Source organism: Pezoporus occidentalis, unplaced genomic scaffold (genome assembly GCF_034315485.1).
Source record: "Pezoporus occidentalis ecotype Australia unplaced genomic scaffold, CSIRO_AGI_Poc_V1 ctg36, whole genome shotgun sequence".
NCBI lineage: Eukaryota > Metazoa > Chordata > Aves > Psittaciformes > Psittacidae > Pezoporus > Pezoporus occidentalis.
The window spans coordinates 384,451-528,629 of record NW_026915591.1 but is presented as its reverse complement, the minus strand read 5'-3'; the positions used below and the strand labels follow the sequence as shown (position 1 = coordinate 528,629).

The 144,179-nt window shown below is 40.3% G+C and overlaps 1 protein-coding gene across 6 annotated transcripts; it reads left to right on the top strand.

Moving 5' to 3' along the window:
- The first annotated feature begins 76,722 nt into the window (after positions 1 to 76,722).
- NUDT14 (nudix hydrolase 14) lies at positions 76,723 to 140,583 on the top strand. Of its 6 annotated transcripts, XM_062630695.1 has the most exons (7): positions 76,759 to 76,891; positions 87,576 to 87,642; positions 101,924 to 101,993; positions 105,639 to 105,682; positions 121,946 to 122,010; positions 127,356 to 127,593; positions 138,689 to 140,583. In XM_062630695.1, the coding sequence occupies exons 3-7, from the start codon at positions 101,943 to 101,945 to the stop codon at positions 138,927 to 138,929; spliced, it is 639 nt and encodes a 212-aa protein (XP_062486679.1). In that variant the 5' UTR covers positions 76,759 to 76,891; positions 87,576 to 87,642; positions 101,924 to 101,942; the 3' UTR covers positions 138,930 to 140,583. The 6 variants fall into 6 exon arrangements, with proteins under 6 accessions (XP_062486678.1, XP_062486679.1, XP_062486682.1 ...); XM_062630698.1 differs by lacking the exon at positions 101,924 to 101,993; XM_062630693.1 differs by lacking the exons at positions 76,759 to 76,891; positions 87,576 to 87,642 and adding an exon at positions 91,061 to 91,107.
- Positions 140,584 to 144,179: the final 3,596 nt, after the last annotated feature.

Below are 144,179 nucleotides of genomic sequence, written 5' to 3'. Positions count from 1 at the left end.
AACCATTTGTTGGAGAAAAGCTTTTGAGAATAAAGAGAACTGCCACTCAGTACTACTTTTTTTCAAAGCAAATCTATACATGATTGATTCTTACTTAACCCTTCTACCAAGTTTGTGTGAAAGGAGAGCCCATCCCAGGCAGGGCTTTGTGGGATGTGCTAGGTGAGGAGACCAGCCCCCCTGAGACCATGGATCCTGCCAAGCTGCATATTGTACTGACAGCCTTGGGAAGGATGAAGTGGAGGAATGAGGAATATGTCTCTCCTTGCAAAAATCATGGGGTATTAAAAAGCTCACAACAGTGTACAGGACTAGGCCAGAAAAAAATCTTGTGTGTGAGGTTCTCCAGCGAGCAGCCAGCTGCCAGGAGCAGTGTAGGTGCTCGGACACATCAGTATGCTTTTGGTACCTTGCACCAACGGTACCTCAGAGTGCCTGAGCCTCACTGCAGCTGGCTAATGAGTGCTGTTTCTCTGAGTAGCAGTGCTGTCCAGCAGGTCTGCAGGGGAGAAGCTAGAGTGTATCTTAGCATTTGGTCTGTATTAATGACCATGGCTTGCTTTGAGTATTTTTGGCCTCTGAGCGCACAGGCATTGTCTATGCTCCTGCCTACTCACCATCCCTGAATGCTGATGCTGCTTCTCCTCCTTCACAGCCCCTCCTGCTTTGTTGAATAACACCAAAGACCTTATGAAGCAGCCATCTCATGCTGATGGCACTTAATCTCCCAGATTGTGAGAAGAACCAGGCTGAGGGGGATGCCCAGATCCTGAAGTACATCAGTAATGCAGGATCCCTAATGACAACCTCCAGCTCTGCAGTCAGTAGCCCATGGTGCCATGACCATTTCCCCACCATAAGGTGAGGGAGAACAGCCCTGGCTGACCTGATGACAGGGGGGACTGGATGTCTGGAGGAGAAGCATGCACCTCCTTTAGACATTAATTAAACATTACCTTCTTCACCACACACCACAGATAATTGCCCTTAATTTCACATGTTTATGCAAAGGAGAAGTAATAATGCCAGTGCCTTTGTTACCTACCAAGTTCCTCACTGCTGTCATGGGATGCAGCCCTGCATGCTGACTGGGGAGAGGATGGTGGCAAGGCTGCTGTGTGACATGGCACTGTAACAGAGAGCACAGCAGCCCCTTATCTCACCTGAATGTAAACACCTCGCAGATGTGAATCTAAGACATCAGTACTGCTCCACCCGCCTCATTCCTTCTGGGTCCTCCATAAGACCTACATAGTTTTGTGCACCCCTGCACATGCAGAAATTAGAGGAATTCAGATTACCCACAGTTCTTAAATCCTTTTCTCCATCTGTTATTCACTTTTACACCCAATCATCCTCTCCACTCTACTAGGCATTTCTGTTGACCCCTTCCATCCACTACAGCTCCATGTTCTCTTCCAGCTCTTACCCCCAGTTCTTTGCCTGTTAGTCTGCTTTCTGTTCCCCCACCTTCTCACCCGTGACATTTCAGGTCATGGCAGACGTGAACAAAATGTGTGAACCTTGAATTATGCCCTGGTCATCAGAATGGACTAACAAACAGGAAGCCAAAGATGTTCCACAGGTACTTTTCTCAAGCTTAGTTTCTCTGCTAAGGTAGAACAACTAGCCATTTCTATACTCCTGGCTGACCTGAATGATAGCCTGAGGAGAAGCTACACAGGATCACATCCTGCTTTCCTGTGAACTTATACTACTTGAAGCTTCCCCAGCCCTTAAGAAAATGGCCTGTGCTGAAGGAAAACTACTGAGCAAGACTAAATAAATGTTTCTTGATGGTCACCACCAACCAAGCCCATAATATTGCAGAGTATGTAGAGTTCACCCAACAGCAGCATGGATATAAACAGGTGCATTTTACTCATCTTGCTGTGACTCCTGTAGAGGACACACACCTACTTTCCAAGTTAAATTTCTGTAGCTCACTCCTGGTGACTTCATTGAAAGAAATCACCTCAGGTCTTTACAGGTCTTTTTCCTTGTTTCCTGGTTGTTACAAGACACCTGGCTCTAAACTAATCAAAAAAACCATGCCAGAAAAAAAAAGATAAATACAGTCTTACCATGACCAGCCAAAGCTCTGTCTTGCCTGGTGCATTCCTCCTATGGTCATCAATAGACAATGCTTAGGGAAGAGTGAAAACTAGATCAAGCATACAGTGATCCTTCCCTGGAGACTGTCCCACTCCCCTCTTGCCTCTGATGTCTCAAGTACTTCCTGAGCAAGAGATGGTTTCTTTGTGGTAGGACCTAGCTACCAAGGAGGTGGTTGTACTCAGTCCTGCTGCTTACATTAATTACTTTGCACTTTGAGTAGAACAGACACTTCACCTCTATTTTAGCTATTTAACACCAATAATGTGTTCCAAAGTATGTGTTAATTTCAGTAAATTAACAATTTCTGAGATTTTTCCTCTTTATTTGATCTTGGTTACACTTCAAGGTCTGTATCCTTTTTTGAGATATGTAGCTTTAGATCAACTGCAATAGTTAGCATATTTACATCAGCTTGAGTTGTCTGTTTGATCAAACCCAGTGTATAATTAATTGATGATACAGAGACAGTCTGTAGGTGGATCTTGATCTAGTTGCTCTGCAGAGAGCATACATATCTCCATTGATGTCATACAGCTGAGGGTATGTGAACCAAACCTGAGGCAATAAGAAGGCGAGATGGTCCCTTCACAGGTCCCATGGTACCCACTTCCCTTGCACTACAGCCTACAGGAACCACTGCAAGATCATAGAATCATAGAATAGTTAGGGTTGGAAAGGACCTTAAGATCATCCAGTTCCAAACCCCCTGCCATGGGCAAGGACACCTCACACTAAACCATGTCACCCAAGTCTCTGTCCAGCCTGGCCTTGAACACTGCCAGGGATGGAACATTCACAGCTTCCCTGGACAACCCATTCCAGTGCCTCACCACCCTAACAGGAAAGAACTTCTTCCTTATATCCAATCTAAACTTTCCCTGTTTAAGCTTTAACCCGTTACCCCTTGTCATATCACTACAGTCCCTAATGAAGAGTCCCTCCCCAGCATCTTTATAAGCCCCCTTCAGATACTGGAAGGCTGCTATGAGGTCTCCATGCAGCCTTCTCTTCTCCAGGCTGAACAGCCCCAACTTTCTCATCCTGTCTTCATACAGGAGGTGCTCCAGTCCCCTGATCATCCTTGTGGCCCTTCTCTGGACTTGTTCCAACAGTTCCATGTCCTTTTTATGTTGAGGACACCAGAACTGCACACAATACTCCAAGTGAGGTCTCCCGAGAGCAGAATAGAGGGGCAGGATCACCTCCTTTGACCTGCTTGTCATGCTCCTTTTGATGCAGCTCAGGATACGGTTGGCTTTCTGGGCTGCAAGCACACACTGAAGCTGGCTCATCTTCATTTTCTCATTGACCAACACCCCCAAGTCCCTCTCCGCAGGGCTGCTCTGAATTTCTTCTTTGCCCAGGCTGGAGCTGTGCTTGGGATTGCTTCAACCCAGGTGTAGGACCTTGCACTTATTAGGGTTAAACTTCATGAGGTTGGCATCAGCCCACCTCACAAGCATGTCAAGGTCCCTCTGGATGGCATTCCTTTCCTCCAGCATTATCAACCGAACCACACAGCTTTGTGTCATCAGCAAACTTGCTGAGGGCGCACTCAATCCCACTGTCCATGTCAGCGACAAAGATGTTGAACAAGACCGGTCCCAAAACCGATCCCTGAGGGACACCACTCGTTACTGGTCTCCAGCTGGACATTGAGCCATTGACCACAACTCTTTGCGTGCAGCCATCCAGCCAGTTCTTTATCCACCGAGTGGTCCATCCATCAAATTGATGTCTCTCCAGTTTAGAGACAAGGATGCCGTGTGGGACAGTGTCGAACGCTTTGCACAGGTCCAGGTAGGTGACATCAACTGCTCTACCCCTGTCCATCAGTTCTGTAGCCCCATCATAGAAGGCCACCAAATTGGTCAGGCAGGATTTCCCCTTAGTGAAGCCATGCTGGCTGTCACCAAGCACCTTGTTGTTTTTCATGTGTCTTAGCATGCCTTCCAGGAGAATCTGCTCCAGGATTTTGCCAGGCACAGAGGTGAGACTGACTAGTCTGTAATTCCCCGGGTCATCCATTTTCCCCTTCTTGAAAATGGGGGTTATATTTCCCTTTTTCCAGTCATCGTGAATTTCACCTGACTGCCATGATTTTTCAAATATGACGGGCAGTGGCTTAGCAACTTCATTCGCCAGCTTCTTCAGGACCCACAAATGGATTTCATCAGGTCCCATGGACTTGTGCATGTTCAGGTTCTTAAGATGGTCTTGAACCAGATCCTCTCCTAAGATACTATGCATAGATAGTACTTGTGTCAATAGGTGAGCACTGCCAAATGCTTGATGCTTGATATTCCTGCTCAAGAATTTGAAACAACTAAGATTCGTTCACATAGCTAATAGCATATAACAGTATGTCTGATTAAAAGGAAAGATCGTAACAGATGGATCTACCTAAGTAAAGAGCTGTATTGGGTGACTCAGTATTTCTGGTTGTTCCTGATAGTGACATTACTCTCTGAACTTGATGTTTTCCATTCCATATAGTGAGGCATCTTTTTACAAGAGGACTGAACAGTCTGTTAGGGCTTTTTATTATTAATGTTGAGTCTGGGTAAGAGCACTTCTAAACTGTGGAGAATAGTTCTTTGCTCTTTGAGAATCTTAAGATTATCTCTAGTAACAAGTGAATAAAGCATCCTTTCATTTTGTTCAGGGACTCTCACTTATTTGCCAAGGCTGTGAGAGAGTGGCCAAAGAGGTTAAAAACACAAATATTCTTTAATACCATTTTTAATATGTTTTGTCTGAAGGTGTATCATGTTATGTGCATTAGGAGATAATTAATTCTTACCTGCCATGAATAACAGAGAAAAAAATCACAAGGCAAATTAATACACTGAAATTGGCAACCAGACATATTCACTACAGAAGGAATCCAGTATTGCAATATATGGACAAAAGAATTGGGATATTTATGTAGCTCATGTTTACAGCTCAGGCCAAGTTGCTGAGATCTGTGGCTCTGATCCAGCAAAGCACGTTTAACTCTAAGCATATGAGTAATCCCATTCCCCTGATTTCTACTATTTACACACTTCAAGATAATTTGTGTGACTTGTTGGATGTGGCCCTTACAGAGCCAGAAAGCAAGAAAGATAGATGATTATGCAGTTCCAAGAGGAAGAATATTTTGATATTATTTTTTCTTGTTCTTTTTTTTTTTCTTTCTTTTTTGTCACGCCAGTCTGTTAGAAGGGCAAGAAGGAGGACCTGGGTAATTATAGACCGGTCAGCCTTACCTCCATCCCTGGAAAAGTGATGGAACAACTTATTCTTGACACCATTTCTAGACATATCAAGGATGAGGGGGTCATTAAGAGCAGCCAACATGGTTTTACCAAGGGAAAGTCATGTTTGATCAACCTTATAGCCTTCTATGAGGAAGTAACTAGGTGGATGGATGATGGTAGAGCAGTAGATGTGGTTTTTCTTGATTTCAGTAAGGCATTTGATACTGTCTCCCACAGCATCCTCATAGATAAGCTAAGGAAGTGAGGGCTTGATGATCAGGTAGCGAGGTGGATCAAGAACTGGTTGAAAGGAAGAAGGCAGAGTTGTGGTTAATGGGGCAGAATCTAGCTGGAGGTCTGTGACTAGTGGAGTCTCTCAGGGGTCGGTGCTGGGACCAGTGCTGTTTAATATTTTCATCAATGACCTGGATGAGGGAACTGAGTGTACCCTCAGCAAGTTCGCTGATGACACTAAACTGGGAGGAGTGGCTGACACACCAGAGGGCTGTGTTGCCATTCAGCGAGACCTGGACAGGCTGGAGAGTTGGGCGGAGAGGAACTTGATGAAATTCAACAAGGGCAAGTGTAGAGTCTTGCATCTGGGGAAGAACAACCCCATGTACCAGTACAGGTTGGGGGCTGACCTGCTGGACAGTAGTGAAGGGGAAAGGGACCTGGGGGTCCTGGTGGATAGGAGGGTGACCATGAGCCAGCAATGTGCCCTTGTGGCCAAGAAGGCCAATGGCATCCTAGGATGCGTTAGAAAGGGGGTGGTTAGTAGGTCAAGAGAGGTTCTCCTCCCCCTCTACTCTGCCTTGGTGAGGCCACATCTGGATTATTGTGTCCAGTTCTGGGACCCTCAGTTCCAGAAGAACAGGGAATTGCTTGAAAGAGTCCAGCACAGAGCCACAAGGATGATTAAGGGAGTGGAACATTTCCCTTATGAGGAGAGGCTGAGGGAGCTGGGTCTCTTTAGCTTGGAGAAGAGGAGACTGAGGGGTGACCTCATCAATGTTTACAAATATGTAAAGGGTGAGTGTCAGGATGATGGAGCTAGGTTTTTTTCAGTGATGTCCAGTGATAGGACAAGGGGCAATGGGTGTAAACTGGAGCATAGGAGGTTCCATGTGAACATCAGGAAAAATTTCTTTACTGTGAGAGTGACAGATCACTGGAACAGGTTGCCCAGGGGGGTTGTGGAGTCTCCTACGTTGGAGATATTCAAGGCCTGCCTGGACAAGTTCCTGTGTGATGTACTCTAGGTTACCCTGCTCTTGCAGGGGGCTTGGACTAGATGATCTTTTGAGGTCCCTTCCAACCCTTGGGATTCTGTGATTCTGTGATTTCCAAAGGATGCTGTATGAATGACAACCCCATAAGTGGTAATGTTTGTGGATCCTGCCACTGAGCCTCTTTTGCTTGATAGTGACAGGATGCTTTAAGGATTGCCTCATCTGGTTCTGTTAATGTTTGAAGGGCTATGTTTCCTTTAGTTTAATATAAAAGACTGGAAGAAACCTTCATGGGTACTTTTCATTGTCCTCTGTCACTGTTACAGGAAAGCAAGCTCTTCCTGTGCCTGGGATGAGTATGCTGAGCTGGTCCTTATATATAATGAGGAAATTTTTTATTCCATTAATATAGGTGTCTGTGTCCATATGCAATACAGCTGTAGCTGGTGTGTATGTGCTCATGTACATAGGTATTTTTAGCTGGGACAAGCCTCCGTTGACTGCAAACTTGATCTCCTCCCTGAAATGAATGATGTGAAGTGCTGTAAGCCACATTATTCCCATTCTTGCAGCAGGGTGAGCTTGCCAACGTTCACATTACAGGGAGTCCACTTGACCCATCACCACTTACAATGTGCATACAGAATACATTTCATGGTTTTACTACAGAGTGTATGGTTGCCTTCATGGGTCAACATATCCTCTTTCATAAATTCCAAAAAGTACAACACCTTCTGGGCAGCAGCCAAAATAAGGGCTGCTAAGGCATCTGATATTTGTTTCATGTCAATATCAGGAGGAGTCAAGCAGTAATAGATCTTCTATCACTTCACTCAAATTTCTTACTCTGGATTATGTGATGAGAAGTCAGTTGCTCCAAGCAAAGCTGTGTAAACTTGTTGAAGACAGTAAAGATAGAACACATTAGAGTATAAAATCATTATTTGAAATGTCCTTCCACAATTGGTCTTTCTGCTTAAAACTGAACACTATCTCTTATTTACCCATGTGCTCATTTCATGGAACACCAAAGATCTATAAAACCAGATTTCAACATTTTTTTGTGTTCACTCCTGTGTGACAGTTCATTGCAGGGTCTTGTTGGGATCTCCCCTATGTTTCTTCTGGAAAGGTTTCTTACGCCCTTTACAGTTTACTTTTCTGCATGTTTCAGTGTTTGCCCTTAAGACTAAGAAAAAGTGCAGGATAGCTATATCCTGATAATAGCTTTGCTATTTACTGCAGCTGCAGCTGGCATAAGTGATTTCTTCTGGGGTATATAATTATTTTTTTCTCCAAGAGCTCAGTGACGTGCAATTAAACTCCTGGTTTAATAAGACACAGAATGCGGTAAGAAATGTCATATGATTACCATGAATTAGAAGGGTATGAAGACTTCCCAACAGGCCTAGTCAAACTTACCAAATTTTAAATTAACCATCATTATACTGCAGAATGGATTGTCCTTCCAAAACCTGTTAAAGCTAAGATTTAAAAGATCACATAAATAATATCACATACACAGTTTTAACCCCTAGATTTTAGGTGAATAGTCTAATTAGGCACATGGAAAATGTAAAACCCCAATCACTTTCACTGGAGCCAAACTTCCAGTTAGAAACTCAGATGCTTTGGTCCTTATAACAAAATTCTCATTTTAATCACAAATTTTCATCAATTATTCATGGTCCATTCTAGCTCTTTTATATAACCTGGGTTGTTCTTGTATTCAAACATGCCTAATTGCCTTAATCGTGACAAGTTCTGGATTCAGGAATGTCTGGTACAGTAAGAACTACAGGCCAATTGTACAGTGCATGAAAAATATTTTTACCAACTTGAAACATCTGATCGTTTTGCTTATAAATGAAATTTTCCTTCTAAAATGTCTGTGTTAATTTAAAAATGTTTGACTGTCTGCGTAGAAGGCATAATTGACATGTTAACTGTGCAAGTGGCTAAGAAGAATGGTCATAATAGGGGCTTTTTGTTACTTCATAGAAATTTGTTTGCATTACTCATACTATAATTTCCTTTTAACTTCTTCTAACAACAACTCTATTAATCTATTGCTAGTCTTCAGATCTCTTAAACATTTTTTGCAATGCTTTTGTTCAAAGGCAGCCTACATCAGTCAGCATAATTCAGTTCACCCTAACCATTACCAACAACTCTGTGGACAATATTCACCTTTAGTTCTTTTCATAGTTGGATAGATGCTATCATCTTACAAATGGAAAAACTGGGTCTCTGGTATTTCACTTTGTCTGTTTTGCTTCTTTTTAATCTATTTTGTTTTCACATGTACGATCTGGGTTTAGCTGCCAAAACTGTAATTATTTCAGGAAGACTGAGGGTTAAATGGTGGGTACTAGAAGGGGAAATTTAATGTCTTCCTTGACATCCCACCAGCGCCTGCTTCTCACATGAACTGCTGCTTCAATCCTGTTATCCCAGTATTACTCATGTCTGACCTGTTCCCCACCCCAGACTCCTTCAGCAGGTAGTTTCCACCACAACCTGTGCAATCTGTGGCTATGCCACCACCCCATGAAGGAGTGAGTCAGCCAAGAAGTATCTGAGGGAAAATTAATTTTCAAGATATGGTATTTTTTTAAAGGAGAGTTATGGGCTATTTGAATCATAGATTATACATATAAAAATACAGCATCAAAGAAGCTCCCTTAACAAACATTCTCTCCACCTCTGCTTGCACCCTTTATCTGACTGATAAGTAAATTAAGTTGCAGCATCGGGAACAAGCAAGAGAGTACAGCACTGAGCACCTCTGAATCATAATGAGCCGAAACCCCTGAGGACCACCACAGTGTAAATGCTCAACAGCAACAGTAAAAACTCCAGATCAGATGTGCTGTGTTTCTGTTTTCAGAGTCTACACAGGACATCTTCAACAGTCTCTTAAGATCTCTGGGCTAACAAACAAATTCCCTGGACCTGATCTGCAGTTGGTGTAACATGTATCAGCTTTCCTCATGTTAATGGAGATTAAGCAAATAGGAATAATCAAGTCTTCTAGGTTACTTATTCAATTTCCTCGCTATTGCTGGTAACCTTGCCATCCAATCACCAACATAAGCTTACAATCCATTTTAAAAACACTTACCTCATTTGGGAGAATATTCCAATACTTTAAAGAAACTGGGTTATATTTTTTAAGGGTGGGACTTTTTTTTTCTTTTATAAATATCCACTATCTCAATTATTCCCTTCTGAGAGATCCTGTACATGTGGATGATGGTTTCTTAAAATGTTTTCCAACTACTTTCCTTTTTTTTTTTTTTTTAATTTAGGAAACATTATCCCTAGCCCTTTAATTAACCACACTGCCCATCTGCTCCAAGCTGTCATCGAATAACACCATTCTTGCGGCTGTGCTCTTCATCTAGTGTTCAGAGCTATCATATTATCTGGCCTACACGATAGCCAACCTTCTGTTCCAGGCCAAGGAATCATCTCTGCTTCCATTCCCATGTCTGTGTTACTCACAGGCACATTGCTATTAAAAGCCTGCTTGCTATATCAAATCATTATTTTGATCAGTAGCAGAGTCAGGATGCACCCTGGTTCTGAGGATTCTATTAAGAAGCGAAGCCAGTCAGCATCACTGTAATAACAGCTGTGAGTCAGTAGATGGCTCTATTACAAGCTATTGCGACAGTTTTGGGCTGCGTGTAGCGGGGTGAGATCTTGCAGCCCTTTTGGAAACGGGGTTCGTACCCAAACCAGTTCCTTCTCTGCATGTGTTAGCTGTAGATAAACTGGTCAAAGAGTAAAGCCCATAAAATCCAAAACAAATCAGGCATATCAAAACATGACAATCCCCTCATACATTTAAGTGAAATACTAGAAAGGGCTCTGGCACCCATGATTATTTGGTCATCAGGATGAAAAAATTGAAATTAATTACCTCCAGCTCCTCATAGGTAGTCCTTGCTGATATTGCTTAGAGTTTGAAGGTGTTCAGAGATGCCACAGGTTTTTAGCGTCAAACTGGAGCCATTAATCTGTCTTTGTTGCATAATAATGTTTAATTACATGTAACTATAAGAGTGTCCATACAGGATTAGATTCATAGTCCTAAATGGACAGTATACTATTTTCAGCAGTGACCAGTGGTTAATGCCTAAGAAGGACTATAGGAACATGCCAAGAAACTATGAGGATACTCTAAATCAAGGCTTTTGCATCAACAACATCCCTCACCAAGAAGTTCCGCAGCACATCTGCACAGTCTGAGGTGTGTCTCTTAATTTGTTCAGACCCCTTCCTTGCCATCTTCATGTGACATCTCTAGCTCCTGGATTAAAAGTCTGAGCGAACAGGCAAACTCTGCCCCCTTTTTTTGTGTATGTCCTCATTTAAGAGACTTCTGCTGCATTTTGTTAGGTCCATGTACTTTCTGTCCATGTCACAGGTTCAGTATTATGGCTAGAGATATGCCCTGGCCAGGCAATCATATGTGCCCTGTTTGCATTCCTCAGCTACAAGATATGCTACCACTTTGATAAGAGGCTAAGGGGAACTGTTGTGCAGTTCATGACATGTCTTACAAGCCCATTCCTGCCAGCACTACTACACTGTCTAGCCCTAATAGTGTCTGGGAGTTTGAAGTATGATGCCTGCCTGTCCATCAGAGCCTTGTTCCTTGCTCTGCCCTCTTCTCAGTCCTCCGGCTTTGCCTGCACCTTCTCTTCTTCAGATCTGTGCCTGATTCTTCTCCTGGCTGTGGCTCTGTCCTTTGAAACATTCATCTTTCCTATCTCAAGCCCTCTCGATTTCCACCCACTATTCTAGATCTGCCTTTAGCAAGAGAAATAGTTAAGTCCCCCGAGTTAAACTTATGCATGGTAAAAACTATATCCAGAAAGATATGTTTACTTCGAAATCATTCCATGAGGTACTCAATCTAATACCTAAATATGTGGAAGGAGGGGATGCTTGCACTGGGCACATTGTAGGTGTTTCATTTCTCATCACTGATAAGGAAAACATGCAAAAGCTGGCAAAAGACCTTTATTAAAAAGTGGTTCAGCTCCTCTGGCTGTTTTGTTATGTGGACAGGACCTGTAAGGCTTTGTGCTGAACTGCAATAAACAGGAAGCGTTAACAATAGCTCTGAGACAAGAAGGCTCCCCTGAAAGTCTGTGGCCCAGATCTCTGGCTGGTGCTAATCACAGTGATTCAACTGGGTTTCAGGGAACTGCATTGATTACATCAAAAGTAGTCCCAGCTCAGATGGTCTCTTAAGGAAAAAACAGGTGACAGCAACAGACGATGGTGGGAAAGCATTTTATTGTCCAGCTGAATGTTTCACATAGGTCAGAAAAGAGCTCATTCTACAGCATCTTTTCAATCCACACATTAAATATGCCCTGTTTTATTGGATTTTTGGATCACCCAGAGGAGACGATAGCCTGGTGCATCCTCTGAAAGGCTGGATCACCCACATAATTTCACCGCAGGAAAATCATTCTCTTTTGTGATAGTTCCCAAGCAACACCTGATTCAAAGTCTGCAAAACAAACTAAAGTAGCCTGGTACTCATGGACAGGAGCACAAGTGCCAAGGTGCGAGGCAGAAAAAACCTAATCACTGAGGTAACTAAATAAATATACATTTCCACTTCTTGTGTGTGCTGCAATGTGTCATATTGTACATAATGTGCTACATAGTAAATAAATATACATGCCACCTTGCTCAGCTCAGCTACCGCTTGTCCCCACATCTTCATTTTATCCTCCATCTACTTGTTTTAGAGGCAAAGGATTTTTATTTTCCTTAGGTGAATACCGGTACCTATCACAGGTTGTCTCAGGCTCTCTGCTGCCCTTAGGTGCCGCTACAGCACAAATAAATACACCTGTGTTTAACTTGGTCTTCCTCGTGTGAAGCCTAGACTTTACGCAGGCTGTCATGCATGTTAGAGTTATGGGTGAAAAGCATGGAATTAATCACAATTACATAAAAAAAAAGAGTGAAAAAGCCTCTCGCAGCTCCCCATGGAACAGGCTGCCACTTTGGGGTTCCAAATTCTGAAGTTTAAATGCCTTCATATTCCTGAGTCTGATCATTCCCAGGCTATACCCTTACTAGGTGCTTCTTCCATATGTAACACATTTTGATCATCTCTCCTTCCTAGACATGGGCCCTCGCAGTTCAGCTGTCTTGTTCCTTGTGCAGACAGCCTCATAGACATCCATTTGCTTGATCAAACACTTCCCTACCTCCAGCCTTGCAGCCGCTGTGGGTTACAGCTTATTCCATCAGAGACGTGCCAAAGTGCAGAATTCCCCAGACTTTACAAAGCACACTGAAAGCAGTCATCCTTCATTCTTACCAGTGCAAGAAACACACAGATTGAGGCAAAATGAGAAGAGCATGTGCACAGAGCTCTGTGCTGGAGTTCACCATTCTTGAATGTTCTGTAGGTTTTGGTCAGTGATACAGAGATGACCCTCACTGCAGCTCATGGCTTCTCCTATGGATCAGGGGATCTCAATTTCTCCATCATACGCAGTCAGCTTCTCTGATCTCAGCTGTGAAAATAGTTCCTTTGCTATAAGAGCTTGCCCTCCCATTTCTCTCTTATGCCCCAGTTTCCTCTTCCTCTTCATACTTTTTGAGAACATCCTGGTTTCTTTATTTCCCCATCTGAGGATTCTCCCTTTCTCTTCAGACCGCAGAGTTTCAGATCGTAGGCCAGATTCATCCTCTGAAACTCTGGCACTCAAGCAGAGCTCAGAATAACAGCTGATCTTTCTGGCTGTGTAGCATTTTGCAGGAAGAGTGAAAGTATCTCAGGGATACTTCCAGGCGGCAACAGGCTGAAGCACAACATTCAGTGACGCAGCAACTTAGCGAAAATAACCCAAATCTATCAGTTATGCAGAGCCTTTCCACAGCACTCCAGTGACTAAATTAATGAGGTTAAACCATAACAAAACTCCGTCCCTGGGATAGGCAGTGACTTGCTCACAGCACCGGAAAGAACCAAGCTAGATTTGTTTCATGCCCAAGGATATGTAATTTCTGCCCTTGAAATCATTTCCTAGAAGGAAAATTAGAGGCCCTGCTTTCCTCCCACTATGGGAAAAATTCTGATCTTGTTTTGGCTGAGGAACGCTTGTGAGCTAGGTCAGAATCTTTTACATGGCATACCCTGCTCACCTGCAGAACCACTCTAGATCAGAGGTGCTGCCAGCCAGGACTAGGCCAGGGGACAGCGTAGGCAGCAGCAGTGGCCAGACCCAGACACATCAGTACATAAGGCCATGCCAGGCAGGTATGGTAGAAACTGGTCCTACGGACTGCTTTTTCCTGCATGTTCAGTCCCCTGGGTTTATCCCTGCGGAACTAAGGCAATGTGACCTGTGGGTGCGGAAGGAACGTCTCCAGGGATCCAAGTACAAACTCCTGGTGCCTAATGTTGTGCACCCGAGTCTGTAAACTGTGGCCAAAGTATTTTAACTAGGCTGGGCAAGGGCTTGCTTCTCATATTGCTTCCTGTGCTTTTGTGCATTGTTACTTCTAAAGTTATTCAAAACATCTAAGGGAGGCTGAAGCAATTACATTGCAACTAAAATAAAGCCCTAATTTTGTAATCCACTTCCCCCCCTCACCCACACAGAAAAAATCTACAATGAAATATAGTGCATGAGAAAATACAGAATATACCACCCACCCTTCAACAGTGCATGTATGAGCACAGCCCTATCACAGCCAGCACCAGTCTAGAGTGCTTTTCATTAACTCAGAATATATATGGGCAGAAACTTGATAAGCAAATAGCAGTGTTCCCAGCACACCAGCCAAGCCCTATGAAAACTAAAAACAATAAATTTATTGAAAGCTTTTTTAAAATAGGAGGAAATTATTACTCATTTGAATTCTGTTCATGTTAAGGTCAATGGTCTTTTTTTCAGATTCTGATTGTTAATATTAGATGAAAGGACATTTCCTTTACATTGTATTTATGAACTCTAATGGCACAAGGAGGATAACAGCCACATACATTGCACACAAGAAACATTTCTGAATTTTGCATTGTTTAAGAATTAGTTCATTACTCATTTTTCCTTTGACCTTTAAGTTAAAGCCAGGATAATTTAAATACATTGGGCCTGATTCTGGTCTGGGATGCAAAAAGAGATTATACTCTGTTTTTACATTCTAAAAATTTAGTGTGTGTGTGAATACGTGATTTGCATTCACTCAGTGTAAGTTAGGCTATTCACATGGATACGACTACAGTTTGGAAAACATTGCTCTGAGATTCAGTTCTCTCACAGCATATGTGATGAAGACAAAATTTACAAGAAGCTACAGGGTGGGACCAGACCTTCAGCATCTCCTGTTGATTTGTAACAGAACAATCCCTTTTTATGCCCCTAATGTTAAACACCACAGAACTCAGCTGAATGTGCCTAGCTTTGCTAAAAAATACCCGCATCGCATAATTTTGTGGGTATTCAAAAGTAAAATTTTATTGCTCAGGTGAGAGCTTTCAAAATGTTGCACCAGTACAAAATTAAGGTCTTAAGTTTCCTGTGGCTTTCTGCTAACAGCAAACATAATTTGACAATTGAAGCTAGCCCCACAGCCTTTTGTGTGGTCTGTATTATGGAACAATTATCCACAAAACAATACACTCCTGATGACATTTCCATTGCCAAAGAATTGCTACCTTTCATTGAGCTGGTGTTACTGTCATTTCATGTCCTCATTAATGACAGTCAAAAGTTGAAAGCTTTCTGTTCATGTGGAGGAAAACAGAAGTGAAACCCTCAGTTTTGTCTGTGTCGAAGTACTTGATAGTGCTCAAAACACATCGTTGCACTAGATGACTTGAATGCTGTGTCCAGTTCTGGGCCCCTCAATACAAGAAAGACATTGAGTTGCTGGAGTGGATTCGGAGAAGGGCAATGAAATTGGTGAAGGGTCTGGAGCACAAGTCTGATGAAGAACAGCTGAGGGAACTGGGGGTGTTTAGTCTGGAGAAGAGAAAGTTCAGGGGGGACCTTATTGCTCTCTACAACTGCCTGAAAGGAGGTTGTAGTGAGGTGGAGGTCCATCTCTTGTCCCAAGTAACAAGAGACAGGACAAGAAGTAACAGCCTCAAGCTGTGCCAGGGGAGGTTTAGATTGGATATTAGGAAAAATTTCTTCACAGAGAGGGTGCTCAGGCATTGGAACAGGCTGCCCAGGACAGTGGTGGAATCACAATCCCTGGAAGTGTTCAAAAAACGTGTAGATGACATCAGTGACATGGTTTAGTGATGGACTTTGCAGTCCTCTGGTAAAGGTTAGACTTGATGAGCTTAAAGGTCTTTCGCTACTTACTTGATTCTGTGATTGTCAGCTGGAACAGAACGGTTATCAATGGCATCAGCTGTAGAGTCATTTCAGATTTACCCTGGTGTCTGTGAGAATAGAGTTTGGCTGTGGGTATTCCCAAATGCTCCCCCACTTTGCACCAGCTGCCTACACTGTATCTTTGTCAGTGAGATAATTAAACCATGGGCTCAGCTCCAACACTGCCATCAGCTCTGCGACTTCCACAGAACACCTGTGAGTGGTAGCTTCCTACGCAAGGTTGTGCCCATGGCTCCTTGGGATTGCAGTGCACCTCTCTTGACTTGGGAAAGGAAGAGGGGTGGCCAAGGCCTTGGGGCTGCAGCGCCTGCTTCAGACCCTTGCTGGTGCTTATCTTTGCTCTCCACTCTGTTCTCATGGCTGGTGCCTGATGCAGTTTCACTGTCTGCTCCAGCAGTGGTTGTACCTCTTCAGCTGGGACTGAGACATTGCTCTCAGTTTTCTGGCAAGAGTGATACCAGACTACGTCCTCTCCCTCCTGAAGGCACAACAGCCTGAAAGCTGCACGGCTGCAACTCTATAAAATGGGAGCCCAACTCCTTTTCCCCACTCTTTTCCTTTTCTTGCAATGACAGGATAAATCATGGCCTTGTCTTGCCACAGAGGGCAAACTGTAGCTTGGCAGCACACCCTCATGGACACACACCTCCATCATAGATAGACTTTGCAGTTCTGATGAAAAGGGAGAGTATTTAGACATTTGTGAGTGGTTTGGAAAGATCTAGAAATTTCAGTCTATATCCTCCTGCAATACTTGTTAAAGGCTTCTAGAAAATACATGAAATTACTAAAGGCATTTGCTAGTTTGCTTCAAAAAACTTTTCTGTTCAAAGTTCAGCAATAAATCATGCTTGGGTATCACTGGGTATAACTTTAAAATTAAAAAAAAATCACTACCCTAAACAGGACGAGACAAACTTCTTTCACTTTCTAATGCCCTCTGTTCATATGTGATGGACACAGCAGTTATTTGAACAATTCTAGTTTGGGAAGAATTACACTAAAGTTTTAGTGTCAAGTAAAATTTTAATTCATTCAGATTTCAGAGCTGTGGCCTAAAGAAACATGGGTTAATACATTATCAGTAATGATCCAGACACCCACTGCTCATTTTAAACTATCAGTAATATAGCCTTGGTGGTAAACAGTCATAGATTTTGTTTATGCTAAAATCTGGAGAAAAGGCATTTGGGGGCTGCTTTGCAGCCTTTTCAAACAGGGCAAGGAGCACTATTTTTCCCTGTTAGCCAAATATATAAAGTGAAAAACATAGTGAGGGTGTCACAACGCCATCCCTGCTCCAAAATAACAATAATACACAAATAGTTCAGCTATTGAATAGGATTGGGTAATCCTTTGTACTTTTAGTATTTCACCATCTGCCATGTCTAAAAAGAAGTACATGTAGCCAGGAGCAATGTGAAAGATAGGCAGGCAAGGGATCATGACCCCTGCTTTTGACCTTGACGCTGAGAATTCACATCTTAAAAGAGATCTAGGACTGCAAACCTGTCACTAGTCCTGCCCTTCAGACGTAGGCGATTGGCAGGGCACAGATTCATCTCTGTAAAAATGAGAAACTGTTGTGTGGGGCTTAAGAGGAGGGGGGAATGAGCACCAGAGAACAACTGCATTATGAAGTACGCAGCTTATTCCTCTCATCCCTCCTATCAGCATTTACCTTCTCTCATTTCCATACTGAAGGCAGATATAAAGCTATAAAAGATGTTCAAGATGTGGCATCCATTTGAAAACTTCCCAGGCAGTTGTACTAACATGCTTTTAAAGACTGCCTGTAGGTCTTTCATCTGGATTAGTTGCACATTCTTTCCTTGGCTCTTCTTTGTTTTTTGTATTGAAGAGTTCATTCGCTTTTATCCTCTGCAGGACAAAGTTCCACTTAAATCCCCACCTTAGAATGAGTTAATTTACACAATAGAGGCTTGCTCACCACCACTTTTGCATCTGTATTTACAGGAGGGGCACCTGGATCCAAATAAAGTTGCTTTTGGGGATTGACTTCCCTTTGCAAATCAGAAGTACATTCCAGAGCTTCACTCACTTTAAGTTCACACCAAATATGCAAGTTCAGGTTGCTCATGGGAGTAAGGCAAGCAAGACCTGGCCTCCTCCCTGACTTCACATAGGACCAAGGTAGTTGTTTTTGTTGTGGTTTTTTTTTTCCCTTTTTTTCTTTTCTTTCTTTTCTTTTCTTTTCTTTTCTTTTCTTTTCTTTTCTTCTTTTCTTTTTCTTTTCTTTTCTTTTTCTTTTCTTCCCTTTTTTAAGTGCTAGAACAGATAAGCAGAGGTTTCTGCTTTCAAAGAAAGGACTGGTGGATACATCATGCTAATCTTGCTGTCCTGGGCTACTTCTCTTTCACTGGGTTGAGTTTTTTATTATTGAAGAGGAAAATAACATAGATAGAAAAAAAAATTGTCAGGAAGATCTATGTCAGACACATAAAGCTGAGGTATTCATGTTTTGCAAACTGTTTCTTCTGTTGTCTGCTTGTTGATAATAGAGTTTTTGACACTGAGCCACAGAAAACAAAAAAAAATATTGCCTGCCTTGGCCAACCTATTGAAACAAATCATCTCTTTCCAGTCTTTTTCCATTCCCCTCATTAATCCTTCTTTCCTGCCCAGCTTAACTGTCCCATCCTGTTATCTTTGCTTCATGATGTTCCACCCAAGACAAGGGTAATGCCTACCATAATAAATTCTTCCAAGAGACCTGGCAAAAGAGAACATGACAAGAATCTGCAGGTAAACAGAAACCTGAATGGCTGGCCTTAAGCTATATTGATAATTCTGTAGTTATATATAAAGGAACTGAAGTAAAAGCTAGACCTTTGGCTCAGTAGGGCCAGTTACTTGCTTTTAGATGTGGCTGCTAATTAGTCTTTCAAAGGAAGATGAGAAGTCCGTGTACTACACTGAGCCCCAGTGTAATGCTACACAGAGGAAATTTTTCCTCAGCCTTACAATATCATCAGGGTATGTCATGATTATTCTGGTATTGTCTTAATCCGAATACCTACAAATATTACCAGTCAAAATCCAGGTCAATAAATCTGTGTTTGAGACTGTAATTGTGTCATTGGTCATGATATGTTGCCCTTTAAAAATTTTAGCTCTCCTTCATTTTGGAAAGGTTGAAATAAATGATCTGATTGTCTTTGACCCAGCAAAGGGAAATGAAATACGAACAGCTGGGTAGGTCAAGAAAGAGATGAGTCATGTTACAGTCAACTCATCAGGAAGGGCCAGAGATCTAGACTACAGGAATTAGAACAGCTGAGTGGGAGTAAAGCAATTGCAAGACTCTTATCCAAAACCCTTAAAATGGGTTTTGGTTCTTGCAAAGTCAGCAGAAAACTGTTAATATTTTTTTGGAAATAATTGACAAAAGCGGAAATAAATTGCTTTTAAAACAATGTTCAGTGGAAAACATCAATCCTTTATTTGAAAATATGGGCTGCTCTCTTAAAACCTGTATGGTTTTAGCAGAATTGTTGCAGCAAAATCTAATCTAATTTAGGTAAAATCAACAATCTATCAGAAATGTTGTCAAAAAATTTCTTACCCTGACTTGATACAAACATTTTTTATTTTTTTATTCCTGAAGTATATTATACAGCTCTAAATCAGTACACTGAAATACTGGCAAGGATTGCAAACAATACATATGCTTTCATTTTACTATTAATGGCATTAATGCTAGAAAGAGCAAACTGCTCTTTTACATGTATCTGATTACTTCCACTTACAAATACGGATTTGTTTTAATAGTGATTTCTAGAATAGGACACACCCTTGAATGCTTCACACTTTTCTCCCTATAAATTATGTGTAAACTTCTCCTGGCCAAAACCATCTCTCTGCAACACTGCTCCTGATCACTTTCTACTTTTGATCCACTTGATACCCACAGGTAATGTCCTAGTGATGTCTTAAACCAAAACAAAGCAGTTGTAGATAAATGAAAAGACTTCGAGTCCACAGGACCTCATATAAAGCTCCAAAGACAAATGTGCAGCATGCCAGTGGAGTAGCTGAAAACTCTCTCCAGGTCAATGAAGATCAGGTAAAATTGGAGGCAAGCAAAGGCAGGCAAACAGTCTTTGGATCAAGCACATGGGGGTTTTTTGCTCTATGATTTTGCCTCAGGTTCATTTTGAAGTTTATAATGTTTTTTAATTATAGCTCCAGTGTTTGAGGTTTTATTGGGATTTGGTTTTTTTTTGGTTTTGGATTTGGGGTTTTTTTTGCTTTTGTTTTTGTGTGTGTGTTGTTTTTTGGATTTTTTGTTGTTGTTTTTTTGGGTTTTTTTTGTTATTGTTTTGTGTTGTTTTTTTTTCCCTGGGTACAAAGAATATCGAAATACGATAAACGCTTAGACAAACTGGCAGGAAATATTTCCTAAAACCAAGAGAAACAAAGATGAAGATGAAAGTACCAGCAGCTCTCATTGCCCTTACCAGTCACTCCAGTGGTGAGGTTGTTTTTTCCTGAGGAACAACAAGGAATGCATGTGCGACAGCAACATCTCCACAGGACCAAGGATTCTTACTGTATTGCCCAGTACATGAACTCCCGGTAGCTTACTGCTAATTAGCTGCATGGTGGGACGTATTTAAGTATCACACAACTTCAAGAGAGCAATGAGTACTTCAGAACATTAACTGTTGTGGAGTCTTCATCCTTGGAGATAGTCCAGACTCAGCTGGACATGACCCTGAGCAATCTGAGCTAACTTTCAAGTTGCATCTGACTTTGAAGTTGGCTCTGCTGTGACAGGGTGTTGGACCAGGTGACACTGAGAGGTCCCTTCCAACCTCAGTTATTCTGTGACTCTCTCTAAAGTTGCTTAGATTAGTTGCTTGAATAGCTAAAGTGACACAAAGATAGTGATAATGCTTAAGTGCAGAAGCTGTATGCAGCAACATGAGTGATGAATTAAACCTGGCAAGAAGGGTCAAGGACAGCAAAAAGAGCTTTTTCAAGTACATGGCAGACAAAACTAACACCAGAGGCAATGTAGGCCCACTGATGAATGGGATGGGTGCCCTGGTGACAGAAGATGCAGAGATGGCAGAGTTACTGAATGCCTTCTTTGTCTCTGTCTACTCTGCTGCAGGCAGTCCTGAAGAGCCCTGTACCCCGGAGACCTTAGATGAAGTCAGGTCGACGGAACGGTTTGCCTTAGTCGATGAGGAATGGATTAGAGATCAGTTGAGCAATCTGGACATCCATAAATCCATGGGTCCAGATGGGATGCACCTGCGGGTGCTGAGGGAACTGGCGGAAGTCATTGCTAGACCACTCACCATCATCTTTACCAAGTCTTGGGAAACGGGAGAGGTGCCTGAGGACTGGAGGAAAGCAAATGTCACTCCAGTCTTCAAAAAGGGCAAGAAGGAGGACCCGGGTAACTATAGACCGGTCAGTCTCACCTCCATCCCTGGGAAAGTGATGGAACACCTTGTCCTTGGTGCCATTTTAAGGCATATCAAGGATAAGAGGGTTATGAGGGGCAGTCAACATGGCTTCACCAAGGGGAAATCATGTTTGACCAATCTCTTAGCCTTTTATGAGGAAATAACACGGTGGATGGATGATGGCAGAGCGGTGGATGTGGTCTACCTTGACTTCAGCAAAGCATTTGACACAGTCTCCCACAGCATCCTCACAGCTAAATTGAGGAAGTGTGGACTGGATGATCAGGTAGTGAGGTGGACTGCGAACTGGCTGAAGGAGAGAAGCCAGAGAGTTGTAGTCTATGGGGCGGAGTCTAGTTGGAGGCCTGTAACTAGTGGAGTGCCTCAAGGGTCAGTACTGGGACCGGTATTATTTAATATATTCATCAATGATTTAGATGAGGGAATTGAATGTACTATCAGCAAGTTTGCTGATGACACTAAGCTGGGAGGAGTGGCTGACACGCCAGAAGGCTGTGCTGCCATCCAGCGAGACCTGGACAGGCTGGAGAGTTGGGCAGGGAATAACTTGATGAAATATAACAAGGGAAAGTGTAGAGTCCTGCATCTGGGCAGGAACAACCCCAGGTTCCAGTACAGGTTGGGAAACGACCTGTTAGAGAGCAGTGTAGGGGAGAGGGACCTGGGGGTCCTAGTGGACGACAGGATGACCATGAGCCAACACTGTGCCCTTGTGGCTAAGAAGGCCAATGGCATCCTGGGGTGTATTAGAAGGGGGGTGGTTAGTAGGTCGAGAGAGGTCCTCCTTCCCCTCTACTCTGCCCTGGTGAGACCCCATCTGGAATATTGTGTCCAGTTCTGGGCCCCTCAGTTCAAGAAGGACAGGGAGCTGCTGGAGAGAGTCCAGTGCAGGGCAGCCAAGATGATTAAGGGAGTGGAGCATCTCCCTTATGAGGAGAGGCTGAGGGAGCTGGGTCTCTATAGTTTGGAGAAGAGGAGACTGAGGGGTGACCTTATTAGTGTCTATAAATATATAAAGGGGGAATGTCACGAGGATGGAGCCAGGCTCTACTCAGTGGCAAACAATGATAGGACAAGGGGTAATGGGTACAAACTGGAACACAAGAGGTTCCACTTAAACTTGAGAAGAAACTTCTTCTCAGTGAGGGTGACGGAACACTGGAACAGGCTGCCCAGGGAGGTTGTGGAGTCTCCTTCCCTGGAGACATTCAAAGCCCGCCTGGACACATTCCTGTGTAACATTATCTAGGTGTTCCTGCTCCGGCAGGGGGATTGGACTAGATGATCTTTTGAGGTCCCTTCCAATCTCTAGCATACTGTGATACTGTGATACTGTGATGTCTCTCTTTCCAAAGATGAAGACATAATGTGAAAGTTGTTAAAGTCTTGATGAGCTAACAATACAAACAAGGCAGTTGTTTGGAAGGTAAGATAGTATCTTTTTATTAAACCAACTGATAAGGGTGGAAAAACAAAGATAAGGTTTGGGGCATGTAAGCTTTTTTCAGGTCTGCTTTTTTTCATGTCAGGTCATCTTCAGTTGATCTAGTAAATAATCATAATTACTGCACTGCTATACTATGGAGAGATGGTGACTCTAGGCATATAATCACTCAAGAGAATGAAGAACATGAGATAAAGCTTCAAAATGCTTATTAAGGTGACATACAACCTAAAGCAAAATGAACATTGAGTTTTGAAAAAAAAAAAACAAACCCCAAAAAAAACAAAACCCAGCAAACAAACAAAAAAATCTCCCAAAACCAAACCAAAAAAAGTGAAAAAGGCAAATTTTCTAAGCTGGATTTCAAAAGTCATTTTAATTTGCAGGTTTATGTTTTACTTTCTTAAGATACTCCAGCTTGCACAGACTGTAAAACTACTGTGCATTTCACTGGAAATGGTGGTGTCTGCTTAAGAGAAGCTCTGGGACAGCAGAGGACATTTCAGGTCAAAAGTAAGCCAGTTCTTTCTAGCAGAGATGGCTTTCAAAGCCTTCCTAGAGCTGTGCTTACCTCGTGCCAGCCCTGTGAGTCACTCTTTTACACAATAAATATCTAATATATAAATATGCAGCACCCAAGCAATAAATGTATCCAGATTATATGCACTTAAAGCAGGAAGCCAGGCTTCATACCATGTGTGTTTTTTCGAGACGTCTTATTTCTTCAACTCTTCAACATCTCTCAAGTGCTGTGTGGTAACTGTGTATATCCTGCATTCAAAGACTATCTGACCCAGTCAGGGCTGGTCTGTAGCACGCACAAATCTGAACCTCCTATATTTTTGCCCTTAGATTACCCTCTAGATTATCTGTTAAAATGCCCCTGCCATTCAGCAGCAGAATGAGTTACTTGTTTAGAGTCTGAGAAGAACCCCGAACCCTCCTTTCCTCTGGTTCCTGGCTGTCTCCAACTCCATGCAGCTCAGCACCCCTATTCTGCTTCCTCTCACTCTGTGTGGATTGAGGGTGCAATTATACTGATAGGGAGTGAGGGAGCCTCTTGGGACTTGTTTCTAAGTGCTGGTATTTTTAAAGAATTCGTGTTTATATGAGGGGTGGGTTATAAATGTCCAAAATAAGGTAGTAATTCTGAGAAAAGTCACAGTGTTGTTGGGAAAGGCACAAAGGACTCACATCCAAAGGTCCCCCAATCAATGGAACGATGTACAACAACCTAATCTGATGAAGCATGGATGGGGCAATGAGATGCTCAGAAGATGAAGCCTTTGATACATGAGCCCTGTATCAAAGATTCCCTGGATGCCATGAGGGTGAATTGAGGTTAGCAGGGAGCAGATAAACATAGGAGTGCACAGACTTCCATCCACTTGATGAGGGAGCATGGTTTGTTTTCATCTAAGTGGGGCCCTGTGTTTTCTAAACATTTCAGATGCTGCATTCCTGTTTTGGTTTGGTTTTCATTATTAAAAACGCAGCAAATGAAACCCCCAGAAAAGAAGGGTGAGGGAGAGCTGCTCCCACATTTTCACCTCTAGGTGGATTGCTTGACCCTGCCCACAGCCCCACCTTGAGTGACTAACAAAAACATAGATCACTGTGGGACATGGGAAGATACTGTTATTATGTACCAGCAAAGCATGCCTCAGGAAAAGGTAGGAAATCATTGCCAAGGAATCTCAGCATTTGTATTCAGCTTCAAAGTGTTCACCATCTTCTCTTTATTGCCTGGGTGAAATCTTTTATTTCTTGGATGCTGCATATTTGAGTTCCTACCTATAGCAGACAAAACAGACATTTTGTTGTTCTTGAAGCTGCATCCTGTATACTCAGAGGTGCCCCATGCTCTCTCAGATTTTCCCTTTTCTTTTTATTGGCATAATATCCCTCACTGAAGAGCTATAACAACATTTTGTTTATGCAAGAAACAATATGTACCAGAGCTACAATGAACAACCTGTTATCTCTAAGCAACGCTCCCTATGCTTGTTTTTCACAAAGAATATTTCAAAATTTCCAGACCAAAATGGCTTGAAAACTCATTAACATGAAGCTGTCCAGTCTTTTTGAGGCCTGATATTTCTCTGAGTATGATAAGGCTCTGAAATCCATCCTCAGTGAATTATATCTACAGGGCATCAACGGCCCTGTAGGAAGGAAGGAAAGTTCCTCAGCTCATGATTTAGACAGGAACACCTGTACCATGTACCCTACCTGGAGAGAAGATGCCAGTCAGGCAGCATACACCACTCCGTTACCCGTGTACATATATTACACACATAATTGTTTCAGTGATGCACCAGGTTCAGTGAGTTTTCTGAAAAGCAACAACTGACAAAGAACACTCTTGACACCAAAACAGACTCCAGATCTTTAAAAACATGGTCTTCTCACTGTGAAATGAAAAACAGTACCTTAACTGACATGACTTGTGCCTAGCTTCTTATGATTTTCCGTCCTTGGGTGCCAAGGCAAGAAGCACGTAGGTTAGGAAGACATGTCCATGTTCAGACCCTACAGACACCCTCAGTCTGGGCAATAGAAGATTAACTGAGTTAAGGGTGTTACAGACTGAGTACCTGTTCCTCAGAGCTACCCAGGGCAGACCTGAGCAGGAGTCAGCACAAAATACAATCAACCTGAGCAACAAGCACTCGTCTTCCTTATCACAAGCAAGTTTTTCCCCAGACAGTGCAGATCTGTCTATGTTGCTAGCGCCTCCTGAACAGCCTAGGTAGAGCACATCTGCACATGGGCTTGTCCACACTGTTGTCAAGCTGTCCAAGAAGTTTCTCAATGAATTTCTGCATGCCAACTGATGAGAAGCCACTGGCTGTGTGCAGCTAATAGGTGCAATTCCTCAAACTGTGACAGTCAGGGGGTGACTTGGATTACCATTTCAGCAGCATGCTATGATGGCAATACTGCAAAACACTTCAGCAGACGTGTGCTCACTGTGTGAATGTTATGAATGCCAAATGTGTTCTGGGTCCATGTAACTAGCCAGAGCTCTAAGATTTCAGCAGGGATTGAATTTTGTAGCAAGTCTCGGGGAAATGTGGGAGAGTCATCCTTGGTATAATTCCTTAGACCTCAGGGTGTACTGAGGCCTCGTAAGTATTAATCCCAGCTAGAAGAAGGTACCGAGATTTAATACTTGACCACTCGAGGGCTAAAGAGAGCTGGGGTCAAGGCCCAGTCTTCCACAGACCCTGTTTCATGGGTCACATACATTGTCTGGGGACTGCTGGGTGACAGACACCATCTCTTCTCTAGTTATACCCTGGGAGACTGGCAGGAATTACATGGCATCCCCTGTCTGTCCATCCCCTTATTCTTCTCCTCCATCCTCCACCTCTCCAGTTCAGGTCTTTCTGCCAGCAGTCCCAGGAGCTGCTCCACAACCTGCATACTTCATGGCTGTACTCCAGGACATGCTCCTGGTTTTAGGTGGCACTGCTGCAAAACACTGCTCTGCCAAATTATTGTTGCTTCCAGCCACCCTCCCTAGCTGTGCCTTTTCCAAGGCACAAAGATAGGTTTGTTAACACTGCACTAGCTAACACGGTTTTTAAAAAATCACACCTTTTGCCTTGTGCTGGGGAATCTGTGGGCGTTGAAGTAAGATATATATATATATACACACATACACACGCACATGTCTGCATGTTGTATGTATTTTGCAGATCTATATACATATAAATATCTACTTACGTACATGTGTGTACGTACAGCTTAAGCCTTGTCTGTAGAAGCAGGTTAATATGTCCCTTTGGAAAAACAAACATTTACTGCTGACTTGTCAGGCATACTCCTTTTAGTTGTTTTTTTTTTAGCTTTGCCGGTTCTTAGAGTACAATAGTACATTGGCCATCTGTGCAGAGGAGAAGAGGGGTTTAATGAATAGACAAAGCAGGGAATGATTGACTGATTGGGACTGTTTCCCAGTCTCATTCATCGCAGTCATACAATGGAATCACTCCCCATTTACACCGCCAGAAGTGAAAGGAGAATCACGTCTGTTTTGAGTTCATTCCTCAGAAGCTCAGATCATCCTCCTGGGCAAAAGACTTTAAAGCATGTGCTGCTGAAGCCAGGCTATCTAGTTTATTCAGAACATGCCCAAGCCTTTTATATGTCCTAGTAAAAGTAGCTTCTCCTCAGCCCCTCTGGTGGTGTCACGCAACAGACGTGGCCTTTGTATAGGGCTAGGACAGTTTGTGTCCAGACAAACTTGTTTATGCAACCCAGTATGCCCCTTCCTTTTTTTGTCCTGATGTATAATGACAAAGTTCTAGGCATGTGGGCAGATCATTTTCTTTCCCCTTTTGTCAGAGTACAAATTTACAACAGCCTGTTTGCATACCGTGCACTGGATTTTAATCAAGTTCACTGTAAGGAGAGATAATAAAAATGAGAACCATGATTACTTCACAGTTGATTTCATTTGAATAAAGAGCTGCTCAATGACAGATGGTTTCTAGAGCTGCTCTATATGTGAGCTGCCATGATATTGAATAGTAAGAAGAACAAGAAAGTATGCTGCTGTGGTCTTTGGGTCCTTACTTCGTCTTATCTATATTCATGTTTTATTCAGAGAGGAAATTAGATTCCACACCATTTTTTATTCAGAAGAGAAGGTTGGAAAGGAATAATACACAGTATGTAAACCTGCCAGCTTCTCTCAGATCAGGTCCACATCTCTCTCCTCTGCCAATACAGCTTTAACATTATTCACCAATAAATCGCCTTATTGTGAATGTAGCTTGTTTCAGGAAAACTGTGCTTTTGGCAGTGTGATTTGTTTCACCTTTGCTCTCAGCCCAGCAAATGTGTTATCGCAGAAGAGCAAAGCAAGGGTTTTGTTTGTAAGACCTGTGTGAGGAAGGGAAGTCTCTATGCATTGTCCAATGTGGCCATAACAGCAACTCTTTGTAGCGCAGAGGTCTGAGCCTGCTCCCACTAGCTTTGCATTTGGTGACTTGTGTCGGTTACTTTTGCCATATCTACTACAGTGTTAGTCAACAAAATTGTTGAGAACTTTCTTTTAAGAGTTGCATTCTGTGGCAGTAACATCCCTCTGGCATATACTAAAGGAGTACGTAACCTGTCCAAAACAAAGATGCCTGCAAATTCTTCCTTGCCTGCAAAACCAGAAGTCTTCTGATCATCACTATAATTTCTTACCGCATCTTGCAATGTCTTGGTGACATGTCCTTGCTGGAATGAATGGTTTTTCATCAGCAACTTACAGTAATTTTTTTCTTATTAAACAGAGTATTGTTTGTCCTTCCCCACCTTTTCTGATCTCTCCTTGATTACGTCCTTACCTGATCCCAACAGCATTAATCCAATTGATTCTTTTCTCAGCTGCAATGGAAAATCATTGATTTGATGAATTAAAACGCTAGGCTTGCTCTGCATTTACAGCACATTTTCCAGAAAGGGTGAAAATCTGCAATTTCTGAGCATCCAGTTAATAGTTAGGAAGGTCAAAATTTGTAGGGAGAAGGAATAAATTTTATTAGACCAACTGTTATGCTTGGAAGTGTTACAAACATTTTCAAGCACACCACAGAATTTTAGCTCAGAAGGGCCAAAAAAGCAGGAACAAGCTGAAAACTACTGCTCTAAATTCAGTTAATACATCAGGAAGCAATCAATACCTCTTGAAATGAAAGGTAGTTGGTTCCTGTGGCTTGCTGCTCTCACAAGTGATTGTTACTAAAATTGGAGTCCAGAAGAGCATTAGCTTATGTGGTTCAGAGAGAAAGAGACAGGAGATTTATCACTTGAGGAACACCAAGGTATTTCCTGATAATAGTTACAGATGGATTAGAACATGCCATAAAACTACTGTCTTTATTGCATGCACAAATTTTGTATCCAATAATGATTAAAACCAAGAGGTAAATATTTCAGCTCCTCAGGCCTTATTAATGGGAGTCTTTCCAGTGGCTTTAAAATGCTTTGAATTGTACTCACATAGAGCACATTCATCTTGTAAGCTCTTGGACAAAACTTTTTTGGCTGTTGAGTCATGGGTTCAGCTAGTGACCACCTGTGACTCTTGAGATCACTGTGCTTATTAGCTTAGGCAAATACACTTGTCTTCCACTCCTCCTTCCTGTCTCCATTTATCCTACCAGGGTATTCACCTGTTGTGTACTGTCTAAATCCTTGATTAGGAGGTCTCCAGGTCAGTGCCTGTCTTTGTGTCCTTTGTTAGATCTGTTCAATATTAATCCCTTTCACATTGGCAGCATATGAAAGGTGGATTCCTCACAAATTCTTATTAAGTACCCAATTAATAAGAGCAAGAGCGTGTTAAGAGCACAGCACAGAGACAATGCTCCATTCAGATCCTGCATGAAGTCTTGATGCTGATACTGTCATTGGAGTGAAGTCTGTCTAGGGCTAGGGATGAATCCCATGATGAACACGGAAAAGGATTATTAACAGAACTGGATTTTTTTAGTTATTTAATTGGAATTCAGTGTGTGTATGACAAAGTAAAAATAACAAATTATTCTCTTTTTTTTTTTCTCCCACTACATGCCATTTTTATTTTAAATATTCAGATATAATTTGATCCTGGGGAAAAAAGATATATTGGCCTAAACATTAGCCCCCAAAACTGAGCATAATCAGGGGTTTCATTTTGCTTTACACCTTCCCTAGAAGCATAGCACAACATAGAGACTTTTATGGCCATTTGGAGGAACAGGCATCCGCTCCTGGGATATTTCTGTGTTTATAATGGACCGTGTGCCAAAGGATTAATGAAGTTCAGACATCAGACCCAAAATCTGAGTAAAATGCCTAAGAGAATTAGTGGGGAACCTTATGTCAGATAGGCACTAAGTAAAAAGGGGCTTGTATTAGTCTGAGAGGAGAGCTGGGAGCTTGATGATTCTTTGGGGTCAGTGACAACAGGGAACTGGCAGGGGCCAGCTAACATCAAGCACAAGCAAGATGAGGAAAAAGGTTCTGGTATGCCTGGCTGAGACTTCAGCCTGAGATAAAACCCTAGGTTTTAACTGAAATGCCAAATTAAATGAGGTGCCAAGATACAACATTTGCTTTCAGAGTAGTTAGCTCCGGATTTCCAGAAGGAGGTTCACATCTGAGCTTTCCAGTGGGCCCACATAGAGAGATGCCAAGCTGTGAAACCTGGCTTTGCTTCCAGGCTCTTTGTCCTCACAGAGGTTCAGACTTTCTTCACCCCTTGCTCCAGGTCTCCACAAATGCAAGCATCAGAAAGCACAGACACGCACGGAGTGCCTTGAGTTTCTGACTACCATAGCAGTGCCTTGGAAAAATGTTCCCACGGTGCACCTCCGGCTGTGGATGCGAGGTAATAAAGGCAGGCCTCTGTGCGCTCCCAAAGATGCTGGGTGCTCCTTTTGCCATTCATTGCCCTATAGAGCAGCCTTTAGGCTGCCCTGAATGGTAACAGGTGCTTCTGGCCCCATTGTGCTGTCCCAGCTGTCAGGGATTTCTGGGGACCAGTGAGTGAGATAGTGTAGGAGTTGCTTTAGTGGCTCTTTGCCATTCAGGAATTCTTTTGCGCCAAGGGAATCCTCCAACAGCTGTTTGGGCTGGCTTGGTGACAGCTTTGTGCTGCCGGAGCTGGGCAAAGCTGCCCCAGCTGGGCGAAGGTTCTGGCTCCTTGCATGTAACTTGCTTATTTAGGCCTGTCGCCCTGTTTTGTAGGTAATCTCTGCTACTGTTAGTGAATGCTGCAAGCTGCTGAAGTTGGTGGCCTTTGCCAAAGAGCAAAATACCAAATGATGTAATTGGAATGTGAGATCTGCAACGCTTGAAAATTCTGCCAGAAACCAGTTAAATGGAGATGGCATCTCATTAAAGAGAAGAATGAAGTCTCTGTGTATGTTTTATGTCCTCAGTCCAGGCAATGGATCTCCAGCAAGTTTTCTCTGCAAAAGATAAGCATTTGAAAAAGAGGATGTAGAAGAGCTGTATCTGTGGGTGAAATGCATAGGTGCAGGCCTCCTGTATTCACGGATGTGACTTCCAAGTGCAACAGATGAAGACCTGGCTGACAGCTACACATCCCCTATAAACAAAGATATGCTTTGCCATGCTATACTTTTGGTTTGTGCACGTGCCCTGAATGTCTTTCCTCATCCCTTTGTGCTATTGCCTATTCAGTAGCCACGAGGAGCATATCATAAGGCCAGTTAGCGACAGTGTCTCCATATCTACTGAGTCACGACTGGCAATGCATGTTTCGAGGATCAGCTGTTTGATTATCCAGAGAGCATGTGGCTTTACTCAGATGCTCCAAGCAAAAAAAGCCAAGAAGGACAAGTGACTGATTGTCAAGAAGTGCGGACAATGAGGCAGGACGGACAATGAGGCAGGAGTGGGAATCCATGTGATTGGTTTCTGAGTATGGTCCTTCAGTATCCAGTCAAAATAGAATGGTCTTGAGCTATCTGATGACCTGCATATATAAAAATATTTGTCCTTATTCAAAAGGGAGTGGGGCACCATATACTGTGAATGGAACAATGCATCTAAGCATTTGGAAATCCACGATGTGCCTTGTAACTAATTTGTATTATATGACATTATTCATATGACATTATGTCCCCCAGTACATTGCTGATGGGCAATTGGGTCCCAACAAAGCTGTAAGGAAAATTAAAGTGGCACAAAACAAACTCATTGCTAACAAGCAAGTCAGTTATTTGTCTGCTGCTAAATATGTAAATACTGAAACAGGTTAAGCAATAGTATTATTATAAAAAAAATTAATAAATCTTATAAAAAGCCTTATAAATTATAATATTCTTTTCATACCTCAAAAGATATTTTTCTGTTCATTCTGTTCATTTTTTCTGTATTTCATAGACTAATGGATTAAAGTGCAAAGATGACAGGCTGCTTTAAAGAGATGTTTCTTGTGAGACATTAAAAATTCTTCATACATTACACTAGACAAAACAGACGACCACATCACTGTCTTTGCTCTGAGCACAAATGGGGCTGCTTTTTATATTCAGCGCTACTAAATGATATGCTGTATTCCAGTAACTGGACAGAAGAAGGATACACAGTAGAGATAGGCATCATCTAGAAATTACAGTATTTACCATTATTTGAAATATGTCTCCTTTGGGAGGATGGTAAGAGCATTCATGTCCAGCCCCTGTGGATGAGCCTAACTTTTCCTAGGATTTGTCATATCCCTGGAAACCTCTGGGATGTGAACCACCCACCTCTCTTCTTTCTAAAGCCCCAGTAGTGAGGCTTCACCACATTGAGCACATGGGTCAATGATGGGGACCTGAGCTTGAATGATGGGCACCCTCCAGACACTTGTTCACCCCAGGGCCTTTGGCATCCCCCTTCCCACTGTGGGGGAAGCCAGTGCCTGCCTCCAGAGAACGGAGCTGGGGGGCAGTTTCCCACAGGAGGTGAGAGAGGCTGGGTGGGTCTGGAGCCAGGGGTTGCAGCTATTTGAATGCAGAGGTAAACTTCACCTGCACCCAGAGGCAGTGTGCATGTGGGGGCTGGAGGGAGGGAGGGAGGGATGGACTCTCCCTGAGGTGATATCCTCCCTGGGAGCGTAGGCTGCAGAAATCTTTTTGATTCACAGACACTTGTTGCTCTTCTTTGAAAGAATACAAGCCTTTTTTTTTTTTTTTTCCCTCCCTGGGCTAATTTAAAATATTCATCTCCCATGAGGACTTTATCCATTTCACCAAATTCAAAATAAACCTGGAATATACTGCCAATAATAATAATAATACTAATAAAAAAAGAGCCTATTTGGTGTGAGAAAACATCTTGTGAGCAAATTGAAACAGGAAAGCAAGGGGGACCTTTCCTGAAATGGAGCCCAGAGGGTCTCTTAGGGCAAAGTCTGAGCATTGCTGACCCAGTTTTGCCCCTCCATTTCTGCTCCCATGCTACACAGACTCCTCCCACATCTCCTTGCTCTTTCCCATCACACACTGTGCCTTCTTCACCACATGAACCAGCAGGACAGACCCATGCCACTGCCCTCATTGTCCCACACCAGAAAATGTGACAGTTCTGTGCATGAAGCTTGGTGCAGATTTACCCTGCTCCAAAGTTATAGTGCAGATTAGGAAAAAAAGCTCCACAATCCTCTGAAAGTCTAAACTTGTGTCATCGCAACCTGATAATACAGGAAGAGGGCCACCTTTTCATGCAGAACTTCTTGTCAACTTGAGCATGAGTAATGTCAGCTCACTCTTATTTTTCATGCTATAATAGAATGCAACCAACACTTTGGGAATAGCATGCACCTACATTTCCTCCTTCGTTCTCAGCCATCTTAAAAATCAGTAGTGCCAAATGCTAGGCAGCTACCAGGAGCAACTTACAGTCACTAGTGATGATGAACCAGACAGGAGAGAGAATACTGTTTCCTCAGCACCACTTTTATCTCATAGTTTAAAACCCCATCAAAGAATTTCACACATATTTCTCTACATATTGCAACTTGTTGTAGGGTCTGGACTTGGATTGTCTAGTTAGTTAATTGCTACTTCACTTTATATTTTATTTAAAATACACTAGTTCTAAGAAGCTCTGCTAGGAGGTCATTGTCTCAGTATTGTGTAAATGCCAACTATGTTTCCATTTGCTCCTTTGTTCCCTTTTTTTGTTTGTTTGGTTTGGTTTTTTGGTTAGCACTTTTCTCCAAGCCATTCCCCTTGAAGCTCAGAGTGCTTGAGCCCCTGTTCCAGCTCCTTTACTTTCCAGCTCAGCATCCTGCTATCATTACCGATGGAATTCCAAAATATGCACATTTCTTACATCTGATTTAAGAATCTTTAGGTTTGTGGGGGTTTTAGAGTAGTCTTTCTTCCTTCAGCCTCCCATGAAAATGTTGCCTGTCAAATTTGCACTGCTTTGATTCACAAATTCATCTTCCCTGCCCTTGTGGATCCAATCCTGTAATTGGATCCAGACACAGAAGCTACATGTACACTGGTAAATTAAACATGCCCAGCAGTGTTCCTGGGCACTGCAGACAGTTGGCGTGGAAAAGGCAGTGTCTGTGCTACTGAACTGCCTAGTTAAAAGCATTCACATGGTAACCACTTACTGGAAATGATCCCTGGGCTGATCTAATTGCTGTGCCCAGGAAGAGTTAGAAAGGGCCAAATTCATGGCAGGGATGCTGTGAGATACTGTTAGTGTGGGCAGTCACAGCCCAGCATCTGGGGATCCTACTGCCAAACCTGAATTCACTAGCACTGCTGTTGCTGCCTGAGTATCTTGTTACACAGAAAGTGCTGTGGGAGCAGGCCATAAGGACCAGCCCACTACTTTATCTGGGCAAGCTGTTAGTAGCATGGTGCTATCCACATTGCTGTGTATGACAGCATACCACTTGTGGCTCAATTTCGTGTCAAGGTACATTTGCTTTAAGTACTGTAAGATACACCATGAGGCTTAAGCTACTGCTAATGACACACATCATCTGGACACATAGGTAGACAGGTAGCTAGGTAAATAGGTAGGTAGATAGATCAGGATTTTTAATCTGTTTGCTCCACTCCAATGTCTAATTAGAAAAGATGGGGTGTAAGGGACCTCAAGGGGATCTCAATCTGCACTGCAGAGCATTGACATAAAAATTCTTCTCAAGGTCACCCACGAGGTGCCCCAGGACCCGGTTTCTGGCAATGACCTGCAGCAGGTTTGTGAAGTCCAAAGCAGGGCATGATACAGTAATCCTCCTGTGGGCATATCCTGCTCCCCGCTTTTGGCAGTCAACAACTTCCTAAGCCTTTGATTTCAACAGACCTAAAGGAATTTTTGCTCATGAATGTTTCTATTTCTTTTCTGGAATTTCTTTTCTGAAACCAGTTATATTCTTGGTCTCCATAACACCCCAGGCAAGGAGTTCCACAAATCCATTAGATGTGGTATGAAACAGTATTTCTTCTTGTCTGAGTTTGCTGCTTGATCATTTCTTTGCATATCTTCCAGTTCTTCTATTGTAAGAACAGCTGTCTTTATTTACCTTTTCTATGCCATTTGGGATTTAAAATATTTTTATCAGATGTTGCCTTTTATCATTGCTTTTTTTTTGTTTTTTTCCACAAGGAAGATTCCAGTCTACTTGTTCAGTCTTTGCATAGAAGTTACTCCTTCATAACTATAATGCCCTATTCTATCACAGTTACAGATCTAGTCTGGTTCTGTTCTGTGCTTCTCAGACAGAGGACCAAACTGTTTGAATGTATTTGGATCTAAGTAATGGCTCGATAATATTTTCTCTTTTTTTTGGGGTTTGTTTTCTTTATTCTTTTTCCAACAATTACTCACCAATTACTAATTCCATTTGTCTTTTTGATCACTACTAAGCACTGTTGGTGTGATAGTTTCATAGGACTGTCCCCAGTTGCTCCAGTTTCATTTTCCTGGTTGGTAGTAGGTATATTAGATTGTTTTTCTCTGCAGTGCATTACTTTGCACTTTCCAACATTGAATTCCGTTTTCTGTTTTATCATCTAGCCATTCAGTAATGCCAACCTCTTCTGCTGTCAGCAGTAGTTTTTGCACACATGTTCTACCAGATTAAATGGAAACTCCCTATGCTGACTCTTTATTCCACCTTTAATTCTTCTCTTTTAAAAAAAAGTCAGTTCACAGAGTTGCCTATTGATGTCTTCGCAGACTCTCTGCAACCTAAATGCTTTTGCTGCTGTCCAAACAGAAGTCTTGTCATAGACTTGCCATTCTTCTCCAGTTGAGGTAGAACTAATGAATTAAATCTCTTGCGCATATTGTTGGAAATAAAATGGGACATCTCCTACTTTATAAAAGATATACAGTGCTCCATTGGCCCCCTGCAGCAGTTTTCATTTCTGCATATCAAAGTACTTGCAAAGATGGGGGAGTATCAATGTCTCCAGGTGACAGCCAGGGAAACTGATACCCCTTTTAGCAGTAACAGTATGCAGTGCTCTAGAGTGGCCTGAATGCTATTTGTTGAATAAATTAGTTAATGAGTAGCAGCAGCAATAGTTGCTAATTAACATACTCAATGAATATTTATGCTGGCATCTCGCCAGTTGTACATCTTATACAATGTGTCTTTCACTCTCACTTTCCCCTTATTTATTTCATACCATGAACTCCCATCAGAAACAACCTATCCTGGCTCTGCCTCCCCAGCATCTGTCACTGGGAAAACCAACTTCTTCTTCCCACCCTGCAACAGCCAATCATGATCAAATGTAAACCTCAAAAATCATCCCCAGCCTCCCTCTGTCTCTACTTCCCAATGTAGCGGTGGTCAAAGGGCCCTCCACAGCACCCCTAGGATTTACACGGTCAAACTGGAAAAGATGAGGGGTAATGGGCACAAGGGATTCCTGAGGACATTCTAATGGGACACAAGAATAATTTTTCACAATGAGAAAAATCAGCCACAGGAATCATCTCCCCAGGGAAGTGTGGATTCCACAGTACTGGACACCTTTAAGATTTTCCTGGACAGGGTGCTGGGACATCTAGTCTAGGTCATGCTTTGCCTAGAAAGGTTGGGCCAGATGATCCTTGAGGTCCCTTTCAACCCAGTATTCTGTGATTCTATGAAACCCTATAGGGGAATGAAGATCCCAGCTTATGGGATGAGACAGAATTGACAAGTAACCTGTGTGATTCAAAGTTTCACTTGCACATTTTTTGCCACTGTCACAGACGGGCATCAGAAGAGGTGTTCCTTCAAAAAGTAAGTGTTCTGTGATATTTAAAGCTTCACAAAGAAAATCAACAGCTTAATTTCAACCTGGAATCCAATCTGCAGCCTGCATAGCTCCAAACCCATCACTGTACCCCACAGCCTGGATTAGCTCCAGTGCCTGGAATAGCCCCAAGCGTGTGCATTACACTCATCTCACTAATCAGGCATTTCAACTCTGTACCCCCTGTAGGATGATGAGGTAAGAACTGGCGTTTGTAATTCAAGAAATGAGGGAGTCTGATGGTGTCAATTCTCTTTTTGAGATGTTCAACACATCTTTGGTCCAGAGAAGAGCATCATAGAGGCACAAACCCTAAAGTCAGATGGCTTGTGTCCAGTCCTAATCCTTAGAGATGAGACTAAGCATTAGCCCTGTATTAATCTTGCCCAGGTTACTTAAAAGCTGATGCTAACTGTGAACATTAAAACAGCTAATGATGGTGGTTGTGAAGAATCACAGAAAATCTCACTCTACCAGTAACTGTAATTGTGCATTAGCAAATGATAAAATAGCAAATAGAAGTTTAATGATAACAAATGCAAACTCATGCTTACACAGAAAATAACCCAAAACATCCTACAATGTCTATACAGTAATGGACATTACATTAGCTATTACAGCTCAGGAAAGACACCCTGCAATCACTGTGGATAGCACAGTTAAATACAGAACTCAGGGCCAGCAGCACTTAGAAAGAAAAACTCAGCATCAATACTGTGTACACTGATTTTGTGTTCCCTTTTCACAACTGCAGGAAGGACTGCTTGCTGTGACTAGGGAAAACAGTGTAGGACCAGAATGTTTCACAAGAGATCAACAGGAGTGATCAAAGATATGGAAAATCTCCAAAACAATGAAGTATCATATGGACTGCAATGGTTCAGCTGGAAAAGAGACCACTAGGACAGTAGATGAGAGAGGTATGTGAAATCAGGAATAGCCTGGAGAATGTGATAGAAGTGTGTGTCTCTCAGTGAAAGAGCTGAGGAGCTTTTATGTGATTAAGTGTCTGGTTTAAAGCAAACACACCCAACGCATAACCACATTGTGACACCCGCTGTCGCAACATGTCGTGGAGGCCAAAAGTATATATGGGGTCAAAAAGCAGTTAGAAATTTCTTGAAAGAAAAGTTCATCAAAGGCTCCTAGGCTGCAGAGATGAAGATACAGCCCTGGCTCAGGAAGTCCCTAAACTCCAGATTGCCAGAAACTGGAAGGTTGAAGTGTAGGAAATATCACTGTACTTGCTCTTCTCTTGTGCTCTTTTGCTGAGCATCCGCCATGGGTTGATCAGACACAGGATATGGTCTGCATGACCCCTCAGTCTGACTCAGCACTGCTGTTCCATCAGCCTGGCTCTTTTCCAGCTGGGCTAACTCACATGGCAGCCTCTTGGAAGCTGTATTTCTTCATCTCCTGCTGTCATGGGTTATTCAGGTTATCCTGAAAAGAATATTGCCTCTGCCAGCAGCGCAAATCCTCACTGGGATAAAGTCAAAGAGGCATAAGTTTTCAGACACAGCGACCAGAGCTGAGAAAGTTGGTACTATGAGGTCAAGGGTCCTGACATAGTTGCAAAGGAAAAGCAATGACAAGGACAAGAGCTAAAACAGACTGTGTCTGCCACGGCCAAGTCAGCACTGGCTACATCACTGGCAGGATCTCATTGGGGTGTAGAAAATAGCATTCTGATCCATTTCTTCTGAGCCAAGCCCCATCTCCAACCTGTGCCACACAGGCTGGGAATATAGACACGTAAGGATTTTGGATCCATGCCATGCCCAGCACTTAAATTTTTGCCAACTTCACCTTCTACCAGGGCATACCAGCTCTGCGTTTTTCACTGCAGTTCCTAGCTAAACAAAAGAGGGGGCGAGTGTTGCTCCAGGCTCCTGCCACACTCTTCTCCCTCTGAGACTTCCTGGCCTTCCCACGGCAGATGCACAGAGCTGCAGGAGGTTCAGATAAGGCCTCATTCCAAAAAACCCCCAAAGACAAACCACTTGAGCACCCAGGTAATGAGCAGCACCTGCGCACCTCTAGGCACATGGCACTTCCCAGCAGAGCTCATGGAACTGGAAATTATCCCGCACTTCACCATTTTGTTATATCAGGGCATAAAACTGCAGAAAAGCCCCCTTTGCAAAGCTACAGTATTTGTGAATATCTTGCTGCCAATAAGCAGTTTAAGCGGCAGTGCAGCTGGTTTTGAATTACTAAAAATTTCAGCTCTGTAAGCTCTGTCTGTGATAAGGCTAATCTTCTCCTCTTATAATTATCATGCTAGAAATCATGCTTGAGGCCTCTATGATCTGACTTCAGTTTGTACTAACCATAATTGTGAGAACTTGCTTTCTGCATGCATGTTTGGGCATAGATTGTTTGCCAATGACTTTATACAATTATTTTACTCTCAGAAGTAAGCCAGAATTAATTTCTTTTGCTTGATTTAAAAATTATAAAAGGAATTATCCCAGGGGAAAAAGAAAAGAAGAAGCAAAGAAAGTCCCTGTTGTACAGCATGACTCCAAAGTGTACAGTAATAGCCTTAGTGGCACAGATTACAAAGTTAGAGACACTGAATAACAAGGCTTCACCAGTCAGCTTGGTGTAGATTGCTTCAGTGAACATTGCTGTGACAGGTGAAGTCGCAGCACACAAACTCTCAGCTGGGGGAAACATATAATGGCATGTATTGCAGGTGTATCCTCGCCTTTGTTACTTTCTAATTCATACAGGTACGGTGTTGGGTTTGGACACCATTTTTTTTTTTATTTCACTTTTACCAAAACCCACACTATCTGTTTACTCATTATTTTTTCTTTTACAGACTGTCAGGAGTTTTCCTTACCTCTAGGAACTGATCCTATTCGTATTAAACCAAGAAGAGACCTCACACAAGGTGTGGTACAGGGGCAGGGATTGGGATGGGAGCTGCAGGGGAAGCTCTGCACTGCAGAGGGTGTGGAGACTGAGCAAAGACAAACAGCTCTCTGGAGTCACTCCGGAGCTTAAAGAACAGAGCCAGCACCTGCAGCTGCAAAGCAGACCTGATGCTGATCCCAATCCTTTTAGATCCCAGTCTGATATGAGAAAAAAAATATTTCATAGGCTTTCCATTAAAAACCTTATCAGCACTGTTAAAGCATCTGGAGTGACAGAGTGCTAAGCAGGAGACACTCATTATGAGAAGTTTATAAAGAGGAACACCTAAGAACATGAAACTGAAGATATTATTATGGCTAAAGAAAGGCGTTTGATTAATTACTGACATGGCAGAAGTATATTTTTGAAAGTGATTACTATAACTAGAGATGTCGAACATGATAATATGCACTAAAAAACATACAATAGGGCTCCAGAAGATTTATGAGATTCCCCTGAACCTTGGCTGCAACAGGGTAAGTTCAAGTCACAAGAGTTCACAGGAAGAGACCTGAAGAGCTGCAAGTCTTTCTTGAGACCCTGGAAAGCCACATTAACTAACGGAGACTGCCAGCAATACAGGTGATACTGTGAGTCATCTGGGAGGGAGAGAAGGTGACAAAGCTGCTGGGCTTAGTACAGGGGGTACCATGGCTTGGCCCTCACCAGAAAGTCCAGAATATCGTATAACAATGGGAACCTGGGGCAATTGTGGTGCTCATACTTTGATATGCACCTCTTCCCAGCAGTCCCCATGGAGCAGGTTGGAGGTGGTGGGACATTCTGCCACAGAGGGACAAAACTGAGTTTTCCTGAAGGGCTTTAGCTGATAGGATGTCTAACACACATTAACCTAACTATCTGCTGATGCTTCTGACTGCCCTGGCTGAGGCATGATAGAGTCATATGGCTCCCTCTTCTTTTACATTACCTTCCAGCACTTGGCCCTGCACAGTTCGTTTGGGGAACATAATTACACATGATCCTCATTAATTGCAGGGGAGGGAATGCATCCTGCCTCCTTTTGCTGCCGGAACCCCAAAGTGATGGGGAAAAACTGTCCCAGGGAGGGGAAGCCCTCTGAAGAAGGGCTCTTGCAGACTCCTGCTTCTGGACCAGGAGGTCTCCAAAAGCTGAAGGCTGTCACTTGCATTATAAGTGTTGGAAAATGGGTAATCTTTCATCAACATCTTAGACATTACCAGTTACCACACTTGGGTCAGATTAGTCACCTATAGCTAGCAGAGCGGTCTGGGAAATACCACAATCTGATGCCCTGTTATTGTACTCTTCTACAGACACCAGTCCCTGGCTACTCTCAGAGAGCACCAACATGTAGCCAAAACTCGGATTACACATTGCTTGTTAATTTGTAAGCTAATTTTGCTCTCTTTGCTCTGTTTGTGCTCTCTCTCTGAGTTCCCGTTCAGTTAGAAATAACCGTGCATATTTAGATGGTGATGGTAAGGAGGTGAGAGCTCAGGACAAGGCAGGCAGCTGAGTCTTTATCATTTCCACTTGCATTCAAATTGAAGACAGTATCTCAAAACACTGTTCCTCTGCATTCTGCATGAAAATATGACTCTATTGATTACAGGTAAGGCTGCAAACAGAGCATTTCTGAAACGGCAAACAAATGGTGATCACAGAAAGAAAAACACATTATATCAAAAAAAAAAAAAAAAAAGAAAAAAAAAACCAAAAGAATCAGATATAAGAAGGCAAGTTGCAACAGTGAACACTGGGGATTTGTCTAAGGGCCAAAAACTAATCCAGTGCTGTTAGGTTCTCTTGGACAACTGCAACATAAAGTTTTGGAGCCAGATTCTCTGTTGGGGTAAGCAAGCAATGAAGGAAATTGCACTAATCTAATTTATAGCAACAGAGACTCTCTGCCATTAAAAGCATAGATCCTTCCAGAAAAGCAAGATGCCTCTTCTATGAGTTGCTGCAAGACAGCAGTTCCTTACGCACTGCAGAAATATCTCAATTATTTCACTGGCAGACACATGCCTGTAGGGATGTTTCAAAAGGTGAAAAAACATAACAGTATCCTTAAGCTACCTGTAACAATTGCTAATTTCCAGCTACCTTCTTTTTTAATCATCGAGACTGGCATATGTTGACATTCTTTTATCACTGCTATTAATCAGATTTGACTTTCTCTGTTTAACTACCACCCTCACATGCCCCATGGCATTTTTTACATTTGTATGACAGCTCCATAACCTTAACTATGTTGCCCTGTGCTAATGACACCGAGTGTAATGCGATAGGTTCAGATAAAGGTGCTAATAAAATACGGTTGCAGATGCCCTTAACGTAGCAGCGTTGAAGATTCTAGGTCTGCCCTTGCCAGCAGAGGTCACTGCAGAATGAATGTGTGAACGCTCACCCAGAGACCATTTTAAGTCGAACTGGCAGTGAGTTTCTTCCTTGTCAGGCACACACATGTGAACTCACGTGCATTACGTCTTTTCTGTTTTAAATTAGAGCTACAGATATCTGAATACAAACAGTGCCAAAGCCTCCAGGTAGCACCATGGATCTCCCCAGAGCTCAAGCAACCAGACACAACATATTTCCAATGCTCACCACTTCCAGTAGGCCAGATCTCACTGGTTTTAGGCCAGAGTACCCGCTATAACCAAAACCAACACAACACTGTCTCAAAATAACAATAGATTTTGATATCATTGCTGGCAGATTGGTTACTTTTAATAGCAAACCTATTGTGTGAAAAAAGGGGGGGCTATTTTTTTTATTATTGTTCTTTATCTCAGTTTCCGAGGCCCTGATGTTGAATGCTGTAAACTCAGTGAGATTTAATTCTAATTACCCAGTATGGAAACATTTCTCTCATTCACCTCTCTAGGGTATATAAACACAATATGAATAAGAATCATATTCAGGGTGACATGAAGGTTGTCAGAGTAAGGACTAAAGGGGACTGGCATGGGAGATCAGATTTGCTGTACATTCATTTTTGTCATGGGAGCTTTCATGGTGATCGTCTCAACTGCTGTATAACCCTGATATGAAATCACCTCTCATGAGCTGCTCTCCATCTTCAGATGCTGCAGCGGAGCTCTTGGGAAGTCATCCACTCTTGGTTTAAACTCAAACTGAGACTCCAACTTTACTCTAGTAAGCGGTGGTTAATTACCTTCAATTTTTTTACTTGACTCCTGTTCTGGATGTGCCTAGCATCAACAAACAACCACTGGATTTTATTATGGGTTTATTTTCTCCTTGAAACATCTGTTGCATTTTCCCCATGCTCTTACTTGTAGACCACAAGTAAGTCACCCCTCAGCCTTTCTTCAAACAGACAAATTCCACCGAGTTCTGTCTCCTACCATAAAGTCCTCCAGATCTCAGACTGCTCATGTACCTTTCCCTGATGCTTTCCAAACTGCCAACATCCTTTTTGAAGTGAGGAGTTGAAAACAGGACAGAGCGTTCTTGAGGTAGCCCCATGCTTTTGTGCAACAGAAATAAACCCAGGTCACAGCTCCTCCTGTGCACGTTCAGGATGTTCTGCACAGTGGCGCTGCATGAGGAGCTGACATTTATCTTGTTCCCATCACCCCTACATCTTTACTGCTCCCCTATAATGAAAGGAATGGGCTCCTTTTCTGAGGGATCTTTGGCACTCTCCTCCCCTCCAGCTCCATACACTGTAATGAAAGGCCAGCTCTAAGCTCAGGGAAGAAAATAGCTCCCCTGATCCTTGGACCATCTGGCTTGGGACCAACCCCAGGTTTAAGTTAGAGCCTCAAGGGAGACTCTCCAGCTGCAGCAGCACAAAAAGGATGGAGCTGGGGGCAAGGGTGGAGCCTGCATTCCTCAATCTAAAAGGAGACTTTTAGTCTCTTCCTCACCTCCCTTTCTTTGAAACGTGTCTCAGGAGATGGTTAGAGAACAAAGGTGAGGAATGAATAAAACACACATTATCAGCACTTTGCAGGGAAAGGTGGCAAGCTCTCTCCTTTTCTCCTCCCTTTCTTGTTCCTCCCTTGCCACAGCCACTTTCCCAGCTCCAGCTGGCTTGGCATCCTCCTTACAGGACATGCTGGTGCCTTCTTTGAGGGCCTCACTTCTTGCTCCTGCTTATTAGCATCCCAGTTAGATGCCTTGATTGGATTGACACAAATGGCAGTAGCAGAGGAAAACACACAAGAATAGGAGCAGAAAAGCCATAACTGTTGGGGCGTGGTGCCCACCATTGACTCACTAGAAAGCAAAGCAGAGCCCTATCACTCACCACCATCAGGAAAAACTGAAAGGACTAACACTACATCCTCAAACAATGACATTTTAAAATTAATATAGTCTTTCTTTTTTTTGTCTCTTGAAGCATGCTTTTGAAAACAACATTGTTTTCAGTGCTACACCATACTTTATTTTTTTTTTTATAGGTTTTTAATGGAAATTACCTCATTTCCAATCCAGAGCTTTACACACAGTTTCTCCAAGTGTAACTCCATTAATGCCATGCAATGGAAAACCAAGACTTACATCTTGTCCTAATTGGTCAGAGCTATTTATATGGGACAGAAAATCTTTTGAATGAATTCTTTTATTAGATATTAAGGGGTTTGTCTTTTCTAAGCAAGTTCTGCAGAAGACAAGCATTTGCTAGCCTGGAATACATCAACATAGCTCCAAGAATGATGTAAAGCCAAATCTGAATAATGCCATTGGGGTCAATTTGCATGATCATTTAATCTAATCACAGAAAAGTTGGTTAGGCGTGGATTGTCCATTGTTTTTTGCTGTACATGAACTGGGTTCAAAACAAACAAGAAGTGATAGTTTTGAATGCAATAGATAGTAGTAGATCTATGGAATTGATCTTGCCAAAGGATGTTGTAGATGATAAAAGTTTATAAAGGTTCAAGCAAGGACTGGACAAGTTCACATTAGAGAAATGCAGAGGTTACTAAACACACAGAAACCAGACCTCCTAGCTGAGAGAGTCCCTAACCCAAGAGTATCTGGGTGCTGAAAGAGTATCAGGGGAACATATCTTGTAGGTTTGGCCTCTCCTTACTCTTCCACAGGCATCTGATTACAGTTACAGTCTAAAACTGGATGCCAGGCTAGATGGAATTTGGCATATGTATGCCTGGTGTGGCTACTCTTCTGGTTTTATGCTTATGTCCAGATAGTGATGATAACGAGGCTGAAGTGCATAGAATGGTTTGGGTTGGAAGTGATCTTAAAGATCATCTAGTTTCAATTCCCTGCCATGGACAGGAACACTTTCCAGTAGATCAAGTTGCTGAAAATCCCATTTCCTGAAGTATTTAGTTCTCATGTGAAAAAAAAAAAAACAACAAAACAAAACAAAAAAAAAAACACCAACGTAGGTATTTGTATTTGTTTCTACAATTACAGTATGTTTTGGTTATGCACAGCTTTCAAGAAACAGTATTGGTTAATAGCAATATTACTTATATTTTCTGTGGATGGCTGGTGTCTTCTTTATTCACAATCTCACAAGAAAATCAGGACAGTAAATAAAAAAAAAGGAAAATTAAAACCAAAGAAATTGAGTACACATGTTATTTTGACCCAAAACAAGTCCATGACAGCTCAATATACACAGGCATTTCAACAGGCGTTCTGGCTTTCAAATCCCTTCTCTGGCGTCAGCATAAGTGATGAAAGGTAGCCATGTGTCCAGACAACTCCATATGAGTGACTAGGAAACCTGGTCATTTTTCCCATGGCACAGGCCCCTACCTGCCTTTGTAAAGACAGCCTTCATCTAAGATGCCTGGTGAATGCCAGCTTGTTGTGGTTTTATCAGTAATGTCATACACCTGTGAACATGTAGCCCAGCCCAGCCCTTCAAGAAGCACGTGCCAGGAAATAGGATGAAAAGCAGATCCCTAAAAGCTTGGCTGCTCCAGATGGGCAGACTGTCCCCAGGGAAGAGCACTCCTTTTTTTTCTATCAGCAAGCAGAGGGAAACAGTTAAAAGAGACAGGCCTTGTTTGCATTAATATTTAGAGTGTTTTGGCCAAAACGTAGCTAAATAACAAATCTGAAGGTACTAAACACTGTTGTGTGAAGCTGGAACTCAGATCAAAGGGAGGAATAGAGGTGGCAGGAAGGCATCTTTGGGGAAGCAGAGAAGCTATTTGGCTCTGTATGCCATCAAGGTCTCTCAAGGGTTCTCTACAGACAACACTGGTGCCAAATTAATGGCCAGTGGAAAGCATTTACTGAAGCAGCTAAGGACTGCAGCTTATCTGAGAAAACCCCATGAGGGCTTGTCTATCCAGCAAGCCAGAATAAAGTTGGCTGAATTAACCAGTGAAAGCAGTAGAGGCATTGCTTCCCTGAAGGGCCGGAGATCACCTGAACTTCCCCAATGCAAGTCAAAAGGAACAGTGAAAGAGTAACAGGCACTGAATGAGCACCACCACATGGGATGTTCAAACTACAGGTGAAGAACTGAGCTCAAAAATTGCTGCCAAGATGCTGCTGGGGGTGGGAAACAGTGAATCTCACTTAGCAGCCATAGATTACATCTAGATGCAGACACAGATATTGTTGGTTTATAAATGTGCCTGTTCTCAAAGTGGGTGGCATGTCCCCTGGGGGGGGCTGGAATGCATTGGGTTGAATAGTTTACTTCTGTAAGGCAGAAAGCAAGTCTGAAGCACCGTTTCCCTCTGTGTTACTGCTTGGATCAACCACACTTGCTCTTCCACAAGTCCAAGACCCACAGGCCACATCCAACGTCCATGTGGAGCCCCACCTCTGCACTGCCTGTTCTCCAGACAGAGGGCAGCCATGCCCAGCTGCTCTCACCATGGTATTGGACCAGCCACAGTCCCGACCTTGCATCAAACAATCCCCAGTGATTCCTCCTGCTCCTCCAGATTAGGATATTTTCCCCAGGGACTGCTGTCTTGAGTGTCAGTTTTTCCAAGTTGAGGCTATGCCAGCTTTTCATTTCCTTTCTTTTCCCACATACGCTAACCCAAGCTCTGTCCATGGGAAGCGCCGCCTAATAAAAGCACAACTGAAGATACTAGGCCTCCAGGTAGCCATCACACCTGATGAAATCACTACGCATTTAAACCCATCTCTGCTGCTTCCAGTGGCAGCTGACAGGGGGGTTTCAGTATCAATTGCAGTGGGGTATACAACAGCAATTTGTAACAAATGAATAACATATGAAGACTGACCAAAGATTGAGGTACCATGCCTGATGCAGATAGAGAGCTAGTCTTCGCTGCGTGGGCACTTGCTTGAAGAACGTGTAACCCCACCTGCCCCTGCGGATTTAGTCATTGGTGTTCAAACACTCCTTCAGTTCCCAGGTCATATGGGAGCACTGTCAGTGCAGAAGAGGTGTGAGGGTGGGTCAGAAGAAAGTTCTTTGGTTTCCAGTATCTTTATGTTAGCTGAGGTCCTGTGAGAGCCCATGGGTTTCTTATCACAACCTAATGGGTGGGCAGAAGCTGCCACTGGTATTGTCTGATGGGAAAACGAGGCCAGAGGTGGGTTTAGTAACCAATGACAGATCAGTTCACCAGGGCCACAGTAGCAGAAGCGCATAATTTATATAATAAATAAAGATCACCCAATGCTGGGTGAAAGGGAGGAAAATATTCTGCCTTAGCCTTTCCTGAGAAACATCACGAGTTTAACTCCTGAGTGTAGTTCAAGAAGGCTCTTGCTTTTGTGATAAGAAATGCAGGGACTTGGAGACCTCAGCACTGGAGAGCTGGTGACTATCAGTAAACACCCCCTATCAGCAGGGCCTGACACGGCTTCACAAAGAGATGAATTTCATTCTAAACAGATATATTTGTTTTGGAAAGCTGTCCAAAATCCGAACATGGTGCAAGGATGCTGCTGATGGTGAATTTTCTGGCAGTGTCTCTTGGCATACAGCAAAGGTCCAACCCTGTTGTTCCCGCTGGGTCTGAATCACCAGTCTGTTGCTGCAGCTTTGTGCTGGTACCATTTCAGAGAAACAAGTGAGCAGCTCCAGAGAGCCCTTGAGCCATGTCATGCTCCCGCCTGCATGGCAAGGACAGTGGCAAAGCTGCCTGCCAGTGGCTGGCTCTGTGCAGTAATGTCCTGCCGGCAGTGTCAGGATCATCTCAGTGTCATTTGCCATCTGCCTGCCTGTGCCTTATTTTGTCTCCTGGTCCTTCATCAGGCTGTGTGGGCAGGGAGCAGCCCAGTGAAGGGATAAGCCCAGTGAAGGGATAAACAGCTGCTGTGCCTTCTGAAAACAGGAAGAACTGTGTCCAACTGTTCTTCAGAGTGATGATGACAGGGATGGTACAGTGGAAACCAGGGGGAGAGGCACAGAACCCAGTGAGGTTTGCGTCTGTCCCATGCTAGAGCCCTGCTTGGAGTCAGATGTGTGCCTTGTTCATACAGGCAAAGAATTACTTTGATGCTAAGACACTTAATGAAGACTTGAAATAATGCAGTTTAGTTCTCACCACTGTCACACAACTCTCATGTGTCACCAAACAACATTATTTACCCATGTTTCAGTTCCTTCCCTGTGGAATGAAGAATTTCATCTTCCTTCTCCCAGCTGCTCCTGCCTATTTAAACTGCAGGTTATTTAGTCCGAGCATTACTTCTCGTAAGGTGTACATACAGTGCACATGCCTAGAAATAAAAATGGAAACTTAGGACTTCTATATAACTGTCAAGGCCCGATAAGGAACCTGCTCACCCTGCAGACTGTGTCTACCAAGTGATAGCATATGTGGTCAGTGCTTTGAGAGGTATTAATTTGATGGTTTCTCATACCCTCAGTCTCTTTGACCTTGTGTGCTGCCAGTCATCCACGGCTACAGCAAGTCTCCCTAATCACTAACTGCTGGCAAATACATAATCAGTCACCAGCCACTTTTGAAGTGTGCCAGACACATAGTAGAATATGTGCTCCTCTCAACCCATCTGCACAACAGGCTACAGATGCCAGCTGCTTTCTTTGCAGTGACATGGATGAGAGAGAAAGAAGGGAAAAGGAGAAAACAGCTAACTGAAAACTTTTTCTCTGCACTTCTTTTAACTAATTTCCCTCTTGCCTGCATACTCTTGTTTTGCTTTGCCCAAATTTTTATCTTCTTTTCATTTTTCCGTTGACTAATTAGGCTATCATTGAGTTAATGAGATAGTGAATTTTTATCACATGACAATAAAATATGAGTTGTTACTGAATTGTGTCCATACTGGTCTTACAAAATATTGGACTTTTATTCAACATGTGCCCTACTTGACGGTTTAGACCACATGAATACACTGACAAGAGCAGCCAGTTCTGAGAACCCCTCAGTGTAATCCACCCTTCCTTTGCAAAGGAAACTGGCACTGAAGTTTTCCCTAGAAATATTCCTGATTTAAGAAAGGGTAAGATAAAAAAGAGCTCTGGGGATAATAAAAAGCTTAACCTTGTTCTCCTTTATACATTCTTGACACTGCTCTGACTCCACAGACCATGACAAAAGTATGCCTGGTTGATGCAGCCAGAAGCAGCTGAAATGGAAGTTGGGTAGTCTGAAAGGAAATGTAGCTGGTCTACAGCACGCATACATGAAAAGGCAAATGTGTGAGTTCTCAGGCATGCTGGTATGCCAAGCCTCAGTTGTGAACAGGGATACTAGGCAAGTAGCTTGTCATCATGCTGCAACTCATAATATATGATACCATATATGATATATATGATGCTATGTATGATATATATAATATAATGATACTATAACAGGGTAATGATATCACCATGACATGACTCTTGTGTGAGATCATGCATATTTTGACCCAATATTTTAGGAAGAAAATTTATTTATTAAAATTTTTATCCTGTTGGTGCAAATCTACAGGAAAATCCTCTTCTTTTAAATGAACACAGCTGGGTATGATTGGCTGAATCACCTGAATGAATTCCAGTTCAGTGGGATTGAACTAATAATGCAAACCAAAGTGCATTGCACCACTTGGGTGTAGGAGAAAAGAGGAAGGAGATCCTCACCGTGTGCAACTTCTCCTTTTGAAATCAAACTGAATGAAAGCAAGCAAATGTTAATCATTGCACATGCCCTCAGACGAAAGGTGGTTGATGAAGACAAGAAATCATTCTGGGAGTTCACTTTTTCTAGCACACAGATTTCTATGACATTCTATATTTGGTTAGTGCCTACCACATCAAGCTCCCTAGTTTATCTGGGAGCCACACAGACCCTTCCCCACGTGTGTAATGAATAAAGACTGTGAACAGCAGAAGCTGCATTTCTTCTGAGTGAAGTCTGTCTGCACAGACACACCATATGAATGAAACCATTTTCAATTCACAACTCTTATTAATTTGGTGACAGAGAGGGAGAACACAAGACTGGTGGGAACAATGAACTAATTGGATAAAAGGCATGTGAAAACACCATACCTATAGTGTACCTTGTTAGCATATGCAAATAAGATAGTTATACAGGCTGATAGCAGTTAGGCACAGTAATATATAGTCCGTGTGAACTGTCCACAAATACTTTTGAGATCCAAAAATGGAAGTAAATTCTTTAAACATCCTAATTGGTTGCCAAAAGGAAATTCATTCCAGTTAGAACTTAATTCAGTGTAAAGTAACGTAACTCATTTGATCTCAATGAAGATCAAAAAAACACAACCATATCCACACAGTCTTGGATTAGGATGCATTGTTTGTATATATTTACTACATAAAGTTATTATGCAAAACTTAAATGAGATGAAGTGTCTGTGAAATCATTCATTACTATTTCTCATGTTACTAGTGAGCTGAACACTGTTTGTGCAAGGAGACACCAGATCTTCCTAAAATTTGTGTTTGCATACAGGATTTCTACAAATCAAATGGATAGTCAGATGTTTATCATTCCCTCAATTGCACTCAGAGATTTTGCACTTCAAATTTAGGCTAGCCTGTCACCTTTCAAACTATTAATGTACCTCAGAGACATTTTCTAGGGAACTATTCAGGTAGACAACTTTTTTCTACTTGATTTGCTGTGAAATGACAAGTACTGTTAAACCAAAGGTTAATCATTGATTAAGTTTAATGACACTAAAAAAAACAGGTCATGCGAGAAAGCAATTGAACTTTCATTTTTGCTGTCACAGGTCATTTATAGCTTTTGATTCAAATTCCACCCCACGCAAAGGGTTGCTAACAACATCCTACTTCAAATTCTAATGTACTACAACTGCAGAGCAAGCATGTGAGCTGGCAGTAATCAGGCCATTTGTAAAGCATACACAGATTCTTTCATTCATCCTGGTCATTAAATGGTTTGAAAAGATTATTTTATTGTTCCACAGTAAGGGGCAGGGCTTTTGACAACTTGTTTTACATAGAAGCGTCCCATTTTATTTGTATGCAAGACTGTTCTGCCATTTTCATGCATTTAAGAACCTCAAACTCATCATCACTTGCACTTCTTCCCACTGCAGTAGGGACTCACAACAAAAAACAACAACAAAAAAGGAAAACAGTTTGAATAGAGAGCATTTATTTTCTCTGTGATCAATAGCCCTTGTGGCCCAAAATACATGAGAGCTGAAAAGCCAAAGGTCAGTCTCTGTGATTCTTTCAAGAAGGTAGCAGGGAGCTGCTTATAGCAGTAATAGAGCTTGCTTCTGATCTCATTCTCCTTTGTAGTGTGGCATATCGCTTTGATTCAAGGACGTGACTCTTCCTTTACACCAGCATCAAGTAGATCAGAATCAAATCTTCCACCTGCTGAGGGAGAGTTAATGGGCATTGTTAATCCAATATGCATCTATGCTTTGGCCTAGTAGCCCAAATAATTAGCCCTCTAACAAAGACAGAAGCCTTTGAAAACTTAGATGTGGGCAGGAAATAAGCAATAGAAGTAGATCATGAATCTTGTAAGACTAAATAAAGCCTCTGTAAGTTTTCTTTTCCTCCTTTTCATCCACGTAAGATGCAAAAGAAGGGCCTACTGCTCTAAGCTTTCTGGTGTTCACATCAGGACTCATATATTTTATGCACAAAAGTCAAAATTTTTCAAACCTGACCTTGTTTGAAAGAAAAAGCATAAAGATAATGGTATTGGCTTGACCTAAAAAGTCAGGGTTTCTATTACAGAGAGCACTTACAAGCAAAGGAGAACTGTGCTTTCAAAACACTAATGGTGGAAAAAAAATAGAAGAGATTGCCTCTACTTTTAGATTTTACATGAATTCAGGGACGATTCTGGCTCTTTGGAACTAGACCATTGCCAGATGAAAAGCTGTGGAGAACAGCTTGTCTTTGAAGCATAGCACGGAGTTGTCATGAAATGGGCAAATCACTCCAGGTGTGTTTTGGTGAAAATGGGTTGTTGAATAGATCACTTCTACAGTATTGCCAGAACTGACATCAAGCAATTAGCTTTAAAATGGTAGTAGAACTGATTCAAATAAAGGATGCCTTGAAGCCTTTATATATTGTTCTTTTCAAGGAACGCAGTGAGAATTGTTCACATATATAAAACATGAAGAGTTCTATATATTTACTGCATTTTTCCCCTCTAATTCTAATTCATAACTAGCATGCATTAAAAATCCTTATTTTCAGTGCTGCAGTGTTGGAGCATTACCATGGGCTTTTTGAAGAGTCACTCCACATCTACCTTCATTTTCACCCTTTCAACCCAATTCTATATTGTTACTGCTGAGTGGTGGAGCTGCCTTTGAAAACATATAAAGAAGTGATTTTCAATTGTGTAAAGCCGTGTTTGGCTTTAGGCATTTGAGTTCATGGGAATAGCCTTTCAAAGTACCTGGTCCAAAGCATGGTGAAGTCAGTGTAAAATCTGTAGGTGACTTCACTGGGCCTTACATCCAGTCCAAACTCTGGAGCCTTGAAATCTGGAGGTCTCAACTGGGTTAGAAGTTAGTCCTAATTGTTCAAAACTAGAGTGAGGGTTTTGCAATTTGTCAACCTCCTTCACCATGTTGTGTCCTGTTTTGCAGTGACTTGAGATTGTCCTCCAAGGCTGCAGGCATTCAGCACCTCACAAAACAAACTCCCATCTTAGGATAAACCTTCTTAAAATAGTCACAGCAGTAGATATGCAGTGGACCCATTACATTATCTCAGTCCTTCTCTGCCAAAATTCATCCAGCTGTGCAGTTTAATCATCTTTAGTCACAAGTTGTGGTCGCAGCTCCTCTGCTGAACTTAGAAAGCCACATAGAAATTTAATTCTAGGGGACCATTCCCTCCAAGAATAGGTAATAAATAAATAAAACCAAAATCACCAAAATTTAAAGTGTGATCTGATCTCCAAAACAATTCTTTATCCATAAAGTTACCACCCAAAAGCCAGTTATACATGTGTTTCAAGGAACTATATTGTGTAAAGAAACTGTAAATGTCACACAGTTAAAAGAGAGAGATGTGGCTAGATTTAGTTAAACAATTGACTAATAACTCAGTCAACAATATTCTTATCCTAGGTAGTAGTTATCAGCTTAGACAGCTGTTACAGTCTTTCACTGTAATACTTAAAAGGCAAACCACAGAATTCAATACCATATTGTTTGTGTAGCAGAGTTTGTTTAAAGGTAAATCACTCATAAAAGTGTAATTTCCTGCTGATACATAATGGCGGATAGGGGCAGGAAGCTGTCCAAGCAGACTGAGACCCGGAGATACGCAGTGCTAAATCACCAGCAGTCCTTTACCCCAGCTCTAAAGTGATTGTGTTTTTACACCCAGTCACACCTAAATTAGCACCAGCATATTAGGGCTTCTTGCAGACGCCTCTTTTTTCTTTGTGCAACAGCTCAAGATAAGAAAAAGTGCTACACAATGAAGTCATGTTTCTCCAAATAAAGATTCCCTTCCTGTGGGGAGACCCTGCTGGGCAAAATTCCATCCCCAGCCTGTTTTTCTTACTGAGTTGTTACAGAATCATATTTTGGGTTGCCTTCTGCTTGCTTTTGACTGGCACACTACCTCACAGGATTTCATCATTTTTAAAACTGCTAATTGAAGCTCCAAAATTCGCAGTGTTTCATTCAGTAGTGTCTTGGTTTCAGCAGCACAGAGAGAGAGCAATTGCTGTTGGTGTTGGAAGAGCTTCTGTAGATTCACATCAGTATAACCAAAACCCCAAATAACTTGTAAGCATGCACTAACTCTTCACACAATGGCTCCTCAACCTATATAGGGACTAGCAGTATGAAAGCAATGGAAATGCTCCCAAAGATTAAGCTTGAGATGCTGATACTGTATCAAGCACAGGATGAAACATGCCCTGAGAGGAATCACTTGTTTCCACCTTGGTCCTTTGAGCTGAATGCTTTTTGCCCAACTTATCTCTCTAAATCTCAGGTTGCTGAGTCCAAGCTACCTCTCTACATGATATATTTTAAATTATAATCAATTAAAAGAAAGGCAGAAGGCAATTCATGCTGTGCACTCTGTGTACCTCTTTCGGGCAGAATGAGTAAGCATCAATCTCTCAGATAGTCCCTAAAGCCCAAAGTGGGCGGATATGCATTTTACTTTCCTGCATTTCTCTAGAGATATATCCCAGGATGCCATCAGTGCGCTTTGATGGCCTGATGCCAGAGCTCTTCCCATATGCCATAAAAATGCACTCGATAAAATCTTACAGCCTGTAGCTCAAGCCCACGCAGAGTGGAGAGGAAAGGACTTGCACTGCATCTCTCACCCTTTCTCTGCCAAGAGCCTAATTGCTCAGCCAGCTTAAAAGAGGAAGAACAATTTGTGTCCTCTCCTCTCTCATAGCTGTCTATACCTGAAAAGCTGGACCCAACCAGACTTGGATCTAAGCCAGGGTTCAAAGGAAGTTTTGACAGAGTGAGGATGTTGAGCCTTACTTGGTAGGAAGGACAGTTGCTATGGAATTTTACTGGGACTGTCTTGTTCTTTTAGAAAGGAGAGATTTCTGGTACACATTTATGCTAGTATTCTACAGAATCCTTTCTAGCAGTCCACAGAAAGGAAACAGGAGTCCTGCAAAGATCACAGAAAAGTGAACTACTGTGCTAAATTTAAAATCATAAAACATTAATAGAAGGCTAAACTGGAAATCAGTTCCATCTTCCTCCATCTGCCAAGCTCTACTTTCTCAGCAGCAAAGCATGTAGCTCAGGGAAATGCTCCCATCTCTTTCCATTAGGGTTTGATATTATCAGTTTTTTCCTGTCACATACAAAAAATTACCTTTAATTAGCTCAGCCCACAGCTACACTACCCAGCCTTGGAAACTTGTTTTGGGATATGAGGAACCAGTTGTCTTCTCAAGTGTCTTATGAATCATCATCAGCAATAAATACATCAAAGTCCTGCAGCTCAGGAGGGCTGTCTGGCATAATTGATGCCAAAACTTACTCTTTGAGACAGAGCTACATTGAACACGCCATTCTTTTTTGCACAGCCCCGCAACCTGTACAGTTCAACCATCACTGCCCCACTGTTCCACGGAGAGGAACAAGAGAAAAAGCTACCTTGCCTTCCTATGTCAGCAAGTATATCCCAAATTATGACCTAGATAGAAGACTTGCTTGCCCAAAAATGCCTTTCTGCCCCTGCCCCCCACAGGTGGGGTGTTTTTTTGTATTTATTTTAGGCTTTTTTTAAAACACAGATGCATTTAGGAACATGAGTTTCCACTGCAGTGTAAGCTGCTCACATTATAGAATCTTGGAATAGTGAGGGTTGGAAAGGACCTTAAGATCATCTAGTTCCAACCTCCTTGCCATGGGCAGGGACGCCTCAACCTAGGCCACCCTAGACATTCCCTGAAGTTCAAGTTGTTAGAAATGAAGGGGGATTCACTTCCTGATAAGTTGGATAAAATCCTTTTGCAGGTTGCAGAGTTCACAACTAAATATAGCATTTGTCAATGCTTTCCTTGCCTGGAGGAAGAGAAATTGCCGATTGGTTTCCTCTTCATTAAACAGTTGCTAAAATAAAACGTCTTTGTTTAATTAAATGCCTCTGCAGACTTGGTCAGGTGCAACTCCTATTTCTTCAAACAAAAGGATAACAAAGGAAACATGCAACTGCCATATAACCCTGTCATTTGCTTTGAGGAGAGGAAGAGTTACACACCAATCATATGGTTCCCTCTGTGCTTCAAGGACAGAAGGAACAGCTGTCAGTCCGGGGGCAGCAGGATGGAGGAGGATCACACACTATATAAAAGGAGAACAGGACTTGGAGTTAAATTGCAATCAGCAGGGGAATGGTTTGGAAAAGGCTAGGAGAGACACAGTTTTATCATGGCAATTCTTTCTGCTGGACCTTCAGGTTTCTGCTGTGGTAGGTGGTTCCTCACCCAAATAGTTCTCTTGAAGCCAAGCAGGGTTCTACAATGACCCCCAATGTGAGTGAAAATGCCATAATTTCGCATCACTTCTGCAAAACAGACCTCTTTGGTATGAGGATCGAGCTACTCCTCTGAGTCAAGGACTGTATAAATAAATGTCTCTCCTTTATAAAGTAAATATTTCTTATTGGTGTTTGCACTGCAACTGTAATTGAGTACAAGACCTCTTCATACTTACAGAGGCAGACCTTGCTACTCTAGACTAGCATCTGAAATCAGTGAGAGATACCAGAAATCACACAAGAGGCTAGTGGAAGTGCCTAAATGATGATTTGGGGATGCTAATGACAGAAGATAGGAATACAGGGAAATAATTACGGAAAACTCCCAAAAATTCATTACCTAGTTGATGATAAAATTCAGGGTTACTGAATAACACATCATAATTATAATTCATAACAGAATTCAGAATAACACACTCTCAATTAGATAGAGACCCATGCTTTTGTAGCCTGTACTCTGAAACAGCACAGGAATCTTGGGCTTTTCTTAACTCATCAGGTCTAAATTTGTTCTCTCTTCAGATACAGCAGAGGCGATTCCACGGAAAACCACTGAGTTGCACCAGAATGGAATTCAGTAGAGAGCAGAAAAAACAGCAAGTCATATGCCTTGAAATCACAGTGAGACTCTGCATTTCTGCTGTAAGATTATGTTTGATAGTCTGTAAACTACTTCTACATGAACCTGAATCTGTCCCCTCTGCCCTTTCTCCCTATACTAAATGGCAAAGCACAGGCAAACCCCCAAAGAGATCTCTGGCTGTGGTAGCCTATGCATTCGTAGCTCCCTAGGCCTGAATACTTCTCCAGCAGCAGAAGGATAAACCCAGACAGTCATTGCAATTTACAGATTCGTAATCATACAGGTTTTAAGACCAGAGAGGTTGTCATGATCTCGTGATCAGACAGTCTGACCTCTAGTGTAACCCAGTGCAGAAATTCATGCAGAAGCTCCTGTACAATCCTCTGGTCTCAATTTGTGGTTGGAGCTGGTGTAGAATCTACGGCTCGCTCCAGGCTCCTAATGATGGAGAATCACCACATCCCTGGTCAGGTACTGCAGTGGTTTGCTACACTCAGTGAGTCACCTAAACACAAATCTCCTTAAGCCTGACAGGACTCCTATCTGCTTGCAAACCTGGAAATCAAGACATTTTGCAGATTTGGTTTCAGTACAATACAAACAAAAATCTCATGTTGGGTCTATCGCTCGGCCTAGAGCATCCACCAGAAATCACAGCTGGTGATCAGAATATATGGATGTTCTCTGTAAAGTGTCACTGAAGAGAGGAAAATCTGTATACCTATATCACAAATTTACAAGCTGGTGTCTTACCCAACCCAGACACTGCTATTTAAGCCAGTCTTGGAGGCCTCAGAAAGAAGGTCTGACTTTGCCAAGAGGCTTCTAAGGACATTGAAATTGGATTTCTCTTCCTATTTGAAAACATCTCTCACTGAAACTCTCTTTGAGGGAAATCACAAATGCAGGAAACAGCAGCTACAGTGCTGCATGTTTGTCTGCATAGAAGGAATGTGATGATATCATTTTGGAATGTGCTTTCTCAGGTTTTTGTTTTGGTGGTAGGAATGTCACTTTCTTAAAAAGTAAAGCACATTCTTGGCCATTTTTCCCTCCTCCTCCTTCCAAATTTTGCCTACAAATCAATATTCCCATCTCCTGCCATGTGTTTTTCCCAACCTGTCAGATGTCGTTCTTATGTTACTAGTACAACCATCTGATGTCAGGCATCCCAAAAGGCAATTATAAATAGTCATTTGCTATTAGCTGGAAGGCTTATTTCTATAGATATGTTTCAAGATGTTCTTTGCTACTTTAACTTGAAAGCATTATTTATTTACATTTGGCATAGAAGATTATTTGACCATTTAAAACATGCCCATTTCCATTATGCTGTGGTAAAACCCCAGGTGAAACCTTAGCCCTCTGAAATGAACTGTAAATGCCCCATGTTATCCATTTTCAGAGGAGCCCAAAGGCATGTGATGTCCTGTTCTCCACAAATCTGACTGGGCACTTCTCTTTTACAGCTCTGCCTGAGAGTACCCATTTCCCAGTGGACATATCCTTAGACCCAGATAACATTTGCCAGTGCAGATGACTCTGGCCAAGACATGGAGATCTCTTTTGCCATGCTTTTCTGTGGAATTGTCACTTTTTTCCCAATTTAAACCTAATCTATGTGTTATGCACTTCTACCACATCCCCTATTACCTCATGCTTTTATGCTTCTACTTCCATTTATTGTTAAGTCTAAATTAAGGTTAAGCAATACCCTAAACCAGTCCATCCTACCAGGCCCCAAAGGAATAATGCCCCAAATGGACTGAAATGCTGGAGAGTGCAACTGCACTTTCAAGAAGCAAACCCTTCTCTGGGAGTACCTTGCATCTCATGGAGGAATGAAATGCAAAATTGTCCAGGAAACAAACTTTCAGACAGAAGAATCTGAGATTTTAACACTATTTTTCTCATCTGAAGTGGCTTTCTGTTGTGGACCTCATTGTGCTTTGCAGATGATCAGGACAGGAACGTTCCTTCCAGGAAAAAACACAGTGGAAACTCCACATGGTTGGAAGGTTCCCTTGTCCACACATGGAAGACATGTGTGGCTTTCCCAAAAGACAACGCTGGTGCCTCAGGAGCTTGTCCTGCAGCAGGCTGGGACCTCTTGAAACGCTAAATGGATCCCTGCTGGCTGGAAGGACAAAAGGAGTTTCTTGTCCACCCTAGCAGCCAGACACATGGTGTTTAAATTTTGGTACTGAGAAAGGCAATGTGTATCACAACAGTGAGTTACAAAACTCCCACTGTTCCCTAAAAACAACATATTTTCTGAGAAATGAACACCTTGTAAAGAATACAGTAGAAGAACAGCAGGTCACTGCCAACATGAGAGTCAATTAAAATGCAAAAGTGTTGATTCCTGTGTAAATGAAAGCTGACTCCAGAAGCTGGGTCTTAAAGTCTTATTCTAGTATATCTTATGTCTCAGAGATGACATAGCGTGCTTCCTTGGTCTTTAATTTCAGAGAATAGCAACATGAAAATCAGACAAATGGCAATTTCTGATCTGGAATGCAGTGCTAGTGAAACCCAATTCACTGTCCTTGATCTAATGCTCTGTCTGATCTCCAGGGTAATAAAAGTCTTTGCATTTATTCAAGAATGTTTGACGAAAAGGTAAGGATCTGTAATAGGGCAGACATTCAAAATTATCTAATATAGTCAAAGACACTGAAAGATCACATATTGACTTTGGACTAGCAAAGGCGTCGCAATGAAAGAATTAAGAAGCCTGGCTCGGCAGATGTAATCCTGCAAGCATCGGCGAATACATTTCTTAAGTCTTCTCTACCAGCTACAGAATGATTATGCAAAACCAGAGGCTTCCTATTGACTTAAATCAGAACTGCGTGTGGGTGTAAGGGTGTGCCTTCACTGGAACAGTGTACATGGCTGGGGCCAGAAACCCAACTCAACAAGTCTCTGTATTCTTTAACAATTAGATAAACCAGTAATAATTTCATAATTGCAATTCCCCTAGGTAATTTCATGTGCCTGGTAGATAACAATATGCACACAATTAAAAGAAGAAAGCTTTTCATCCCTGCAACTACATTACTGAATGCTCCAGTCTTTTGTAGGCACACAAGCAGATGGGAGGGCACACCCTGAGCAGTGTGGTAGTATCGAGAGGGGAAGAGGGAATCCTCAAGGCTGTAAATTCACTAAGTTCAGTTCGACAGAAAATATGGAAACACAGTTCTCTGATATGCTATGTCTTCTTAGCCATTTTCAGCTTTTTGTATGCAAGAGGACATGTCTTGGGATAAGGTTCACAGATCTAATATGACAAATAGGGTATGAAAAATCCCTTTTACTCTGACCATCTTTGAAATAACAAAGCAGCTCAATTTCTGAATTATTACATTTAAGCTATCTTTCAACTTTCCTTTTCCCCCCGACAGCTTTAAATCTCTCTGTGGGTGGAGGTCTAAGGTCAGCACATGCAATTCTATACTTTAATCATTTTTTAACTACAAGATCAAAGCAAGTAGGCTTTTATTACTCCCATGTCCAATACTTCGTAACTTAACTATTGAATGCCAGGCAACAGCTCTTCTCAGTGCACTACATTAAAATAAATGTATCTAGCTACACTCCTTTTCCACCAAGAAATGTATTAAATGAAAAAAAAAAACAACAGATGAATATTTTATTAATCATACGAAAATTACTCGTAGTAAAAATAAAATATATAAACTTGTTTCTACTTTTACTCCGAGGCTGTGCAAGCAGTACTACCTAAAATGAAACCCTGTGGCAGACATCACTAACGTTTTTATCTTATTTTAATTTCTAAAATTTTTTTTCACTTTCCCTGCTCCCACACAGGAACACAGAGAAATTAATACCTGGCCTGTACCCAGACTGTCTGGATAAGTAGTCCCCGGGGGAATTATTCCTCTGGCAGTGGCAGTGCAGAGCCATCTCACTAGAAGAACAAAGGCATCTTTTTGCCCCCTGGTTTCAATGGTTTCAATCCTACCCTCACCGTGCCTCAATCTCATCTACATCGTCTGTCTGTCTCTACTGTTCTGTCTATGGGAATTCCCCCCAAAACATTTGTTAGTGTCTCACTTTCATGGCTGGGCATCATGGGTATAAATTTTTCCAGACTGATTGCACACTTGTTCATTCTTTTGTTGACACCACTGGGTTTGAGTTTGGAACAATAACTGCAAAACAGGGCAAATTTTTTGATCCCTCCTTTATACTTTGGGAGAAAAGATGTCGTTTACAATTATACATGACTTGTTAACGTGTTTCCTATTGCTCACTGGGAATGACATACTCTTGTTTAGTACTCCAGAGGAATCTTGATAGCGTCTGTGACTGGACCATAAGCTCTGAGCTAACTTTTCTGTGTGTGAATCACTTTGGGCACCAGGGCAGTCCCACTGACCCTTGCTATATAGCTGTGCCGCATGCACATGGACGTTCCAGGTAGCATTTCCAACCAAGCAAAGCAACAGCGCTTGCACTTTGTTGTCAGGTTGAAATCCTCCCAAATATTTCTCTGTCACAAGCTGTTCCAATTAAGAAGGCATGCAGTAATAGCCTTAATTACATTTTACTTTGATGAGAGATCTAGGCATTTAAAAAAAAATGCATGTTGTATAGGGTTAGGATAATCTTCATTTCAATTCTTTGCATATTTTGGCATGAGCCAAGTCTTCACCCTTCGGCGGGCTCCAGACCCTGCAGGGGCACATGCATCTCTTTTGCTACTGCAACCCTCGCTCTGGATGCCAGGCACCAGCAGAGAGACACGGGGTTAATTTTTGCTGACTCACACCAGTGCTAAATCTGTGAGCTCTGACAGCTCTGATGCAAAAGGAAAAGAGACCCTGAGCATTCCAGGAGCTCAGATGGAAGGGTCCTGCTGCAAAATGCTCCCTCAGAGCTGTCAGGATCAAGCAAGCAACTAGGAGATTTATATTTTGTTGATTACAATGGTAATAAGCCACAAACACAAAATCAAAGAGTGAGAGTCAACCAAACCCATGTTCACTTTGAGTGCGATAAAATCTCTACCTTTTACACGCCTATCTATTGATGTGTTCCTGGATAAAAAGTGTAATTTTAATTAACTGAAAGTAAATGTCTTTTATATTGAACTTGGTGCAAAAAAAAAAACAAAGAAAATCATACAACAAAAATGCCATGTTGTCTGAGTGCATCTTTCTTTTGTGCTGAGAAATATGTATGTGCACTGCTTTCCTCTCAATCGATACACATTAGTGTGTAATTGGTAACTATAAAAATATCAACATCACTTTGCTACTTCTCTTGCCAAACAGACACAAGCATTTATATGTTAAGCTTCTCTGATGCGGGTTCCACAGATAAATTTCTTTCTATTAGTGGAGATGCCATGGGGACTGCAATTAGCCCTAAATGAGGAAGGAAAAGAAAAAAAAAACACCAACAAACCAAAACTAAAACTGAATGTGTCAATACAGAACTAAAGGTAAGCACAAGGAAATTAGACCCTTCACTGTAATTGTTTAATACTATTCCTATATGAAATATTTGTCCCCATTATTTAAACTATCATGTCAAAGCCATCTCCATTTAACACACATATATGTAAGCACAGGTGGAAAATACATGTATTTTTCTATATATTTATCAAGAATGTCACTATGCTTTTGTGGGTTCTCTGTCCTGACCAATCTCAGGATTATTTGCTCAGTACAGATCCCTTGATCATACTAAGGAAGAATTTTAGGTCAAGAATTTATATTTACACTGAAACAAAAATCTGAGCAAATTGCTATTACATTAGAGCTAACTTTTAATCTCCATCCAGACCGAGGTCTCAAACACCCCTTCCTGGCTACCCTCTCATATCTCTGCCTAAGGGTTTTGCCATCTCGCTCTCTCTTTCAACACCACCCTGCTGTTTGGCTAGCGAGACACGTTGTTTCTCTAACTAGACCAAGGATTTTGCCAAGTCCTGTTCCTTTCACTTCTGTAGCATATTTAGAATTCCTCCAGCCCTCTGTATCTCAAAATTCTTGGCCCTGCACGACTGTTTTATTTCGGTTGCTAGAAGCCCACACTAACCTAACCGTATTTTGGCTGGCAACACAGATCTTTGCAACCATGTCTGTTTTTCCCTGGGCACATCCTTGTTTACTGAGTCTGATGGTGGTAGAACCAGTACAGTAAAAGCATATAAAGACATCAAGGAAAATCCTTGAGTGTTTAAGTGATCTTGAGTCTTTAAAACAAATAAAAGTGCCACAAATCAGGGCTGAGCACAAGCCTAAGACTCAGGTTTTCTTTGTTTTGTTTTGTTTTGTATTTTTTTTTTTGCTTTCTTTTTTGAGGATACTTGTATCTGTCTACTGACTACAGCTTTTTTATTTTTTTTCCTAATGTTTCCAAAATGTAAGCATACTATGAACAATTTTAATTTTTCCTGCCCAGTTTGAGCACAGGTGAATGCCCACAAGCAGCTCTCTCTGGATAATGGCAAACACGATGCAGAGACTCTGTGGTACTCCCATTAAAGCTGACTGAACTGGGATATTACAGCTATTCATGTCTGCTAATATGTTATTGGATTGCTGGTTTAGTAGCAATGGTAGATAAATGTAGATGTTGGTATTGGTGATGGCAATGATAAAAATATAACAGTACAAGCTTACTGTCTTCTGCAAATCACTCTATTACCTCTATTACCTTCCCCACTGCTATTATCTTCCTTCTCTAGTAGGCTATACAGAGCACTAGCTTCAACAGTTTTCTAATATACAAGATGCACAACATTGCTTTCGTTGCCTCTGATTAACTAAAAGTCAAAGTTAACTCTTTTTTTTTAGAGCTTTTTATAAAACTCATTTTGTCTGAACTTGGAAAATGTGACTATACATGGGAAAAGGCAGGCTCTCTTCTTTTTTTTTTTTTTTGTCTGAACACAATGGCAGGATAAGGGAGGCACCACTCATTACAAGGAATACATTTTAATCAAGTTGCCCAGCACCAAGTATTTGTCTTCCACCACTTTAGTTGCCAATGTTTGTTTTCTGTCTGGGAGAAGAAACAGACAACACTTTTTATTGTAATAAAAATCTTTCAGAATGAAGCAAACAGAATTACCTAATTTGGAGGATCTACTTCTTTACTTGGTATGCGAGTGACCTAGGAGGTAAAGGTGACTGGAGATCTCCCATTACAGCATTTCTGGAGCAGATTTAACACTTTCCTGCTCAGATTGCTAGCTAAGAAGCACGGGACAGATTGTGATGGTATTTGATTCAACTTTCCCTGCGTCAATAACATCGCCATTACTATCACATATGGCTTGGCTTGAGTGGGAACTGCAAAATATGCTGCTCTGACTAAAACTGCATTTGGGAAGGTGGAAATCTGGTTTTATTAAACACACGTGGGTGACTGTTAAAATTAATTCTCTAGCTAAAAGCAGGATTTCATCTTCAGTCTCACAACAATCCCATTCTCTGGTACGATAGCATCTAGAGTTGCCAGATTAAAGGATATTATCACAAGATTTCTGATGTATTTCTTTATCCTACAGTACTGGGTGTCTAAGTTCATGAAGACAAGAAATCACAATGAGAAGAAAGACTTATCTTTCACCTAAATAGTTCATCTCAAGACTCCAAGTTTATGCAGAAATATACAAAAGCCTTAAAGACTCCACTCATAGTGCAGGGAAACTTAAATGCTTATTTATTTTGAATCCTTGTTACATTATGGCCAATCTCCAGGACTCTGGGACTCAATGCTTCATTGTTGTTGTTGTTGTTGTTGTTGTTGGCTGACAGAAAACACTAACAACACTTAAGGGCTTCAAGCATGTTCTCTTTCTGGATGTAGCATGACATGGATGCATAACATGGATGTAGCATAACATGGATGTTGCTGACAACTTATTATCTGTGACCAGGTAGAAATAAGAGACTACTGTTCTGTTCTAGGACTCATCTCCTTTAAAGCCAGATCTCTCTCCCTTTTCTTCCAGCAGCATTTAACTCCCCAATATCAAGGGAGGAAAGAGTAAGAGGAGGGGTGAAGAGGCAAAAACATGAAACCTAAGTCCTCTTTCTTCTACATCACCTTGCATACCAAGGGAGCAGCCACGTTGTCACTGAGACACAGCACAAAAGACACCAGCACTGTGGGTTGTCCTCCCAGGATTCTCCCACAGGAGGGAAACCAGGCAAGAGGAGACAGGAGGTAGTGGAGAACTGGAACAATCGTGTTTTCTGCTGTGCTCTTCTCCCCAGGTAAATCCCTCCTGGCCTTGTGTCACAAAGCCCTTTACAGCTGAAACTTAGAGGAATCTGTCAACTTGTCTACAAACTACCAAAAAATATTGTGTTAACTATCAGCCACCATGAGATGGTTTTCCTTGGAACATGTGCTCCAGTGGTGAATTATCCCCACTGCTGGAAACACACATCGTTTTTTCTTATTTAAACTTGCTCTTGCAGTGCCATACAACATTTTTCTGCAAGGGTGAATTAGGCAAAAAAAAAGCACGCAAAGATACCTTGGGGGGGACACTGACTGATGATGTGCACGGGATTCAGTCTTTGTCCCAGAGCCATCCATGAATGGATCAGTTCTCATTTTCATAAAATTCTTGTTTATTCTGCTGGCCTACTAATTACTACTATTAAAGCAAATGGTACCATGTATGGTCTTGCATGTGCATTATTAAGAACATCAACAACCTAGAGCTGCCAGGCACCTAGGTGTGTTTCAAGGAGCTGTATGCAAACATGTACATCCATCAGATGGGCATTTCTTTGATTATCCCTTTGTTTTACCTTTGCTGTCTCTTAGTGCAGTTCCCTGGTATGGACACTGTCCACACTGATATCAGCTGCCTACCAGTTTTAGCCATCAGTTGCTATGAACTCTGTGCTATTCGTTTGGCAGAGCTCTCACTCCCAAGCAGTCTGCTATGGTTGTGGGCACTTTCCTGTGTTGGAGGGACCAGAAATGAAGGTGATTTCACATGCTTGTGGACCACATCACCTCTGTGGCCCATGAAACTCCCTGAAACCATCCCCTGTTCACTGCTGGCACTGGGAATACATCTGGATTCAAAAGTATGATATGTAATTTTATGTAAATTTATTTTTCCTCCCAAACACTGCAAGCCACTGTAAGGGATCCTTTTACCTTTTCAGATCTGACATCCAGGAGGATGTAGGATTGATTTTCCTCCAACAAATCAGCAACATTATGTCAACAGAGAGTTTGTCCTATAAATTGGATTGGAGGTGAACATGCAGCACTCCTCATGACATGAGCAATAGATTATTTTGGAAAATAATCTGTAGAAATATTGTTAAATCTCACCCACAGAGAGGTGTCAGAGATCCCAAGCTTGGGCAAAGAAGTAACCCACTGACTAACTCAAAGGAGTAACTGTCTGAAAGACAGATTCCTGAAGACATGACTTCACACAAAGCAGCCACTGAGCTTATCAACTCCAACACAAGAGTTTCATATAGGTCAAAACAGTTCAAATCAAACATCTCATTATTCACGAGCCATGTTCTTTCTTTTTTTCTTGTTGTGAGAAAATGGTTTTCTTCCACCCAGAGCTTTTAAAACAGTTTTCATTTATCCCTCAGTTGTCTCTGCTTGGTAAGAGCATTACACAAGTGGAGAAATATAAATTTATTTTCTATAGATTGGAAGTATTTTTTTCCAGTCAGCTCTGTTACTAAGTCAGCTGTGTGCACTGCCAAAGGAAGTAATGGAAGTTGTCTGTACAGAACAGAATGAGCACAAATCAACAGGAGCAAAAATTGTGTTTCTCTCGAGTCACTGGCAAAAAACAAACCTATCAATGATGTAAAACAAGACAGGACTCACCACAGACTTGCAGATTCTCTGTACTATATGGATGGTATCCAAGTTGCATGACTGCTTCACAACTCTTTTTCCTTTATTTCAAATAGTATCAGCCTTCAGACTGCTTCTCAGCATATCTATCTGTCTGCTTTCAGACACTACTGCACTGATTTCCATCTGGTGCATGGTTTAAGTTTTCCTTGCAACCTTAAGGATTAACTGCCCTTTTTTTAAACAGAACTTTAGATTCTGAAGCATGCTAAAGAAAACAATCATAGCAAAGAAGCGCCAAATCTCTTGCAAACTTTCCCCTGATCATTGGGCATTCAAGGATCTACCAGCAGCTGTTAATGTAACGTTATGGATGTTTAGCAGGACTTCCTGTATCTAATGAACATAGCTCTTTCAGTGAGGAGACAAAGTGCAACGCTGTCCCAGGAAAATAAAAATGATGTAACACTCAGTCAGGAATGCACTTACTACATGGCCCGGAATGGTGAATTGATCTCAGGCTTCTGTGACAAAGATCTCATCTGTAGTCCCCATGTACTGCAGGCACTGGCGTAGCTTCAGAACGAGCACAGATTCTGCTCCCAAAAGGAACTGATTAGGAGGGATGTTCCAGGAGCTATTTGATACAGGGAGCAGAATCCAGAATGCCATTTATAGAGTAAAAAAAAATAAAAAAATAAGCAAAGCAATCTTAAATATTTTTACGTCTATGAATGCCAACAGCATCATCTAACTGACAGTGAAAATAAAGGCTTTTTAAGCACTCCTATAAACATGGTGTTCCTCGTTTGAACTAAGCAGAGCGGATGGGCAGATGTATTTGTATGAGTGTGGCACATTAACAGAAAAAGATTCAGTATGCTTTCCGCTGCTTTCCTCTTTATTTTAACAGGAATTATACATGTAGGTCCATTTAAAATCCCTCTGCTCATTTCTCTATGCCTTGCTGCACACAGAATAAATCCAGAGATATGTGAAGCAAAATGTAAAGTTTGTGAGGAGACCCAGTGGTTTTGGAAACACAGACAACATAATACAGGCAACTTGTAAGAAAGGCTTTCAGCATCTTTTGACAGATACTCAACTGGTGGTAACAGTGAAAGCAAGAGAGTGAAAATGTACTTGGAGTTTTGCTTAATCAATGCCATAAAATAAATCCAAGTTAAAATGGGTGTTGCCCAACCCAATTGCCAAACATTACTGCCGCAATAAAAAGACAAATGTTTATTAGCTTAACTATGAAACTGGAGAAAATGCTCCTCCATTCAATTAGATAAACAAATACAGTACTGAGTATATAATAGGGTCCTTTCAAGTAAATTATGCTTCCTCACTCATGTGTAAAAGAAAAATGACTTTATATGTTTATATCCCTGTAAAATAAGAAACCATCAAGGCTCTCCTTCAGTTCTACTCCAAATATATATATATATAAAAAAGGTTTAAATTATGTCCATTTTATGACAACATGAGCACAGCAAAGAAGTATAGCCAGGCTGATATTCCAGCTTTTCTTCTCATTACAACAAGAATGAGGGAGAAAAAAAATCTCCATTATGTTCTCATTTGCAGTAGCACAAATCCCCAGGAACTGCACTGACTTCAGTTGCTTCTTTTGGATTTACAGCAGTCTGAAAGAGCTTAGAATTTGGTCACACATGAATGATGAACAGAACATCCACATTCACTCTATTTTCCTTCCTGAAGTAAACAAAACATCATGTTGTCCTTAGCAAGGACAGATAATGTGCTACTGGTTTACCTGATTGTGTAGGCAGATTTATGCAGGAGCTAAGTGGGATGCCTCAGTGAAGGAAGTACTTAGTTACCTACTCCAGCAAATGCATACACATCTATGTCCAGAGAGAATGGCATTCTCTACAGGATCAGGGCATTAGGCAAAAGGATAAAATGCATACACACAGCATTATGCATCCAGTGATGAGAACCACCTGTTTGTGAGTCTGTTTATTGTTTCTGCCAAAGATTGGCTCTACATCATGACAATCCCTACTGCAGATATATTAGCATACATGGATTGTATATCTTTAAAATACAAAGTAGAAAACCGTAGTGGTTAATTGTAGAGCACTAAGGTTGAAACAATATGTAGTTCCTTACTGTTACGGAGGCTATTTTCTTCATGCAGTCTGCTTAATTATGAGAATCTCATATCTAGTCTCAGAAAAAAAAGCAATGCAGTGAATAGCTCCCTATCGATTTAAAAGAAATGATACCCCTTGCACAGCACAAGCAAACTTCAGATCCTAATGCCCCATGTCTTGTCCATCTTGTTCAGCTGAGGTGCAACATCCTATACATAAGCAGGTAGCCTAACAGACAGTGTATTTTCTTTGGTCTTGACACCTATCAATCAGTATTAAAAACATCCACCACTTCCATTCTGCAGGCTTTCTAATAGAGTGGCTACAGGCAAGGAAGAGGCATTAAGAGAAGGAGCATTGCTAAAGTAAAGTGAAAATAGGCTGCTCCAGGAGATCAACAGAGATTAGGGTTAGATATCCCTGGGCTGTTTTACTGTGAGCATACTAATGCCCAAATCTCCAATTAAAATATTCTGGAAACCTTCTATGCAGCCTTTAAGAACACAGCACAAAACAATAAATCCAGCAAGAGAATTTCACAAGTAGGAAGGAGGGGGAAAGGTTGATTTTTGTGAGTTCCTTGTTGGAGATTTTTTGCTGAACTATAACCAAAGAAGTGAAAATGTCTAAGTATGCAGAACATTTATTAAAAAAACTTGTCAAGGCTTCAGTCAAGCCCTCAAAAGTTACGAAATGTCAATGCCAACAGTTTTGAGAGTCCAATGTTAAGATGCCTAGGATTTTATTTTTCAGTTTGATTCTCTTAAAGACCCAAACTCTAACTTTCCAGCAAGCCCTCAATAACAGATGAGCTCAGCTGCTTGCAGGTTACTTGCTAAATCACCTCAACTCAACCAGTCTGATCCCTGTGCTGTTTCCTAACTTCAACTCTCCTATGCTGAAATCCTGATGCTCTGTATCTCCAGGCCATGTTCCTCACTGCTGTAGCACTCCCAGTCTTCATTCTCCAGGCTGTCCACACACGCTCTTTGATGAGAAGTTACACCTCCCTGAACTAAGTTGCGGAGAGCATACCCTATCCTTCCTTGGAGCTCTACTCCAACTCACTTCTAACCGCAAGAATCTCACAAAAGCGTTTAGGCTGTTTTGTTCTGTGTTTTGATACTGCTGAACACAATGAAGTTCTGAATTCCTAAGTAGTGATGCAATACAAATAAATATGAAAGTAATACAGTATGCCTAATGAAGAATAGGCAGGAAAATGGCCAGTTGTGTCTCCTTACCTTTCTATCTCATAAATCACATATACATGTACTTATATTTAAATATGTCAAAATAAAAGCCTACCTGTTCCTTACATCTTGGGGGGGGGGGGGGGGAAGCTTTGGGGTTTTGGGTTTTTGGGTTGTTTTTTTTGTTTGCTTTTTTTTTTTTGGCATGTCTCGATTTACCGAACAGAAACATTTCATACAGAGAAGTATTCAATTAAATTCCTTCAGAAAACGGGCAAGTTTCCACTGGAGCAATGCCAGGACCAGCTTCTGAGCAGCAGCTGGTAGTCTCCTAAGGACCAGGGCTTCCAACTCCCACAGCTTCAACAAATCTTGCTAGGCAAACTGCCTACATATTAAGGACCCTTGGACTTACAATACCTGCAGTCTAGGGCAGTCTACAAGGCACAGCACAGTGTCATGGTGATTGGAGAGCTCAGAGATACAAGGGGCATGGCTAGAGCCATGGCCAGCATTCCAGTATCCAACAGCTCTGGCTCCAGCCCTTTTTGCAGACAATTTCAAACTATTGGCACATCAAGGTTCCCTGAGAAATCAAAATAGTTTTCTCCTTCCACTTCTATTACATACATATGGGGTAAACAAAAGCAGATTCTTCTTATTCCTTTACTCTCCTTCAGCTGTTCCTTATTACTGTACGTTAGCCTTGTTTGTTCCTCTGTATGAACAGGTTTCCAGCTCTTTTAGGAAAGACACCATTTCTCTACCTGTACTTGAACAGTTTCTATCATAATGAGACCCAGATTGTAGCTGTACATGGCACTGTAACACAAACAACAAGGTGTTATCATTTTCTTTTTTCCCTCATTAGAGAGGAGCTTATTGAAAAATCAGTCTTCCCTCTAATCTTTTTCACTCTGTTAGCTGTAGGCAACATTTGTTAGATAGTAATTAAAATAATTTAAAAGATCTAAATTTTGCATGCATATTGTTTCTTCTTTTTTTTCAGACTATGTGTTTGCTCTTCCCCCAGCTGAAAAGCTAGAAATGAGGATTTACTTCCCATGTTATCACCTCCCTCTTTCTACATTATACCATATTGCAACTTGTCATATTATATTGAGTATCTTATGAACTGTCTAATTGACATATTACCTGTTTACATTGAAGAGGTTTTTTTTCTGGTATTTTTAGAGATTGATTTGATGACATGACATCCATACTTGCAATTAATATATTTAAATTATTTTTTCTTGCTGTATTTAGTTCAAGGATTTTAATGATGATATGCACTGAAAAAAGAGCTTTGTATCAGCTTTTCATTTCACAAGGCAGATGATAGATAGATAGATAGATAGATAGATAGATAGATAAATAGATAGATAAATTTTAGCTCTTCTGTGAAATTACAATATTCTACTAGGCACAAGTAAGTTTTCCACTACAGCCATGAGACTGTACTTGACTTTGCAAAGTAAAGACCAAGATGGTTGCTTCTCATTAAAAGAGACTTGGCTTGTCTGAAAACAAGGAGGAACTAAGGAAAACATCTAAGAGAAACAAACTGAAATATTCCTCTAACTCATTGTGGTGTGCATCAGCAATACCATGTACCATACCTTTCTTGCTCATGGTGTCAGTCCTTATGAACCAAATTCTGCAAACCCATACATGAATAATTACTCTGAGTTCTTTGGACTGAGGCTATTCATGTGATTAAAGCAACTCTGAACCAACTGATGGTGAATAAAACTGTTGGAACATCATAATGTTATGCACTGCAGTGTAAGACCTCTAATTTCATATTTTGTTATAGAAATGTAAATTATTTTAAAAGAAAAGTAATCTCTCATAAAAGTTACTACTAAAATAAAAACAAATTTCTCTAGGGCTCTATTTACAATGCCAGAAGAATCGCATAAGCATGATTCCTGACTTTCATGAATGTAACCAGGGTGGTTATGCCCCAGAACTGAATAATAATTAAAAGCTAGATATTGGCAGCTTCAGGCTTGCTTTTCTGAAGAAGCCTAAGGGGTAAACTTTAGAAGCCAAACTTCACAACAGCCACTTCATTACAGAAGGAACCCCAGAGAAGTGCTCAAAACTAACATCTCTGTGGCAATGCAAGGATGGCCCACATGAAGAGGATGAGATTTCAATGTGCCAACCATAAGGATTCCCAACAGAAGATTACAGGAGATACTGGATTTGGGACATTTTCACTGATCCTTCCCAGTAAGCCTGTACAGCAAAGGTGTCCAACCTTCCTGATACCCTTAACAAAAAATGCATGTAGTCCGGGGAGATGATGAGGAGGAGGATGTTCTGGGAGCAGTTTCCAGGCAGAAGACAATGGCTCTGCTGGTGTCCCAGCCATCTGCTGCTGCACGGGGCTGAACCAGGCATGCAGCTGGATCCTGGGTCAGCCAAAGCCTGTTGGCTTCAGCAGCCCCTTTAGAGCTGCTTTCCCTTAGTGCTGGGGATTCAGGTTATCTCCCACCCCAACATCAAAGCCTGTCTACCAAATATGTGTCACTGCCTTGGCACAGGTCCTGTGTTTAACAGACCATAGTTTTACCATCGTTTGCATTTCCTGTTTTTTTTCTGCAACCATAAGGGTTAGAAAGCATTTTTTAAGAATGAAAACTGAGAATTGCAAGTCAGCACGCCTCTAGTTGCTTTCATGCAATATCTTAGTAACTACAGTACTCATAAGTATCAAAAAAATATAAGAAAGTAATGACACTTTGTAATAAAATAAGGAGCCCTCTGAAGATAAGAAAGGATGAGGACTTGGTGTTTTTTGTTCATGAGCAATGGAATGTCAAAGAGCAAAGCAAGCCTGGTAAGGACTGCTGGTTATATTTAAAAGCACATGCAGACACGCACACGCACAAAAGATCACTATGGAAAAAGTGCTGCTTAACTGTGCATGAATGAGCCCAGCAGCTCAGGCACTTTGCTAAGCTCCAGCAGGAAGAGGGAAGTACCACAAGGGACATTCCTAGGTGCCCACCCACAGTAAACAGTAGGGCTAATGCCTGAACAGATGGGCTAGGGCAGGTGGCAAAGGGCTATCCTGGCTCCCTGCATACCCATACCCATGCACGCAGGTGGAGGTGAGTGTGCGCTTGGCTCCGGGAGCCACCACGAGCAGAAGGGCAGTAGCACCAAGCTTGCACAGGAAACATTCCCCTTGCGTCCCAAAGCAAACAGCAATAAAACAAACTGCTAATGAGGATGCAACCTGACCCTCTGCAGAATACATGCCCAAGGACTGGCTCTGTAAGGGCCAGGGAAGGAAGAACTCTGCTGGCAGAAACTTCAAGCTCAAGGGGATGTTTTTTTAAAACAGCAACTGAAAAATTGATTGGGTATTTTGCTGGTAATAAAAGTTACTCACAAAGTAACACAGAGCAAACACTTCTTTGAAGGAAAGAGAAGTCTGTTAAACAGAGAACCCTACCCTGCGGAAAGAATTCATTTTTAACACTAAGGTTAACATTTCATTTTTTATAAGAAATCCCAATGAATATTCCCTTAAGACTCTTCAAATCCAGACAAGACACTTCTCTTTTCCGTTCTGCCTGTTGACCTACTCTGCTGATCCTTCTTTCCAGGAAAGAAACAAACTTTCACTCCTGTTTTTTGCTTTTCTTTATTAGGCTGTTTATCACAGTTACACAAACCATCCTCAGACCTGTCAGAGCCTGTGCCAGCACAACATCTAGATTTTAGTAGCTTACAATAGGAGACCAGCAGCTCCAGAAAACTAAAGAACCCATGAGGGAACCAGACATAACAACATTCACAACCTTTCTCTCTTATTTTAAAAGGCAAGAAAACAACATATAATACAGAAGCCTCTTCTAAAGAAGGTAAAGGAACACATTTAACATAGTGAAAGGCAAACTGTCATTCTAACGCTTTCCTGGGTTTTGGGAGTCAAAGTAACAGTAACACTTAGCAAGGAAGATATGATGGCACAATGTAGTTGGTTTGGGGGAATATATCATTGAAAGCTTCTTTCAGTTAGGAGCATAAACCTGGATTGTGCTCTGCAAAGAAACTATGATAGCCATGAGTAATCCAGGATGTAAGAAGTTTGGGAATTAATTATCTAGGCACAGCATCATAGAAATGTAAATGATAATTTCTGTAGTAGTACTAATCAAAAATAAAAGATTTTGCAAGCAGTTAAACACAGGCTTTAATGTTAGTATCACAACCATCTTACTGAATAAAACAGACATGAACACAGTCCTTGAACACTTTGGAATTATGAATGTCGATTTTCAAAAGTTTTTAGAGGAACACCACCACTAGTACTTTTGCTTTAAAAAGGAGCAGGCACACAGGGATGTCAAATAACACACAACAGAGTAGTTCAGAGATCTGCAAGCTGATTGTTATCTGAAGTTATAAATCCATATGGGGCAGCGATCTGTGTGAGCAAAAAATCCTGGTCTCTCAACGTCCTCTGGAATCAAGTTACTCCAGCAAAGTGGCATGTGGGCATGTGCCATGGTGGGAATTTATGTGTGAACAGGGCTCTCCCGACCCCTAAGCTGAGCTGCTTAGTAGTGTCTCTGCATTGTATCCTCTCATACTTCTCGCTGTGAAGCCAGTGCATTTGGGCCAGGTCAGTGTCGCTGCACTGGTCAGTGCAGAGAAGACACAAAAGTAGTGCAAAGGAACAGGAAAGAAGAAGTGCATCTCATCCATGCAAATATAAATTGTTCCCCTTATTGGCCTTTGGAATTGGGAATTTCCTTCTCAGGATTGTTCCTGGGCTGACAAAGGCAAAGCCACTTGCTGCATGGGGTATCTAGGCCTTAAAGAAGAATAGTAATGAAAATCAGGTCCAGCTACTCAATCCTAGTCCCACTACACAGGGCATTATCTTTCCTATTTATTTTCTTGCTCAGATTTCAACTGTAAAAAGATAACACTAAGGCAGCTCCTCAGTCTGTTAAACCCTTAGTTCAGCAAGCAGACTTACAAAGAACATTTTCCAATAGAGAAGTCTACCACTTTCATCTGCAAGTGTAACGCTAGAGCACCCTGAAATGTGTTTCCCTGTGACATTGAACTCAACTGTTCCACGTACATTAGCGAGATCAGGTCTGTGACACATCACAACCCCAAAGCTTCCCAACTAATACTAAGAATGGAATAAGCAATCCATCACATGCTATGACATGTTCCCCAAAACACACACACACTCAAAACCTTAAAGTGGTGTCAGAATGTTTATTGAAAATGGCAATCTAACTGGCTGAATCAACGTGGGTAGCTGGTAACTTTTAACATAAGCAAACAGAGATACTGTAAACTTGCTGTGCATGGAAACTGTGTTTATACTTGAACTGGACTTGGAAGACTGAAATAATTTAATAGAAAAATATAGCTTAAGTTCCCAGGAGCTCTGAATGACCTCAAGATCATTCTGAAAGAAACCCAGAATAGAGGGACATAGCCAATGATGCAAATAGAGTTACACAAATATTTTCAAAGTCAGCTAGTAAAATACATTGTAGCCTTTTTGTTACAACAGCTTTGCAAATATACTTTAAAAAACACGCTATTCAGTCCTACCAAACACCTGTCACTTGCATTATCAGAACTGATTGTAAGCATTTTGCAATGTAAATGCTGTCTTATTTACTTCTTAGTGAGTTTTTTAATTGCTGGAGCTGGCTTTTTTTAGCTATACTGCTAAGATGCTTCCTACCACATAACATATGTGGTACTTTCTTTGTGATGCAAGAGAAATAGATTGAAAGAGAAAAAAAGAAACACAAGAAATTTCAAATTATTCTGTGTGGTCAACATATTGACAAAATAATTTGACTTATACAGAAACTAAAATAGCTGCGCACTGAAACATCTGCGTGGCAAGTGAACACAATTCAGACACCACAAATTGCGAGCTCTGTTGCTAATGAATCTAGAAAATCATTATCAGGAGTATTAAAAAACCAAAGGGAATTTAACCTAATGTTACATAACGATGAACAAACTCCCATGAAAATCAGGAAATCCCTAAATCTAATAGAGTTTTTTTTTTTTTTTTTTAAGGGGTGGGGGGAGGGTAATTATTTTGTAACTTTGTTGCTGAAAACAGCCAGGGGAGTCTAATAAAACTGCATTTACTCTTCTGTCGTGGACTGGGTATGTAGCCACGACTGAAGCCGACCCTGAGAGGTAAAGTTTGAAAAGCAGCAAATCATAGAACCATTATTATGAAGACTTCCATTACTTTCACATAGAATACCACAGTATAAAATAAGGACACACTGCTGGCTACCAACAAGTCTTTATTTGTACCTGCATTTTCCACACCATTCATAAAACTCCCATTTTGACATGAAAACACAATGCAGGCAGAAATGAGATTGCGCTTTTCATAGAATGACAGAATAGTGTGGGCTGGAAGGGACCTTAAAGATGCTAGTTCCAACCACCCTGCCACAGACAGGCACATCTTCAACGCAATCAGGTGGTCAAATCCCTGTCCAATTTGTCCTTGAACACTTCCAGGGATAGGGTATCCACAACTTTCCGAAGCAATCTGCTCCAGTGTCTCATCAAGGTCATCATCCTGCAAAACATGACACATGCCCAGGATCGCAGCAAAATTCAGCACACAGCTTACATCAAGCCTTCAGGCTCGCAAGGGGGGGACCTGTTTTCTGTTTAATGCAGGAGTAACACATACATTTTGGTGTAATGTGTGCAAATGACTGACCCCCCCCAGAGAACCTTTGCCAACTTTTAAGAAAACAGCAGCACAAGTAGGTGGTTTTAAGGAGTAAAAGTGGCAAGACTCCTGCGAGCTGCTACCCGCGTCTCCGTTTTGGGAATGAAACCTAGCATTCTTCTCTTAGAGGGAAGCGAGCAGCAGGGTGCCGCAGCCCCGTCCGCGGGCCGGCCCGCACGGAGGGAAGGAGCTGCCGGACTCCGTACCGCGCCGGTGCCCCGGGCCTGCTCGCCGTCCTCGGCCTTGCCGCCAGCGGCTGCGCGCGCCTCTCTCCTTCCTCCTCCTCCTGGCGGCCGCTGCCCCGGCAGGGATGGAGGCCATCGAGGATCTGGCGCTCAAACCCTGCACCTCCTCCATCTACCTGCGGCCTTACCGCCTCTGTTACAGACAGGTAAGTGGCTCCAGCAGCTCGCCCCTTGGCGCCCGCCCAGCCCAGCCCCTTCCCTCACGGCCGAGCCAGATCCTCCCGTCCCTTTCACTAGCCCCTTCGTTCTCCCGGGCGGAGGAGCCCCTGCTGACTCGTAGCCGCGCGGCGGGCCTGGAGGCCGAGGGAGATGGGCTGGCTGGCCCGCAGTCCCCTCTGCCGTCTTGTCATCTCCCCGCGCCTCCGCCATTTTGGGAGAGGGCGGCGGTGCTTCAGGCGCATGGCGCCCTACCGCCCCGCCCGGAACCGCTCTTCCGCCGGCTGCGCTCCCGCTACCCTCCCACAGCAGCCTTCCCTGGGCAGCGGGGCCGGCGGGGTGCTAGTCGCGCAGCGGTCGTAGCCGGGAAGGCCGTGGGGTCACTGCCGTGGGGTCTGCCACCCACTCCAGCGCCTCCACGGGCCTGCCATGACCCCCGGTGTCCGCAACCTCAGCGAGGTCCGAGACTGTCGTCTTAACCCCGTTATGGTTTTTCACCTTTGAGTGGACACCTCTTGATTTGGGCCTTGCTTTGGTGCTGGTAGTCTTCAGATCGAGCCCATTGCTGACTAGCCCTTAGCGCAGCAGGTTGCTACATTGAGAAATCATGCCTGGTCAGCATTTTTACGTCAGTCACCTTTCACAGGATCCCTGAGAACTGGCACCTCGGTCAGTGGCAGGCAAGGTGCGAAAGGGAAGTCGCTTCTTGCAATAAAGGATTCCTTGAACATTTTTTGTGTGAGAGAGGTCATGCGCGAAGCTGGTTGTTTCTGTAGCTGATGATGCAGCATTGGCCCGTCCAGGCTGAACTCTTACCCAGGGAGAGGCATGGAAGTGACAATGCAGCAGGATTTGGACAGCCCCTGGAAATGTACGCTGCAGACCGTATCTTCTCTTGCTTTGTGTTGCTCTTAAACACATCAGTTGAAAATGCAGAAAAGGGAATGCACATAGAGGAGCTGTGTTCCAAGTCCAGCAATGAGATAAGGAAAAGCAAGGGTTCAAGTAGCTTGCATCAAAACAGATAAATCCATCTTTTCACCTTTTTTAAAAATACATTTTGTATATAATTTTCCTAAAGAAAGCCTACTTCTCATCTTGGGATAAGTAAAACATTTGTGAACAGGTGAAGGCTTTCCATTGAATTCATGATTTATTTTTAGGGATCAGAAAACCTGAAGAACATTCTTTCATGTTCTGAATTTTTCTGGGTTAGTTACTTCTTAATTTTATTTTAATTTCTGAGTCATGCTCTATTTACATGAAAAGTGAGATTTAATTAAAATGTACAAAACAGTATTACAAAATTACATTTAATTGAATAAAAGTACCTTCAATGAGATGAGTATGGTGAAGAAGAAACGAGGATGTGTTTGGTTGCGTGCTATGATTTGACAGAGACCAGTATTGCCACCAAAAGATACAGACTTGTCTTTTCTGCACATCTTGCTACTTCTTCTCCTTGCACAAGTGTTTGTGCCGCAGCATGGAGCTAGATGAGGAATGTGGTCCAGGTAATAACTAATTGGCCAAAAAAAAGTTAGTTTTAACCTGAACAAAATCTTTTGATTTAATTCAAATGCTTATGCTGGCAAAGGGAAGGTGGTAATGTGGTGGTTAGGGATGAGTGTTTGGGGGGCTGGCTGAGGGCAGAGACTGTTTCTCTTGGCCACAACACTGCCTTAAAATGAACATGAAATTGTAGTTTATATGACATTTGTACAGGAGCTGGCTTTCGTCCAGCCTACCGGGAGCATAAACAACAAATGCACAACTTCCTGCACCTGACCTGGGAGACAAGTCCTGTGTTTATTAAAAACATATCTTGTATTTAAAAACTGACTTACTAACCAGAGGAAATAGTATTTTCAGCCATTTGACTAATTGTTTCAAAGGGATTTAGGCCTGCTGAAAACCCTATTAAATAACTAAACAGTTTAGGGTTTAAAATCTAAATGAACTAGGTGCATGATCTGCTTAAGAATTTCTAAAAATTCCACCACTCATCTAAGACTGAAAATTATTTACGAAATCTAGCCCTTGATCTTAATGGTTTTATGCTGAGTAGGTCTTCCCCCTGTCCAACTTTTTTATTCACTAGCTAAAAAAAAAACTTTTCTTCTTCTTGGTTCCTAATTGCTGCTGTATCTTAGAGTAATATTAGTTTCCCCCTTCCATGGATTCCCTGCACCTGCTTGCTGAGCTTAACCCAGATCTTATAAAAAAGTCTTTCTGAATAAGAGAATAATCTATATGAGGAAAACTTAAATACTGACATTTGTTGCACTATGAAAACTGAAACTAGTTTGGATGCAATATGTGCCATCATGATGTAAGCAGAAGGTTTGGGTGATCTTACAGGTACATTTTGTGAAGCTGTAACATGTCCACTATAGTTCATTATAGTCTGAAGAAGATTCACTGATGCGTATTCTTGTGTTCATATAACATTGATGAAGGATAATTTGGGCCTTGAAGATTAAGATTTTGCAATCTATTTTCAAACAGGTACATTTCTAAAATAGACATTGATACTTCAACACAAATTCTTTGCCCAAGAACATATATGAAATGGGAGTTATTTTATGACTTTGTGTTTTACAACTACTGCTTTTCTGTGCAAACAGGAAACTGAAAGGGTTTTTACATACATGTGATTTTAAGATTATTTCTGAGCATTAATGAACATTTATTTTACAGCATTGATTCCTAGACATTTCACCTAAATGAAATGCTACTTCTGTGGATGTAATTTGGATCCCATCACTGTAGCTGAAACAGTTCAGTCTGTATAAAGTGGAACATAAATTTAGATACAGGTGAATAATATCGCAGTTTACCCTGTTGGTGTGACTTCATCCATTCAACCTGCACCCGACTGAGTTCTAAACACTCTAGTTCTAGCAGGTTTACAGACCACCAGAAAACTGCAAGACATCAGAAGGGGGATCCATTTGGGAGCGGGAAGAGAGGGGATAAGTCTAAACAAACTGCTGTTTTAAGCCTACACAGGTTATGCACCTGAAGAAAATTGTGGTCCACCCTGATTAAGGGTGGAGCCAGAGACTCAGAAGGTCATCTGCCTGTTCTCAGAGGTGCTTAAGACATTCAAAATCACAGGCCCAAAGATTGGATTAGTGTTTTGACCAGCTCGGGTATCTGGATGTTCAGACACATACGGAAACAGAGTTGTGTGTACTTCCAGTGAACTAAAGTGGTTTCTATCATGTTAGAGAAAACTCCAGCAATGTCCTTCTAGGTTTGTGCTTGAGTCCTGAGTTCCCCTGTGTTGTAAGAGCTTGAGTCATCCTTTGGATTGAACCAGTTACATTGGTTACATATAGAAATACTCTTCCAAAAGACCACAAGGAAAACGTTTCTGGTTATTTTGCTGTCATAAGGGTTGTCTTAAGTTGTAGCAGTTCCCAATGGTACAGCAATTTATGCTGATGGTGGATCTGCTCTCTCAGTAGAGGGTTGTGAGATCTTTGATCGTCCTCTTCGTTTGCCCACTCATACTTTACGTGAAATTGATGAGTTCTCAATGTTTCCTATAGAGCATAAAAGTAGGTGTGTACCTTCTGAAGGAATTCTAGGTTTTGAACAATGCAGACTGAGGCGACATGTAGCTTGGTGTTAGGCATCCAAGCTGTGGCGAATAGCCTGGCTTACCAGACAAATCACTGTACCAATCACTTTTTAAAATTATTTGTTCCCTCTTTCTGTAGTGCAAAGGTAGAAATAAAAGTGCAGTAAAGGAGTCATGGAATTCAGCAAACTGTAGGAATATTTGGTTAGGGTTAGCGTGGAGGGGTAAGGTACAGTTTTAAACGGTGTTCTTCAAAATAAGTATCTTAACAGCTCCTCAAAATGGCCCTCACTTACTACTTAGGATTTTCAGCTATTGGCCCTTTCCTCCAGGTGGGGCCCTCAGTCAAGTAAGCCATGTTGTTTTAAGTGAGGTGAGAGATGGATGAAGTATCTCAGTTAGCCTGATGAATATCCTCTTCATTTTGTTGGTAGAAACCCTATTTACATATTTTTGTTCTGCTTGGTATTGAAAGAAGATAATTAATTTTTCTCACATATAGGATAGCATGTGGCTGGGTTTAATGTGTACTTGCCCCCTAAGTGCAAATTGATTTGTTATCTAAAGTGGGTTTGGTTTTTGGTGGTTTTTTGTTTGTGTTTTTTTTTAAACATATATCATGTCCTGAAGAATTGGCTTCTTTACCAGAAACTCCATGGTAAATCTCTTTTCACTTTTTCCTATTGAAGATTTTCTGCTTTTCATAAATAATGTATTCAAGAGACTGGAGGGATGGCTAATGAGAGATTAACTCAGTGCCCAGGGGCTAGGGCATTTCCCTGGGATGTGGTAGTCAGTCTGCAAGATCTTGCTTCAATTAATACTGCTTCCCACATCACAGCAGAGTGTGCTCACTGCTGGGAAACACATTGGTGTGTAAATCTTCAGCTCTTTTGTATGTGTTATCCAGGCACTGGCCTATATATTAGACAGACAAAAAAAAAAATCAAGTTTAATAATTCTGCTGAGTCTGTCACGAAGTAGACTCTGAGAAGTAACAGTTGAGAAGAGTTGTTAGGAGTTGGGGCAGCATTAAGTAGCCAAATGGGAACTTGTATTCAATGTAGTCTTCTTAATCAGCACCTAAGCAGGGATGTCAGTGGTTCTGTCTGTTGGATTTGGACCCTAACACAGGGCTTTAACAGAGAGAGCTCTGGTCAATCTTGTAATAATTTGAGAAGTTACTGCATGCAATTATTTGTCCCCATGGTAGCAGTTATTACCCTGTGAGAATCAGCAGAAAGTAGTTTTGCTCCAGCTTTTACTCTGCTGTTCCAGTTCAGACCTCCAGCAGCCCTTTAAGCTAAATTGCTGAGCTTTGCACAGAACTAAATGAATTGCATTTGCATATTCTTTTTGGTGACCTCTGTGCTGGGGACAGTATCCTTCAAGGGGAGGCAAAGCATCAGCTCACAGGGGGAAGCATCTAGCTGGGGGAATAATACCTTGAGCTGTTACAAAAACTTTTGGCCAGAGCTCACATATCAAAGCCTTTGTGGGTCTAGCTCAGGTTCCTGTAGCTTTGTGTTTGAAGGTTGTTCTGGCAAGAGAGTTCTTGCCACTGTTTCCTTGCATTATATAAACATATACTTGCAGTCTGCCCAGGAACTTTTAGAAGTTTGCTACTAGACTAGTATTAACCATCAGTAATTTTCCCAGTATGCATGTGAGTGAGTTTGTATTTTGAATTGCCTGTGGGATGTTGAATAGGCAACTCTTTCAGCGATGTGGGATAAACCTCAAAAACTCCATCTGTATCGGCTGAACTGTACATTCAGTAGTGGCAAATTGGAACTATTTGCTGTTCGTGAGCTTCACATTCCTTCTGCACTTAAGAGTAGCAGAATGCTCAGTGCCTGAGCATTCATTGCATTTCCACTATTGATTTAATATTTAGAGTCATTCACTTTGAAGTTGAATGTGAAAAATGCACCCTTCAGTTTAATTTTAATGCATGATATTTTCATTTGGTGTTAAGGGAATTCAGTTAAAATCTCTTGGAGTTTTACAGTCATATTGAAGTAATTCTCAAGTCTGTAGATTTTAACACAACATGAACTTTAAAATGGGTAGAAAATGTACTTCAGCAGTAATGCGCAATTCATCAGTGAAGAAGGAATTTCTATTTTTAACCTTAGATTGACTATTGGTTTCTTGTGTGACCATGAGCAACCACTCTGTTTCTGTGCCTTACAATTTAACTGTCTTGGAGATGTCATGAAGTTTAAAATATGTATACATGCAGAAAAAAGTGAGACCTGTATCATTAGTATCTTGAAATCTTTGAAGATGAAAAAAGCAAAGCAGTGCAGTGTTACAATAACATTAACAATCTGATTTTGCATTCAAAATTTTTTTTTTTTTTTTTTTTTGTATGGAAATTGCAACATGAATGTGCCCAGCTGCCTGAAACATTCTCTGGGACTTCCGTCTGCTTTTTTCTAAACATAAAACATTCTTTTCTGTTTTGACAATTAAAAATGATGCTGTTGAGGGAGTAAACAGATTTTTAAGTTACCTGTTCAAACAAGTGAGTCTTCTGTTGAATCTTCAAAAGGCTCTAGTAGTAGGAAATATGCTACTGAGTAATATATTTATTTGTAGTTCATTTTTTTCAAAGCAGTGCAATAAAAGGAGATGCCATTTTTGCTGCAGAATTTGTCTCATTTTCTTCAGCTTGTCAAGTCTATTATGTCAGTACATAGTATTAATCTTAAATGCAAACATAACTGCTTCTAGCTCAGGAAGTCCCTGAGCTGCAAATTGCAGGAGGCTGAGAGTATTTTAACAGTATATTCTTCCTTAGGCACTTTGGTTTCTGCCAGAGGTAGAATCCTGGATGAGACATATTTTTGATCTGACTGATCTGATGGCTGCTGTGTTAACTGGAATTATGGTTGAAGCGCAGTATAATTCTTTTATGTGGGTGAAAGAAAACTGAAATATTAGGGAATTAAATACTGAGGGAGCATAATTTCCTTTGGGAGAAGCAGTGCTCTTTGCAATTAGAGCACAGGTTTAAAAGAAGAAATTAAGGAATCTAGGTGTATCTGCTTCTGCTTTGTCATATAACTTGAATTCAACTCTGGAAATTTGTACAAGTTATTTTTGTATGGGACTTTTATGAATTGCTAAAGGGGGAAATGAGAAGAATTTGTTAATAAGATTAGTAGTGGAAAACAACACTAATACTTGGGTTTTTTTTCAGCAAATATTATGTTGTATTAACCTTAATTTCTCTATCAGCATGCTTTGACAAGTGAGTGTAGGGTTTTTGAAGTAAATATGTGAAAAGTAGTTGGCTGTGACAAAACAATGCATTTTTAGGTCAGTCATATTATGCACATGTCACTTACGGGAAAGCATAAGGCTTTTTAAAACTTTTTTAACCTTTTTTAACTTCCTTGCACAGGGCTGAAAATGTGTTTACAGTTGCATAAATGAACATTAAAATCTCATTTAATGTAATCAGTAGCTAGGTTACTTGGGTTACTGTGCAATAGCTGTGTAATTAAGATTGAGTATTAGGAAGAGGTACGTAAGTTGTAGTTAGCTTAAACCAGTATTTTTCAAGTTCTGATATGTAGCTCATAGAGTGCCGTTAGACTACTTGTAGGTCATCCATGTGAGTCAGCTAAGAAAAGCAGATCAATCAGCAGATTTTAATGTACTGCCAAAGTCTGCAGCTTCACTGGAAGATGTCTCCAGGTCTGCAGATGAAGAGGTTGAAAACCACTGGCTTTGACAATACCATTCCAGTCGCCTCATCTGCAAGGGCTTGTCTACACAGGACTTCCCTGATTAACTCCACGTCTCATTCTACAACAAAGAGTCTGGTTCTGTTTATGTTAAACCATTTTCAAAGTATGATTGCACTTTGAATTTATACCCTACCTTAATCCATGTTAACTTTCCAGTGCATGCCCTAAGGGAGCAGTAAACTCAACTGAATGACTGTGTCCACACGGGGGTTTAATGGAGTTTTAACTAGCAGAATTCAAGTTCATCAAAGCACTTACTTGGGCTTCATTTTATTACTGTCCTGGTATAGACAAGCCCTAAGAATAGAATTGGTTTAGTTTGAAGTGAATGAGCCATGTTATAAAATCCATCACTGAGATTTTATAGTATTTTGTATGTGTTTGTGAAATACAAGTACTGCATGGTATAAAGTAGGCATTATTTTACTTGTTTGGTACCATCTCTTGTAGATCATAGAAGTAAAATCATGTTCATGTTGTTCAACAACTAAGTGCTGTATTTGTTTTCCAGTTTGGATCAAAATACATATGTTTGCTTAAATAGCAGAAACTTAATTTTCTCAGTACAAAAATATCTGTCATCTGAATCATTTCAGCAATGACACTATGTTTATTTGGTATGTTTTAAAGCAGATGAACACTGTAACATTTTAAGTGTTTATAGCAAATCTGAATATTATGGAAATTAGACATTTTCTGTAAATGGTAGTATTCTTTAAAATGTCTGGTTTTGATTTCTATATGGGATGAAACTCATGGGATATATATATGGGATATGTGTTATTACATTCCTGAAAATACAAGTGTGTTTTAATTACCTCAAGTGCTGCCATATTTAAAATACATTTGTATTTTCAGGTGTAACTTGTAAAAGGTCAGCTCCTGTGCTTTGAAAACTCTACACAAGTTGATGTTGCATTGATAAGCATGTTTTAAACAGCAGGCAGAGAATGTTCACTGCCCCTCTGACTTGCATTCAGATTAGTTGTTCTTCATAATTTTAACCAGAACAAGTTAAAGAACTTAGCTTTTTGGTACTGGCCTTCAGACATTGATCAAAATCTTGTTAATACAGTAACGCTAAAGTTTACTGAAGTTTAAACAAAGTAAAGCTCAGTTTTTCTTACTGGTCAGCTTATGTCACACTGAAGTCCTGATCACTGATCAAAACAGCATTAATTATTTGTTTCACGTTGTGGTTGCTGTGTCAAAATCCTTTAAATACCTCTTGGAGCTGAGAGGGAATCTTATGGCCTGTGACAGAGCAGCTGGTCTGGACATGGGCTGATGCCCCAGTTGACAGGTTGTTGGATTAGAAAGAATATCAAAAGCAGTAAGTAAGATTAGGGATAAGTGAACATCTGACAGCAGTTTGCAGCAGGGGAGAACAGATGATAAACAATGGGAGCGGGGTGCGTGGGGGGGAGTAAGAGGTGAGAAGGCCATGGGAAAAGTGTGGCAGCAATCGCTAAATCTCCAGGTTGCTGAGCCTCATGAATAGAACAGGAAATGGGATTTGCTGGGACAGATGTGCTGAGCGGTGATGAATACATTATAGGGAAATGAGGCTAAACTCCTAAAGGTGAGAGATGTTCTTTCTCTGAAAATAGAAAATCTGGCAAAGGAAAAATTTACCCTCCTGGAGAAGTAAGCATTAATACTTGAAAACTAATGTAGAAAGAAGTAATGCTAATGGTAATTTTGATTAAATGATTATTCCACAGTAGCATTCATGATGAACTCCAGGTCATGTACTTCAAGCACAACAATCTTACAGTGCAATTACATATACAGTATTGCAAGTATTTATTTTAATCCTAACATCAGACAAATGGTTGAAGAGTTTGAATAATGGAACAGGCTGAATGGAGGCTGTGACTGGATAATGCTTAGATGCATATTCTGTATCTGGCCTATATTATGTAACATAGCACTTATGTATATTTGTTCTGAGAGTTGTGCTGTGTGATCTTGTGAGGTCTTTTCAGCCTTATATTTTTTCAATTCTGTAAAGTGATTGTATCCTTGTAGAAAATTATACACAAGTGTTCCTGTTCCTCAGGATATTGTTTCTGTACTTCTTGAAACTTCTTTAGTTTAAATTATTAATGGATCTTCTTTATCCAATATTTGGGATATAATTATCTCAAAGCCAACAAAAACTTTTTATGTGCTTACTGACAGGATTATAAGTCAGTTCACTGACTTAGAATTTGTGTGTGCCTTTTTTAATTTTTAAAGAAAATATCATTAACTCCCCCCCCCCCCAGACATTTCATTAACATTTTAATAGTGTATTACTTTAGCAGAAGGGAGTGCTGCAGAAAGTTAATGTTGCTCTGAGAAAGTACTGATACGTTATCAGACATTTCAAAGTTTATTCCACAGTGTATTCTCCCAGTTTGTTTTACAAATACAAGCTTGCTAAAATAAAGTAGAAACACATGCTGAGAGTCACCAGTTGGAAAACATAAAGCTTAACAGTGTAAGGACAAGGGCTGACTTGGCTGTAATGAGCATCCCCACCATCTGTCTTTTCTGACCTCAGATTTCTCATATGTGCTGCCCCTGTCCTCAAGGAGGCAATGTATCTGGTCTCCGTTAGTCCATGTTTGCTCCTAGCCATGTCTACTGAGGTTGTAACTAGAATCTGGGGTTGTTGAACCCAGGACAGGGGTGAATAGCTATGTCCTGCTTCATGGAAGTAGCTGTTCCTGTTGCAGAAATTACATGTGTGGTGTTTTGACCGCAGTGGCATCATTTGAATATAGCAATTAAAGAATCTGTAGAGCTCTGGAGTTTCAGAAGTTCCCCGAAATTACTGATCAACAAAGATTGTCCTTCAAGTGGCCATAATAATAAAGAAATAAAATGGTGGTGAGCACAGAAAGACAGAGATTAAAAAATATGCTTTAGTGATTCTATCCTAATAGTTCTGTTTTCCATAAAACTTGATTTCTACATTTGCATGAAGCTATGACCAAAGAACTTGGCATTTGTTACAGACAGTTCCCATTTTTAAAGAGTAGTTGAAGATGATTTGCAGTTGCCTTGCATGGTTCTTTATATTCCAAAAATTAAACTATTACAGGGTCACTGTCATTATGAAGGTTTCAGAAATACTGCAGTAAAACATTGAACTGTATCTAAATCATTAATCAGTTAATCACTAATTAATTTGATTAACTGAATGCCAGTTGTATATGACTTTTAAGTAATGGGTATATTTGTCTTTGCCAGTGCTTTCTTTAGAATAGATAACAGTTTAGAAGATGTTCCCAAGTTACTTCTTGACTCCTACTGTGTATTATTTTTTCCCAACAGGAAAAGGATGAGGACATGACCACCATTATGGGAATCAGATTCCTGTTGAGTCTCTCAAAATTGAGAGGTAAAAGTGAAATTAAGAAAATATCAGAATCTGGAGCTAGTTGCTCCAGGAACAGTCACTTTGAACTGATCTTTTTGGGGAGGTTGTGAGGAGAGGATGAAAAGCGCTGAGGATCTTTGTGAGGAGGGTCTGTGAGAAAGTCTTAGAAGAAAAATCTAAAGATTGTTACTAAGCCTTGGCTTCTGTTAGCCCCCTGCTGCTGTTCTTCATCAAATTGTTATAATGGCTTTCAAAGCAAGTGAGTGGAAAATGGTTTCTCTGGAACTTTAAGGAGCCTGAACTGAAAATTGTCACTGCTTTATAAGTAAAACACATCAAAGATTGATGGAAGAATTGCTTGTTAAACACACTGTAGATTTTAATTAAAAAAAGGGGGAGGTATCATAAAAGAGACATCAGATCATCCTAACTACCTAAAGGTGAAAGCTTAATAGCTTGTCATCTGCTCAGGAGCCTCTGTTAAGTATCTCTTTCATAACTTGTGTGACCCTGTCTGTGTGTGGAAGGTTTTTTTTCCTCAAGAGTTTTGGTTTTTTCCTACATACAGAGGGAAAAGTACACAAGCATAAAAAAGGTGGTGGTGGTTACTGTGCTTTTTCATTTTATTTCCCTGTAAGGATGCTGCCTTCTGGTATTTTTAATTACCCAGTGCTTCAAATTCTTATCTATTTCTGAAGTAGTTCTTTGTGTTGTGGTGTATAAAATTTATTCTGTGTGTTCAGTGTGTACAAAATACGTTTGTGTATCTAGTAATTGTGTTTCCTCTGGAACCTGGTCCTCTTGCTTTCTGCCCCTCTCCCCACCTTCTTTTACCTCCACAGTTCTCCTGGCCAGTAAATTGTGTATTATTTTAAAGTTGAGTAGTAGATCTAACAAAAAAAGCTGAGGAAAACAAAAAGTGTGCATAGAAAACATTGCCACTGAGATTTTGAGCTTCATTTTTTTAAGTCAGATGCTTGTTCTGATGTCATGCTGCATATGATCAAGGTGCATATTTAGTAAGCAAATACAAGCATTTGTTTTAAAAGACTAGAAGGATTCCTTAGCAAGCTGCTAAAGCACACGGTGCATTCTTCACTATCCATCTTAAGATTTCAGAAATGTTCAGTGTTGTAGTTTCAGTTTTAATTTATAAGTTCTTCCTGGAATTCAACACGTACATCTATGCATGATTCTGACTGCAGATCTGACTCTTGATGCGGAAAATTGTTTTTCCCAAGAGCCTAATGTGAGGTAAATGCAATTGCTAGGTTTTCTGCACATTATATCCTTAGAAATGGTATATATCCTGAAAAGCATAACGTTATTTGAGTGATTCTGTAGGACTTTCATGATGTATGAGATCATTAAAATTAGGAGTAGGAGTATTTACTGTGTAATCAATGATGTAGAATTTGATAATTTGCTATTACTGTTTTAGGGAATTTTTCAATTATACTTGTAATTTAGCTGCTGTTTTAATTAGCTGTATTAGCTATCTGTGAACTTGGAATGAGTGTAGCATTTTGGTTTGCTGCATAAAATGATTCTAGGCTATAAATGGGTCTGGCCAGACACTAAGATCCTTAGCATATATATTTATAAACTCTTGAAATTCCAACCTTGCTGAATAAAATATTTTTTTGCTCTTCTCATTGGTGAGGCCACTTGCATTGTTTCTACTTCATCCTAGTTTAGGCAAAGCCTAAAGCAGTTCAACACATTTTTTATTTGTTTGTTTGTTCTACTTGTAAAAAGTGTCACAGCGGTTCAGTGCTTTTTGATCAAAAACTATGTGTTCTGACAAACTAGGTTGGAAGTCAGGATGTGGAAAAAACAGGGTAAACAGATAAATTTGTATATTGAGTATAACATTGTAAATAATTATTATTAATTTCTTTTTTTAGATTTAGATATGAACCTATATATCTCTTGTATAAATTCTCATCTTCTGCTGAAATAAACCATCACTGTTGGCTTCATTTAATTTCGTTTTGGCTTTAAGACCTACTTGTGCTATTGCTTGGCCACCTAGCTTGTTGAACGTTTGAAGCAGCAGGATTGGAAGAAAAGTTGGCTATCAAATCTTTTGGCAAATCTGTTTTAGAATTTCATATGTATGTTTGCACTTAGCATTCTCAACATTGTAATGTTTCTGATGCTTTAAAGTAGTGGACATAGGTAGGCAGTTCTGGCTTACTTTCTCTGTGAGGCTTGTGTGGCTTTTTGGACTCTTCCATATCAATGAAGTTTGTACAGCCTAAAATTGTAACTCATCAGTTAAAGCATAACGTGAGACTATTGGTCTCCTATTCACTGAAACCAGCCAGTAGTACGGGAATGACATCTATAGTATTTTAAGGCATAATTCCTCTAAATTTGAAACCTGATTGTTTCTGTGAACCATCCTTTTTTTCTTGTTGAGGGGAGATGGTTGACCTGTCTGGAGAACCCTGTTTCTTTTTATCTTGTTGCTTTCTCTTTGATCTGTTTAGGAGTTCAGACCTGTTGGCAAAACTCTTGCAAGTCTCACAGGAACATACAAGCCTCCCTAGAGCATTATAGTACACTCCATAGAGAAAGATTAATTTGTAAAAATAATAATATAAATGTCAAGATTTAGTGTAAGAATTATGTTTGAGAGAGTTGGGGTGTGTAGAGTAGAGATTTAATCACACCCAAGGGCTGAAAAAAGCTAGTCAGAGAAACCATTCCACTAAACGGAAAAACTGTTGGAATATTTGCTTTTGAAGTATTTCTCAAAAACCCCCAGGTGAATGCCAGTTGGCCTTGTGTCTTCCCTCCCCTCTGTCTGTACATTCTTCTGCAGCCCTTCTGATAGAACAGTGGCATGCGTTCCAGTGCTGCACTAACTGGGATGACAAACCACACCTAACAGTTGTGCCCTGGGGAAAGGATGAAAGAGAAAAAGAAACTTTCTGCAGTGCTATGTTTTGTATACTTTTTGGTCATAAAAACGAGTCTTGCTTTTGTGAGGGAAGGTGTGTAATTGCCTGTAGTACTTGTGGAAATTAATTCTTCATTCTTACACAAGCCCTGATGGATCTGTGGAGTCAATTTGTGACCTTCATTCTTAAGGCTCTTCTGTGTATGCTGGGTTCAGCCCATTGCATGTTCAGGATAAAGTCTTAGAGCTTAAGGTGTCTTGGCATTCTGTTGAAAGAGCCAACAGAAATAGCAATAAATAGTTTTAATATGCTCACAGTATTCAGTACTGCTGAAGAGACATGCTCTGTATCCTGGGACCTTGTCTGTGTCTGACTTGCAGTAAGCAGTAACCTTGATTTCTATGAGTCTCAGTGTGTGGGCTGCGTCCTTCTGTGCTCTGACTTCGCCATGGAGACACCATGGTGCTGCGCCTGGCTTTGTTCCCAACTCTGTTGAAACTTTGGATCTCCCAAGTGCTGCTTGCTAACCTTAGTCAATCTTGTTAATGCTGCTGCTTTGTGGGCGTGTACCAGACAGGTGTGTGATGCAAGCTGTGCAGTTTATTGTGCTGTATTGATTCAGATTCTGCATCAGAATTATCTTGTCCTCTGTAAGTTATAAATAAATGAATAGAATTGTTAATTACTTTTAAAAATCATACTGATGTGACCCATGCTGTTGCTTTATAGGTGTATTACAAAACCAAGTATCTTTGAAGTTATGTATGATGAATCGTTTTCTGTGTTGGTTTTTGTTGTTGTTTTTTTTTTCAATCCAATTTTAATGATGCAGCAGTCTATACACAGGCTTTTTCTTATCCGTGTTTTGTTTCAGGTGACATCGTTGGTGTTTTTTGTTTCAGAAATTAAAACAATGTTCATCAACTGCATAGTTTTTGAATGCAGCTTTATTATCTATCTAAAAATGAAGTGGTCCAGTACTGCAGTAGAAGAGGGGTAGTTCTGGGTTTGTTTTTTTTTTTTACTGTTGGTTCTTTTTCACCCAGAGAAGATTTTAATCAGACCCTGTATAAGCTGCAGTGGAATTTGTTACCATGACTAAAGAGGTAATGAGAAATATTAGACAATTGGTGGTGGTCATTAGCATTTGGCTGAAATACTAGTGGCAACTGAAACTGTGGTTTTATGGTGGTATCAGTGTTGTTTTCCTGAATGGCACAGCAAAATTAATAATGAAAGGACAGTTTCTTTCCTTCCTCCTTTGAATGAGGGTCATGACCTAGGGTAGCAAAGAAGAAAGTATGCTTGTAGGCGTATTTGGTTGCCTTGCGTTTGATTTTAAGATTCATTTTCTCCTTCTACTTACTATAGTTGTGTTTGCTTCTCTCCCTGTTGTGAGATACAAGGTGAGAACCCTAAATCCTGGCAAAGTCAATGGGGTGAATGTCTCTGAGTCAGGTATTCTCAATGGGGTTGTCATCAGCAGTACCAGATTCTTTGGGGTGCTATACTAGTAAGTGGTCAGGGGAATCACAACTTGTGGGAATGTGATTTGGACCAAAACAGTGTTTGTCCAGTATGTATCATTTGGAGAGCCCTCTTCTTAAGGGGTTGAAAGGATATTTTGACTCATGAGTGCACAGGATGAGTACAGGAAGGAGCATCTGCTGTGGGATGTTGGACTTACAGTGGGTACTCTGCATTGAATCTCGCTCTATCTTGAAACAGCTACTACAGGTATAATTGATCTAGGTGTGTTATGATGGGTGCAGAATTATTTCCCCTGTCTGTCATATCACTGGTCTGAAATTTCACATTCAGATCCTTTATCTTGGTAACTGTGGTCAAAAGAAGCAGATTCCAATGGACCACAAAAGATTAAAACAGGCTTCCTGGACATGTTCTTCATTCTTCTGGTCTCTAATAAAAAAAAAAAAAAAAAGGAGTTTATTTGTTTATTTATTTTTCTTATAGTTAGCTATGTCTCAGTAAAAATTAGCTGTTTGGAAAATGTCTTAAGTGACCTGGGAGTATAAGTGCGATTTTCCAAAGGAATTTGCAGGAATGGGTCTCACTGAATTTCACTAAGGCTTTACCATGTAGCACAGAAACAGTTCTGTAATCTTAGGACAAATATTGCAGTTTTAATCCCACCACAGAATATGGCATTAATCAATAAATGCGTTTAGATGATACTTGGGGTTTCTGGCATTTACCTGAAATGACAGTTGTTCTGAGTAAAGTCTGAATTCAGCAATTCCATCTTTCCAGTGAGTGCCTTAAAAGTGAAGGTTATTGAATGCAACAAAGTGCGTTCTTAAGTCTTTTGGAATTTTGTATGAATTATTATAAATTGGAGCAAGGATATGAGTCTGTGTCTCTTGTTCCCCAGGTTCATTTATTACTGAACTACAAAGGCCTTGTTTGATTTTTTCTTTCTAACTCAACGAGTATGTAACAATTTATACAAATAAGGAAAACTCCAGAAAAAAGAAATGAAACACAGAACACACAGGAGTTCTTAGCAGCCCTCTGGCTGAGGTATTTCTCTGACTTTTATTTTCTGAGCTGGAGGCAGCAGATGTTCCTCCTGTATCTGTATTTCTCAGGCTCTTAGGCTCTTCAGGGAATTTTATTTTTCATTTCTCTTAATGTTCACTGGACATGTAATGTGTACAATAAAGTGAATATCCATGCTACTTTTCCACAAGGATGTGCTTTTAATGTTAGTATCACTTTTGCTTGTCCTCATACAGAATTCAGAAGACAAAACATTACAATTCACGATCACATTTTACCCAGGAGATATGTATCAATTGCTTCTAGCTTCTGATCTTCTTCAAAGATACATGTATTGATTCAACTGAATGTCATCAAGTCTAGTATGTCCTTATTTGGGAGATCGCAGTTGTAGAATGTGGGACATGAAATTACAGGTACAGCTGTCCCCTGTTTCGTGTGGCACATACCTTTATGCAGTGGCAACATGAGTGGCAATGGAGGAGCTTTTTTGTGCTGAGTTGGCTTAGTCACTAGGTGACATCTTTAGTGTGGCTCAGTGTGTGGTGGCAGAAATGTTTTTGCTGTTTGCATGCAGGAGACCATGTGGAAAGCAGGAAAAGAGAAGGTGATACTATTTTGATGAAAGTGCTCATCTAGGTCAGATTAAGCAGAAAATATGGCAGAAGAAATCTTGGTGGTTTAAATTCCTGAGTATTTGTCCCTTTGATAGTAATTTTGCAGGGATTTTTTTTTCTTCAACCATAACAGAAAAATACTGGGAAAAGATTGCAAGAAAAGGCCTTCACTTTGCAGGTTTTCAGCAGCTATGGATTTAAGTAGCCACGTGAGATGTGTAATACATCTGTCTGAAATTACAGTACTTATTTACAAGAAAGCATTTCTGCTGTCACATCAGCTGAATGCACAGTTTGCAAGTGATATTATCTCTGTTAAAACATCTTTCATTATTAGGAATATATTCCTTAACTATGTCCAGTCAAGGTTTCAGATTTCATGTTTTACTGTATCTTAGTGGAGAAAGCAGTGTTAGTAATTTCGTAAATATGTAAAGAGTATGTTCCTTTTATCCCTGCAAAGTAAGAAAGTGTGTCACAGATGTCAAAGGGAAAACAGAGTTTAGTGATAATGGGAAATACATCTAGCAAAAGTCAATAATATGACAGGAATTTAAATAAAACAAAGAGCAGTTGAACACTTGCTTAAAATTTTGTCATTTATATGTAGTAATGCCAGAGTCTGAAAACTTTTAGCTATTAGCAATTAGTTCCTTTCATCAGAATTGGAGTTAACTTAGTACTAGGAAAGCCCCATCTGTAGCTCAGCATATAACCTTAAATTATATGCTGACCTGTCAGTACAATGATGTGAGAAAAGTCATAAATTTGACCTTTGTGCATATCGTGTTTCTTAACTCAAGCGCTCTATCCTTATTTTTTGTAGTATAGATTTCAGTGTGCTTCTACGTATTTGCCTTGGAATAAAGTGTTTGATATGTATATGCAATTATTCTTAATAATGATGTATATTAAAAACAAAACAAGGGGAGAAAAGAGATTTGACTGAATTTAGTGTACTTATATATGCTTAATTCTCATGTTTTATAAATTTCCTTCAGAGGTAAGTGATCTTACTGATAGCTGAATGCCAAGCTAAACTGCAACAACTCCATTGTTGAAAAGTACACACAAAAACCAAACTGCGATCTGAAAAGTAAACTTCCAGAGGATTATACGAGAAAGTTTACTTACACATCAAGTATCTTAGTTGTAATTGTTCTGGCAGTTGATGTACATAATATGAATAGAGTGGCTTGGCCCAGTTTTGCAATAACAGTTGAATAAATTAATGCTTTCTCCATTGTTTATTTTACCTCCTAAAGTGTGAAAAAATTTCACCTTTGAACAGTAAACTCTATTGCCATAACTATCTGTTTGCAGTTTCATTACAAACTCCCACCAGAATAACCCTCACTTTGAAGAGAAAATTGATATGGGTGGTAAAAATTACAGTCTGTGACCATAGATTTTATGTCTCTTGAGGTATCTCTGGTGTGGTCTCCACTGGTATACATTATGATTTCTTCAAGAAGTACCTTTATGTCTTCCAGTTATTGTCGGATAAAAAGTCACGTCCATCTTAGAGTTTGGTATCACATAGAGCTGAGCACCTCTGTCTCTTGTTTCAGATCCTTATACATAAAATGTGTGTAGTGGAGCTGTTGTAACTTTGCCCAGGCCAGAACTGTCCGTGTCAGCTGGAACTGGCATGTTGTTCTTTAGTGCATAGGATAATTTGTCCCCATAAGCTTAGTCTTACTTCTTAAATTGTTAATATTGCAAATTAGCAGCAATATTCCTGCTTCAGATCGAATGTTCAATTTTAATGCTGTTGAAAAGTCATCAGTTTGTGTTATTTTTGAACGCAGGTTCCACAAAGGCACTAAAACCAGTAATTTCTAACTCAAACATTTGCAAATGGGAAGTTAAAAACTGCAAAATGACATTATTTGTAATCATGATGCTTTTAAAATAAACATTCTGGACAGTTTAGTGATGAAATCTTACGAGCTTTGTTTAAAAAACAAACACTCCCCCCCTTCCTCTTAAGCTTAAACAGTGGCTTGTTTAAAAAAAAACAGTAAAATTCCATAACACTTAAACTCTTTTGAAGTAGCTCTTCAACATCAGCAAGTAATTCTGCAAATTGCTTTTGAAGATGAAGCTTCATTTACTCCAGCGTGTGCAGTCTGATGGAGTGGATTAGTGGGTGTGGGCTGAAATTGTAATTTCGGCTTTTTTGTGTTCATTTGTCTTTCTCTGGAACACTCCTTATCACGTACATCTCAATTTTTGCGTAGTTTTGAGTAGACCAGGGCTGTCTTGTTTAATAGTCAGTGGTGAAAACTTGGTAGGTATAAAAAGGCATTACATGAATGTTGACTACAAAAAAATCTGTATTTTTTTTTCAATCAGGTTTTATTGTAGAGCATTTTTTTTTCCTTATCACATCAGTTCCCAGAACCAGCTTGCTGTGTAGTTACACAAATGGCAGTCATAAGGGTAGAACAGAGCTGTGCAGCTGGGGTAGAACAAGGGGCAGGCTGGATTTTGACTGTCTTACACTGTTGCAGGACTGCACCCTAAGATTGAGTGACTTTTAACACCAGCCACTTCCCCTTGCATTTAAATCAGTAGTTAGTAATTTGATAGCCAAGCATAAGAGTTACCTAATGCTGATGTATACTATACATTCAAAAGGGAAGGGGCAGGCGATCAACTAATGCAAATTTGAATTATTTTAGTGATATTTTTTTTTAACTGAGTTGCACGGGTTTACGCCAGCTGAAAGTGCTTCCTTTCGTTTTGAAAAATTTGTAATACTTTCTATGAAATCTGTAATTACATGGAAAGAAAACAGCTTTCTTCCTGCTTGCCACAAATCAAACCTTTAAAGCTGACAAAAAAGGCTATGATAAGTCATTATTTCAGACAGATTTCAGATGCAGAATAGTCTCTTCAGGAAAGCATTTTTCTTTTACATGAAAAAGCTGAATATTAATTATCCTTGAATTCTTGACTCCTCCTTTGCATTGTTTTTTTGTGGATGAAGAGATTTAGATACAGCATGGCAGCCCTCTACTTTCTGTAAACAAAAAAAACCCATTCCACTAGTTTATTAATCCAATAAAAATATCGAGCATGAAGCAATGAAGCTTTTAAAGCATGTGGAACAGGTATTTAATTTTATTCTTAATATCTTAAAAAAAAAAAAATCCCAAACTGTGGATTTTAGGGGGTCAAAATGCTGGTTTATTTTTTTAATTTATTTGCATCATTTTTGTATATGACATAGTGCTTAGAAATATTACAAAAAATACTCAAGATAATGCAAGGTAATTTGGTCACTAAATGTACAATAGGAAAGTGAAGAGGATAAAGTATTCAATCCTGAGTTTTTCCTGGAAGTACAGCTTCTGTGGGCATGTCATTGAGGACACTGGAAACATTATGTATTGATTGCATATAACAATGAGTATAGCATTACTAATTCAGCTGGCAAGAAATGGTTTATATTAGGTTATAAATTCTCATCTGTTTCCACTGAAAAATGCTACAGATTGGCATTAGATTCCATTAAGCTGGAAAAAGAAATGTAACAAGGAAATCTCAACTGATAGGAGCACTTATTCTGTAGCAGGTGAAAAAAGGAAGGGAAAGGTTCATTTATAGGAGGATGAGAGCTTAACTTTTAGTGTCCAGTGTCTCCTGTCTTGCTGGCAAAGTCCACTCTGTTTAGCCCAAGAGCTGTGACTCCAGGAGAAGCAGCAGCTAATGCACATCTTCAGGGCATATTTTCACGTTGTAGGATCATGCATTTTAAAAATCAAAAAGTACTGAATTAATGAGTTGCTTTTATTGTGAATTTACCTCCTGGCAACTTTTATTTGCAATAAAAAGGAGACTATGACTGAAAAGCATTAAGCTAAGACTACTTCCGCAACTGAAGGTGGAAGGAGGCGGCAGGAGCTGGCTGCGTTGGTTTAGATCTTTGTCCGTCTTCATGAGTCAGTTACTTGACTCCCCAGGCATGCTGCTCATCTGGATTAACTTGGTGAAACCCCATCTAATAAAGTGAGAAGTTTGGTGTTCTCTTGCCATGTGGTGTTGGACAGCAAGTAGACATCTCAACAACAGAATGTACAGTGAATTTTCAGATAGAGACATTGATGTGCACATTGATATTAAACTGTGTAGATAAATTTATAGAAGATGGATGGAATGTGAAAATAAGTGCAATAGAAAACCAAGTTATACACGTTTTTGAAGAAAAACATAGCCTTGTAACTTTTTTTTTTAGCACAGAAAAAAGCAAAATGTGATTATTCCTGCAGGGAGTTTTACTGTTTTCTTACGTGTAAATCATTAAACAGGGACTGCACACTTGCTTGGCTTTGCTGACTCTGGTTTAAGACCGTTATTTGCCAAATAATTCTTACCTGTTTACCTGTAACATTAGTATTTTATTGTATGAAGAATGGTCATAATCCCTTTGCATTGAGGACATTAACCACTTTTGTGTCTTAGTGTGGAAGCAGAGGAAATGGAGCAATGAGGACAGGGGTATTTTTATGTTATAATTGTTTCAGCTTCTCAAGTTGGATTTTTTCATGAACATGGAACATTTACCTGTTGGATGACTGCTTTAAGCCTACTCCAACTAGCAGAGGCTAAGGGATCATGACTGTTGTTTGTCATTTTAACCTTCATAATCCATGCATGTATCTTATCTATGCCATAATATATTCTTCATTTTTTCTTAACTGCTGCTGTTTGTTTGCACCAACTTTTGTCTGGGCTGTAGCTGAATTGTTGGATCATTGAACAGGAACTGTTCCCACTACATGTGTTTAGTTCCTATCACAATGGGTCGCCAAACGTCATGTTGTCTCTCCTGTAATGTAAACATTAAGAAGTTAATCATTGTCACAGACAGATTTTTTTTTTCTCTTTTAGTGACATACGTGAAGTTAGTTTGCTTATTTTGGACATAAGTCCTCAGCATTTAAAGTGATCTTTCTGTGTGGACTGTTAACCAGTCTCCTCAAAAATCTAATACAAGGTATCATCCCTTTTTACTGAGGTAGTTTTGGCCATTTCAGCTTTGTCTGTTCAAGCAGAAGTTTTCTGTAAATAAACATGGGAGATGACAGGGAAGTGCCTTTAATTCAGTTGGGTTTAAATTTTTTAAGTACTTAAATAAGGCAAATAAGATAGGAGAAGCTTTAAATAGATTTTGGGTAAAGATCATTTCTGCTTGAGTCATGTGTTGTCTGTCCAGAGTTCATTGCAAGAAATCACTTAAATCAGTGCAGATCCAACAAAACATTTGATTTGTTGAATTGTTACTGGAGACCAGTAACGAGTGGCATCCCTCAGGGATCGGTGTTGGGACCGGTCTTGTTTAACATCTTCATCGCTGACATGGACAGTGGGATTGAGTGCGCCCTCAGCAAGTTTGCCGATGACACCAAGCTGTGTGGTTCGGTTGATACGCTGGAGGGAAGGAATGCCATCCAGAGGGACCTTGACACGCTTGTGAGGTGGGCTGATGCCAACCTCATGAGGTTTAACCATGCCAAGTGCAAGGTCCTACACCTGGGTCGGAGCAATCCCAGGCACAGCTACAGGTTGGGCAGAGAAGAGATTCAGAGCAGCCCTGTGGAGAAGGACTTGGGGGTGCTGGTTGATGAGAAAATGAACATGAGCTGGCTTCAGTGTGCGCTCGCAGCCCAGAAAGCCAACTGTATCCTGGGCTGCATCAAAAGGAGGGTGACCAGCAGGTCGAAGGAGGTGATCCTGCCCCTCTGCTCTGCTCTTGTAAGACCTCACCTGGAGTACTGTGTGCAGTTCTGGTGTCCTCAACATAAAGAGGACATGAAACTGTTGGAACAAGTCCAGAGGAGGGCCACGAGGATGATCAGGGCACTGGAGCACCTCCCATAAGAAGACAGGCTGAGGAAGTTGGAGCTGTTCAGCCTGGAGAAGAGAAGGCTGCATGGAGACCTCATAGCAGCCTTCCAGTATCTGAAGGGGGCCTATAGGGATGCTGGAGAGGGACTCTTCATTAGAGACTGTAGTAACAGGACAAGGGGTAATGGGTTCAAACTTAAACAGGGGAAGTTTAGGGAAATTCTTTCCTGTTAGGGTGGTGAGGCACTGGAATAGGTTGCCCAGGGAAGTTGTGAATGCTCCATCCCTGGCAGTGTTCAAGGCCAGGTTGGACGAGGCCTTGGGTGATATGATTTAGCATAGGGTGTCCCTGCCCATGGCAGGGGGTTTGGAACTAGATGGTCTTAACGTCCTTTCCAACCCTAACAATTAAAAAAAAGGTTAAAAATTTAAAAATTTGATTGAGTTGGTCTGAACTCTTAGCAAAGCAACTACAAGAAACCTGTGACTGTACCTGCATGTTGAGGATATAGTTCAAACACTCTTGTGTCATGTTGTGAAACAATTACTATATAAAGGAAGTGTGTAAAGAAGTTTTGTGAGTGTTCTTGAACCTATTACAGTAATATGTTTTCAGTTTACTCTTCAGAATAAAATTTGTGATTAAACTTAAGAACTATAAGCCTTTGATTGCACGTGTTTAGAACATACATGTATACAATTTGCAGGTAGGTGTTGCAGAAGCTATCAGGTATTTGTTTTATACATAAAACAAGCAATGAAAACTTCTCTGTGCAGCTGCTGAACTTTAGCACTGGCTCCTTGAAAGGAAACAAATTCGTGCCCAGATAAGCCTTAGCCTTTCTCCGTCGGAAGCCAGCTGTGACACACTGCTTCCATATGGTGAGAAATAGTGAATAATTATTTCTCATTCACCATCTTCACGTGATTTGTGATTTTAAAGGCTTCTGCTACGTCAGCCCTTAGTGTGGCACTGTACCTAGGTTACCTTTAGCTAAATGGCTTGGCCTGCTGCACCACTATCCCTTTCTCTTCCTTATCTCAAAGCTCAATAGCATTGTAAAATTGAGGTCTTATTTGTAACTGGGGCACAACAGCTCTAGTTCACTTCCGTTATTTATAAACAGCTCCCATTCTTTGGGAGGGTCCTTGGAGATGGCCGTTTTGGAAGGGCCTACAACTGTCTCTGAAATTGTGCTTAAGTACTTCTTCCCTCCATTTAAAAAAACTGCATCTACAGAGAAATTGAGAGTCCCAGCAGGGCTGTACACTACAGTCAAACTGAGACGGGATTGGTTTGTTTAAGTTGGGTTTTTTTGAAGGCCTAGGATAGAATCTGTGTAACACTGAGCTGAGTGTTACTACATGTTAACACACACATTTACCTGATGTATGATCTGGCTCAAGAGCTTCTCTGCTGGCAGACTGTTTACGGGTGCTGTCCCTCAGGGAAAAGAGGAAGGCATTCAAGCCTCCCCAGATGAAGAGTAGAAGGCAACACCCAGGTAACTTGTGTCAGAGTGCTTGCAGGGTCTGTTGCATGTAGAGCACACCCAGTATCACCAGTGCCACTGAATGTTTCTTCTTACATTGTTAGCATAGCATGTCCTTTCTATCATCTTTATTGGCTAGCCTGGGTTAAGTCTTAGCTGAGTTTTTCTTTGTAAGCAAAAGTTATTCTTTGTGTAGGTATCCTGACAGCAATTTGAGCATGTCTTTTCAGATGTTGTATTGTCTAAGGTAGTGAAGGAAAGCAGAGGATAGCAATATATCTGGTGCAGTTATTCTTAAGGCATTTTAGTCAGAGTGTAGGTGGGAAAAAGAATGCTATTTTGATTATAGGCTGCAGGCAAGTCCAACTTATCTGTAACAGACGGTGTGAACAGGCTCCTGCCTGTAATTATGGCAGTGAGCAGGTGCAGGAAGAGTCTTAGGAAAATGATTTCAAAGATGGAAGCAGGACAGATCAAGTATGGGTGGCATCATAAACAGCTCTGCTGGTACGTCACATCTGCTGAGCTTGCATCCACTGTCAACTTCTCCAGCAGAGAGGGAGAGGTTTTTGCAGTGTGTGGCTGTCCTGGAATCGCTTGAACCAAAAGGGATTGAGTTCTCCTTGTGCAGACTGTCAAGCTGATGGCATAATGTTGTGATCCTAAGTTGTCAATGCCATGATCAAGTCATCTTGTAGACAAGATGAGCATACATTGTGACATACCGTTGCACATTCAAGTAGAATAGAAGTGGCTATTTGTCCTTGCTTGTCAGAGGAGGACTGTACTAACTCGGATCCTTTTTGAAGGGATAGTCTTTTGACACCCTTCAGCTGCCTTTTGTCAAAGGCTCAGTAGAATATTGCTGTATGCTTCCTCAGTTCTTGTATTTTCCTTTTGCCATTAGAGACAGGATTCTAGGAAAGATGGACATCTCATCTGACCTGATACGACTTTCTTATGCAATTTGTGCTTATGTAAGTAATCTGTCTTCTGTGTAATATGAAATGAAGCCTTCTCATATGCTGCTTCTCCTGGAATACAGCTTTATTAATTTATATGTACTATATGCACTAGTTCAGCATTGCAACATCATAAAACTTGACCACTGAACACAGAACTGGAGTGTTATTACTTTGTGATTAAAGATTTACCAAATCAAATATGTATTATACAAGGTTGTTGCAATATCAGAATTGCTATTCTGAACAAATAAAACCTAATATAAAATACTTTTGACATATTAGTCAACGTCACAAGACCCATTTCCAATTTGAAAAATATTTTTTAAAGTGTTTCTCAAATTCAGGAATACACTCCTTTCTCCCTCCTGTCATCAGTGCTTAGATCTTATAGTGATCAGTCACGCTTATTTCTCTCACTTCACTGAGATGCAGATCAAAGAACACATTGAGGTGCATCAAACACTTTGATTGTTCCTTATTAGACATTAGAGAATAGATTTATATAATAATATATATGCTTATTAAAATGAAGAGTGTTAAGGAGTTGAGAGAGCTTTTGTATTTCACAAAGATAGTTATCTTTTTGGGGGGCAATGTTGACCATTGATACCTTTTATTCTTTCCAACTATCTGTAACTGTGGTGATATGATGTCATTGTCAAAGGCCAGAATGTATGGAGTGGAACACTTTAACAAGTGATCACAGCTGCTTCGCTTTTAAAAGCATGAATTTTGAGCAGTTTCAGAAGTTTATATTTTTGTCTCAAAGATAAGATAGGATATTACATACAGCTTGATATAGTTGGTTAGAAACTGGTTAGAATTAATGTTCTGTAAAGTATGCAAATCAGCATAAGAACCATTGGTAACTGTTTACATGCTATTAATAATTAGCAACCTTCATACTAGTCTGTTAGGAACGAACCACACATTGGGTACAATAGAAACTCAGCTCTATACGGTTGCGTTCAAATTACATTTGACTTGGACAATGGAGCATGAATGGAACTCATTTGAGTTTTTGCCACTGTAAACAATGAGATCTTGGAATGTTTCATTTGTTTATTGATTTATTTATTTGGACAGGTGCAGGTTGAGCATATGAAATTATTTTTTATTCAAATACAGGCAGAAAATAGCTTAATTGACATTGTCCAGTCAGTGTATGATGATAACCAACATCTTGTTTGGATAAACTCAAATTAATTTAGTCTGTAGCTGGTTTTGAATTTGGCTTTTAAGCTAATCAAACATGTTCTAGAGAAAGCGCTTCATGTGTTGTCCAGCCTCGTAGAAAATACAGGGTGTTTTTTTTTTGATTATGTTCTTTTTAGATACTAAGTTCCTTCTTTCACTTTCTGTTAAAAGTTATGTGTAGGTCTGTGAAGTATATTCTGTTAATGCTAATGGAGCTCATCCTTGAGAAGAGGTCATTCAAATCTGATGGATCCCATCTGGATGAGGATGATTCTCTTGGGTGTAATTTTCCTCAGCTATTTGAAACCCTTTCATAAGTGCTCCAAAGCAATAAGGCTCTATAATTTGCCAAATGATAGCAGGAGGAAAGAGGCAGGAAGATTGTTGGTGGGATCATACGTTAGGAAGTAGTATCACAGGACTAATAGCATGAATTAATGCAAGGAGAGCCTTGATTCAGGCTGTTTTATGTTTTCCATCAGCTGGACAACTGCATTTCTCCCAAATGAACACTAAAGGGAGAATGGATGATGGTAGCACATCTTACCATTTGGGGTAGGGTGCAGTTGAAATTAGAGAAATAATACGAAGGTACACGCAGAAGACATTATCCTTGGTCCACATTTTCCTAGGCTCATGTCAAATGGAAAATTGCATAGCAATCTACAAACGAGAAAATCTCACAAATACATGTCTTGCAGAAATAAATACGTGTCTTTTAGAATACATATCTTTTAGAAATAAAGCTACAGAAGGACCTTACACATTTAATACCTTAAATTATCTTGCCATACAACATAGCCTATGCTATTAAGTTCAAGTGTTGCAACTATGTGTTGTATCATAGTCTTTTCAAAGTTGTTCCAATATGTCTCACCAGGTGGAACAGATTCATACACTCAGCTTGATAAACAGTCACATTAGTATTTTGGTTCATACTGAGAATTTGCTGTTGATATTTCTCTTTCTACATTATATTGCATTTAAACGGTAACAGGGCTTCTCTTGTAATGTGTACGTTTGATTCCTGTCAATGCTAACAGAAAGTATGCACAGACACCAGTGGAAGAGTAGACTAGAATTTCTCTTGAGGTGGACAACTGTTTATAATTAGAGTTGTGGGAATGAAGAGCAACGCAGCTAGCAAGCAGTCACTCTTCCAAAAAGCTTGGTAAACTCGTAAAGCTCAGGAGCTTAATCTCTGAACCAGAGTCCTTGTTATCTAATCCCCACCAGCTGTTGTGTACTTGGTAGCCATGACATCTGTAATAGAGCTGAAGGGCCTGTCTGTATTGCTTGGCACCTTCACCCACCAACTGAACTTAATTCTTCTTTCATTGCTCACATTTACCTGCTTTAAATCATTAACCAGTTGCTTAGGGTTTGATCATCTACTTAACTGTACTTCATAATAGAAAGCTTGTGCTGCTTTTCACATTAAATGTGGTTCAGGTATGTAACTTTTCAGCCGGTTAGTTTTTGCCATGCGAATAAGAGAAAGGTATCAACCAAAAGAATTTCCTCTGGTTACATACTGATCCTTATATTGACATACAACTGACCTAGGAGTGAAATCTTAGTTGTATTTCATGTGAAAAATACTGCCACACTTCTGATAAGCATGGCAAAGAATTATATATGTATCTCTTCACTGGTCTGTATGAATGAGTATAGATGATCATAGAAGATAGAATATAAATGTAAGCAATGTACATGTTCATAACTGTGGAAGAATGCTTGTTTGTAGGGATCAGTTTAATCTGTGCTATGGTGGATGTCATTCTTTTTAGGATAGCAGAGGGCAGAAATTGGCCCAACTTGAGAAAATAATTCATTTTATGCCTCCCAGTTCTTGGGTGAACGCTGTGGCTTCAAGCCTACTGTTATACAGAATCCTCACCACCACAAGCAGTGCCGAGTAACAGCTGTTGTACAGAAGAAGGAGCGTGATCTCCTCATGTTAGGCATATCATGGACAAAACCACTATTTTAGGGCCTTGTAAGGGGTTAGAGGGAAGGATGTCTTGTTCCTGGATCCCAGATTAGTTTAGTTAGGAGGTAAGTGCTGAGCTGACCTCCTAAGACCATTTCTGGACATGGAAGAATATAGACATATGGGTTATTTTACTGGTTAAAACTTAGCTGCTTAGAGCTTCCTAGTACCTGAGTGATTGAATTTGTAATCTGAAGTTGACACTGTAGGCAAAATTGGGCCCAAAGACTGCCCTGGTCTTAAGTTAGCTATCAGCATTATACTGTGGATATAAAATTTTGAACTGGCCTAAGGCAGTTCTCACCATCTATACTACTTCCTGTCGAAATCCAGAATAATGGTCTCATAAAATAAAAACAGCTATACCAAGTTTTCAAAGAAATGCCTGTTAAATTTTGTTTTTGTTACAGTAATTTTTTCACTTGGTATTTATTTTCCTGATTTTTTTTTTTTTTTTAATTCCCCAGAATGGCACTAAGAAGGTCTGGGATTTTATGAAGATACATGACAGGTAACAGATGGAACCACATTATTTCTTTCTGTCTTTCTGTTATATTTCATAACTGTATTGTCTTCCAGTGGTCAAATCTTGTCGATGTGGAGTCTTTTTCCCCCCAGTTTCCTCTTCAATTCGCAGTTATTGCATAATACTTGAGATAGTTCTTTATTTCAGTAGACGTAATTAGCAGACATTTTAAAATCACCTCATGGTTTACTGTGTTTTCAGTCAGTTGTGACTGTGCTTGACTTCAAATATTAGAGTTTTAATACATGAGGTAGTGTACCTTTTAATTATTACATAGAAGGTGGAACTGAAAGTTTGGATTGTATGACGTTTTTTGTTTTGAGTGTGAAAGACTATGCCCCTCACATACATAACCGTGTTGTTACTGGTGCCATTAAGTGGACTAGTCCCAATATGTGACCAGACTCTCTCACCTGTGAATATACAATCCCGGGTATTGCCCTAATAGAAAGACTATTAAAAAGCAATCTAAAGTTATGGTCATACTGTTTGATTTTATTTTTATTTTTTTCCCTCCCCTGGCAATTACTTGGAATAAGGTAGAGATTCTGTTTTGAGTAAATCCTAGCGTTATGCTTTTATTTTAATCTGCTCTATCACTGCTATATAAGGATTTTCTTAGTCAAAGCCTAATTAAAAAAAACTTCCCAAATGCCTGAAACCTTTCAGGCTCTCCATTCTCTGCACCAAACATGCCTTCTGAGCACATGGGAAGAAATGGATGAGCTGTCTTTCCAATTGTATTTCTCCTATCAGGGAAGAAAAGCAGTTAACTCCTGTCTCAGAAATCAATTAATGCAAAATTATAACAACTAGGGCATATATGAAACAGACTCAGAGTTATTGAATATTAAACTATTATGAATATTAAACTCATATGTCTTTTTAAAAACTATAAATATTTAGTCACTGAAAATTCAGGTACCAGAAGATAAAAATATAAAACAAAGTTAACAACTTTTCCATAGAAAAAGCTTTTCTAAATCTATTAATTGTAAAAAACGTAGGAAAACACTAATGGCAAAAGAAACTGTGATAACCAAAACATGTTTAGAGGTGTATTCTTCTTGAATGTGAAGTAAGTAGGTAAAATCAGTTACATATTTGGAAATCCTTCTTCGTTGGAACCCTGAAAATCCTTACAGTGAACCTTTTTGTGTGTTAAGTATCTAGGATGGACATAAATTGATAGCAATACTTTTATCAGTAAAAAAATTATGAAGGTAAAAGTTCCAGGAAGACTGGGAAAATATTAGATAGATTAAAAATGCTTTTACTGCTTGTGAATAAGGACAGAAAAGGGAGTGATATTTCAATACTGAACTTCACACTTGCTTTTGGAATTTGCCTGGAAGACAGTTCTGTCTTTGCACTTTGTCTGTCCATATGGGCATGTGCCTGAATTTATGTTCGCAGATACAAAGGCTGAAATGATAATTGATTTATGGAAATTGAATATATGCCCATTCAAGCAAGTGAATCCAGCTTTAAATCACAGTGCTAAGAACGTGACTTCCAGATGAAAAATTTGGATTAACTATTTTTGTTTAAAATTTAGTTTAAACAGTTTAGCTCTGTGATAATGTGTGAATATATGCAACTAACTGAGTGGGGTAAATATTAAAGGATCAGTTTTCCCACTTCTTGGGAACAGTATTTCTGAAGGACTTTTGTGGACATTTTTAAAATAGTTGAGAACATAACTGTATAAAAAGGCTATGGCCACATGTCATGCCAGTCATCTCTGGTCACATAACATTTGTTAGCTTCAGATGTACAACAGCTGTCATCCTAACTTATTAGTGACTACCGTTGAACTGTAGAACATCTAACACTCTTTTGCAAGTAAATTCAGTGCAACTTCTGACACCAGAGGTAATAATGTGAACTTTGGGTTTACATAATTTTTATTAGTGAATATGAAGCCAATTGTTACCAGATAAATTAGGTTCAAAATCTCTTGTAATGCATTAAAGCCTATGTTTTACTGTATTTCAATAGGACAGCTGTGATGCTAGTTATATGGAAAAGTCATGTTGTCTATTTGCTGAAAATTATAGAGGACTTCATACTTGGAGGGCTTTTAGAGGTTCATTACTCTTAATGAAGGATAAAATTTTGAAGAAGAGGAGGGGTTTCCAGGGTATATATCCTTTTGTCAGGATTTCCTAGTGCATATGTCTTCTACAGGAAGATGTAGGAGTTTTCCATAATTAAGATTCTTTTTCCATAATACTTTTCAAAAGTTTCCAAAACTTCTACTTCCAAAAATGCTGTAACACTGTTAAATGCTCACAAGTTTTTTTACTAAAGCTGTTTTCCCAAATTGAGCATACGCATCGGAATGCCAGATCCGTAAAGTGCACATATGCATATATTATATATTTATATGTAATTGATATGTATAATTAATTTAATGATGCTGAATTAAAAACAAACAAACAACAAACTAAGTGTGCTAATCATACAGACACTGAGCCTAACTCGTGTCTTTATCTCATACTCTTTCAGCAGCACAAGTAAATGAGTGCTTAAGACTTGATTTCCTTGCTGCGTGACGGGGAGAGACTGTGTGCTGGGTTCCTTTGGGACCTCAGAGTTTTCATTTCAAATTAGGTCAACACAAGCCAATATTCAATAGATTTGTACCAGAATATAGGAAAAAAAAAAAAAATCAGCAAGACAGATGAAGTTATCTTTGTATAGATTTGTCCTTTCCAGCTGTTCAGATGAACAGCTGGTTAAATTATACAATGACAAAAACATAAGGACTGCAGTAGTCATGTCATTTGCCTTAAGTGTGAGTCACCTTTTAAAATCTTACTATACATTGCAGTAGGACAAGTTCATTTAACCATATGCAAGTTGGCATTGCACTAACATGGTGAAATAGCAAAATCTTTATTAGATACTACTGTTTGGTTTTGTTGGTTTGTTGGTTTTTTTTCTTAGTTATTGCAGATCTGGACTTCAGTGTGTGGCTCCTGAGCTTTCTTAAGATCAAGACCATTCAGAATTAGAGTATCAACCCTGGAGTCACCTCTGCTTTACATATCTTGTAATAATGCTGAACAAATAATTACATTCTCTCAATCCCTCCATGCCACTTAAGACAAAACCAAAGTTTTTTGCAAAATTATTCCTGATCACACAATAAACTATTACCAAAGCAAACCTTCAAAACCTGTGCTGTGAAAAGTCACAAGAAGCAGTTATTTGTTACCATATTTACGTTTAAATTGTAACAGAAGCACAAAGGACACAAAGACATACCCAAGTTGAGTAGTTAAGCCCTGGAACACTTTGCCCAGAGAGGCTGAGGAACCTCCATCCTTGAAGAAATTCAAACCTTGAGAAGGCTCTGAAAAATCAGACCTAATGTAGAAGTTAGCCTGATTTTGAGTAGGAGGTTTGATCCAATGATCTCCAAAAGTCTTTTACAACCTAAAGGTTTCTGTGTTTTTAAGCAGATTAAATACTTACTGAATGTTGCAGTTCCCATCTGACAACTGTCTAAAATTTGTAAACTAAAATCTGTCAACTTACAAGCCATTTTTCTACTGGAAAATAATGCATTTACTATAATTCTTGTCCTGTGGAGTTACATTTAAGCTAATCTTTCTTTTAACATGCACATGAACGTTACCAGAGCTCATTGCAAGGTTTTATTGTATCATTAGAAACAACGGTGGAAATTACTAAAAGTTAATGAATTAAAATAGAAATCGTTGATTCCTGCTTTTCAATTGAAATTATTGAACAAGTTTATTGTAGTGGTGCTCGTAAGTATTACATATTTCTGGGCTGTTGTGTTAGGTAGTGACATGCAGCAAAAGATGCTTTCTGCAATTATTTTACCCACTGCTTGCTTTCCTAATTAAGTTTACATTCCCTCTGAATGCTCAGCTGATGTGTTTGCTTGATATTAAAAATATCCTGATGAAAATCAAGCAGAGTGCAAGCAATGAAATTTTAAATGCAAAGGGTATTTCAAGATTCTTCTTAGATTTGGATCTATCGGAATTAGTTAGCAATTTGTCATGATTTGTGTGGCAAAGAGTTGTTAATTTTTTAAGATCACTGCTTTTAAAAATCTTGGTCAGAAAGACATTTTCTTTCTAGTGATTGTGGTGATTTTCTGTCAGAAATAGAAACATATCAAATGATACAAAGTAATCATCAATGCCTGTAACAAAAAATTATTCTCTAAAACCAGACACACTTCCCAGCTGTATTCTCCCTCATTCTAATTTTGCTATTTAGTACAGGAAGAGCCTGAAATGTAATACTTAAATTTTACATTTATCTACTTTATAAAGCAATAGACCAAGTTTGTTTCGGGTTTCAGCAACTCTCCTTAAACAGATTCAAGGCTTTTGAAACACATAATTTAGGAACAGGTGAAGGTCAGTGTACAGTCATGTGCTTGCTTTTGTGCTTTCAGTAATAATGAAGAACAGGAACATAACCATAACTTTTGCTAGTTGACAAGTAAAGGACAGCTTTCCAATTGCACTGTAAATTAATATTAAGCAAAATTAAAGCTATTTCTCTATTTAAAAATATGAAAAATTCACTGTAAAGTACATTACATTTAAGAAAGAACAAATTTGAGAAGACTGAATTGCATCCAAGATTATTGCATGAGTTTCACCTCTGAAAATATCATGTGACAAGGAAAAGGCATTTAGACTAAAAAAACTTAGTGCTCTGGATGTGCACTTTACCCTCTTATGTTCTGTTTTTACCTACAAAAACATGTCACAGTGGCTCAGTAATAGCTCCTAACTTGGATAAGTCTTTTCTTAAGGAGAAAATAATATTCTTACCTTAAAAGATTCACTTCCTTTAAGTAAAAAGATTAATTAATTTCACATTTGAAACAAATGAATTCCTAATTTAATTGTTTTCTCAGTAAAAAGAGGTTTTATACTTTATCTTTTACAAAGAAAGTATAGTTTTCTGTCAGGAAGGAGTTTGCACGGTGAAGGAAACCAAGGAAATCTGCACCTCAGCTTGCTGTCACCTGAAGGTACAAGTGCTGAGAGTAAACAGAATGGAGTTCTCAAGGCAAGTTAAAAATGAACATAACTGAGAACGGAAGATGAATATACTCAACCACTCTGTGGTCTGAAGTTATCTGGCCGCGTGCTGGCTCCTGCGCACTGGTGAAGTCAGGGAGCGTGGCCGCACCAGGGGTAACGAGGAATGCTGCTGCTGGGCAACTGCCAAGAGCCAGCCACATCCCCAGCCCTGGCCACTGAAGCTGGCCACATCCCTGGCCCTCTCCACCAGAGCCAGCCAGGTGACGGGTCACTAGAGCCATGCGAGTGGCCTTGGGGAACTGGGGTTGCTTATTCTGGCTCTGTGGCTGTAGCAGGTAGCTATGGAGATAGGGTGAAAGTCATGTGCCCTCACCGCATTATAGGGGTGGATTAAGTTTCTTCTCCTATTTCATATGCCAGATCATTTGGGCTTTATGGAAACTTAATCCTGTATGTATTTTTCTGGTATGTTGTAGTGTATTATAAGACACCATGAAAATTTAACTTAGGTGCTTCCTTTGACCAAGAATTAATCACAGTAGCTTTAAAATGGGTAGAATACAGCTTTTTAGCATCTGCATAGGTAAAAAAAAAACAAACTATTTCTTGGGTGGCATGTGTATTGTATGTGGAACGATGTGCTGTTGTGCTGTAAACCCTGTCTGTCTTTGTAATGTCTCCTCCAGGGTGTCAATGGTGTGGAATTTTCTCTGTTATCTTCAAAGATAGTGCAGGAGATAATTCACTGTTTAAAATAAACTGGATGTAGTTCAACAAACAACAAAAAATGATGAAAAGTTTAGGGAAATAATAGCTGAGAGAAGGTAATGATGGCTGGGCATGTTCATACAAAGTATAACACAGCTGAAGAGAAAAATCACTACTTATTACAAATATGTAAAGGAATGTTATAAAGCAGGCCAGAATCATTTAATTTCATCAGTAATCAATGACAGAACAAGAAACGGTGTCTCATTTGGAAAGTATTTTTAAAATTAAACACCAAGAAGCCATTTTTACCAATAGGCAATAAGACAGTCTAGGAGGGCATGTTTTGTAATTGCCATTGAAAACACTCAGGTCTAGACTTGATATCTGTCTATCAAGGATGCTATCAGGATGATGGTATTTTCCCTGCTATTAGAACGAAAAAGCATATAATCCTGTTAGTTTCCTTCAACGTAAGTAAATACACTATTTGTTTGCATATGATATTTGCAAATAGACCTAATCCTCTTTGTGTGTGTGTGTGGTTTTCATTTTGGTTTTTTTTCTTTTTAAGCAAAGACTTGACATCCTCTGCTTATGTGCTGGGAATTCTGCAGGTGTATTTACTGTCTTTTAAGATGTCTTATTAATTTGTTACCTTAGGATCCAATCTAAATCATAGCAATGAAGCAAAAATAAATTTATTTGATGCTGTAAAGTTATCAGAGAAAAACAGTAAATGAGAAGTCAAATTTTCAGATTCTCATCTCACCTTTTTAAGTATGTGATACGAAAGCACCATATAGCATATGAACTCTTCTCTCCTAGATGACTGAATAGGGTAAAATGGCAATAAAATCTTTATTAAAGGCATTACTTCATTGGGAAGTTTCATGTTTGCCTAATTTTAAGAATAGAATCCATAAAAATTCTTAAAACTAAGCAGCTACACAAGAGTTTTGACTGTTTAGTCATAAATTTCTACATACAGGCTTCTGGTATCTGGATTAGAGGAACTTTAAGGATTTCATTTTTTTTGTATTTGCAATAATGCACAAATTAAGTGGATGTTTTTCTCTTATAGTCACTGAAAGAAGAGTCTTCCTTCAGCTTCTAGGTGGTTTTGAAATAGACCTCATCTGTCTGAAGAGTGCCAAAAGTTTTTACATGGTCTACAGACAGTAGAATGGTCATGGTCAGCATTTGGGATTGGTAAAAATGATCATAGAATCATAGAATAGTTAGGGTTGGAAAGCACCTTAAGATCATCTACTGCCAACCCCACTGCCGTGGGCAGGGACACTTCACACTAAACAAAGGTTTTGTCCAACCTTGCCTTGAACACCGCCAGGGATGGAGCATTCACAACCTCCGTGGGCAACCCATTCCAGTGCCTCACCACCCTAACAGGAAAGAATTTCCTCCTTATATCCAATTTAAACTTCCCCTGTTTAAGTTTAAACCCAATACCCCTTGTCCTATCACTACAGTCCCTAATGAAGAGTCCCTCCCCAGCATCCCTGTAGGCCTCATTCAGATACTGGAAGGCTGCTATGAGGTCTCCACGCAGCCTTCTCTTCTCCAGGCTGAACAGCCCCAACTTTCTCAGCCTGTCTTCATACAGGAGGTGCTCCAGTCCCCTGATCATCCTCGTGGCCCTCCTCTGGACTTGTTCCAACAGTTCCATGTCCTTTTTATGTTGAGGACACCAGAACTGCACACAATACTCCAGGTGAGGTCTCACAAGAGCAGAGTAGAGGGGCAGGATGACCTCCTTCAACCTGCTGGTCACGCTCCTTTTGATGCAGCCCAGGATATGGTTGGCTTTCTGGGCTGCAAGCGCACACTGCTGGCTCATGTTAAGTTTCTCATCGACCTAGGAAAGCTAGGAAATGTTCTGTGTTCAGAGTGCCTGTATTTTTAGAATTTTATCTGAAAATATATCTTGGAAAAGAAGAAACTATTGAAACAGTTATTGAAACAGAAATGTGAAAATTAGGTAAAATGTGAAAAACAGCCAGTGTTATTAACTTAGGATTTGGGTTTTGGTGGATAAGAAAGAAAGTTGCTGGTTTGTCCCTTACAAACAAAGCTTTTTATTTTGTGAGCTGTCCTTGAAACCTGATACTGTTTTAAAATTTTGATTTTTGGCATTTCAGAACGGAGTCATACTTACACCTTTTAGATGGATCATTTATCGGTCTTACTGTGTGATAGCACGTATAAGCAGCAGTTTCATGAATAATTAGGAATTGGAACAAAAGCCCATCAGGCTCTGACATCTGTTGCACATAATGCCCACAAAGCTTTATTTAATCAAATAAGTTAGCATAAAACCTGAATTTATTTATTAAAATATTTTGTTGAAAGAATCCCATTGAGATGCAGTGTGTCATTTCCAAGAGTATCCTGGGATACAGGCCAAGATATGACACTTAAAGAATGTTATTGAGAGCAATGTACTTTGATGTCTCATTTATTTTGCTGTTGAATTTACTTTCTATTTTTTTCTTTGTTATATGAAAACAGGGTGCTGGGAGGATTGTTTATTCCAAAGAAGTCCTACATCATGTTCTCTGGTTGGGTACAAATTACTGCTTTACAATTAGAGACTGTATTTTGAAAGTGCCTGTGTATGGATTTGTTAGCACTGCTTAATTCACTCTTCCACTGGTCTGATGATTAATCAAACAAATGCTTCCTGCTTTATGGTGTCATGACAACTTCCTGCTGCAGTTCAGTCTGTTGAAACCAATCTTCCTTTTGATTTTTTCCAAAGTAGTATTTATTTTCTTAAGCATATGCGTTTCACCTTTATTCTGGTTTTACTTAGTATTTAATATTTATTTTGTATTGGAGAAAGTGTTCAAATTTCATCAGAATACAGAAGTCTTCTAGTCTCTAATTATCTTTTGCCAAATCCACTTTTATGTGTGATTAGTATGAAAGGCTGAAATGTTTTTGTCAGGAGCTTATAGCTTTGCTTTTGTAATAGGCTGCATTTTAAATAGCCAATTGGATTGTTGTTGGCCTTTGAAAAATGTAAAATGCTTTGAAGGAAGACTTAAATGAACCAGTAAAGATTGTGCAAGCACACACATTTAATCTCAGGACTATCTGCATTATACTTAAAGCTCTGGGAAGCTAAAGGAATTGCCCTGGAGAATAATCAAAGGGTACAGCTTTATTGCATGTCTGTTCTGAAAACTAAGGGACTGTTTTCTCTGAGTTAAGATACTAGGTGCTGCTTGATAAAAGGAAGACGACAGCCCTTTGGATACCACATTAGAAGTTTTCAGGGACGTGTTCAACTCAAAAAGATGGTTAATTTGAATACAGAAGTGACACAGGGACCGCATGCAATTCTTTCTCATGGTCAAAAAAAATGTCTTTGAAATAACTTCAGATGAAGTAGACTGCCCCAAAAGGAGGACTTCTCACAAGGAATTACTTTTCATTGTTACTTTCAGACAACTTTGGGTTTTTTTTTTTGATTATCACTTTAAAATTGAAAGACAGTCATTTCTGATTTGAACAAGAAAAGGACACTTGTTCACTAACATGCTTTAGTCCTGATCTGGGGTGTTTCATATTTTAAAAAGACTGGAATTGTATTCTTAACATGGAAAACAATACGAAAGATTAATTTGTCAGCACTCTGTGGGCGACAAATGCCCAATTCCTATAACTTCAAGAAGAAAAACAATTTTATCCTTTAAAGCTAAAATATTTATAGGACTCCTAAATGATTTTTCTTAATTAATAACTATGCATCCTTAGTATGAGTCATAAGTCTTGACATTTTCTACCTTGTGAGCCATATAGGCTAAAATACTATATGTATATTTTATATTCATACGCTTTCCTGCCAAGATGAATAAATCTCTAAATACCTATGTGGTTGCACACTACATTTGATTATTTTCTTCTCAGTGTATCAAAGGGATTTCTAATACCAAATGTTTGTTGAGAATCCAGGGAACCAATTGAATCAATTTTTTGGTTTTATTCCTGCATGCCATTTTTTTTTTGGTTTTTTTTTGGAATCCACCATTCTTTTTTCATTGTCATCTTTGAAAATGGTAACTGAATTACTGCAGGCTCTGACAGTGTTAGGGGGATTTTGATGTTTTGGTTTGGTTTGTCTATTGTGTTTTTCTTAATCAAATAACATTACTTTCTAGAGCCTCCACTGTGGAGCTGAGATTATAATTTGTAAAAGCACAAACAATATTACAGACTTTCAACTAATTTTGAGATAAATTTAAGCCTTTTAAAGTAGGTGGAAGTGGCTGAGGTTAATAGCTGGGGGGCCTTGGCTTTCAATGTTAATGTCAGTCTTTTTTTAGGAGCTTTATCTTCTACTATTAAATTCTGATCACAGTTTGTATGTGACACGTGCATGCCCATGCTAGATACAAGGAGATCCTGAATAGCTCTTATGGTGATTAAAGAAAGGTTAATTTCATTGCCCATATTACCTCATCAATTATTTAGCGTACTATAGTATTAGTACAAGATTATAATTAGAAATCCTCATCTCCAGCCTTGAGACTCTATTTCATTCACAGAAACACATGAGAATCTGGTCCTTTTCTTCGCTGTTACTATATAGTATTTTTTTTAATAGAATTATTTTTTAATTTTGCAAATTCATGCTTGTAAAGTATGCGTTAAGGGCACATCTAAGAATAAAGGAAGGCTAAGTCAATCTTTATTTAATAAAGGATTTTAACAGTTTGTTTCATGAAAAGCCATTAGTAAATGTTAGCAGTTGCTTGTGGATTGACTGTAGCCCAGGTCAACCACTGACAAATCATCAGGGTAATTGCCAAATTGCTTACTACAACTTTAAATTACATTTCTACCTTAAAAAAACCCCAACAACAAAAAGAAAACAAAAACAAACCCAAAAAACCTAATCCCCACCCCCTAAAAACCTTCTTGCAAATGTTGCAACTCTAGAAGTACATGTTTCTATAGCTTTGGCAAACAAAAAAAAAAAAACTTTTGCATCCATCCATATGTGTGTGAATATTTTTAACAGGATGTCAATTTTCATCTGTCCCCTACCTCATAGCTGGTGTGGTCAGATACTGCGGTTTTTACATTGCTCTTAGAAACATGACCTTCCTTTCTGAGGTTTGAGTGTGTGAAGTTGTAGTGGTATTTCTGTGTAAATGTCTGCTGTGGTAGAATGTAGTAAAGCATCAATTACTGAGTTCAGCAAATACAGAGCTGTACTATGTTGGGGGAAGGAAAAGAAGTCAAAATAGTTTTCTAGGCCAATAGAACACAACAGAGTAATTTTCTAAACTCTTATAAGAGGTGTTTACAACTGCAAAGGTTGTATTCAGGTGGGTATCTTTTCTTTCAATGAGAATCTTAAAGGTAGGGGAGGAGTTAAGATTCTGGACTCCTGTGTTGCAAGAGTCCATGGGTCAGTTGTATGTAATTTCTGCACACTGACTTAGACATTTTAGAGAAGCCAAATACCCATTAGAGAATCCTAATACCTATTTCAGTCAGGGTTTTCTTTGAAGTTTAAATGGTTAAGTGGTACGTGAGATCCTTGACTGAAGAGTTGGAATCCCTTTAAGAAAACACTGTGATAGATACCAAGACCAAACACACTTTTAACTGCAAACTTTAGTACAATAAAAGCTCAAGTACAGATTAGCTCATCTTTGTAGATACATCTTGCTGACATTTTAGGTACATACCTGTCTTAAAATATTTTAAGGCTACTGTAATTTTCCCTGTATTTACAGAAGGAACAGTATTCTACATTATTGCACAGTAACCTGTTTACATGACTGCTCACTTTGGGAAAATGTCTCCTGTAATTAGAGTGGTAATTTATTTTATGTATAAAGTGAGTGAGAGTTACTGCAGGGGGAAGCCAAGGAGGGGTTTGCTGAAGGCTAAGCAGACCTGTGATTTTCACCAACTTTGGAAGACGCTGGACAAACCTCTGTCATCTCATAATATGTTACTTTGCTGTTTGGTTGTGGTCCCTGAAGCAGCCGCTAGCATATACAGTGTGGAGGAGTTAAGTCTCCTTCATTGGTCTGAGTTGATCTGTGTCTCACAGAAACAAATTATAGCTCTGAAACAACACATAGAGCACAGTTTGAAGAGTTTTCTTCTCAGCCACCTCTTACCTGCCGAGGCAGCAAGCCCACTGGCAGTGGCAGGTAGCGAATGCGATACCTGCATGCAGGAGTTGTGCCATGTGCTTGTTGAGTCCCAGCTGCACGTCTATGGCTCGATTACTTTGCATTTGTATTGATGACCTCTCCTGTTACACCAGCAGTTTTCCTGTGTCAGCTGCCGGAGGAATAGCCAGCAAAGAGGTACAACTGTGCAATATGGTAAAAAGTAATTATCTGCCACCCAAAAATAAAAGGTCAGGTCTAAGCTGTGAGATTGTTTAATTTGTGCAGATGTGTTTAAGTTTGTTTTTAAGGCATGGAGGCAAGTTTTGGATCCATCATGAGCCTTTTATTTCTGAGTATTCTTTTCCTTTCTGAGAAAATAGCAAAAAAGTGGTCTTGTGCTCCTCTTTGGGATGTGGGCATATGAAGCCTGTTGCTACATCAGCACTTTGATGTCCATTTCAGATTAAATTTTTGTCTAGGATTCCTGCCTTTTTTAGGAAGTTTGGTTGAGCTTTTTTTTTCTGTTCTACTGGTTCTGTGATTTTTCTCCAACATACAGCTTAGGCTTTGTTTATCTTCTATATCTTTTATTTGTGGAGATGTTCCCAAAAGTCGTTGTGAATCTTTTGGGATTTTATTTTATATGTTTAATCTTTAGTTACTACTTTAAAGCTTATAGATGCATATATAATAATCTAAAATAGATTTGGTTGTAATGTTTTAAAGGGAATTGCCTTGAAACTTCAAATACCCTTGTAATATCCTGTGCTGTGGTCACCAAAAGATGTATTTGGAACTCTGCTTTTGTAGTGGTCCTTTTTAATGTCATATGCAAAATATAATAATAAATAATCTTAAAATAATAATAATCTTAAAATAATTTTTAGTGAATTCTTTGTATGATGATTTAATACTCCAGAAGATAGTTTTCTTATCTTACAGGCCAGACCAAACAGCTGAACCTGTTTGCATTGTTGCAGCAATAAGGAGACCCATTCAAAGCAGTAGCTTAGGGTTTCATCCACTCTAGATCAATTAAACAGTCTTGCCCTAACTTTCTGTTATACCCAAACAACTGTCCTGAATGCAGCTTCAGATGGGTTTTCAGAAGTTACAGACCTAGGGACCTGTGGAAATATTTCATGTTCTATTGTTTCTTGTGGAATAGGAAATATCAAACGGCATACATAATGTCACAGTCCTTTTAAGAAGGTGTAACTCTGAACTTTCTCCTCCATGACTTTCCAACTCTGACAGGAAATATTAGAACTTGTGTGTTGTGGTTTGTTAAAAAATGTAAATTTATGTTCAAAATCGTTTGTCAGTCTCTCAGAAAATTAAAAGTAAGTAAATAGAAAGTTCTACAGATTTGTGCCTTATCTGTACCCTCTCATCTCAAGATGGTGTGAGAAGCAGACAATTGTAATAACTTGCTGCTACTCCTTTCCAGCTTAATTTGATCTTGTTCCTTAGTTCTGACAGATTGTTTTTAGTTTTCCCATCTGTTCTGTAAAAATCTCAAATGATTGACTCTTAGGAAAAAAATAATGTCTAATAGCTGAGCCACTTTTAATGAGTTGATAGGAGTTATTTAATGAGACGTGCTGAAGAGGGCAAGCCAAGTGAAAGATTGGGGCTGGATTTAAAGAAAGGTAAAGGGCAACTGTATGCTTCATGAAGTCCCCACTGTTCTCTTTAATCTCAGTTTTAGACTACTGCTGGTTCCAGTTTCAGGCAGTGCAGATTCTTAGGCCTATAGGCAAAAAAGAAAGGTTCAGTAGCAGTTAATTCCTTTTCCCCTTCTATTTAGTGAAATGTCTACACTCAGACAGTACTGCTTTAGGGAGAAGAACAGTCATGCAAAGGGGGGGGGAAAGAACATTGTAGGCTGTGGTATAATTTAATTTCTTTCTAACTCCCAGATAGTCTACCATTAGGTCAGAAAGAACCCCCATGCCAGTAAACAGAGTGAATGTTCTCTGCCAGCCTCTCTGAAGGCTAAAATCTCTGCTTTAAAATTGCCTGCAAATGATATCTCCTGGGCAGGAAGCCATCAGTATGCAGTACAGGTCTCTCAGAGTAGCAACCATGAATATAAATGTTAACATCTGGAATTTTCCCTTCTGTTTTGGTTTTTATATATTGTTACAATAAACATTAACATTATTTTTAATTATCATCAAATAGCAGTTTCTCTGGCAGCTTGAGATTTCATTATTAAGTCAAATAGTGAAAATAAATATACAGCTCCTTTAAAAGGGAAGTTGAAAGTTTGACTCAACTCTGCAAATACGCCATTGTTGGTCTCATCTATTGTAGAATTCATAGACTAACGAATTAACTTTCCAGTTGCATACAGTGAGGCAGGCATGACAAATGAGAGAATACTAAAATGGTAAGGAGCACAATGTACACTTATTTTTGCAGGTTTTAATGGGCTGCCAACTAAGGAGAGAGACTTTTGTCTGCATTTTTTTAACTAGTAAATTCTGAGTGTACATTTAAAGTGAGCAGAGAACATCAGTATTCCATACTTTCAGAGCATAGAATCATAGAATTGTTAGGGTTGGAAAGGACCTTAAGATCATCTAGTTCCAACCCCCCTGCCATGGGCAGGGACACCTTATGCTATCACCCAAGGCCTCGTCCAACCTGGCCTTGAACACTGCCAGGGATGGAGCATTCACAACTTCCCTGGGCAACCTATTCCCATGCCTCACCACCCTAACAGGAAAGAATTTCCTCCTTATATCCAACCTAAACTTCCCCTGTTTAAGTTTTAGCCCATTACCCCTTGTCCTGTTACTACAGTCCCTAATGAAGAGTCCCTCTCCAGCATCCCTATAGCCCCCCTTCAGATACTGGAAGGCTGCTATGAGGTCTCCACGCAGCCTTCTCTTCTCCAGGCTGAACAGCTCCAACTTCCTCAGCCTGTCTTCATACGGGAGGTGCTCCAGTCCCCTCATCATCCTTGTGGCCCTCCTCTGGACTTGTTCCAACAGTTCCATGTCCTTTTTATGTTGAGGACACCAGAACTGCACACAATACTCCAGGTGAGGTCTCACAAGAGCAGAGTAGAGGTTCAGGATGACCTCCTTCAACCTGCTGGTCACGCTCCTTTTGATGCAGCCCAGGATACAGTTGGCTTTCTGGGCTGCAAGCGCACACTGAAACCAGCTCATGTTCCTTTTCTCATCCACCAACACCCCCAAGTCCTTCTCCGCAGGGCTGCTCTGAATCTCTTCTCTGCCCAACCTGTAGCTGTGCCTGGGATTGCTCCGACCCAGGTGTAGGACCTTGCACTTGGCATGGTTAAACCTCATGAGGTTGGCATCAGCCCACCTAACAAGCGTGTCAAGGTCCCTCTGGATGGCATTCCTTCCCTCCAGCGTATCAACCGAACCACACAGCTTGGTGTCATCGGCAAACTTGCTGAGGGCACACTCAATCCCACTGTCCATGTCAGCGACAAAGATGTTGAACAAGACCGGTCCCAACACCTATCCCTGAGGGACACCACTCGTTACTGGTCTCCAGCTGGACATTGAGCCATTGACCACAACTCCTTGCATGCGGCCATCCAGCCAGTTCTTTATCCACCGAGTGGTCCATCCATCAAATTGATGTCTCTCCAATTTAGAGACAAGGATGTCGTGTGGGACAGTGTCGAATGCTTTGCACAAGTCCAGGTAGATGACATCACCAGTTACTCAAAAACTGTCAGGTTTCCCTAGGACATGTATCTCAAACAATCAAAGAGGACAGGGCAAAGACTGAATAAACCATTGAATGTGGTAGCAGTTGCAACTGTTTCTGGTTTAATTTTGTACAAAATTGGACTTGGATGGTGTCTGTTTTAAGGTCCACGCTCAGCAAATATCTAAATACAGGAGGCACTCTGCTTATACAGAAGTTTTTGGCTCCAAAATGTAATCTGGGACTGATATAAGGAAAGAAAATGCTATTTGTAATATTTTTTTTTTCCTTATTATTACTACCTAGGAGCAACATTCCTGGAGTTTATCTATTTTTTCTTTTTTTTTTTTGTTATTCTGTTGGGGAGAAGGAATTGATTGGTGGCAGGGTTACTTTGCATGGCAGGAGACCATTTTGGTCTTAAGTGACTTAATTTTGGGTAAATTCTCAGGGGCTTTGGGAACATGACCCATTATATATCACTCTTGATGGCTTTTTGACAAGGGTTTTGTAGCATTGTGGCTTTAGTAATGAATCTTCTATATATTTATGTAGTTAAATTCACAAGGTAAGTTAAATAGTTCTGCATTAATCCTTCATAAAGCATTGATCTTTTTTTTTTTTACCTTCTTTCTCAGTGTGTCAATCCTGATCTTTAATACTTCTCGGCAGTGCTTTGTTCTGGTGAAGCAGTTCCGCCCAGGTAATCCTCTTTTTTTAGATTTACTTTTGCTCTCTAGCGAAGCAAGCTTTTAAGGGTTTAGCAGTTAAAAGTTGGTGCATCTGTGGTGATAAGATCTTTGTTCTATATTGCATTTCTTTGTATGATAGCCCACCCCTTTCAGTTGGTCAGAATTTCTAACCAGGGAAATTTCCATTACAGATGAAATAAATGATCAGGCTGGCCTTAAATTCTTCTTTTGGGCTAGTCATTCTCATCTTCTGGGTGAAATTACAAATATCAATACATATGCTTTTATTTGAAGTTCCTTTCTGACCTATCTAGTATTTAGTAATGTGCAGAAGCACAATTGTTCTTCCTTTTTTCTTTTTTTTTAAGCTTGGTGTTGCGCATTGTATACTTGGGAATTTATAATGAGGGAAATTCAGGACTCTTTGCTTTTCATCATTATGTATACGTGGGCAGGTTCATTTTACCAGTTATTATTATGAATTTTGGTTAGCATGCTATTATTTTTTCCTGAGTTTTTCATCAGTTATTTTAATTCAAAGCAATATTTACTTTCTGGAAGTTAAAACTTAAATTCATATTCTTTGCATGTTAACTAAAAATATCAGAATATATTTCACTGACTGTTGCTAAGAGACCATTTCAAGACTGTTCATGGTAGACTTTATGGGAAACTTTCTAGGGTGCTGTCATGCTGTCCTTGTCTACTGACAGTTACTGCCAGGCTTTTCAGTTTTGTGCGGCACTGTTATACTGACAGTCCATACTTCCCATGAAGCACTATATTGACTATTATAAAGTGTGCGTTTGTTTATCACAAATCCAATGTCTTTTTATTTGCCAGCTGAATAAAATGGCTCATATAGCTGTTGCTCTCTTTGAGGCTATCTTAGGCAGAAGCCTTCATATATGTGCATATGTATGTATGCATATATGCTGAACAGCAACATGTTCATTACATCATCCATATGAAAGTGTTAGATCTGCCTCAAAAGACTAGACTGTCCTTGGAGTTAAACTGTTCCAGAGGCTTGAGCTGCCCAGAAACCTGGCCAGAGGGACAGTGGTCAGTTGGATACCCCATAGCAGTTTAGTTATCATAACCATGCCCTGACACTACTCACATCACTATAATTATATTGCCATTCCACGATTATTGTCTGCCCTGGTGCACGTTCCACAAAGCAAAAATAAAGGCTGAGACTTTTCTCATGGCTGGCTGCTATCAGGGTCTCACCAGGAAAGCAATAGCTCATTACTTGTGACCATACAGCTGCCACTCGCTCTACCAGGCACGTCCTCCACACATGTGCGGGTTGACGTATGTGCTTGCCTTTCCTTAAGGTGAGGTATAACAATACTGTTTTCCCATTGAAGTCTGTGCAGCTTGTAAAAGAATTCATCCCTCCCTGTATGTACATTCCCACTCCATTCCCATTGACAGCACCACCTCTTGTGTAGCCTCAGCAGAGCTCTTACATGGCTGCAAACAGAAATGTTGAGGATGAGGCGGCTTATCAGACTGGCCTGAAAAAGTTCATGCTGGCTTGAGGGGTGGCAGGAGCACCCAACCAGAGTGGGGCAGACAGGACCATATTCTTCAGTGCACTGTGGACTTAGATCATAGAATCATAGAGTCAGCTAGGTTGGAAAAGACCTTTAAGGTCATCACATCCAACCCTTACCCCAGGACTGCCAAGACCACTACTAAACCATATCGCTGAGGGCCTCATCTACACAGTTTTGAACACTTCCAGGGACTGTGATTCCACCACTGTCCTGGGCAGCCTGTTCCAATGCCTGAGCACCCTCTCTGTGAAGAAGTTTTTCCTAAAACCCAATCTAAACTTCCCCTGGCACAGCTTGAGGCTGTAACCTCTTGTCCTGTCTCTTGTTACTTGGAAGAAGAGACCAATCTCCACCTCACTACAACCTCCTTTCAGGCAGTTGTAGAGAACAAGATCCCCCCTGAGCCTTCTCTTCTCCAGACTAAACAACCCCAGTTCCCTCAGCCATTCCTCATCAGACTTGTGCTCCAGACCCTTCATCACCAGCTCCATTGCCCTTCTCTGGACCTGCTCAAGCATCTCAGTGTCTCTCTTGTATTGAGGTGCCCGAACTGAATACAGGATTTGAGGGGCAGCCTCACCTGTGCCAAGTACAGGGGGAGAATCACTTCCCTGACCCTGCTGGCTACACAGGAGGAAGTTCTTTACTGTAAGGGTTGTGAGGCACTGGAATGGGTTGCCCAAGGAAGTTGTGAATGCTCCATCCCTGGCAGTGTTCAAGGCCAGGCTGGACAAAGCCCTGGGTGACATGGTTTAGTGTGAGGTGTCCCTGCCCATGGCAGTGGGGTTGGAACTGGATGATGTTAAGGTCCCTTCCAACCCTAACTATTCTACGATTCTATGAAACAAATTACATGTATACTTCAGTAGTTTCTGTATTAGCTCTTCACCCATGACTGATTGCAAAGGTCTTGAGCACTGCTCATTTTGGTTGTCGATTGCCGTACATTTTCAAATAAAATAATAGGTTCCTGGGAAAGGCTGGGGTTAGTTCCTGTAAACATGTGCATAGGTTTTTTCATTGTAAGCACAATGACTTTTCAATGGATTGTGATGGTTTATTTTGCATTGATTTAAAATGTGCTGTATCAAAGACTTGAGTCATAAGCCATGTTCTCTTTCAAGGGGTATGAAATACTGTTTCCAATCAAAGAGAAATCAGAAGTTTAAAGAAAGGCTAGCACATTCCCCAGTCAGCTAAACCTCACCAGCCCCTCAGTCCGTACTGTTGTTCACTTATCTTAAGGGATAGCAAACAAGTCCCTGTCTGAGTCATCTAACAAGGCTGCTTTGAATAACCATTACGATCTTATTTGATGAGTTTGATTGAGCCATGTATCCTTTGTCTCAGCTTTGCAGAAAGGCAGGCAAGTACATCAATTCCACTGGAGTTTCCACTCTGAGACTTCTTGCAGTTGAGTGGCTCTAGGGTAATGAGTCAAGATATTTAATGTGTACTAGGAGGTTGGTTGAGTCATAACTGTGCTGTTGCTCATCCTGTGTCTGTCTGACGATGGAGGAGACATGCCGGTGATGATGAACTGGCAGTTTCTGACCAAAGTAGCATAAGCCATCAGGAGACAAGAAGGCAATCAGACAGGGGTGGGTGACTGTGCTGGGAGCTGAGCTCTTAATTCAAATTTCTGCTCTCCACACACTCTGTGCATTTGCAATAGGCTGACAACCTGTGATGAGGAAGAGAAGAGTTTCAGGTTTCCGTCCAAAGAGTGTGCTGTAGTCAATAAGCCACAGACTGCTTTTCCATCCAGTACTTATTTCCCTTGGTGCATCATTTGTGCAGTCTTCTCTGTTCCCTACCAGGGAGCTTGGTTTTCTAGGCTTTGCTTATCTGTGAGAGGTAAATTGTTTGAACCTTTGCGACCGTCATCTTATTGAATTCATACTTCTACTCCTTGGTGAATGCTCTAGTATTTAGACTCTTATGGAAGTGGCTGGTGCTTCTTCTTTTCTTCCTTATCTACAGAGAAAAGCTGTTGCTGGGCTTTAAATGTTGGCATATTGTAGGAGTTTGCTCTGAAGAGGACTTCTGGATTAGGTCCTACTGAGAATGCAGGTTTTGCTCTATGTGGAGCCCAGTTACGCTGAGGGAAAAGAAGAATGGCAGGTGTCTGCTGGAATGACAGGATTGGTTTTAGGGATTCAACAGACTTGTAACAGAGAGTTAACTTCAATCACAGTTTTGTATTTCTGTATGCCACACTCTTACCTGCATCATGTTTTGTTGTCCAAGTCCTTTAGCATGATGCATGTCTTGTTCTTGTTTGTATTTACTGATATGGATATGTCAGTAATAAAAAAGCAATAAAACCTTAAGAGTATTTGGCTCATAGAAGTATCTTGGAGGCAGTTGTCATTTTGGTAGTTGTCATAGCTTTTAGAAGTTTTTGGAATAATGACAGTTGACACCTATCAAGGACCTGTCCCTCAGAGTCTGCAGGGAATTATTTAATTTTTTTTTCCCTGCCTTCATGCTGCATTTAAAAAAAAAAACCTAAGCTCTAGTCATGTCTTTCAAGTAAGAAACCAGTAGCGAGACCAGTAGGTTGAGGGAGGCGATCTCCCCTCAGCTCTGCTCTCGTGAGACCCCCCCTGCAGTACTGCATCCAGCTCTGGGGCCCCCAGCATAAGAATGATGTGAACTTGTTGGTGCTAGTCTGAAAGAGTGCAACAAAAATGATCAAGGAGCTGGAGCACCTCTCCTATGGAGACAGGCTGAGTTGTCCAGCTTGAAGAAGAGAAAGCTCCGGTGCAACCTCATAGGAGCCTTCCTTAAAAGATATGCTCATTGAAAAACCGTGTTACGTGTATATGAAATAGGCATGTAAACTACTTTAATGGAAGAAAAATAATTTAAAATTTTAATTAGTTTTACTAAGGTTGTTTTATAACATCCTTGTGGTAGCTTTTCATGGAAAGCAAGGGATAGACATGAGGAAATTTCAAAGAAACAAGTGGGATTATATCAGCAAGCTAAAGTTACAGGGATCTGAAATTGCCAGTAGTGATTCAGTCCTACAGTTCCCAGGCAAAATTTCTGTTGACATCAGTGAGAGGTTTTGCTTAAATAAGGACTAAAATCTGGCATTTGCACTTTCTTTAGGAGTGCATTACAGTGGCAGCTGTTTGTAGATTAATTCAAGAAGTCTTTCTTAGCCTCCATGCAGGAATCTCTGCAAGGAGCTGTATGTTCAAAAGGGATTTTTTTTTTTTCAAACAAACATACATGCTTTTCATACCCTTTCTAAATAACAGCTGAGTTGACAGGCTGAAAGGCTCATCATTGTGCACATGGTACGTAACGTACAACCAACTTCCCTGCAAGATAACTGCATAGTTTAAATTAAATCCTGATACCCACACTGCCCAACAAATGGAAGCTGTATGGCACTTCTGGGATGTAGATTTCTTGGATGAACTAGCTTCCTTTTTTTTTATTTCTATTTATTTAAAAGTGTTCATGAATTCATTCCAAATGACCTAAGCACAAATAGAGTTTAAAGAATAATTTTACAGACATTGCAAGCGAACCTTTGTTCTCTAAAATTGCAATTTTCCTATGTCATAACTTTAACAGATAACACAACTGAATTCCTTATTACTCTCAAGTACGTTGATGGTTATAAATTTCCAGGCAAAATGCATGTACTGTCTTTTTTTCTGTTTAATATGAATAAGCTAACACTCCCCCCCTTTCTTCTGTGTGGTGGGTTTTTTTGTTGTTTGTTTGTTTGGGGTTTTTTTTTGTAATCTTTTTATTTTTTTTTTCAGCTGTTTACATGTGTGAAGTAGGAAAGCATCATCCTCAACTTTTTCAGAATCAGGACAATGAGAGCTTCTCTCGTCTAGAGGATCCCTTACCTGCTGCAGTAGGAGTGACCTATGAACTCTGCTCTGGCATTGTTGACAAACCAGACCTTTCTTTAGAAGAAATTGCATGTGAGGAAGTCTTAGAAGAATGTGGCTATCATGTTGCTGTTACAGACCTAAGGAAAATCACTTCTTACAGGTAAATAGCAGTAAGTTAAACATGTTGCATTTTGTTGTTTCACAGATTGCTGAAGTGTCCTGAAGGTAAATTAATGTTCCCTGTTCCCTTATTTAAGCTATGTGTTGGAGGAACATGGACATCTGGAAGTATGTGAAAGGTATAATTTTCAGCAAGTGAGAGGAGTGTTTACAGAGATTTAAGGAATTATAACCTCATAATTATGGGATTGAATTCACAGGAAGAATGATACTATTGTGATTTATTCCAAAGACTATTAGAACTGGTAAAGTTGCATTGGGCTCTTCAGAGCAGTTTGTTACAGCACTAAAAAACAGGCTGTCTTTACTGTGCCAGGTGTTTTCCATCTCTGATTCTTATTTTTCTGATTTAATAATAGAAACTGCCCAAGATGGACTCTTGATTTACCATTAATGCAGTTTTGCAGAAGCATGAGAACTTGTGCCATTAGATCTCTTCATAATATTTGAGCTGTAATTAAGCCTTCTTCAGATTGGACTATAACGTTATATATGAGGACTTTGCTGATTTGACTATGAAAAATTTTACACCATTTTTTTTGCAGGGTTTCAAATAGTTCTTGAAATGGATTCTAACATGTTTCAAAACATAGACTAGGAGTAAGAGGAAAATTTAATATGTAAAAATACAAAATATGAGTTACTGTAGGGGTAAAAAAAAAACACACAAAAACCAAGAAAACCTCAAGGGAAAATTTGCAAAGAGCCTTAATCCCATTATATCTCCTTTCCAGATTTTAGTATTGTTACCCAAAATGTATGTATGTTTGTATTTTACAGAGAAAGCAGCAGGTTCTTTACTTTCTTTATTTTGCTTGACATCTCCATTGAACTAGGCCCTGTCATTGGTTTTTAATTTGAGAATTGAATACAAATCCACAGCTGTCAATCCTGGCAAATGTTATTTCCTGCTGGATTAGCAAGCATTGCTTCTGTTGAGGGGAGGGGGTGAATCACAGGAGCTATCTTTTATGACTCCTTGAAACTAGATTAAGGGTTTGTTCTACTGACAGAAAAAGTGCTTTCTAGATTTATGAGCAGAAGCTGCCTATAGAATTTCACAGTTTGGGTGACACTGACAGGATATAGCATGCAGATATAGACATATATACATATATATACATGTATATGTATAGAAACACAAAACAGGAAAAGTAGAATATGATTTCTGTATCTGTAGAAGTCTTGCTTCAGTGTAGAAGTTTGTCTCAACATTAATGTTTTACATCTGGCTAAGACTGTATGTTGTTTGGTTGATAAATGTCTTTGTATCTTACAGGTGGTTGTTCTTTTCAGTTGCCCTTTTTTTAATTGTGCAGACTTGCAAAGAGAGTACACAATGGGAGTTTTCTCTGTTGAGATCCATGGAAAGGGCACTTAGTATGTTAATCGCCCAATCCTGCTTTGTCTATCAGGGCATAGCTTTCTGCCCATAGAGATCTATGCTGAAGTCAGAAGGGCCTCTATTGTATTTACTTTTCTAGGTTAATATGAAAGTTTGACGCCTCAAAGATGGTATTTTACAGTTTCTTACAAAAGAAGCCAGATTTCCTGTGAAAGGAATACAGGAAGTATTAAGAATAATCTGTATTAGATTAGATTTTTATTCTAAATGTTTACTAAAATGTTTCTATTAGGAGTGTTCTGTTCATCTTCCTTTAGCCAAAGACTGGCAAGCTTTTCCTCATGTTCTTCCCTACATTTCCCTTTCTTTGCTTCAAGTCTAAGACTTACTACCCTGTTTCCTGGTGATATGAAGTACTTTTGCACCTTCAATGTATTTGTTTGAAGATATCTCCCCTTTATTTTACTTTTGCCTATGCAAAACTATCTTAGTTGATTTAAGCTTTCTCTTCAGACCATGTTTTCTATAGCATCATAGAATCATAGATGTCTGATCATTCCTTCTGCTGTCTTCTACCTTCTCTCTATCTGGTCTGCATATTTCTTAAATAGTGCCCAAAGTGGAGCACAGTATTTTAGTGAGAGCTTTACCAGTGTCCAATAAAGTGAAAGCATTATTTCCCTTGTCTTAAAGATTATTTTGTTTATATGCTGTAGGATGAATGTTTGCCTTTTTTGTGGTGGCAGTGCACTGTTGACTCATGGACCACAATGCCTCCCCTGTCTCAAAACTAATTTCTACAGCAGTACTGCATTGTCATTCACCTGCTGCCTGTATTTGTGCTGTTCATTACTGTTGCCTGAACACAGAGCCTTGAACTTGCCTTTGCTGAATTGCATCCTAGTTTTTGTCCTAAAGCAAAATGCTCATTTAAATTGAATGGAGGGTGGTCCCTAGTGGAATCCCTATTTAGTTTGTATTTCCAATTGGAAACTGAACACTGATATCCATTCCATGAGTACCATTTTCATACTAGTTTTGATTTTTAAGTACATCTCGATATCCTAATTTCTTAATGAAACTGTCACATGGGTTAGTATTCAAAGCCTTGATAAACTGAGGTTGTATTGTTTGTGGTGCTACCCTTATCCACACTATTATTGCTGTTATTAGTTTGACTGCACTTGATATATTCCCAAAAAATCTGATAGCTGTTGTTCCTTTCTTGATGCAAATAAAACCACATTAAAGCATTTAGATAATTAGAATTAATAATTACTAAGTTAGGTCTATTAGGCTTTTTTAGATAAAACCTCAGAGTTGTGTGCACAGTGAAATGGCTTTCATACAAACCAGGGTTTTGGTGTTGTCACACGCTTTGCTCTGAAAGCAGAGTGTTGTCTTGTATTTCTAATGACACCCCTTTCTGGAATCATTGTCACAAGAAGGAAATTGCCCGACTGGAATAAAAGCAGGACTTGAGCTAGAACTGACAGAAGGACATGGAATGCAGAAGACACATCCAGTGTAAAGAGAGAAATGGTTTTGGCTAGAGAGGTCAGTACAGTTCTGTGGCTAATGGGTTAAGAAGGGGAGGGCATGGACAATGTGTAGGGAGAACTTGAACTGGGGGGAGAGGGAATAGGCTAGAAAATTGTCAAGTAGAAAAAGAGGAAGAAGAGATGAAGGCACAATGAAGAGAAAAAAAACATGAGCTGAGAAAACTAAATGGACTTGAGGGGAGTGCATGCATTGTGGTGGAGAAGAATTCTCTTTATTGAAATGAGGAAAGAGACTGTATTCAGACAGAACTTTGTTCTCAAGCAGTGGGAACAGTAACGATCAGAGGTAATCTGAAGATAGCATTTAGTTATTCTTATTTATTATCAGGGCCTGCAGCAGTGATTTTGGGGGAATTTTGTTTTAATTATCTCAGCTAACCAGAAAAGGTTAACCTCAATACTGCTACAGGTATTTCAACAGCACATACAAATAAGCCATTGGACCTCATTCTTAAGCTCTGTGAAAGCTCCTGTGACATGACACTCATCAGTTAGAAGTGAGGTACTGAATTAAGCAGATCTCGGAGTGATCTTCAAGAGATCTTCAGGAAAGCAATTCAGGAGATCTTCAGGGAGCAGATCTTCAGGAAAGAAGCTAGGGGTTGGGGATTTTACACTAGTTGAGTAAGGGTGTTTGGAGCAAGTTGTTCCAGCAGCAGGAGGACAGTGTGGCATGGGTGAGTGAAGGAGAATGAACTGGGGGCAAACAATGAGAAAGAGAAACATATTATGAGGAATTTGAATGCAGGAGGCCAGAGGAACCGCATTTTGAAGAATAAGAAATATCTGTTCCTATTAAAGAAAAATGCCAGTCAGAAGGTGAATTTAAGTGCAAGTGGTTCATTTTGCTGTGTAGATAGAGGCAGGATCAGTCTGAAAAACAAATAATCTATATTGTTTTCAACCTGTGTGGTGAGTTTCCTCCTGTCATCATGCCTATACAAATCGCTACTTTTGTGCTTGGCATGCAATAAGTAAACTCATTTTGGTATTACGAAAAGTTTGGTTTCTCTTCTGGCAGCAGCTAATCTGCTTTTGGAGGCTTACTGAAAGTTTTGACGCCTACCGATGTGTTGCGTTCTCATCAGCTGTATGTATGGCTTCAGTCAAAAATAGCAAAGATGGTAGATGGGTGACAGGTGTAAAGAAACTATTCAGCTCAATAATGAAATGAAGCTAATATTATAGTAGTATAATTGTAAACCGATGTTTCATGAAAACTGTTGCCAGTTAAATTGTTAACTTTTAAAAGCTCTAGAAGAATTCTCTGAGCTCGCTTCTGTGTTTTGTTTTGGTTTTCCCTAACTGCAAAATTTTATTAATGAAAAATTTTGGATTTACTCAGATAAGGCAAACTTTCTGTCTCTCATGATATCCCAGCAGGTTTCAGTTTGAATTCCTTGTGAGGTTCAACTGTTGGTTTGTGAGGTTGAAGTACTTCTGGCTATCTTTCTTGAGAATTGATTCCTTACAGACAGGGGCAGGGAAGTCTGTTGTTGTTGCTGTTAAAGGTGTTCTTATTGCCATTGCAACTTACAGGATGTTTTTTGGTCATCTTTAGGAGTATTTGCAAATTTATTTGAATTTGAATAACACCTGAGAGCATCAGGCTAACACTGAACCAGAGCTTCTGGTTCAACTTCCTTTTCCCTTCATTGCGTCTTTATTTATTCCCAGAGGTTCTAATAAACTCTTGGCTATGAATCGGATACAACAGGAGCTGGAGGTTCTCAACCCCACTGCAAAAATAAGTCAGATGGATTACTTTAAGAGCCTAACATAGGTACTTACCTACATTTAATTTTTTTTTTTCCCCAAAAGTATACAACAAAGAAGAGCATTCAGAGAATTAATACTGGATGTTCCAATTACTGTGCCGTGGCTATTAGCCTTAGTGCAATGAGGTAAAAATGGTTTGTATTCACAGGTTTTTATGCAGAAGGAATAATAGCCTTGAAAATGTTGGAGTGCATTATAATTAGAAAGATCACCTGCTAGTACACCTGTTGGGTGATGGCATAATGTAATATAATTTTATGTTAATTACTTCTCTGCTTTTTTCCTGCACCTGCTGCTTATAACGTCAGAACTGTACAAAGGTCCTGAGAAGTGACAATAGTAGCTGCATGTCACTGTTCATCAGTTTACATGTTTCATGCCTAAATAGACCTTGATTTCAGTATAAATAGCAGAGATTTGTGACGCATTTACTTGTAAACATGAATTATGTATTTGCTGTATACCCAAATTCTGCACCCAGATGGCTTAAATCTGATAAAAGGATATTGCATTTATGATTTTTCACATTAACTGTGTCAGATTAAAACCAAAAAATTTATTTATGTGTTGACAGGAACAGGAAAGTGTTGATTGTTTCTAGATTTTATATTTCTTAAATATTAAGAAATTAAGAGAAATTTAGCTTTTAATTACTGTCTGTCAAAAATCTGAGTTAAACTGGTAAATCTTCACAATGATAAGTCAATTTACTTCCTCCCCATGTTTTAGCAGGGAAATAGAGTATAAGATAGTGTTTATTTTCTCATGCATGTTTTTTCCTTCAAACTAGAAAGGTAATAATTATGTAGTAATTGGTTGTCACAGATGAGCACCCAGAGATGAGGAGAAAGCAAAGCTAATCTTGAGCACATGCTTTGAATTTCAGCCCTGTTTACAAATGTGCACATGTGCATGCACACACACATGTGCTCATGCTCTCAGTCTGAGGAAGAAGCTCACTGTTACTGAGCATCAGCAAGCGTTTAAGGTGGAATCAATCTCGCTTGTGGCTTTTAGGCTCTACTAAATCTTTTTTTTAGAGCAATAAGATACTGTTACCCCTTGTGATAAAAAATACACGTGTAATGTATCTTTATGTTTATAAACTAAGGTATGCAAGTGAAAAGTCCCATTTTGTGAGCTCTATTTCATGTGCTGTGTATTTCCTCATGCATTTAATAAAAGGGAAGAAGTAAACAAAGGCTTTGTGATAGCTGCTATTGCTGTGCTTCAAAAACAGAGTGACAATCTGTCTCATGTGTTTTCTCTGATCTAAGAAGGAAGTAGATAGAAAATACTGTAGCTACAGCCTCGTTGTGCTAGCCAGTCCCACCCCAGGCAGGTGAGGAGAAGCACTTGCAGTCATTTCACAGAAAGTGCTTCTCCACTCTTCTGTTGCCTACAAGTGTGTTGCCCGCAGCTTTGAAAGCCATAGCATGATTTAATCACAATGTTTGGGTGTTTTATTTAAAATGAAATACAGGAATGCAGCACACAATCTTGTTTTGGTGTGTTAAACTTACATTTAAGTTACTATTGTGATGAAAACCATACAACTGTGTTATCCTTACTTTGACATGCCTGCATTCTTAAACTTGTTTCTGTCTCTGAAGCAAAACTAAAAGTTTAGTGCTAACAGACTTTTATTTTTAAAAATATCTACTGAAGTTACAGGGTTTGTGAACTTAAGCCCTAATGATTTGACAAAGAGTATTTGTCAGCCACATAGCTGTTAATTTGAAGAACTATAAACTTCTAGAGGAAACTGATCATCATGATAAAGAGATGAGAAAAAGAGCTGTGTTTTGTGTAATCATTTGCATTTGCCTCACAGTGGTGAATGAGAGTCAAGCACCGTCCAGACTCATCAAAATACATCTGGAACAATCAGCTAGGTCAAGCCAGGCTTAGTAGGTCTGGGTCAGTATGAACCATGACGTGCCTGCTCTGGGCAACATGGTGCTAAACCTGTGAAGTGAGACTGAAGCCTGAAGTCCCCCTGTGGATTGGTGCTGTGAGTTCAAACCCTGCTTGCCCTGCCCCAAACCAAGCCCCGCTGTACTGAGAAGGCACCTTTATCAGGAGGGTAGTTTTCCCAGGGTGAAACTCATCACTTGCAGTTCAGGTATGCTGACCCCTGTGATTTCCACAGATGCAAAGCTAATGAATATAGCTGTAATCTGTTAATAGGTGACTCATTTCAGACCATGGCAAAAGCATTTATTTGTAATGTGAAATACTAGGGCAAGATAAAACATATGTCACAGACTTAGGATAGAGGAAGAAGGCAGAAGAAAAAGGAACATAGACATGATTAAAGGTATGTCTAAATTCCTAAGACATCATAATTGGAAAGTAAAAGTAAGTATGCAAAAGCATAGGAAGTGGCTAGTGATAGATAAACCTGAAAAGGTACTGAAAACATACTAGCTGCCCGTTGCTTATTTACCAGTCAGACCCACCTTCTCCCTCTCTGCTCTCTTCCTTCTCCAGCCCCAGTACCCAAAATCACTGAAATGAGTACACATTTTCCAAGGGTAAATGTTAAAACACTTAATAACTTCAACAAGATGGAGGTTCAGAACAGCATCAAAGCAACAAACCTGATAAGTTTTGATTTCTGTAAAAATCAAAGGTACTAAGACAAATGTCAATAACATTGATTTTGGACAATTTTCTAAGGACAGGCAGGATACATTATTAGGTAAGAGTCTGGAAATGTGAAAGACAGCAGTAAACAAGGAGATTATTTAATTTAGAAAGGGCATTTCATGTGGATCCCTGCAAAAAATATCAACTAGTAGAGTGAGCCAGAGAGTTTAGAGAAAGAAATACCAAGCAAGAAAAGGTAAAAAATATGCCTTTTTTGTGATTTAAATTATATTCCTGTATCTTTCAGCCTCTTTCTCAAACCAATGAAATGGGCATTTACGTAGACAATGAGTAAAAGCAGTGAATACATTATAAATAATACAATGCAATAGTCTACAAAGCCACCTGTCAAAATAGTGAGGGGATTCCAAGTCATCTTTTCTTTTTTGGGAGGGAAAGAGAAGAATAGAATAACATGAGTATTAATACCAGTGCTCGTTGATTTTATTTATAGCTTATCTGAAAGTTTTTATTAGTTTTTAATGAACAACTCGTGACAAAGTTACACCAGAGAAATATAAGTTAGGTAATCAAATAAGAAAGAATGAGCATGTGGGTATGTGGTCCTTTGAATATGTATTGTTGCAAACTTTTTGTTGTTTTCTGTGGCAAATTATATGCCAATATATGTGAAGAAATGCCATAACTTTGAGCATCATAACAAAGAACAGACCAGTGAGTTGTCCAGTGCTTTTATTTTTTAAAGTATATTCAATGTGGTAGCTATGCTTAATGTATTTCGTTAATAAGAAGAAAAACACAAATTTAATAGAAGTATCATAAGAGTACATACAATGAAGTAACAGCATGTTGAAATCACGCTCTGAGCTACCACAGCTAGAAGCTAAATCTTATGGTGTGGCATCTTAGGGAGCAATTTCCCCTTTCTTTAAAGAAAAGGTATGTGGAAAGTGAACTGTGATTACCACAGCTGCAGCTACTTCATCAGTAAATGGTCACAGGTGGCACAGAAGGAGATTATGCTCAAATAATCAAGCCAGAAGTTTCTAATGGAAGGGCTTCTTAAATAAAGTCTCTTATGGTTTTGTATATAATCTTTACATAATATCAAGTGGATGTGGCTATAATCAATTTAGGATCATGTTCATTCTCCAGGTGTGGCACCCCAGATGAAGCTGAGACTTGACACCCATGAGAAATAACAACATGAAATATATTATGCATAGTCTTGTGTTTTTTCATAGTACCTGTAGAGACTAGAAGCCACATTCTTTGTCTTGCAAATTTCACAGTATAAATGAACACGTGGGTTTTGTTCTTACCAATTACCACAAAACAATCTCTGAACCCCAGACTTCCAGTCTTTATTTAATTACTAAAAATGCAATTCTTGCGGAAAAAGTGAAGAATGAGTAATCACTGCATACAGAGAAAAACAGATCTGGATCTCTCGTTGGTTAAACAAAAATCCTTTCTGCCTCCTAACACAAGAAAAGAAGAAGGAAAAGAGGGAACAAAAAGTGAGCAGTCTATTATTCCATCACAAGTACCTTCTCTCAGTGAGAAGACTTCCAATGGATGTGGCTACAATAGTGAGGGCTGGGTAGCACACAGGCCGACGATCAGTCAGTGGCAGATATCAGGGTTACTAAGCTGGGGGAAGAGTGTCCACTGAGACTAGAGCTGTGTCTCTTAATTAGTATTTCAGTTCCAGTGTTGCTTTTTAACATTATATATTATTGCTTGATAATACCAAGAAAAATACAATATATTTTAACACAAAGGGAATCTAGTAAAGTGTGCTGTTGTCCTCGTGGCAGAAAGGGCTGATGGAATATGAGCATAAAAAATGACATTCCAACTTTTGCGAGCTGGTTGCTGATGGCAACTTGATGAAAAATAGGTCTATGATACTTTTATAACGAGATCAGAATGATTAAGCCAGCATGGTGTGCCCAGTTTACAACTCCTGCTGCTGGCAAAGACTGTGTTTGTGTCTTGCTGTCAGCTGGCTAGATCTTCAGCTGAAATGAGATGAGTGGCAGCACGGCTGGTGAACGGCATTACTTTTCCAGGCAGCTTCCCATCAGAGAAGGGGAAAGGGAGCGTGGCACAGGGAGTCCTGAGAAGACATTTGATCTGGTGCCAGTGCCACGTACAGTCAGCCCTGATTGTCAGCTCTGGATGTCTCTTTTATTGGCAAACCATCTCTGATGGTCATCAGAACAGTGTATACCAGGGACAGAGGCTGCAGAAAAGAGGGAATGTAAATACTGAATCAGTTTGACTGAAGGAGGTTGTGGACTTCGGTAAAGCGGAAGTGAGAGGGAAAACTGTGCTAGTAGGTCACATTTTGTTGGTTAAAACATGTATCCAAAAAAACCCACCACTGACATTGAAATAAAGTGGTGAGCCCCAGATGAAAGAAATCCCATAGCAGCCTTCAAAGTTCCTGGAAGTGCTGAAGATGATTAAGTTTGTCTTCTTAGATATATAGGAATGATCCTGGAGGGGTGAAACGCATTCTGTAACTTTGGACAAGATATCAGAAGTAATGCTGGGAAAAGAATTCACTAGTTTGCTCCTTATTCTATGTTTAAAAAAAGGAGTGTAAGAAACCAACTTCAGTAATCACTATTAATTCTCCAAACAAAACTGTCAATGTTCTTAGAAAATTGAAAGACAAATTATTAATTCCTGCTATGGCATGAGATGTATGCTAGGTTAACTGAAAGATTCAGTTGACTAATGGTTGGACAAGTATGGATATTCACTCTAAGATCATAACACTGCTACAAATCTTGAATCCTCTGTATGTATAATGATATAGAAGCTAATTTTTCAGCTTGCCCTAATACCTCATTCATAGTTTCAGTGAACTTTTGATCCAGATTTAATGTGAAAAGTCACTTGTAATAATGTGAAAAGAAGAAGTTGCGATTAGGATGCGAATATTTTCTTGGAAGGACTAAATGAGTGGATTATGTACTTATCCCCTATTTAATAATACCTAAATGAAATAGTCCTAAGGAAATAGAGGATTAAGGAATAACAAGTATAATACATAGCAAGTGGTCTAGCTGGAGAAAGTTTACAGCATGTAAAATATCCTCCACTAAATCTACTGTAGCAAATTTAACAGGGAGACTGAATTACTTTAGATACACATGTGCTTACAGTGGTCCATTTTGGCCAAGGCTAAGGTTCAGGAAGGACAGAGAAAGTCTCTCAGGCTACCTTTCTATTCTTGTATCTATCCAGTCCATGAGCAGAGGACTCCAGCTGTGAATGGTCTTCATCTTCTTAAGTAAAAAAACCCTAAATATTAGTGTAAAAACAAGCAAACAAATGTAGCATAATTGCGTACAGATGCGCTGTTTGTAAATCTGTGAGTCATCCAGCAGCCCAGCTCTCCTTAAGGTCAGTTGAAAAACCTTCTGTTGACTTTAGTATATGTAGAACAACAATTCACCAATTCAAAAACTGTTTTATGTTTTCCCAAACTAACATTTTCCAAAGTTGCACAGTATATTTGAAGATGGATCTGTATCATGTGCAACTGCATTCAAAAGTGTCGGTATTTCTGCATGAAATTTCTGAACAATTTCTGTATTATCAGAGTTGCATTTATAGGTGCTAAATGACATTAGCAGAGAGTAAGGATGTGCATTTTGATGTTGCTTAGTGACTCAAGTTAAGGGCCCATGTTTCCATTCCTAGTTCCTAGCTACCTTCTTTTTATCTAAAACAAAGTTTACCTTCTGCTTTTTTTCCAGGTCTGGAGTTGGTGTGACAGGTTCTAGCCAGACATTATTTTATGCAGAAGTCACAGACCAGATGAGAATTGGGGAAGGAGGTGGCCAAGCTGAAGAAGGCGAGCTGATTGAAGTTGTAGAAATACCTTTAGAAGAGTCCATGAAGTTTGCTTATGATGAGACTCTCCAGAAGACGATGGGCGTCATCTTCAGCTTCACATGGTTCCAAGACAACATAGCACCCAAGCTACGGAAAAAATAAAATCAAAGCACCTCGATTGCAAGAAAAGCTTTCCAACTGGTTCTGTGGATACAGAAAACTGCAAATCTGATCATCATGTCTTCTCATGGGGCAAATCTTTCTGGAAATAAATTTAGAAACAAAATCTCAATTAAAGTCCTGACCCAGTTTCCATCATTAGCAAAACACTTGCTGGCTTCACTGGGGCCAGGATTTGCCTCTGAGGCAAATGTGAGTTTTTGCACAAAAGTCAAATTAATGTGTTCCATTCTTTTTCATGGCACTGTGCTGCCACTATTTTGAAGACTCACTCAGGACCTTAGTGCAGCTGCTGTGTGAGCCTGTCACTGGGGTCTGTACATACTGGCAACTGTGTGTTCACTGTAGTTTCTGACATTTTTTGGGGTGGAAGCAGCAAAGCTTAATAATCACAGATACAATTACTACCTTCCTGAGTAATGCACAGCTTTTGGGGAGTAGCTTTCTCTGTGGTGTGTAGCTCCTGTACAGAGATGTTTGCATTTCTCAACATGCAGACCTTCATCTTACAAGCAAATGTGTCTGTAAATCCTTCTGCTAATGTGTCATTTTGACAATAGACCAGCTGTAAGATTATGTGCTTCTGTGTGTTCCCACTATAATGCTGAGCAGCAGTGATGGTGATGGATGAATGATGGGGGCTTCTACTAGAACACATGCTGCTTTGTTTGTTTTATGGGTTATAGTTGCTTATGAGACCAAACTTTGTCCTCAAAAGTGGGACTAGAGAGGGCAAATTCTTTTAATTTGTCTCTGCGGTGACTAATACAGGTGATTTCAGTGGTCTCGGTTTCTGTCACCCAAATGGGAAGAATGAAACTTACCCCTTAGATAATGTGCCTTGAAACCTAATGATCAGAAGTGCTTTACTTCTCATCATTTGTGCAGATTACACTGAAGCCCATGCAACCTGCACAGACATACTAAGCAACACAATTTGATTTAACAAAGTGGTCTAATTAGAACGTATGTTACTTCTAGCAGCGTAGCTTAGATGTGGAATATTTGTCATGTGAAACTTAAGAGCATGAATGAAAGAGAATCAAATCTGGCAGTTTAATGATGCACTGGTTTATATTATTCACTGACTTAATGCTAATTAACATGCCTACATTATATGTCCTCCTAGGATTGCTGAGGTACTAATTATGTTTAGAAGATGAGCACTGTGAATACATGAACTTTCATATAGCAACTAGTATAAATGCAGTACAGATACCTGATGGTATCCAGTGGCTGATTTAAAATCACTGCATATCTAAATAGCCTTATAAATAAATAATTTCTTTTTTAAAAGCTTTTAGAACTGGTGCTTGCTGGTTCCCCTACTAACAGGGAGGAAAGGTCCTTGGAAAGCCACTGAAGAAAGAGCAGCCTTTGCCTGTGGGAGTCATATCTGTGTGAAAGTTCAGACACATTTGTGTCAAACTGTGCCTGGTCTGTGGTGAGTCAAGGGCTGAGTTACTGTGAAAAGCAAATAAATTCTGTCTGTCCATGTATTTACACTGGAAGTTGTTTTAGGGAGGGATCTCCACTGCTCCATGTCTTTATAGTGTCTAGTACTATGTGTTCTGGTTGCTGCTGGGGCCTCTGTGAGCTACTACAATGTGTGTAATAAATAATGTCCTTCATTCCAGACTCTAGTTACCAAAGTATCTGTTTGATTCCATCAGAATTGCTACAGTAGCTTGTTGATCTGTTTAGTGTCAAGCTAATGAGTGTGTGTGTATGCATGTCAAAAGCCTGTCTTGCTGTATAATGCAGTAATTTGGCAAAGTAAACTGGTGTAGGGGAGGGGTGTCACAGTTTGAGACTTTTCAAAGCAGCATTTATGTATCTATACCATTTGTGCCAGAATTACAAATGGACAAAACTCCACTTCTAATGAAGCTCTTCATGTGATGCTGAGAGCTTTCTCCCATCAGCCATTCCCTCCCTGCCGCATCCAGGACCTGGATTCTGTGCTTCACAAGGGTGCACTCACATTGTGTTAACAACCTTGGTGAGAGCCCATGTTTTTGACCCTCAGGTGTGGGTGACAGGCATTCAAGGTGTGATTCATCAGACTAAACACACATTTCATTGATTAGTCTGTCTAGAAGAGCCTTCAAGTCTCAGCACCTGCATTTGTCTTGGACCCACCAGACCACAGCCAGTGTGCCAGCATCACATGCACATCATGAGCTATGGGGCTGCCGGGCTGTAGGGAGATCACAATGCCATCCACAAGAAGGGGGAGGATGAAGGTCCTAAAACCTCTGCACCACCCAGCTGGTGCAAGCCGGTTGTGCCATGGCTGCACATCTTTGAACCAGACAGTTTGAAACATTCACGCTTTGCCCCCTCCAAGGTGCTATGGCTGTTCCTCTAATGTACTGTCCTGCTGCAAGAGCATGTGTGGTGGGGGAGCACCAAGGGCAGCTCCAGACTTGCCAAAATCTGGCCCAGACTGCTGCTGCTAGCTCTGGTCACTCAGACAGGAGGGTGGAGAGCGCATGGTAGCGCAGCATGGAAGGGTGGGCAGGGAGGGAAGGTGCAAAGGCACAGGGACAGGCAGCCCTCCACTGTGTTCCGAGTTGACTTCGCCAGTGCAAGGTACAGGCTTCAGATGGCTTCTTTTACAGATAACCGTGACAGAGGGCAGCTGCATGAGCTAAGCAGTCCCTCAGCATCCCTCCATAATTCAGAAGGCCAGGCAAGAAGCTGAACAGGATTGCCGCTGTCTCCTGGTCTATGCCTCCTGGTCCATGGGGTCTATTGGGCAGACACCTAAAAAATCCTGGGGGACTGTGGTTCCTCTGAAGACTTCACACTCAAGGAATGCTGCACCTGGCCCCGTGCTTTGCCCGGCCTCCCCACAATTTGTAGTTCTCAAACAGGAACAAAAGGGACAAGAGATTGGTTTGGTTTCCTTCCACAATTCAGGAATTTTCCACAGAAAGAGCTGCAGGGCAATATAGCAAAAGTTGTACATAAAGCAGTGTTGTATCTGGTGTTCGGATTTGCGCTATTAAATATAAACATATATCCGGTTAATTTTGGTGGGTATTTTAATAAGGAATTAGGAAGGTTTGAAAATGTGGGAGAAAGGTCCTGAAATTTTTTCAAACCAGCAGATGATTCATATTTATAAAATAAAACCAGAGCAGTTCGGATGCCATTTCTCTCGTCAGGGCTCACTTCAAAGATTATAATTAGAGCAAATCTGATATACATCAACCAAGTCCAGGCAGGAAAAATGTGCTTCTAATGGAATCTTGAAATCACATCTGCGTTTTAGACCCATCCTTTGGATGTGCCACCACACATATGTCCATGGGGAGAAGACAGTTCAGCGTGAAACAAGGTCCTGTTTGTTGCTAATGAGTACTGACTCTACCCTGCAAAACTCTTATCTGATCAGTGTCTTTCTTTTGTTGAGTACAATTGAGTGGTCTGCATTCAAAAAACAAATCACTGCATCTCTCTCACATTTACAATGCAGCTTTGGGATGTAGAGATAATCTAATGAACCTGAATTTATGACTCAGGCTTCTAATAAAGCCTAAAATTATAACATCTTGAATGCAATATTGCTGTCAGGCTTGCTATCAGGTGGCAGAAGAGATGTCACCAGCACCCTGCAAGTACATGGACTTCATTTATTACTGTTTTTTGCCCATTTGTAAAGTATCTACAAGCCCAGAGCTACTCTCAGGTTTCGTGGCACTAAGCACTGGACACCGGTATGACTAAAGCTCCTTCTCTAAAAGAGCTGAATTACACCACAGGGCCAGGGAAGCAGGCGCAGGGATGGGGCATGGGGTGCCCTGTCTGCCCTTGCTCCCTGGGTGTGGGATGCTCCCAGTGCCACTGGAAACATGCTTCCCTGGCAAGTGGCCGCTTGCCTTTTCACCTGTTCCCTCATTACCATCCCTCTCTACTAACGAGAACTGCGGTGCTCCTCACTCCCTGCAGGGCCAGGGCTGGGGCCAGGCCAAGGGCAAGTGGGATAATTGCTCCTGAAATACATGTGCCGACCGAGCAGGGGGACCCACTGGCCAAATAGGGGTTTTGCTAAATAAGGACAATTGCAGAGCATGCTTCATCCCCTTGCTGGGGCTCTATACATAGATGAAAGGCACACCCAGTTGTGAAATCTGTTGAAATGGCACACCTGGTGCTGTCTGCAAGGCTATTCACAACCGTTAGCAGGTGCGACTTGGCCTTTGTGGCCATAAAAGTCTGGCTGTGCAGCTCCTGCTGTGCTCTCTGCTCCTTCACCAACCCGCATGCTTTGGCAGGGGAGGCTGTCACAGATTAATACGGTTGTTTGAAGCTCTTAGGAGCCACCGCCTGAAGCATGTATCGGCTTCAGTGGGATCAGAATAAGGCCTGTGCACACAGGATGGATTTGCAGCTTCCGCCTCGGTGGCTGCGCCGGGGTGGAGGTAACAGGCAGGGCAGGGCAAGGCTGCTGCCTGAGCAGGGACACAGTACAGTGTGGTCCACATTGCTGCATGGTCCCCATCGCTCAGTCCCAGGGATGCTGCCAAGTGGCCCTGCCAGTAGGTACCAGCAATTTGCGATCTAGCTCCTGTTTGGGCTCATCCTCTCTGGAAAGGGTTTTGCTTGCTCTCTTTTGGAATGCCGCATCTCAAACAGCGCAGCAGCAAGGTGCAGCTCAAAAAACCACATCCCCAGTCCAGACTTGACTTTCGTGTAAGGAAGGACACTGTGGACTTTGGAGAAGGTTTTCAGCAGGAGTTTTCATCCCACTGGTTCACACAGGATTTAGCTTGATATGAACAAAAAAAGGGATGCTTGTACAAATCCCACTTCTACTGCAAAGGTTACTTCTCAATTTGTCTAATCCTTCAGAGTCAGTCTCAGTCTTTAATTGGGAACACATTTTTATGAGAGCTCTCCAAATGAATCATCAGTGAGAAGAAGTCATAACGCAGCTAAATGGCCCAGATTGCAGCACTTGGAGCTCTCTGGCCTGCCTCAGGACTGGCTTCAGTGCATTTCTCGTAATTGGAAATACAATCAGATAGACATTAAACCCTGCCAGCCATGGACTGTATTGCTTTGCTGCTGAGGTACTCAATATCCTGTGCTGGCTTCAGTCTCTAATAAAACATTCAAAAGCACTGGTGCTCAGAGAAACCTGTTTTGGACACATGGATATGATGACAATGGCCTGGGAATGGGCAATGCAGGAATGGCTGTCAACCACCATCGGTTCAGGGT

Bases quoted from the DNA above. Each gene is read 5' to 3' on its own strand.
- NUDT14 (XM_062630693.1), top strand. From the start codon at position 91,076: ATGCTGCTGCTTTGTGGGCGTGTACCAGACAG. The intron at 91,108-101,923 runs GTGTGTGATGCA...TTTTGCCATTAG, and splicing joins TGTGGGCGTGTACCAGACAG to AGACAGGATTCTAGGAAAGA. The intron at 101,994-105,638 runs GTAAGTAATCTG...TTAATTCCCCAG, and splicing joins CTTATGCAATTTGTGCTTAT to AATGGCACTAAGAAGGTCTG.